Source organism: Pongo pygmaeus, chromosome 9 (assembly GCF_028885625.2).
Source record: "Pongo pygmaeus isolate AG05252 chromosome 9, NHGRI_mPonPyg2-v2.0_pri, whole genome shotgun sequence".
Taxonomy (NCBI): Eukaryota; Metazoa; Chordata; class Mammalia; order Primates; family Hominidae; genus Pongo; species Pongo pygmaeus.
This window is the reverse complement of record NC_072382.2, coordinates 95,857,332-95,969,666: the sequence shown is the minus strand read 5'-3', so window position 1 is coordinate 95,969,666 and position 112,335 is coordinate 95,857,332. Positions and strand designations below refer to the sequence as shown.

Here is a 112,335-nt window from a genome sequence, read left to right as displayed (position 1 = left end):
ACGCAGCCTTGTGCCTGTCGCGTCGTGCTCCCTGCTACACACACGCAACGTGATTGAACAAGTAAATACTGAGGGTTCCCAACTTTCACATTGTGAATTATTACTATTATTAAGCACATTGTAGTTTCCAAGCTCTTTTGTATTCACAAAATAACAAACTAATAACTAACTTTACAGATGAAATCAAATTCAGCAAATTTTAATTTGAAGAGCAAGTAGAAAAATTCAGGGTTTTATTTGGAGCATAAGGTTGCTTTTGTCTTGGTTTGGTTTTGCAGGCCTTAAAAATGGATTACGTTGTGGTGTTAATTTTATGGAAGTTGAATGTGCATTGTTTTATAGTATTAAATCGTTCTACAAGGCTTGCAACCAAATATAGGATACCTCCTCTGTCTCCACTGTACCCCAGAGCCACTTTTAATACCAAATCCTTATATTGCTGCTTTTTATGTTTTTCAATTTTAGATATCATGTTGATTTCCTATGATGAAAGACGAGATTTCTCTCTCTTTCATACTCCCTGTGTCACATATACTTATTGCTCCTTTATATGGCCATTATAGATAAATTGAAATTTTGGCTAGAGTAATATTTAATGTTTACAGTACTATGACAATTGTATTAGGCTAGTCTTGCATTGCTATATACCTGAAACTGGGTAATTTATAAAGAGAAAAGGTTTAGTTGGCTCACAGTTCTTCAGGCTTTACAGGAAGCATGATGCTGGCATCTGCTTGGCTTCTGGTGAAGCTTCCGGAAACTTACAATCATGGTGGAAGGCAAAGGAGGAACAGGCAGCTCGCATAGCAAAAGCAGGAGATCGCTCTCTCTTTCTCTCTCTCTCTCTCTGTAGAGAGATATCGATCTATATCTATATCTATATCTATATCTATATCTATATCTATATCTATATATAGAGAGGCCATTAAAAGGTTGTGTGGAAAGGTTGTGTTCCTTTTTTATATCTGTATTTTTGCACTATTTTCTGAGAGATTTTTCTTAACATGAGTTTGAGTTTCAAACTGCTCCCCAGTACCCACAGTGTTTCTCCAGGCAGTTCAGGCACCCCTCATTCATTTAATACATATTTATTGAATGACGTCTTTGTGTCAGGAGCTATTACATGTGCTAAGGATGCAGCCATGAACAAAACATACAAAAATCCCTGCCTTTATGTAGTTGAGCTCACATTCTGCCTAAGATTTGATTTGAACAGAGTTGTTGACATGTGTGTACGTGTGTATATAACTTTTACCTAACATGTTTGGAGTGAATTCATCGCCATTCTCACCCAGCTATATTACTGCCAACATGCCTTGGCTTTTGCTAACCCCTTCGCCTATCAGAAGTCCATATGGCTGAAATAATTTGATGGGTGAGTTATGGCAACTCACCATGAGTTCTGATAGATGAATTATGGCAACTCACCTATCAGAAGTCCAAATGGCAGAAATAATTTCCAAAAAGTTATTCTAAATGACTTATATTCACTATATCCTTACCTAATAAGGGTTTATATAATTTGAAAGAATAAACACCTAGATTTCATTTGATTGACTCATGATGCTATTTTAACATTATGTTCTTAGTTTTTATCAAGAAGCAGTGGGAAAAAAGTCAAATAAGAAATATTTCTGAATTTTAAGTGAAAATATTTTTAAAGATGCTGTTCATTCTGTCAACTATCATTTGTTAGTTCTCACAGAATAAACTTCTTTAAGATTAGTTTCACCAATATCAGAAATGGTAAATCTATACCTAAAGATCTTACAGGCATTAAAAAGATAGGAAGATATTTTGAATAATTTGATGCTAGTAAATTTGACAATTTAGATAAAATAGAGAAATTACTTAAAAGCTTTCCAAAATAGACACAAGAAGAAATATAGCTTTAATAGAAGTAGTTATAAAAATATAACTACTAAAAATATGGAATTTAAAATTAAAACACATTCCACAAAGAAAAAGCCTCACTGGTACATTCTTCCAAACATTTAAGAATGAAATAACACCAATTCTATCTAACCTCTTGCAGGAATTAAAAAAAAAATGTTAACACTTCCCAACTCATCTTTATACCGAAATCTTAAAGAACATTACTAAAAAGGAAAATTATAGGTCAATGTCTCTCAAGAAGAGCAATTCAGACATTAAATAAAATATTAGCAAATGTAACCCAAATGTAGCATGTTAAAAAATGGATAAGACATCACGATCAAGTTTTGATCATTGCAGGAATGCAAAGTTGTTTAAAATCAATACTGTATAACTTACCACATTAAAAAAATTGAAAAGGAATAAATTAAACTGTTATTAGCTGTCAACATGGCTGTATACATAGAAAATTCAGGCCAGGCGCTGTGGGTCATGCCTGTAATCCAGCACTTTGGGAGGCCGAGTCGGGTGGATCACAAGGTCAAGGGATCGAGACCATCTGGCCAACATGGTGAAAACCCGTCTCTACTAAAAATACAAAAATTAGGTGGGCGTGGTGGCATGTGCCTGTAGTCCCAGCTACTCGGGAGGCTGAGGCAGGAGAATCTCTTGAACCCAGGAGGTAGAGGTTGCAGTGAGCCGAGATCGCGTCACTGCACTCCAGCCTGGCAACAGAGTGAGACTCCGTCTCAAAAAAAAAAAAAAAAGAAAATTCAAATGAATGTACAGGTAAGCTATTGGAATTAATAAATTTATCAAGGCCAGTGGACACATGGTCAATAGAGAAAAATAAATGTCACTTTTATATAGTAAAAAAAATTAAAAATGGAATGTAAAAGACAATAACATTTATAACAGCATTGAGAGCCAAAAAATACATTAAGAATAAATCTTTAAAAAGAGAGAACTCCAACAGAATACTCTAAAACATTATCAAGAAAAAGTAATACCTAAATAAATGCAGAAATCTATTACAGTATATTCAAGAACTGTAACACTGAATATTACAATGATGTTAATTTTCCTCAACTAGATCTAGAAATTTCATGTAATCCCAATATGAATCTCAGCAGGGTTGTTTAAAATAGATGTTGGCAAGGGGATTCTAAAATTAGAAAGTAAATGTAGCACTTTGGCAGGCTGAGGAGGGCGGATCACGAGGTCAAGAGTTTGAGACCAGCCTGGCCAACATGGTGAAACCCTGTCTCTACTAAAAATACAAAAACTAACTGGGTGTGGTGGTGCGTGCCTGTAATCCCAGCTACTGGGGAGGCTGAGGCAGGAGAATGGCTTGAACCCAGGAGGCAGAGGTTGCAGTGAGCCGAGATCATGCCACTGCACTCCAGCCTGGGTGAAAGAGCAAGACTCCGTCTCAAAAAAAAAAAAAAAAAAACAACGGTAAATGTAGTGGGCCAAGAATGGTCAAAACAACCTTGAAAAATAAGAATGAAGTTGGAATATCTACACTACCACATAATAAGACTTACGATAAAGCCAAAATATTAAAACTGTGGTATTGGGGCAAAGATAGCTCAATGAAACGAAATAGAGTCTAGAAACAGACCCAACTAAATATGATCACCAGATAAATGACAAAAGTGTCACTGCAATGTACTGTGTGTGTCAGGGGCTATTCCTTTTAATAAGTGGCATTGATAAATTGGATATTAATATGGGAAAATGAACTTTGACTCCTACCGCATGTCAAATGCAAATATCAACTCAAAATAGCACTAAGGTAAAACACAAAAGCTTCTAGAGTATAACAATGAAAAAAACCTTCATGATGTCTACCTCATGTCTACCCTTTGGGGGTAGACAAATATTTTTTAAACAGGAAACCAAAAGCACTAGTCAAAAGAAGGCAATAGATAAATTAGAGGTTGTTAAAATTAATAGATGCTCAGTCCAGATGCCGTAGCTCATGCCTGTAATACCAGCACTTTAGGAGGCCAAGGTGGGAGGATGGCTTGAGCCCAGGAGTCTGAGAACAGCCTGGGGCGATATAGCAAGATCCTGTCTCTACAAAAATAAATACATGAATTAGTAGTCCTAGCTACTTGGGAGACTGAGGCAGGAGAATTGCTTGAGCCCCAGAATTTGAGACTGCACTGAGCTACGATCACACCAGTGCACTCCAGCTTGGTAACAGCACAAGACCCTGTCTCTATAAAGTAAATAAGTAAATAAAATTAAGATATTCTCTTCATTAAAATCACCAATAAGAGTGTGAAAAGGCAAGCCATAGACTGAGAGAGCATATATCCAAAAAATAACTAGTATCCAGAATATATAAAGAACGTCTAAAAATAAGAAACGTGCACACATCCCAGAAAGAAAATGGAGAAAGATGAAGCACTTCCTGAAAGAGAAGATCCAAGTGGTCAGTCATCACACATAAAAACATTGCTTCACATCATTTGTCACCAGGATAATGCAAATTAAAACTACAATGAGCTATTACTACATGCCCACTAGAATGGCTATTAAAAAAAAATGAAATGAAAATCAACAAACCTGGCAGTAAGAAGAGCCATGAGCATGTGGAGCAATTGGAACTCTCATTTCCTGCTGCTAAGAGTGTAAATTGGTACAACTACTTTGGAGAACTGTTTTGGCAGTTTTTACTAAAGTGGAATATAAGTATAGCCTGTGGCTTAGCAGGCTTTACTAGATATGCACTGAAATGTATAGTATGTACACCAAAACCATGTACTAGAATGTTTACGGCAGCACTATTCATAAAATCCCCAAACTGGAAACAACACAAAATCCCACCAAAAGTTAACGATATCATGTATATATAAATTATTACATATTCATATAACAGAATACATCAGTAAAAATAACAAAACCCTGCTACATGCAGAAATGGAGAAATCTCATAGATGTAATGTTGAGTGAAATAAACCAAATGCAAAGATATACATAATAAGTTATTACATTTATGTAGGCAAAACTAAATGATGGAAATAAAAGTTCGATTATAGTTACCTTTGAGGGAACACTGAGTGGAAGCACAAAGTAGCTGTTGGAGGTGCTGATTATGTTCTAGATCTTGAGCTGGGTGATAGTTACATAACCCTATTCACTTTGAAGAATTCACCAAGATTTCTGAATTTTACTTTGTGTATGCTATAGTTCTATAACATTATACAAAAATTAAGAATATTTTATTTAGAAAAAATGTCTAAAAATATTTTTACTCATAAAAGTGTGGTTTATTTGATCAAATTAAAAAATATGCACAAAACAAACATAAAAAAAGGCTGGGCACCGTGGCTCACACCTATAATCCCAGCACTTTTGGAGGCCAAGGCAGGAGGATCGCTTGAGGCCAGGAGTTTAAAACCAGCCTGGTCAACGTAGCAAGACTCTGTCTCTATAAAAGAAAAATTAAAAAATTAGCTGGGCGTGGTGGCTTGCACTGTAGTCCTAGCTATGCAGGAGGCAGAAGCTGGAGGATCAGTTGAGTCCAGGAGTTCGAGGCTGCAGTGAGTCATGATCACACCACTGCACTCTAGCCTTGGTGACAGAGCAAGAACCTGTCTCAAAAAAAAAAGCAATTACTATCTTCCTCTTTTTTCTTCATTACCAAAAACCTTAAAGATAATCTATCAATTTTAATAACTATATTGACTTAGGTGGTTTATTTCCTTCCTTCTCCTTCTAAATGGCTTTTGATTTTTTTTTCCAATTGTTACATGTGTGTCTTCAATTATATACCAATGCATATTCTCTTGAAAGAAGTTACTGACACAAATCAGTATAAAAGGTACTGTTTTAGGTATGAACTGTGGTTTCCATTTTTCTCTTTTTAGCTTTTTTTTTAGGTTCAGGGGTACATTTGCTATATAGGAAAATTACATGTTGCGGGAGTTTGGTGTACAAATTATTTCATCACCCAGGTAATAAGCATACTACTCAAAAGTTTTTCAATCCTTACCAAAAAAAAAAAAAAACCTAAAAATGAACAACAAAAACAGAATGAAAAAAATCCAGGATGGTTGGCTTATCCTTTTAAAATTTCAATTACAGTCATGCATCGCTTTATGATGGGGGTATGTTTTGAGAAATGCATTGTTAGGCAATTTCATCGTTGTTCAAATATCAGAATGCACTTACACAAACCTAGGTGGCTAGGTGGCACAGCCTACTACACACTTAGGCTACTTGGTATAGCCTATTGCTCCTAGGCTACAAACCTATAGAACATGTTACTATACTGCATACTGTAGGCAATTGTAACATGAGGGAAATATTTGTGTATCTTAAGAAATTTAAACATAGGGAAGGTACAGTAAAAATATGGTATAGTTGACTTTAAAAGGTACACCTGTAGAGTGTGTACTTCATGAATGGAGCTTGAAGGACTTGGTGTTGCTCTGAGTGAGTCAGTGAGAGAGTGGTGGGCAAATGTGATGGCCTAAGACATTACCGAACACTACTATAGACTTTATCAACTCTGTTCACTCAGGCTGCACTAAATTTATGCAAACATATTTTTCTTTCTTCAGTAATAAATTACCTTTAGCTTACTGTCCTTTTTTTACTTTATACACTTTTAATTTTTAAAAACATTTTAACTCTTGTAATAACACTTAGCTTACAATGCAAATACCTTGTACAGCTATGCAAAAGTATTTTTATAGCCTCCTTCTACGAGCTTTTTTGTATTTTCAATATGCATTATTTATATATTTTTTACTTTTTAAACTTTTTTGTTAAAAACAAAGACATAAACACATACTTAGTCTAGGCCAGTTATTCCTATGTCATCTCCTATGATAATAATGCCTTCTTCTGGAATACTCCCTGAAGGACCTGCCTGAAACTGTTTTACGGTTCACTTTTTTTAATAAGTAGAAGAACACCCTAAAATAATGACAGGAAGTATATTATAGTAAATACATAAACCAGTAACATAGTTGTTTATTATCATTATCCAGTGTTATGTATTGTACATAGTTGTATGTAAACATGACTGGCAGTGCAGTAGGTTTGTTTACATTTAGCATCACCTTGAACATGTGAGTAATGTGTTGTGCTATGACATTATGACAGCTACAATATCACTAGGTGATAGGAAATTTTAGCTCCATTATAATCTTATGAGATCACTGTCAATATAGGCGATACATCATTTACCCAAGGCTGACTGTAAATGGAAAAGACCAACATGACCACTAGATGGAGACAAAACCCAAGACTAAAGTTTTCTTATAAAAGTTACACATTCATGTAAAAAATGAAGTCTTTTATCAAAGACATAAAAAGTTTTCATATATTACCAGGTAAATAGGTTACTTCATATTACTTGTGTTTAATTCTATAGATCTAAAACAGGTCTCAAGAAATCATCTCAGTTTGTCTTACAGCACAACTGAATAAACAATGGGTTGTTGAATGCTATCGTTTTTCTTCGGAAAAGTAGATGCTAAAACCACTTTGGTATCCTCTTCTAGGTTCTAACAGTCCTGATTTAAATTAAAAGCCAACTAAATCCTTCTTATATAGTAACTAGCCATCTTTTCAAATTTCTTGAATCTTGCCAAGTGGACTAATTATTTTAAAGCAATTATTTTGTTTCCCATTCTGTCATTTAATGGAGAAATTGGTCCTTCTGATCATAAAGGTTGTGTTACTTGGGATTTTAAAATTCCAGTGAATTGGTGAAATGTATTTTTTTAAATAACAGGCCCCCTTGAAGATATATCCCTAGAATTTGAGAATGAGGTCATCTTATGCTTGCCATGGAAAATAATAAAAGAATAATATTAGTCATATCTGGATATCTATTTTTAAAAATCGACTTCATAAAAATATAACTTATGTACAAAAACCCTGCATTACTTTTAAAACCCAGTGACTTTTGACAGTTGTGTACACCTGCAAAATCATTACCACAATCAAGCTACGGCATATTTCCATCACCTCCAAAAGGTTCTCCCCACCCTTTTGTAGTCCAACCTCTGTCCCCGTGACCAAGAAACCACTGAACTGCTTTCTGCCTATAAATAAGTTCATGTTTTTTCCAAGAAGATATTCAGTAGTTCCAGCACCATTTGTTTAAGAGAATGTCCCACTGAATTCCTTGGCACTTTTGTCAAAAATTAATTGATTATCTGTATCTGGATTTATTTCTAGACTCTATTCTGTTCTATGGATCCACATGTCCATCCATCAATACTGCACTGTCTCAATACTGTTTTATAGCTAGTCTTAAAATTAGGTTGTAAAAATCCTGATTTTAATGTTTTCTTTTTCTTTTTTTTGACACGGAGTCTCACTCTGTTGCCCAGGCTGGAGTGCAGTGGCGCGATCTTGGCTCACTGCAGCCTCCGCCTCCTGGGTTCAAGCAAAGCAATTCTCCTGCCTCAGCCTCCCGAGTAGCTGGGACTACAGGGGCGTGCCACCATGCCTGGCTAATTTTTTTGTATTTTTAGTAGAGACGGGGTTTCACCATGCTGGCCAGGATGGTCTTGATCTCTTGATCTCATGATCTGCCCACGTTGGCCTCCCAAAATGTTGGATGGTGTGAGCCACCGTGTTTTCTTTTTAAATATTGCTTTGGCTTTTATGATTTTCAACTACTAGGATTTTTGCTTATCTGTGTTTGTGTGCCATAAAATGCAATTCTCTCCTTATTGCATGAGTCCTCTTATATGAGGTGTCTAAAATAGTCATGCTCCTAGAAGCAGAGAGTAGAATGGTGGCTGCCAAGATCTGGGGCAAGGGAAAACGGGAAGTAGTTATTCAATGAGTATAAAGTTTTAGTTATACGAGATGAGTAATTTCTAGAGATCTGCTGTACAGTCTAGAATCTCTGCAACTCTAGAGATCTACAAGCATTGTGCTTATAGATAAAAAAAATACTATGAACTAAAATTTTAAGAGGGCAGATCTCATGTTAAGTGTTCTTCACACAACAACAAGAAATTTGCACATAAGTATGGAATCTTACATGGAAGGGGAATAAAATTAATAGATTTAGTGGCCAAGCATGGTGGCTCAAGTCTGTAATTCCAGCACTTTGGGAGGTCGAGACCAGCAGATTACTTGAGGCCAGGAGTTCGAGACCAGCCTGGCCAACATAGTGAAACCCAGTCTCTACTAAAAACATAAAAAATTAGGTGGGCATGGTAGCGCATGCCTGTAATCCCAACTACTTGGGAGGCTGAGGCATGAGAATCACTGGAACCTGGGAGGCAGAGGCTGCAGTGAGCCGAGATCGTGCCAGTGTACTCTAGCCTGGACAACAGTGAGAGTCTGTCTCAAAAAGAACAAAAACAAAAATTAAAAAAATAAATATAGCCTATGTACAACATATACTTCATATGTGGATAAATGGCAAGCATATTTAAAAGTAGATATAAGTAACCAAATTCAAAAAATATAAACTGCACCTTTAAAAGCAAATGCAGTTGCTTTTGCTCCTGATAGTAATTTTTATGTCCTCAAACCCTACTGTAAATAAACTACATAAAAATAATATTAAAGAAAATGGAATCTTGGTTATTATGATAGACAAAGTGGTGGTATACAGATAATATTCAAAAACACCACAGGTAAAAAGCTGTGACATTTGAACATGAGCTTTCTGGGAACTTAAGAAGATACACTAAACATGCACCAAATGATGCATTCTTTAATCAACTTTACAAATACATATCAAATACTAGTGTGTGGTGAAAAGGAAAGGTGGTAGAATCAGATAGACAAACCTCTATCATGCGCACATGGCATGACAATGGGCAATCTGTGTAAGTTCTATAAGCCTGATTTCCTTTTATACAATGATATCTATCTCAGAGGGTTGTTGTGAGGCTCACATGATATCACACACGTGAAGCACATACAGCATAGTTGGCCTACAGTGAGCACTCAGTTGTTAGCTATTCATATTGTCACAGAGGTTTGGTGTACCACATCTTATATATATAAGAACTTTCATAAAGAAGATCAGATGAGACTATTTCATTCATAAAAGATGACTGGAGGACATTGATAAACACATGTAGCTTTTTTTTTAAAAAACAATATGATTTCGATGTATTTCATATTGAAATTTATTTTTAAAGTATTAAGGAAATTGACAAAATAAATAACACCATATGATTTTTACATTTAAATAACAAACTAGCCTACAACAAGATAGATATTATCCCTGATTTACATATGAGAAAACCGAGGGTCTTTTTTTTTTTTTGCCCAAACTCATCCACAGGTGGCATTGAGGATTTGAACTCAGTTTGTCTCACTCAAAGTTTAATGCTCTGTGTAACCATCCTTCTGTGCCTCCAGGGAATGATTTCAGGCATGTAGATCTGTGCTTTCAATGGAGTAGCCATTAGACAAACATAGCTGAGAACTTGAAATGTGACTAAATTCAGATGTGCTGTAAAATACACCCTGTATTTTGAAGACTTACTGCAAAAAAAAGTAAAACACCTCAAAAATCTTTAAATATATATCTCATATTTTGGATGTATTGTCATATATATATATATATAATTAATTTCACCTGTTTTTGTTTTACTATGGCTCTTATGATTTTCAACTACTAGGATTTTTGCTTATCTATGTTTGTGTGCCATAAAATGCAATTCTGTCCTTATTGCATGAGTCCTCTTATATGAGGTATCTAAAATAGTCATGCTAAAAACATAAAATTACATGTGGCCCACATTTCTACATGTTGGCACTGATTTAGATCATTTCCACTTAGGTTCTGAGAAGTAAAATTTTGGAGTTTCAAAGGGAAATTTCCAGGAATTTAAAACATCAATCAGCTACACTTAATCCTTCTTGGTTTATTCTCTTCTGAACTTAATAAAGATAGACCTTAAATATCCTTTAGAGAAAGCACTTCATATTGAACAAATTGAGTGATCATCTAGTAATCCTACAGATGGACTGGAGCATCTTATGACAAACTAATTATAGCAAAGACATAATGATTTGGTGATCTTATTTTGTAGGAAGTTGCATAAATTCCTAGAGCCATTGCAGGTAGGGTGAAGATAGTATATGTGTTGATCAGGAATCAAGAGTTGATCCAGAGATTTCATTTTGGTATGGGACATAAATCTCAGTATAGTCTCTGGGCTTCTTTTGATCATGATTTTCCAGCTTAGTGTTAAATATCATAATAGATGTCAAATAATACAAATAAATGTCTTCATATTGTAGTATAAAGACTCTAAATTCCACCAGTGTGGTAGGCTGTGGGTTGGAAGGCTCCCTGGAAAAGCATATTTAAGATTCATAAGAGCAAAGGCAACTAGTTCCACTTTAGGCCTAAGAATTACGATATGAACCTTGAACATTCACAAAAATTACCTCTTCCTCAAACATATGTTAATCAAAATTAAACCCTTAGTTATGAAAAACTCAGATTTTATTTTTTAATAAGTCTTCATATAGACTTTCCAAGATTAGAGAAAATTCTGTTTGTAAACTGAGCTATTTAGCCAGCCTAAACTGGAAAGTAGAAGTAATCCTTTCAAAGCACAATTAGTGACTGCCTTCTGTGCACAGAGCAGTCTAGTAAATGCTCTGGAAAGTATAAAGGAAGCAGACAATACAAATTCTGCCCTCAGGGGTGGGATTTGTCTTATATGTAGAGTTTGCTCTCTAGCATCAGTGAGTGTTGAGGTCTGAAAACAAGGGAGTAGACACATCTTAGGTCCTTATTGGAAACAAGACTTCTTTGGTTCCATACTTTAATGGAAAGTTTACATGGAATCATGGGTACAATCCATTCTCAAGTGAGAAAGGAGCCATCAACTCTGTGACTTTCAGGCTAGGCAACCTCATTCAGCAGTCTGCTTGGATAAATAAGGTCTTATTCTATCATCACTGCCTGTCAGCTGTATCTGTCATTTGGTGTCACTAACTTAGGCCAGATCAAACAGAAAGCAACCTCTGCCACAAAGCATCTCCCTAGGAAGAGATCACAACATAAACTAAAGCACTAACTCTCAAGATCCTGTTGTCATGATGATTCAGTTCATATATTATCTCTGACTTTTCTGAGATGATCTAATAAGTTCTAAGCAAAAATAAATATTTAATCTTTGATTAAATAACATTATTACTTAGTCTAGGGTGACTGGGTTACATAGGATGGTTTGAAAGAGATAAGCCCTGGTGGACATTTTAAAAATTTAACTGAAGTAAAGAGCAATTGGTTTAGTTCCCTTCCCCTAGAGTGTTGTGGTGTTGAGAAGATAAAACTTTGGCAACAATCACAGAGGGGCTAGATAGACAATGCAAAATTGCTGCTGGAGAGACTGAGAGAGTAGATATTAAATAACTAAGTGCGTGCTGGATGAATAACGTTCTGGATCCAAGAGAGACATACACAGGTAAAAAATGAATTCATGGCTTTTGTGTTGTTCAAAACTTGTACTTTATTTTTCTCAAATATTTTTACTTATGCTTTTTGTCATTATCCACAGTGTTTTTTTTAAAGCCTGAGCCACTTTGTGGTTTTAGCCTCAATATAATAATCATCCCCTTACTCTTACACTAATTCCTTTTCGCCTGTCACTTTGCCTTTGTATAGTCTGTAAAAATGAGGACCTTAGAAAATCAACATTTCCTGTGAACTTGAGAGACTATATAAGCAGTGCCCAAATCAGTAGGATTAGGCAGGTAAAACCAGTTGGATAGCAGATATATCATGATCTGTTGGACAAAGGTATAGTTGTGTGCATGTCTACAAGGTCATTGTGATTTGCCATTAGCTTAAGGATCATGTAGGTTGATCAGGGTGAGGTAGGACTATCCACAGGATTGTTTAAATTGTGGTAGGGGAGGCAGTATACAATATTCATGAATTAAACACCTAGCTAACTGCTTTCCTGGAAATGGTCTGTGTTCTAAAAGACAAAGATCTAGGTTTTTTGCTGTTTTTTTCTTTAACTTCTGAAGCTTCAAGTCATTAATATGTTACTTGCTCTGGTTTAAAATGAAAGCAACTGGCTATGGTAAGGTAGAGAAGACAGCTGAATTGTATCAGAATATTTAAGACTTTTAAATTAAGTTCTGAGTTACCTCACCTTATAAAAATATATGTCAATATGCTAAGTACTCAACAAAGATCCAGGATGTGGGATATTTAAAAATACATTTCTCTTGGATCAGCACCAAAAATACCAGTTTCTGTACAACCCGTGTCAAGTTTTTAAGTATACACACATTAAAATTAATTCTGATAAAAAATCACAAACTCCACAGAAATCATTAAAGATATATGCAAATTACTTTCAAATACATTTTGACATCAAAGTCAGGCAATTCACTTGGAAGAATGTTATAATGAATATCACTGAATTTTTGTAGTAAGATGTTTAACGTCAACTTTGATTATGGGAATACATCTCACACAAAGGAGGCACTGGTATTTAGAAACTTAGGAAAATTACTAGAATTGTTAAGACTGAGGTGAAGAATTCGTACAGCCTTCCACAATTTCAAAGAGGTAGTGATAGATACTTGTCCTCCTGGCAATATCAAATGCAGTTTCTTCCAAGTTGTTTTTCAGCCCCGGTTTGACATAACGGTTCATCAGGAGGAGTTCTAGAGTATCCTTGCTGTCTCTGTTCCCAGCAGCAAGATGCAAGGGGGTCAAGAGGCCTTTTGTTTGGGCATTGATATCTGCATCATGCTGCAGTAAGAAAGAAGCCACTCTGGTATTATTCCACTTACATGCACTGTGCAGGGGCGTCCAGCCATCCACAGTCACTGCATGAACATCTGCCCCCTGTGCAATGAGCTCCCGGACAATATCTAAGTGTCCACTGTAGGCTGCTCGGTGAAGAGGGGTATACTCATCTTCATCCCTAGTGTTCACATGAGTGGCCTTTTCAGAAAGTAGTCTCCGCACTGTGGTAAGCTGAGAAGAAAAAAAGAAATCTTTCAACTCAACTCAAACCAAAACAATAACTAAAACAAAATTGTCTTGTGGTGTTAGATTTAATTAAGTTGAATAAAAACTTCCTTGTTAATAGATGACTTTAAAATGAAAATAATTTAAGATCTCTTTTTTGGGAGGAGAGGACTACTGATTTAAGAATGAACAAGTTAGTGTTAACTATACTTTGTTGCTTCTAAGAATGAGATTCTCTGAATATCAAACCATACATTTACTCCTGGTCCAACTAAGGTTTATTGCATAAAAGCTTCAGTCCAATGAATAACATAGGCTTTAATTGTGTTTAATATTTTATATGTTATCTGTGAAGAAAACGTAACTGCTTGATTTTTCTGTAGGATTATCACACCAATATACACACTGTATGAAACTTTTAAAAATAAAACTTTTAACAGAAGAATAAAGTATTAATAAGGAATTCTAGGGATTCAAGAGCTCAATTCCTTCTCAATACAACCTTAGAAACATTCTTTTAGGTTGTAATTTTTAGTTTGTCCTATGGGCCTCTGGCTAAATGTGGCATGCTCTTGGGTTAAAAAGCTATTTAAAATGCAAGACCCTTTTAGTTATTAGTTTACTAACACAGACACGGGGAAACTTAGTAAAATGAGGTGGTGGAAGTGGCCAAGCAGAGGGAATAGGCTTTTGATGTTCATTCCACTTGGATGATCCTGGGCAAATTAATATTCCTGAATCTCAATTTCTTACTCTATAAAAGATAAGAATATTACTTATAGGGATACATGACAATTAAATAAAATAATGTAATAAGGTACCTGGTATAGTCAGTATTTAGTAAATGGTAGTTTCCAGCCTCTCTTTCCTAAATGATCCTAATGACTTTATATAAATGATTTTAAAATATAGATGATTGCTTGCTATCTTTATAGATAATTATCCTTAAACCCCCAAATAATACCTAGCATGACACTTTGCAGCTTAATATGTGCTTTCATGGACATTGTCTCATTTGGTCCTCACAATCAAGAGATAGGTATGATGGCCATAACAGTAAAGGCAGGTCTTCTGTCTTGAACCCAGTGCTTTTCCTACTGTCACACTTCCCTCTGTAATTTTTTTTTTTTACCCGATTTTTTTCAGCAGCCCAAAGAAGCAATCTGCTTGGGTCTTTTTCCATTTTTTTTTCTTGCAATTGATACCACTCTTCATTTTTGTCATCTTGCTCCTCATCTTCATCAGAATTGCCTACCCAAAGACTTTGAGTACCAGTAGGAATAAGGTGTCCATGTGTTTCCAACAATTCAAGTTGGTTAAAGTGTTCAGAAAAATCCAAGGAATTCTCTTGGTCTGGTATTCCATCATCATTTCCTTTTTCTTTTTCCATTTTTACTATTATTCTAAATAAAAAGCATTTCAAATGCCAGGATATAAATCTTTCTAGAGATGAATTATGACTGCTTTGTTCATCAAGATCTGAAAACACAGATACAAAAGTTATTAGTAAAACAATAATTCAGGCTTTATCAACTGCATAGATAAGTCTTGCAAACATATACAATTAAACCCTTTCTAAACTCTTGTTTTTCTCATGATATCCCTTACATGCACTAAATACTGATGCTAACAGAAAACAACAAACTATGATCTAATAGGGGTCTAATGCTTCTTACTTTTGTTGTTTTCTTCTAAGTCAACTATATTATTATAACTATTATTTTTAATCTACTGGTTTAGGTATGATGGTATTATGCTAACAGTGATGAATGCTTAAAGGTTTTGAAGTATAACTAATACAAAGAAGACAGGTGCATTCAAGATTTTTATAAACTAGACACACAGATAATATAGAGCAGAAATAAAAACTTCTAATTCCTAAAAAAACTACTTCGAAGAATCAGGGATTCTTGAAGATGGAATAGCCCCCAAAAGGACATCTGTCCCAATCTCTCATCGGTGCATATATCTTTATCACAACATCTACACTAATTATCCCATTTCTACTTTGATAATTTCAGGCCTAGGAAAATTCACTGCTTTAAAAAGTAGTCCTGTTTATTGATAGGCAACTACAGTTCTTAGTTGGGTCTTTGTTTTCAACATTCATTCCTTCATTCAACTAATATGAATAGAATGTCTGGTATGTGCCAATTTCTGGGTACTGGGATTCAATAATGAGCAAGATCCACGTCTTCACCTCAGGAAGCTTACTCTAGTGTAGGTGACTGGCAAAGACATCATGTGTCTGGCAAAGACAACATGATAAGTACTACTACAAGACCTTGTCTAGAAACCATGAGTATACAGGAGGTTCATAATTCCCCTAGTCCTAAGGGATTAAAGAAGGTTTCCTGAAAGAACTGATGTTTATTCTGCTAAGCTGCCATATTAATTTTAAACCAATATCAGCTTAAAGGGTTACAGAACGTATAAACCTTAATCAATTAAAGAAAAGGAGAATAACCAATAGATAATTTAAAAATACCAATTCCCAGCCTCCCAACTCTATTTGTTGAAATATAATCAGTCTTTCAAGGCTCTTCTCTGATGTTATATCTTTCATTCTTTCTTGATCCTCTCATTTAGATTGCTTTCTGCTTTCTACTTTTTTTGGTGCTACATTTTATTTCACCACTAACTTTGTTCTTGTTTTAGCCCTTTAAAAGATTATAAGCTTAAAGATAAGGACCACATTTAACTTATATTTATCTCCTACTTGTCTAAAGAAGGCATTAAAAAGTATGTGTAGCATTACATTTAATTAAAGTCTTGTCACTTGATTTTGCCTGGAATGGATTCTGAGAAGTTCCAGAGTTAGGCATACCCCGAAGATACTGATTTCTTGGTACCTAATCTCACAAGTTTAACAGTATACAATCTTAATGTGGTATTAAACTTATTACTAGTGGCAATAGCACTAAACTCAAGTTTAAATGTATTACTCATGTCCAGTAACTTTTCTGGACCTGTTACTTTATTGTAAAATGTAAGAATTTTACTGAAGTATTCCTAAGGCCAATCCGGCTTTTCAGTCACCCAATCAGAGACACCCATGGAATCAGAGATATCCAATCAGAATTGCTTTGTGTTTTACTAATTCTCCTGGAGCTTCCACTTTTTGATTCTCAAACTAATTCCTGAACCTTGCAACACAAAAATGACCATACATCAATTCATTAAACACTTAACAGATGCTAATAAATAAAAGTTCACTTGTAATTATATCAAATATAGTAACCTTATACCACAGATCTTACCCTCTCCCCCAACACGCTTTTCCTTTCAATAAAAACTCCCTTTATGTAAATTTTGAGTTTACACATCCAGATACAACAAATTATGTACAAAATTTTACTGGCATATTTAGTTTAAAAAGCCAAACCTAGGCGCATCTACCCGATTCACAGTTAAGAAACAAAACTGATTACTTGATGATGATATTCCTGACATTCCATCAGGAATATCAGGGTATGTTTCCTAACTTAAAGGGCATATCCTATTTTGAGAGAGATCCGAACTATGTCAACTCCTTACAAACAACTCAGTGATAGGTGGGGCTATAAACCTTACAGGTAAAGGCGGTTCAGATAGATTAAAACAACTTGCCCTAGATCAAGGACCCTTCAATGGAACTGAAAGGGCAGACGTTCTAATTCAAAAGTTCCACATTATTTTTCGCTGCACTATACATCTTACTGCTCTCAGCACAAAGCAATGCAGATGTGCTGAACTCAAGGACCTGGGGATGACACCTGTACAGGGTCTGGCGACTGGGAGGGAGAGAGAGGGGAACCAGCTCCGGCACTCTGCCACTGGCCGGGAGCTCACAGGCCCGCGAGCTCCGCCTGCGGCCTTCCAAACAGCCAAGAGCGGAGAAGCGGCTTCAGCCCTACCTGGGGACCACGACGCGGCCTGACCTGCAGGGCTCGGCCTGTGTCCACAGGCTACCCACCCCCACGGGCTCAAGAGTTCTTAGATGGCGCCGGTCCACCAGAAAGCGAGGTCCGGAACAGGGAATAACTACCCACCTGACAGAAGGGAAAATCGCCGCCTTGCATCTCACTTCCGCGTTCGTCTCCTAGGCTGCTCAGGATTGGCTCCCGTGTGAGGGCGGGGCCTCGCCGCTACTTTCCCCGCCCCCTCACGGCGTGCGGTAGCCAATGAGAGCCAAACTGGACTTGAAGCGTCTACGTTATCCATGAAGTGTCGCGAGAGAAACGGATGCCGTTCTCTCCCGCGGAATTCAGGTTTACGGCCCTGCGGGTTTTCAGAAGCAAGTTTAGGACGTGTTGTTTTCTTTTCACGGATCCTGCCCTTTCTTCCCGGAAAGAAGACAGCCTTGGGTCCCGATTGTGGGGCTTTGAAGAGTCCTGGAGTGGGGTAATTTAGGAATCGCATTCGTCTCCTGTTTCTGCAGGTTCCCAGGCGGAGCCCAGAGTTAACTGGAACCTCGGGAAGAGCGGGCCGAGTGGGCCGGGGAGGGGTCCCGGCGGGCTCCGCGTTCTGATTCCGAGGTTCCCCGCGGTGAGGGCGTGTTGAGGCTTGGAATCCCGACGGAATCTGGAGCTCCAGATGTAGTGGGGGTTGTCTCGCGGTGGCGGCCACTCTTCCCCAAACCTGGCTATTTTCAGTCATCCTGCTAGTGCCTAAAGGTGTTCCTCCGCAGACCATGTGTTTGTTTATTTACACTCGCTTTAAACGCGGGCCCGTTCCCTTTTCCAAACTAGCCAGGTCCTTTAAAAAACATCGTGTGTTTGAACAGGAAATACAGGATTACCACTGTTCTCCAGAGTAACCTATGCGTGCAACTTAAAAATATCTGCACATCTAGAGTTGTTTGTGTGTTGAACCAGAACCGTATGTGACCCTTTTTGCCCATTTGTTTAGCGTACATTAATTTCCCATAAGAGCACGGGAAAGGAAAATAGGAGTTTAATCATCTTGGTGAAACTAGGAAACAGGATGTACACTGGAGATGTATTATTTTCTATGCTTAGTTCATTAAAAAAATAAAAGTATAGTGGGTGTTTAGATGAAAATGAGACTTCTAGATTTGCCAGTCTGCTTAAGACGTCTGTACCTTGTGCAGCGTAAATCATGTTGGTTAAATACGTGCAGGCTTTTAAAAAATGTGTTTTATGATGTAATTTTGTTTTTAGAATTTCTAGAATTTGGAATCGAGTGCATTTTCTGACATTTGAGTACAGTACCCAGGGGTTCTTGGAGAAGAACCTGGTCCCAGAGGAGCTTGACTGACCATAAAAATGAGTACTGCAGATGCACTGTAAGCACCTGACTTCTGGAATCCCTTGTTATTTGGGGTTTCTAAAGCTCGTCAACTGTGATCACAGTAAAAGAAAACTTATTTAATAAGCAGTAAATAAGGAACCTGCTTATGAACAGAAATATTAGTCATCAAAAAGGATATTTGGAATGTTTTAAATATTTATCTGTTTGTTAACTAGAAGCTAATACGCAGCTATAGATTGGAGTCTTGCAGTAATTTAATATATTGATATAGTATTAAGTTTATGTTCTTAGGCTTCATCTTAAATTATTGAAGTGATAAATATTCTTGAATTTTCCTGACAAATTCTTATTAGTCAATGCAGTTCTGGTTAAGATTTTTGGAGTAAATTCCTCTAGTATTAAATAAGCTGGAAATGAATTTGAATGAAATGGGAATAAATAAAAGGACTGTAAAAGTTATGTGCATTTTGGGAGGCCGAGGCTGGCGGGATCATCTGAGGTCAGGATTTTGAGACCAGGCTGACCAAGATGGTGAAACCCCGTCTCTACTAAAAATACAAAATTAGCCAGGCGTGGTGGCACATGCCTGTAATCCCAGCTACTCAGGAGGCTGAGGCAGGAGAATCACTTGAACCCGAGAGGCAGAGGTTGCAGTGAGCTGAGATCGTAAAAAACAAAGTTATGTGGGAAAGACTTTAGACTTGGAGTCTTTTACCCTAGTTTCAAGTCCTTGGACGCTACTAGCTGTGTGGCCTTGGGCAAGTCATCAATTCTCTGAACCTTGCCTCAATTTTGCCATTTGTACAATTGGAATAATTATACCTTTTTCAGATTAATTTTGAGGCTTAAATGAGAGAATTTATGCAAAAATACTTCATAAATTGCTACAGAAACATGTAGTATTATGATTTGAAAAGTATTCTGACCTACCTTCTTGGATATATCAGTGAGAACTGTGTGCATATCATTTTTGAAGTTTTTGAAGAGAAATCGTTTGTGGAAATATCTTTTGTTTGTAAAGATTTGAATTTTGGAGAAATGTACAGAGATTTTTTAAAAGTTCATTGTGGTTTATTGAAAATAGCCTGAGTTTTCATCATGGGTTTTAGTCCTGTTTCTGTCACTAGTTATGTGATAAAACGTTTAATTTCTCTGGGTTTAGCCTTCTCATTTGTCAGAGGTAATAATGCCTGACTCTTTATCTGTGAGGGTTGAGATGAGATCATAGAAATAAAAGTATTTTATACAATTAAATTTAGTGTAAGAGAGTATTAATAACTATTACATTGCTACTTCACATTAAAGTACCTTTGAATATTACCAAATTCAAATTGAAACAACTCTGTGTTGGCCAACTTTATTAATGAAATCTAACTCTGTAGAGAGTAGAGTCAAGCAAGTGTCTTCAAGGGCCTGAATGTAAGTTATTAGCTTATTAGTATAAAATTGACTTATAAACTTAGAGGAAGGCTTTTTAAATTAACTTCGATTTTCCTGGAAGAGTATGAAGTCAGATAAATAACAAGTTTATTTATCTGAGGAAAACAAGCAAACTTTCGGGCCTGGGTTACATGAGTTTGTAAAACTGGTTGTAACAAGGTTATACATTTTTGAAGCAGTTATAGAACCTTGTAAAGATTTATGTACATTTGTTCTACATTGAACTAGTGGTTAGGAAAACTGTAATGTTAATGATATGTTGAATACTTCAGATTTTCAGATGAACTCTAAGGCTAAAAAAATGATTTTACTCCATAACTGTTATTATTTATTTTATAAGTTTTAAGTCAATTTGTTTGAATATCCTTTTAATGAATTATTAATATATTGAAATGTTTCTTCTTTCTTAATGTAGTGATGATGAAAACACATTTAAAATATTAGTTGCAACAGATATTCATCTTGGATTTATGGAGAAAGATGCAGTCAGAGGAAATGATACGTTTGTAACACTCGATGAAATTTTAAGACTTGCCCAGGAAAATGAAGTGAGTGTGGTTTGTATTTGTGCACTTTCTACCCTATTCCCTTGGTCAACAAGTTATTTTTCCTTCTAAAGTTAGAGATTTGTTTTATAAGCTCAGGTGCTTACCTTGCCTGCTTGAGTATCGATATACTGAAAGCTCAAAGCCGATTTTGTATGCTTTGTATCTTAAATTCAAGTAGGAGCTACTTTTGTAAATAGTCTGTTAAAATTTACCAATGTTTTTGGGGTGTTTACTGAATGCAGGATCCTATGGCAGTGTCTGTTTGAAATGTAAGGTGACTGTCAAAGCTTCTGCTTTCAGATAACATAGAAGAAAACTAGTGTGAAAGACAAATATCCACAATCCACAGATGCAAGATTGTATGTGATAGGAGCCCTAAGAAAATTCTAAATAGCATTTCCTGTGAGTTTAGAGGCAGAAAAGATCACATTTAGATTATAGCAAGATGAGTTTAATGAAGAAGATTGTGTTTAACTTGGGCTTTGGAGGAAGAGTAGACTTTTGGCCAGTGGGGAGCATAGAGAATGTACATCCATGTGAAGCAGGAGTGAGGAAACCCGTGAGACAGTATAAGGTATGTTAGGGGCCCTGTAGTCAATTTGGCTCACCAGCAGGTCATAGTTAGCAAGCATGCTGAGAGACTAGAAGGAAGGGTTTGAGCTGCATTAATGAGGACTTCAAATATCAGATTGAGAAATTTGTATCCAGTTCAATAGAACGTCTTCTGGCAGCAGAGTATAATACCATGAATTGGAGACCAGTTTGAAACTTTTTTTGAAGTGTTGACCTTAGGGATGGAAAAGAGGAAATGAATGCAAGGGATACTGCAAAAAGAGGATTTGTGTACTTTGGTTAGTTGTAGCGGGGTGAGGATGAGGGCAAAGGGATGACAGTTACTCTGAAGTGTGTGGAGTTTGGGTGAATAGTTGTACCAAAAATAGAAATAGGTAGATAAGGAAGAGGTACTTCTTCATGTGGGAAGGTGACAAATTCTGATTTCGACAAACTTAGAGTTGGAGACTGCAATGGGACATTCAGGGAAAAATTTCAGCAGGCAGTTAACACGTCAGCCCAGGAGAGACTTGGAGAATAAATGTAAAAATTGACTTGCAAATTATCACCTCCAGCCTTGACTTTTCTGGAGAGTTCTCTTCAGTTTATCTGCTAGGTCCTTAGTTCTTCCTCCCAAATATATATTGTTCCTCTCTACTACTCTTTTCACACTAATAAACTTAGTCCAAAACGATCACATTTCACATGGCCTGCAGGAGGTCCCCTTCCATCTTTCTGCTTCCATTCTTTTCTGCTATGTCTACTCAGCATAGCAGCCAAAGTGAACTTTTAAAATAATAAATCAGATCATGGCACTCTGTTGCCTAAAATTTTCCAAGTGTCCTTCCATTGAATCTAGTATAAAATTCAAACTACAAGGTTCGACTCTATCTTGACCCCTGCCGTGAAACTTCATCTCCTACTACTCTCTGCCTGATTTACAGTGCTGCATCCACACTGGCATGTTCTACTCTGAGGCCCTTGCACATCTAGTTCTTTCTGCTTGGAGCACATTGATCTTGGTGGGGCCAACTTCTGAGAGTTCAAGTCTTACCTTTTTGGAGGCGTCTTCCCTGATGCTTCCAAGCACTGTTTTATCACATTACTCTGCTTTATTTTTTTCATAGCATATTTTTAATAGCACTATCTGAAATAATTTATTGAATTATTTACTTGTTTATTGTCTGTTGTCTTCACTAGAAGGAAAACTCCATGAGAGTGAAAATCTTTTGTTTGTTCATGCTATATCTTAGTGCTTAGAAAGAATCAGAAAGCAGTGGGTATACATATTTTAAATTCTTAATTAAGTGAGGCAATAGCTGGATTCTTTCTTTTATTTTAGGTTCAGGGGTACATGTGCAGGTTTGTTATATAGGTAAACTCATATGACAGGGATTTGTTGTACAGATTATTTTGGCACCCAGGTATTAATCCTAGTACCCGTTCGTTATTTTTCCCGATCCTCTCCCTCCTCCTATCATCTGCCCTCTGGTAGGTCCCAGTGTCTGTTGTTCCCCTCTTTGTGTCCATGTTTTCTCATCATTTAGCTCCCGCTTATAAGGGAGAAGTAGTATTTGATTTTTCTGTTCTTCCATTAGTTTGCTAAGGATGATGGCCTCCAGCTCCATCCGTGTCCCTGCAAAGGACATTATCTGGTTCTTTTTAATGGCTGCATAGTACTCCGTGGTTTATATGCACCACATTTTCTTTATCTAGTCTACCATTGATGGGCATTTAGGTTGATTCCATGTCTTTGCTATTGTGAATAGTACTGCAGTGAACATATGTATGCTGTGTCTTTATGGTAGAATGATTTATATTCCTTTGGGTATATACCGAGTAATGGAATTGCTGGATCAAATGGTAGTTCCATTTTTAGCTCTTTGAAGAATCGTCACACTGCTTTCCACAATGGTTGAACCAGTTTACACCTCCACCAACAGTGTATAAGTATTCCCTTTTTTCTGTAATTTCACCAGCATCTGTTCTTTTCTGACTTTTCAATAATAGAATGCAAGGTGCATTTTTCCTTCCTTGAAGGCAAAAAAACTTGTGGCCAAAGGAGGTCTGTTTCCTGCCAGAGAATCCTGTATGTGTTCTTTCTTTTTTAACTCTTGAGCCCTAAAACAGAATCTTCTCCTGAGTGTAAGCTACTTACTTCTACTTTGCCCTTTCCTTCACTTCTCCTTCCACTGTTTTCCTTCCCTGTGTCCCTTAATTGTAACTGTTCCACCCCCATAACCCCAGGTCGGGACTTCTAGATGCGTATTATATTTACTCGTTCTCTTGATTTGTATTTAGTATTTCTTATTATTGAAGTCTAAATTCTTCCTGACTTTTAAGTCCCTTATTATGTGTTATGTGGGTCCATGCTCACTAACCAGTCTTAGTTCTGTTCCCTAGTTTCTTGGAGTCTTTTTTTAAAAAAAACTTTTTATTTTGAAACAACATCAGTCTCATAGAAAAGTTGGCAAGAATAGTGCATAGAATTCCTTACCCGTCACCCAGGTTTTCTAACATTTTGTCACATTTGCTTTATCCTCTCTTTACAAATACACATGATTTTTTTCCTGAACCATTTGAGAGTAAACCGCATGTATAATCATAGAAAACCAGGAAATTAGTATTGATTCGGTGCTATTATATAATGTTAAGATGTTGCCAATTGTCCCTGTAATGTCTGTTATAGCACTTTGGAGGCTGGTTGGTGGTGTCCAGGATCCAGTCCAGGTTTACATATTGCATTTAGTTGCCATGTCTCTTTGTCTCCTTTAATCTGGTACATTTTCCTGAAACTGCCTTGCCTTTGTTTTCCATGACCCTAATATTTTGAAGAGTACACAGGCCAGTTATTTTATAGAATCTTCCTCAAATTGGCTATATGTGGTATTTCCTCATGATTAGGTTCAGATTCTGCACTTTTGGCAAGAATACCACAGAAGTGAGTCGTGTTCTTTTCAATATTTCCTGGAGTCACTGCCAGACAGTTAAAAAAATTTTTTTTAAATGTTTGAATGATGGCAAAATATATTAAATACATAATATAAAATTTCCCTTGTTAACCATTTTTAAGTGTATAGTACAGTAGTGTTAAATATGTTCATATTGCTGTGCAACCAATCTCCAGAATTACTCTCATCTTGCAAAAATGACACCCATTAAGCAACAAATTCTTTTCGCCCCAGTATGTTTTTCATTTGGTCTGTTGTTTTTGTTTTGTTTCTTCCATGCCTTTGATTGTGATCATTTTCTTCCTTTTACTCAAATAGTGTTCATTCTGGAAGGCCTAGCTTAAACCTCACATTTTTATTAAAGTTACCCTAAGTACCATACACACAGTGATCTATACCTTGTGTTCTTTTGTGTGATTAAGAACTTAAGTTTCTTTAGGTGCATCGTATACGTCTTGAAAGCCTCTGTTAGACTTTTTCTGTATGATTTCCCTCCTTCACTGAAGTTATTCCTAGAATTCTCTTCCTCACAATCATTTGTCTTTCCTAGTGCAACTAACATGCCGCCATATTAGTTCATCCCTTCTAGACTTTGTGTCCTCAGGCGAATTGTCCTCCCTTGAGTTCAAATTCATCGTAGTGTCATCTCTGCTGCTGGTTGCTTGCGTGTCCATTCTAGTGCACCCCAGAGTTTGACTTATGTTTAGATGTATAACAGTTTGCCTCTTCCATTAGAGTTTGAACATATTTAGAATAGGGATCATATTTTTTTCATCATTGTATCCTCAGGACTCAGTAGAGGGTCTTGCATAGAGTCAGTATTTAATGAGGGCAGGGATATAATCTATTTTGTAGATTGCTATTTTTTGAGCTTCTAGAACCTGTAGGAATTCTGTAAATAAATGTTGAATGAATTAAATGAATGATTTGGATTGAATTTGGTATCTCTTCCCATACATTCTGTTAAACTGCTAAGTTTATGTTTGATTCAAATAATAGAAAAAGTATGATCACCTTGTGTAGCCTGAATCAGAGACTTGGTGTAATTGGAAGATGGCTTTTTTGAAGATAGCTTAGTCAGCTAAATTAGAGTCAGATTAATTACCAGATTGAAAGTCCCTTTGAATAAATAAAATGTAAATTTTTAAGTTGCCATACATAATAGTGTCTTTTGTGAGTTTTTTTTTTATGTCTTTCATCTGTAGTTTACAAAAATTTTACCTGTAAAACATACTAATTTTAACACCTTTTTCTGTTGATCAGGTGGATTTTATTTTGTTAGGTGGTGATCTTTTTCATGAAAATAAGCCCTCAAGGAAAACATTACATACCTGCCTCGAGTTATTAAGAAAATATTGTATGGGTGATCGGCCTGTCCAGTTTGAAATTCTCAGTGATCAGTCAGTCAACTTTGGTTTTAGTAAGTAAGTATATTTATTTACTTGAGTGAATGATTACTTGGGTATGGTAAACACACAACTGTTTTGCCTTCCATATAAGCTATTTTCTTAGTAAATATCATTCTTTGAATTTTTTGTACATCATCGTATTAATTTATATTTTCCTAATTAATAGTGGGACTGACCCAGCTACTTGGGAAGCTGAGGTAGGAGGATTACTTGAGCCCCAGAAGCAGAGGTTGCAGTGAGCCGAGATTGTGCCATTGCACTCCAGCCTAGGTGATAGAGCAAGATTCCATCTCAAAAAAAAATAAAAATGTGGTGGGACTGAATATCTTCTCAGGTTTATATTGTACATTTTGGTATCCTCTCCTGTTCATGTCCTCTGCCTATTTTAAAAATTGAGATTTTTTTTGTTTGTTTTTCTACCTGAATTGCAGAAGTTACTTATATATTCTAATTAGTAAACTTTTGTGATACGTATATTTTTTCCCAATCAATGGCTTGTCTTTTGACTTTGTTTATGGACTCTTGTTGACAGAAATATTTAATTTTTATGTAGTTAAATCTATTGGTTTTTCTTTTTTTCCATTTGTGCCTTTGGGACTATTTATGATATTTGTCAATCCCTATATTATAAAAATATCATCATGTGTTTTTTCTTTTTTTTTTTTTTTGAGATGGAGTCTCGCTCTGTTGCCCAGGCTGGAGCACAGTGGCATGAGCTTGGCTCACTGCGACCTCTGTCTCTTGGGTTCAAGCAATTCTGCCTGCCTTAGCCTCCTGAGTAGCTGGGATTACAGGCGAGTCGCTGGGATTACAGGCGAGTCGCTGGGATTACAGGCGCCCATCACCACGCCCGGCAAATTTCTGTATTTTTAGTAGAGACAGGGTTTTGCAATGTTAGCCAGGCTGGTCTTGAACTCCAGACCTCAGGTAATCCACCTGCCTCGGCCTCCCAAAGTGCTGGGATTACAAAAGTGAGCTACCGCTTCCGGCCCATCATGTCTTAAACATTGTACAGGATCTCACATTGCATTTAGTAGAAAAGTTTCCTTAATTTCTTCAGCCCGTGTCAGGTTTTCTGTCTTTCCTTGTCTTTCATGACCCTGATACTTATAAAGAGGTCAGGTATTTTGTAGAATGTCCCTCAGTTTGGGTTTTTCTCTTGCTTTCTATGATTAGATTGGAATTACAGGTTTCAGGGGAGAATATTCAAGAAGTGAAGTACCCTTTCAGTCTCATCACATCAGGAGGTGCATGACATCAACCTGATTTATCACTGGCGATTTTAACCCTGATCACTTGGTTAAGCTGGTCTCTGCCAGGTTTCTCCTTTGTAAAGTGATTATTTTTTCTTTCCATATGCTGTTGGTTAGAATTGAGTCTCTGAGTCCAGCTTACTCTCAAAGGGAGGGGAGTTAAGTTTCTACTTCTGATGGACATAAGTTAAAACCACCAAAGTAATTAATAAATATTTTAGGGTAGATATTTTGAGGCTGTGCGACTTTTCTGTTCCTCCTTAAATTTGTTCATTAATTTTAGATTCATCAGTGGATCTTACCTACAACAGTTATAACTGTGATATTCTAATTGTGATTTTCTATTTCCTATATTCTTTCTACATGTATTAATTGGGATTCTTTTGTAAGGAGGATTTGTCCCTTGTCCCACATTTGTTTATTCAATTGTCTATATCAGTAGAAACTCATTTTTTTTCTTTGGGTTATAATTTAATACTATCATAATTTACTTGTGGCTTAAATTTTTCCAGCTTTAGCCATTGGGCTCTTTTTGAGATTGGCTCCTGTATCCTTTTGATATATCCCACCTTTTCTTCTGATTTTTTGCTTTGTCTTTCTTGGCTTCAGACTCAACCATTTCTTCAAGGAGCCCTGGTTCCTTTTGGAGAATGGTATTTGGAAACCAAGATCTGGATGTTACATGTGCACATTACTATTGTATTCTTGCTTCTAGGCTCTCAGTGGACAGAGCTAAAAAAAATATGTGTACATACTAACCCATAAGAATAGACATACTCATGTTTGTTTATTTATTTATTTATTTTTATTTATTTATTTAATTTTTGCTTTTGAGACAGGGTCTGGCTCTCTTGCCTAGGCTGTAGTGCAGTGGCATGATCATAGCTCACTGCAGCCTCAACCTCCTGGGTTCAAGCTATCTTCCTGCCTCAGCCTCCCAAGTAGCTGGGACGATAGGCATGTGCCACTGTATTAGTCCATTTTCACGCTGCTGATAAAGACATACCCGAGACTGGGCAGTTCACAAAAGAAAGAGGTTTAATGGACTCTCAGTTCCACATGGCTGGGGCGGCCTCACAATCATGGCTGAAGGCAGGAGGAGCAAGTCATGTCTTACATGGATGATGGCAGGCAAAGAGAGAGGTTGTGCTGGGAAACTCCCATTTTTAAAACCATCAGATCTCTTTAGACTTATTCACTATCACCAGAACAGCACAGGAAAGGCCCGCCCCCATGATTCAATTATCTCCCACGAGGCCCCTCCCACAACACGTGGGAATTATGGGAGCTACAAGATGAGATTTGGGTGGGGACACAGAGCCAAAGCATATCAGCCACCACACCCAGCTAATTTTTAAGAAATTATTTTTGGTAGAGATGGGGTCTCATTGTGCTGCCCATCTGGTCCTGGGCCCGAGCAATCCTCCTGCTTTAGCTTCTCAAAGTGCTGTGATTACAGTTGTGAGCCACCATGCCCAGCGCATATTTATTTCTTATTTATTTTTTAAAGTGTGACTTTATATTGGGAGGCAAATTTTTTTTTGAGATTTTGTCCACATGAAAATGTTTATGTTCACTTTCCCCTTGATTGACAGTTTGGCTGCATACATAATTGAGTTTTAAAAGATTTGTATAATACTTAACTTCGTCCTTGTTTTTCAAAATTGTGATCAGTGTCTCTACCCTCCTTCTATTGAAATCTAAAACTTGGAACATTTTTTATTTTTTATTTTTTATTTTTGAGAAGGAGTCTCACTCTCTCACCCAAGCTGGAGTGCAGAGGCATGATCTTGGCTCACTGCAACCTCCACCTCCCAGGTTCAAGCAGTTCTCCTGCCTCAGCCTCCTGAATAGCTGGGACTACAAGTGTGCACCACCATGCCTAGCTAATTTTTTTATGTGTTTTTGGTAGAGACGGGGTTTCACCAGGTTGGTGAGGCTGGTCTTGAACTCGTGACCTCAAGTGATCCTCCCGCCTTGGCCTCCCAAAGTGCTGAGATTATAGGCGTCAGCCAGCATACCCAGCCAGGACATTTTTTAACTTTAGTGTTTTCTTTCTTTCATCTTATTTTTAAACTGCATTCTGTTTTGAAAACTGTTTCCCCACCCTATATACATGTTTACCTATTTCTTTGCTCACTGTCGTTTCTTGTATTTCATTTCTTTTGTGTAGATTCAGTTTCCTTCTTTCTAAAGTACAATTTTCAGTAGTTTTTTCATGGAGTGTCAGTGAGTGGTAAACTCTTATTTTTTGTTGCTGTTGCGGAGTTTACTGTTAGTTGAGTTGCTAGAAAGTTTAGTATGGTGATTAAGAGCATGGGTTCTGGTATAAAACAGTCTGAGTTCAAATCCTGGTTCTGTCATTTAGTAGTTGTAAAACTATGTTAGTCACTTAACCACTGTACCTTAGTTCTGTCCATAACGTGGGAAAGAAATGTGCCAATCTTACAGAGTTGAGAAGATTGAGATGATAAGAAAAATGCCTAGAGTAGTGACTAGCATAAAGACAATACTTGGGTAACTATTAAGATTTTCTCGTTGTTCTTAACATGTTGCAGTCTTACTTAGCTGTGGATTTAATTCTGTTTGTCCCGCGTGGGCTTTATCATATATTTTAATGTAATATTGTTTTTCAGCAACTTGGGGAAGTTCCTATTCATTATGTTTTCAAATATTGTTTCCCTTCTCTTTCTGAATATCATTTATATAGCATACTATTAAAAAAAATTGCCCATAACATTACCTCTTTGTGTTACATTTTGGATAATTTAATCTTCCAGTGTACAATTCATGTAGAAAATAGGCAAAGATAGGGAAATCCCGAAAAAGAAGACTACTAAGGAGTTAGTAGCCAATTAGATTTGAAGTATAACAGTGCTACAATAATTGAAAATGTGGTATGGCTCATGAATTGGTAGATAGGTAAGTGAAAGAGAATAGAAACTCCAGAAATAGCCTCAAATACATGTAGAAATTTAGTATTTGATGAAGGTCACTCTCTCACAATGTAGGGGAAATAATGGATTCAGTAAAACTACTAGGAGAAACTGTTACACATATTTTAAAAATCTAGATGTGGGAAAGGCTTCTAAGTATGATACAAGACCTAGAAGCCATAAATGATTCATACATTTGTCTTTGCAAAAATAAATTTCTGCATGCCAAAAACTGCCTGAAGCAACACCAGAAGTCACAGTTCAATCAGGAAGAATATTTGCAACCAATTGCAAATTAAGGCTGAATTTCTCAATAAGCAGTTCTTTCAAGACAATAAAATTCATGAGTTAGTAATAAATAAAGAATATGGACATACTTCACAGAAAAGGAAATAACATGACATTTAAACTTTTTTTTTTGAGACAGACAGAGTCTTGCTTTGTCGCCCAGTTGGAGTGCAGTGGCACGATCTCAGCTTACTGCAACCTCCACCTCCCAGGTTCAAGCACTTGTCCTGCCTCAGCCTCCCAAGTAGCTGGGACTACAGGCACGTGCCACTATGCCCGGCTAATTTTTGTGTTTTTAGTAGAGACAGGGTTTCACCATCTTGGCCAGGCTCATCTCGAACTCCTGACCTCAGGTGATCTGCCCACCTCGGCCTCCCAAAGTGCTGGGATTACAGACGTGAGCCACTGCATCCGGCCTAAACGTATTTTTAAAAGTTTGATCTTACTCATAAGAAAAAGACAGCTATACTGAAATATTTTTCTCCTGTAAGGTTGGCACAGGTCTGTGACTCTCAATCCTGAGTGCACAGTACAATTACCTGAGAACCTTTAAAAATATGGATGCCCCCTCTCCAGGCCAACTGACTTAGAGCCTCTCCAAGTGTGTCATGGGCATTGGCATTTCTTAAAAGATCCCCAAGATAATTCCAACATGCTGCTAGCGTTAAGAACTACTAGCATAGATTTAAGAGCTGGATGACATACTATGTTAGTGAGTAGGGGGAAACTGTCCCTCTTGTGCATTGCCATTGCATTATGTGTAAATCTCTATGGTGGGAAATTGGCAGCACCTATCCAAATTACAAATACATGTACTCTTTGACCTAACAATTCCCTTCCAGGTATTCCTTTACAGGTCGACTCATCAGGGCAACAAGATTACTCACTGTACAAGATTACTTTGTACAGGATTACTGACTGCAGCATTGTTTGTAAAACAAGACTGCAAAGAATCTAAATGTCCGTTGGTGGAGAACTGCTCAAACGCATTGTGGTAATCCATGCAATGGAGTACTGTGTGGCTGACAGAGCAGAGGAAAGGTCTTCATGTACTGATGTGGAATGATTTCTAAAATACGTTGAGTGATAAAAGCAGGATGCAGAAATCTGTATTTTTCTATCATTTATGTAAGGAGAAAGAATCTATTTATTTGTATGTATAGGTATAGGATCCTTTTGAAAGATGCAGTAGAAATTGCTAACATTATTTGCCTCTGAGAAGGGGAGCTGGATGGCTGGGGGCAGGGGCTGACAGGAGACTTTAATTTGCACAGGTAATAAGTGATAGAGCTGGGAGTTTTAATTTACCTCTTTGGGATTCTAAAGTATATGGATTTTCTTCCCTCCCCCCACTACGAATAAAAACCATATGCTAAGTTTTTAAAATTTTGAAGGCTTATTAACTTTTCATTAATTAGATATACTACTCATATATACCACAAGCACTGTTTATTATAGTTGGAGGTTCTTTAAAATGTAGTGCTTTGAGATATTTTCAAACTAATTGAAATGAATTGTGGCCTATGATTTTATTTTTTAAAGCTCTAAACTAGTGGTCATATGCCAATGTAGATTATGCAGTTTGCCTTTGATTGCATTAATATTTTGGAGGAGAATCTTAGGGAAAACAGCTTTTGCCCTTGTAGAAATTTTAAGTAACTTTTTTTTTTTTTTTTAAGGTTTCCATGGGTGAACTATCAAGATGGCAACCTCAACATTTCAATTCCAGTGTTTAGTATTCATGGCAATCATGACGATCCTACGGGGGTAATTATTGTTTTCTTACAGTTTGTTGGAATTTTGGAAATGATCAGTTTAGTTTGTCTGTGGAAAGCATGCCTTCCCTTTTTCTCAGTGTGTAGTCAAATTGAGTCAAAAAGTCAAGTTGACTTTTCACATTCATACAAGCTTTTATACTGCTTTTTAGATTTTTTAAAAATCTGGAATAAGAATTGGTGTATGAGCTATGCTTTTATTTCATTAATGCTGATGTTAACAATAAGAAGCCAGGAGTAGGAGTGAACACTTAATGTCTGTATAGTGCTTTACAGTTTGCCAGTGTTTTTATAACTATCTTATAAAATATCACTTTTAGGAAATGATTGTTCATGAACATCTTTAAATCTAAATTAGATTCTCTTATTACCTGTTTGGTATGGAGGTAAGACTAGAGATCCTACACTCAAAGTATTTTTTCATTTTTTCTGGTCATTAATATTATGAATCGCTGATTATCTATGGTCTTTTTTCCCCAGGCTTTAAGAGGGTTGCTTAATATTACTAAGCATTTATCTCATGGCTGATTTTTATTTTTTTGTGGCCAAGACATCGTAAGTTTTGATGAGATATTAACCTTGCATTTGGCATGTGATTCCAGTTGCTGTAGGTGATTTGTAGTACAAAAAATGTAGAAAATACTTTTACTATTATAATTTTGTTTTGAGAAGACACTATCCTCATCTATGTTTTTGTAAGTAGTATATGGAGTATGCTTTTAACAGGTGATATGATGTTCATGCAGATACTTACTTTTACATACACACTAACATTCTTTGAAATTATTTTGCATAGGCAGATGCACTTTGTGCCTTGGACATTTTAAGTTGTGCTGGATTTGTAAATCACTTTGGACGTTCAATGTCCGTGGAGAAGATAGACATTAGTCCGGTTTTGCTTCAAAAAGGAAGCACAAAGATTGCGCTATATGGTTTAGGTAAGACAGTTTTATTTTACTATTTATGTCCATGTGTGATTCTTTAAACAATTGAGAAGTGAAATTTTGGAGATAAGTTTGTATCTGTTTGGAAAAAATGGGGCAAACCTTATTATTCTTTATTGGTGAATATAAAAAATGATGGATGGTTTTGGTAAAAATTTTTGGTGAAAAAATGTCTTTTTGTTACTATTTATTATTTTGGGTGTTTTTTAGACTCAGGTGTAGAATCCTGAATGTTAGAATTATAGGATAATTAGCAAAACTGCACTTTGATATCTTGGAAGTCTTTGAAAGGTCTAATGCTTCACTGTACAATAGCACTAGCTTATAATTTTGTCCAGCTTTCATACTTCTGGCAAGTAGAAAAGCATCATCGTTATTTCTATTTTAGAGATAAGGAAAGCGAAAACTGGAAAGTTGTATCTGATTCTGCAAGTGATAGAGCAGGAAGTGAAATATACTTTTCTTAAAAAAAGCTATTAACAGTTGTTTTAATCAACTGCAGTGTTATTAGGGATGATATCTCCAGAAAATTGCCTTTCCTCCTCCATTCAGACTAAGGACAGATTCCGTTATGCCTCAGTCACCACCAGAAGCACATCTCTCCAGTCATCCATTTTCTCCCAAACTCTTATCTTATCCTGTTCTATTATACCTTCCTTAACTGGACTCTGTCTCCACCCTGCACCCCCTCCCTGTCCCCCAGCCCTTCATTATAAACTCTAGAACTCTTTTTATAATGATCAGATTCCTCATTATTGTCAGTCTCTTCTCTGAATGTTACCTCCACTTTCTAACCTTCATTGAAGCCCAGCTGGCCCCTGAGGTTCCTGTGTCCCATGCAGTTCTCTTACCCCTGGGCTTTTGGACAGAAGCAGGGATCACTCTTCTCCTTGCTCCACCCACCGCTTCCTTTTCTGCCTGCAAACACCCTGTTCCCTTTAAGCTTCTGCCATCTGGCTAAACTGCATTGCTTTTTCTCTCAGACTTTTTACCTACTTACCTACCTTCAATTTTGCCAGTGTTTTCAGTGTTTCAACACTCAAGTAGATTAATCTTCTAATGCCTTGGGCTTTGTGTGCCTTGACTTTTTTGTCTCCAGTTACATGTTCTACATTCCACCTCAGCCATTTATTCCATTGGCCACTCCTGTAGCATTCTCCTTGGGAGCTAGGCCACTTCTAACTTCTAGACTTCTACACTGTTGGCTTTTCTTCTGAGATCCTCTCTAATCCGTATATAAAGTAGCAGTGTTGTCCACCCTTTTAATTCCATAGTGTTAATTTGCCATCTTAGCATCCTGGCTTTCTCTCCTTTTATAATATTTAATATTTGTAACTATTTTGTTGACTTGTTTTTGTTAGTTTCTTTCACTAGATCAAGGGGAACCTATGGAGTATGAGAATTGTTTGAAAGTCATTGAATTATTTAAAAAGCACAATATATTTTATTTAAAACAATGTAAGAATATTGTTTTTAAATATACTTTTATCATCCTTTTTAATATTTATTTCTGCACATGTTATAATGTATATATTAGATCAAAAGTATATGTAATTTATAACGAAGGTATGGTGAAAAATAGTATTACTAGAAGTTTTAATAAGAATTTTAGCATAGAAAACTCACATTTTTATTCTACATTTTGCTGGTTTTGAACATATATATGCCTGAAATGGAAAATGTTTTTCAAATGCAACTAACTACTGTTATCAAGAACCTGGAACAGGCCAGGCGTGGTGGCACACACCTGTAATTTCAGCACTTTGGGAAGCCAAGGCAGATAGATCACTTGAGGTCAGGAGTTCAAGACCAGCCTGTTCAACATGGTGAAATCCCATCTCTACTAAAAGTGCAAAAATTAGCCAGACGTGGTGGTGCATGCTGTAATCATAGCAACTCAGGAGGCTAAGGCACAAGAATCCCTTGAACCCAGGAGGCGAAGGTTACAGTGAGCTGAGATCACACCACTGCACTCCAGCCTGGGCAATGGAGCGAGACTCGGTTTAGAAAAGAAAAGAAAAGAAAAAAAAAACAAAACCCTGAAACAGCTAGGCATGTTGGCTTATGCTTGTAATCCCAGCACTTTGGGAAGCTGAGGCGAGAGGATTGCTTGAGCCCAGGAGTTTGAGACCAGCCTGGACAACATAGCAAGACTCTGTCTCAGTTAAAAAAAGAAAGATAAAAAAATAACCTGGAACATACCCACTTATAAATTATTCCAGAATTCAAATACATCTCCCAACAGTAAAGTGAAATACTTTGAGAAGGACATAATTTAGAAGCAAAATAGGTTCATTTTTTAAGCCAAAGTAAGAAAACAATTTAAAAATAATGTAATGTCCATTTCAGGATCCATTCCAGATGAAAGGCTCTATCGAATGTTTGTCAATAAAAAAGTAACAATGTTGAGACCAAAGGAAGATGAGAACTCTTGGTTTAACTTATTTGTGATTCATCAGAACAGGTAAAACTTTTCTCTGAAAAAGTTTGAGCCAAGTGCTGAGGTTTCCCAAATCTGTTTCTGAGCTTACCTATTTCAGTGAAATGCCCTTAATCTTTCAAGGTTGTCATTGCAAGATCAGACAAAACATAGATTTGCTTTGTGTGATTTCATTTTGGAATTGTTTTTGGTATATATTAATACCTACAAGAATATTTGTAACATATGGATAAGGCATACACATGAATACTCCTCATTTCAACAAAAAGGTAGAATCTTTTTGTTGGATTATCCATTCCTTTATCCCATTCCTTTTCCCTGATCCCACCTGCTTCCTCCTATCCCAAAGGGAAGCATTATTAATTTTGAATTAATTATTTTGTTGCTTTTCTTTGCTGTTTAATCACATGTATACTCATATTATGCTATATATTTTACAGCCAACTTATGTTCAGCATTACATTACTGAGATTCATCCATTTTGATGCTTAGAAATGTAATTTATTTTTACTGATGTGTACAGTTATGCTTTGCCTCCTGTCAGTGAACAGGAGTTTTTTGCTTTTATAAACCTTGCTGTTATGAACATTCTTAGACATGTTTCCTGCTGCATATATGCAAGTGTTCTTCCAGAATATACAAATATAGCTAGATTACCTTTCTTTTGTTAGTAGTTTTAAGAAATTTAATCTGTTGGCAGGGTATAGGATTGATTGAAAAGAAGACAGACTTGAAGAAGCAAGATTTATTATCTGATCATTGCAGTAAAAATGTGAGGTGGTGACAGTGATGGCAATGAAACAGAAATGGGAGGGACACACCTGAGAAGTTGTCGGGGAAGAACCCAAAGGATTTGGGGCCTGATTATATAATTTATTACAGTTGTCCCTTGGTATCCATGGGGGATGTTGGGTCCAGGACCTAAAATCCTGGGATGCTGAAATGCCTTGAATAAAATGGTATAGCATTTGCATATAACCTACATATATCCTCCTGTGTACTTTAAATCATCTCTAGATTACTTGTAATACCTGATACAATGTAAATGCTGTTTAAATAGTTGTTATACTGTATTGCTTTAAAAATTTATATTTTTCGTTGTTATTTATTTTTTATTGTTTTTTTCCTGAATATTTCGATCTTTAGTTGGTTGAATCCACGAATCTGCCAATACAGAGGGCCAGCTATATTTATTGAACACATTTATTGAATGCAGACTACTCTATGCATTCAGTGAATGCAGACTTATGTTAAATACTCGGTAAAAGAAAGGGTTTAAGAGGCTGACTTGTGTTACCTTATGTGTGAGTTCTTGAATAAACTGTGAGTTTCAAAGGAGGAGCAGGCCAGAGTTTAGATATGTGTGGTCTTCATATAACTGCACCACTGGGATTTGTTCCTTCTCTTCCATAGAGCTTCCCAGGTTTACCACTTTTTTGTACTATGCCAAAGTAGGGATGATGAGTTAAAAGGAAAACTCATAAGTAATTCTAAGAATTTAAGCCGAATGAAAGGTAGAATGGCAGCATTGGTAAGGGGAATGGGTAGTCACCATATGATGTTGATTTTTCTCATTGCACCCCTCATCATTTGATTAAGGGAATGTATAACAGGTTTCTCTGCTGTAAGGTTCCCATTTTCTACTTTTCAATTAATAAATATTTTTGGGAAAATACTTTGAGACTATGCAAATATCCTGTTTCACCTTAAACTTTTACTTGCTAATTTTAGCATCCATGGGTGATCTTATTTCCAGTAATTAATACTTTGGTATTTTAATTGTAAATTTTGATTTCCTTCATTCTTTCTATATTTATTAATGGAATTCTTCTGTAAGGAAAATTTGTCCCTTCTTCTCTATTTACTTATTTATTTATGTCATTATGGACTTGAAGATCCGGTACTATCAGTTTTTTAGTTGCTACTGTTCCTCAGCTAGTTGCAGCTTTGACCATTGCATTCTCTTTTATGTTGGCTTCTGTGTCCTTTCAATGTCTCCCCACCTGTTTTGGGGTCATGACCTTAGCTTTTTGGCACCTCAAGATGCTCTAGGCTCTTGGCTCTTGTAATGGCAAAAATCACAATTACTTTTGCACCAACCTGATATTTTCCTACCTAGCCCTGGAATCAACCATTTCTCCAAGGTGCTCTGATTCTTTTTATTGGAGAGTGGTATTCAGAAATCCACAAATGGGTAGTAGGTGTGCTTACTGCTACCAGGGCTTGCTCAGCACTCTGAATGAACAGTTATGGAAATAGATATATGTGTATATAGTAACCCATGCATACATACATGTCTATATATGTGCTTAAAAAACCAATGTTAAGTTCAGACTGATTCTAATCCAGCCCTACAAGGTCCATTTTTGTCTTCTCCCTTTCCTTACTTGTGACTTCTTTGTCTAACAGAAGCCTGGATCATATTATAAATATATATATTTACTTATTTTTTCAATCCTGGTTTAATTATATTTCCAATCCTGGTATAATTTGAAATTATAAAGTAATTTCAAAATTGCTAACTCATACCCCTGTGCAAAACAACTTTCCCAACTAGGTTACAATGTTTATGTAAGTTATTTTAGTCTTTAGCCTTTCTGTATCTAGTTGAAACATAATTTTTCAAACTTACTTAGCTCCTTTTCTCCCCACCCCCTTCACTGTGGTTATGTGATTCTTTGGTAATGCTGTTAGATTCATTTGTCACCCTGTGCATTCTTAAGATACTTCTGCTTTCATATTTAAAATGAAGGTTTTCACAGATTGGGTGAGAATCTTGAGCCTTCTGCATTTTGCCTTATTTCCCATTTGTTTCTCTGCACCAAGTGTTTTTTTCTCTTGTTTCAAAGAAGAAAGAATCTGAATCTGCAGATGACTTGGTCATGCAATGTCTTTCAACAAGGATATTGTGATCACTTCTAGGTCACAAACTACAGTCAGCCTACCAGCATCATCCTCCCTTTTTCTTCCAGGAAAGAACCAGCACTCAATGAAGGCACAATGGCATCATGTTGTATTTGGGAATTATTCTGCTTTTCTTTAGTAGTTGTGATAATCTCATACCTTAGATGTATGTTTTTTACATAAAAACATTCCTGGATACACAAGCCTGTATATTCTGCCTTCCCTGCATTTATTCTGCTTAGCCCTTCTGTTCTCCTGGCTGTTCCTTGAATTCACTGAACACATTCCCACTTTAGCACCATCTGCTCTTCTATTGCTTAGGACTTTCTCTCTCTGTGTACTGATGGTTCATCTCAGTTCTCTGCTCATTTGATGCTAGTCAGAGAGGTCTTTCCTGACTACCCTGTGTATGTAGAGAGGAGTATGCCACTTCTATGTCACTTTTCCCTATATTTTTCTTCACAGCACCTATCACTAACTGACAAGTTATACATGTGCATACATACACACACGCATATACATATTGTATTAGAGATTGAGTATCCCTTATCTGAAATGCTTGGGACCAGAAGTGTTTGATTTTGGATTTTTCGGATTTTGGAATATTTGCACATATGTTGGGGATGGAACCCAAGTCTAAACATGAAATTTGTTTACATTTTATATATACCTTATACACATGGCCTTAAGTTAATTTTATACATGTTTTAAAATAATTTTGTGCATGAAACAAAGTTTGTGTTAAGTATTTATGTGTGGAATTTACCACTTGTGGTGCCATGTTGGCACTTAAAATATTTTGGATTTTGGATTTTCAGATTAGGGACTCAACCTGCATTGCTTGTTTCCCACACTGGAACAAGGACTTTGTTCACTGCTGTGTCTTCTGTATCTAGAAGAAGCCTGGGACATCTGACATAAAGTAGACAGTGTTTGGGTGACAGTATTTGTTGGGTGAATGGAAGAATATTGGTTTGGATTAAATGAATGCTCGGTTAAAGTATGTGAACACTTTTACTTGAATCTCCAATGATGTAAGTTAATATTAGGGAAAACTATTCCTTCTTGTCTTCTCTCACCTTGCATTTCATGTATCTTTAAATAATAACTGATATAGGTATAAGACCATAGTTTTCAAATCACTTATTTATTTAATATTTGATATTGAAAACTCTTAGCACTTATGTGAAATTGACGTTTTTACTCCCATTATATTTATTAGTAAAAAGATAATGTTAAGAAATTACTGGACATATTTATACTTAACTTACTTTCATTTTCTGTGTGTTTTCTCTAGTGTATGGTTAGACTGATTTATAGATTTCTACTATCGATAGAATTCATGCTTTTCTGATTGACCAAAGGAGAAATCCTTCCTATGTAAAACCTTTCATTATCTTCCTCCAAATACAGAATTGACTGCTTTCTCTTTTAGGGTTTCCACTTATCCGTGTCCTATAAGTTTGTAAAGCTCTCAAGGTCCGGAATTAGTATTGATAATCTTTACATTCCCAATCCTGTGCACACTTTCTGGTACGTGGAAGGATGCAATAAAATCTTTAGTGAATGGACAAAGAAAGATCTGTATAGACTTCAATAATAATGAAATTTTTCTAATCACCGAATTTATATTTTTCAAAATCTTGATACAGGAGTAAACATGGAAGTACTAACTTCATTCCAGAACAATTTTTGGATGACTTCATTGATCTTGTTATCTGGGGCCATGAACATGAGTGTAAAATAGCTCCAACAAAAAATGAACAACAGCTGTTTTATATCTCACAACCTGGAAGCTCAGTGGTTACTTCTCTTTCCCCAGGAGAAGCTGTAAAGAAGTGAGTGTTATATATTTTGAGCCAATTTTTAAGAAATCTTGCTATAATAACTAATCATTTCATAGGTTTAAGGCCTATGTTAAGGTTACCGCTAACTGGCAGTATTGTAATTTATATGATAGCTTTATTTTTGAAAATTGATCATTCTATGTAGTCTTATTGTTTTTCCAGATTTTAAGCCATTTTCAAAAATAGAGCATCCAATTGGTGTTATTTTGCTGCTTATTAGGCAAATTCAAGATGCACATTTTTATTATATTTCAAGTTAGATGCTTTAGGTTGATGATTACTAATTTCACAAAGTTCATTTATAAAAAATTCTCCTAAAACCATTTAATTGAAAATTTTCTGATTATAAGTGCAATATAGTATATCTCATTTTTAAAACATTTTTGGGGGAATGATGTGATTGTAAGAAGTAGTTAACAGTGATTAAACTCAATTTTTATCATGTGCTTTATCCTTTGAATCACTTGAGTTCTGATTGTTATAATAGGGTTAAAGAATATGGCAGTAGAATCTATGTTCGTTGGTTTTTTTTCTTCATGAGTCCATTGCAAAATCATTTTGTCTATATGTGTACATGTATGTACATATACATAGGTATATAGATATAATACTATAGTCTACATATGCTACCATCGTAGTCCTGATAACATTTTATTATACTTATGATGTCTGTCTCCTTATAAGACTGATCAGACAGGAATAATAATGGATGATTGATTTTACTCTGGGGAAGGAAAATGTCTACCATCTTTTCCTGTGATGATAACATTAAGGTTAAATTAGCAGAAACATTTATTTTTAAGAGTATGATTTTATAAAGAAACATTTTGTAGAAACTAAGAAATATGAAAGCTTTCATGTGCCCATCTTTCTGAGGAAATTTACACTGTGACTCGGTGTTCATTTCTCTCCATTTCAGACATGTTGGTTTGCTGCGTATTAAAGGGAGGAAGATGAATATGCAGAAAATTCCTCTTCACACAGTGCGACAGTTTTTCATGGAGGATATTGCTCTGGCTAATCATCCAGACATTTTTAACCCAGATAATCCCAAAGTAACCCAAGCCATACAAAGCTTCTGTTTGGAGAAGGTAATTCTTTTTGATAAAGTCAATGAGATCTACTTTAGTTGAAGAATTATTCACCTTCAATTAAGTAATTTAATAGAGTAGAGGGAAGCCTTTAAGTTGATTACATTCTCATGAAGCCTGTAAAGACACTGTTCTTCAGTGAATGTGTTTAATTGTGTCGAAGACTTTTTTTTAAGTCATTGAGAGAAGGAATACTGGATGTTAAAAAAAATTAAATCTCTCTCCTAGTTTCTTTCTTCCTTTTCAAAATCATAATACATAATCTTTTCTCCTTTTTAATCCTGATTTGCTGATTTGTTCATTTTATTTATGAAAGCAGGCAGCGACTTTGATTGAGGAATGAGAGACTATTGTGTGTGGGAAAAGCCTTAGCTTCTAATAATCTGTATTAGGCATCCCTTTCACCCTGAAAGCTACCCCAAATGAAATGTGAAAAATGTGTTTGCTATCCACCCTATTGCTGCAACGTAAGTCCTAAACCTCCCTCTCTATGCCCATTGCCACCACTAAATCTCTAGAAAATTTCAGCCACTACTAAGGTTGGGTGGATTAATGCATTTAATAATATGTGGGTTGACAGCTTAATTAGCATCACTTGCTGACACTCAGTTCTTACTCTGTGTCAGCTGTCCTACTATGTTTTATTTTCATGAAAAATCATGTAATATAGTGACAATGATAATAATTATGACCAGTGATACTTACTGACTTACTGTATGTGATGTGCACTGTTGACAGCATTTAATCTAGCCAACAATGCTATATGTGAGTAGTTTCTACCATCTATAGTTTAGAGGAACTGAACCTTAGATAAGGTGACTCATTAAGTGTCACAGCTTTTTAAGCAATGTGTAGCTCACGTAACCAAAAGTATACGCTTGTTTCAAGATGATTGACTCTAGAAACTCAAATGTAGGTTAAGATTCTGGCATCCCTAAATCCAAGCTCTCAAGCCAAAGAGATAGAAAATGCATTAATTGCTTTTGCATTGATTGATCCAGGCCTGAGTCATGTGCCATTCCCTGAAGTCAGCCCTGGGTTTTTCAACCTTGGCTTAGTTGACATTTTGTACTAATAATTCTTTGTTGTGGGAGGCAGTTCTGTGCACTCTGGGATGTTTAGCAGTGTTCTCCCTGGTTTGTACCCACTAGATGCCAGTAGTACCCCTTCTAACTGGTCGTGACCATCAAAAATGTTTACAGACCTTGCCAAATGTCCTTAGAGAAGCAAAATCACGTCTGGTTGAGGTCCACTGTATGAACTTCACCTAAATCCTGTGGGCTTTGGTGATATGAATCCAGAGAGGAAAGTAGATGCTGGTGACACAGAAGTAATAGAGGTTCATTTTAAACACCAGGTGTGCACATAACTTTCTGTTATCTCTGTATTTTATGTACATTTCTATTGTTGTACTTAGTTAAGTTGTATTATTATTTATAAGCATGTGAGTCTCTTCTGAACTCTTTGAGGACAGGACCCATATCTTACTTTTCTGTCTCAGCACTTGACCTAGTACCTGGCAAAAAGATGCTCTATAAATGCTTGTTGGATTGAAATAACTGACCTAGGAGATCATGTTCTTATAGATTTTCTCTGTGCTGTCTGATATGGTAGTCACTAGCACATGTGGCTGTTCACATATAATTAATTACATTTAAATTTAAAATTCAGTTTCTCACTTGTACTAGCCACATTTCAAGTACTCTATATCCACATATGGTTTTGGCAACCATATTGAATATGCACATATAAAAAATTATTGCAGAAAGTTCTGTTGGACTTCATTGTTACAGACAGTTTAAAGGACAAGATTATAACATCTTAGATGTGAAAGAAATCTGAGGACAAAAACACTTGTTCTGTATTGTTCTTGAGATCAGAACCAAGTTATAAGAAGGCAGTTTTTGTTCCAACACAAGAACTTTCTAAGAACTAGAATTGTTCAGCTATGAAGTTGGTCATCTGAAGATATCTAATCACTGTGTACACAGCCATTTATGAAAAGAATCTAATGCTGTCTCCTTGTAACTTGGTTTTCCCCTGAAGAACAATATAGAACAAGTGCTTTTGTCTTCAGATCTCTTTCAAGTCTAAGATGTTATAATCTTGTCCTCTCAGAGTATGAGACAACTCCAGATATTTGAAAACATCAGTCTTATTTTCTTTTACCTTGAACTCTTCCAAGATAAATAATCCAAAGTCCTTGCTTATAGATCCCTAAATCTTCTGGTGAGTCTCCTGTAGATCATATCACTGCAAAAACTAGACTTACTTGGTTTTAAGTTGGTAAGCTGAGGAAAGCCTTATTGAAACATGAATAGAAAATTGAAACATGAGTAGTAATATTTTAAATTTTATTCTAAAAGAATTACTTTAGAGATTGAAAAATTATAAAGAACTTTCATGAAAGGAAAACATTAAGGAATAGTATTAAAGGAGCATTACAAGAAGGTATATTTGAAAAGGTGTCATAAATGACCTAGGAAATAAAGATGATTATGTAGTTCAGGAAAATTCCTGTGGTAATAAGCTGCTATTCAGCCAAGTTAAACTCAGTTTACTACTTTGTTTTTTAATCTTTTTAAAAATTTTGAGATTGAAGAAATGCTTGAAAATGCTGAACGGGAACGTCTGGGTAATTCTCGCCAGCCAGAGAAGCCTCTTGTACGACTGCGAGTAAGTCCTATTTATACAGATGGAATGTTATTAATTTTCAAAGCATAGTAATGTACAGTTTACATGGTTTCTTTGAAAATTAGTGAGGAGAGTGCTCATAGTAATAAGAGCATTCACCATTGGAGGCAAAAACAAAGATATAAGGATTTGAGTTAATCACAGTTTAAGTGATAGGTTTGGTAACTTATTTTTCTCATTTTCTAAATAATTTGTTGTTATATTTAATAGATTGGCTGAGCTCTCTGACTTCATCTTTAACTACCTCCTCTACTCACTTCATTCTAGGCACTTTGGCCTTCTCGCAGTTTCTTGGGCATGTGGGATGTGCTCTTATCTCCCTTTAGTCTGCTCCCATGTCACTTCACTAAGGCCCTACCATCAAGATTGCAGCCCCTACCTTCTCTCCAGTGCTCCTGATTTCACTTACCTTCTTCTGCTTCCTCTTTTCTTCTTATTTTTTTTCCTGTAACACATCCTTCTAATCTATGTACAGTTTATTTGTTTTGGTTATTATTAGGATTGTTTCCTGTGCCTATAAATCTGCTTATCCTTTCTATCGTGTTATAAACAAAGAAACAACAACAGACCTCTTCTTTACCACTATGCTTTTCCCTTTTCCTAACTCCTACCCCATGTTGCTTACTCTCTTTCAAAGCCCCTAAACGTATATAACCTATATCTCTCATCTAACTTTCTCTTCTTCAGTTCACTATAACCAAGGCTCTGACTTCACCATATCCAGTGGAAAAGATGACCCTTAATTGTTAAATCCAATAGATCGTGTTTCATCTTGCTGAGTTACTCTTGGGCATTCCCTGAGTTATTTGTATCCATCCCGTCTCATAGTTAGCCCGCTTTTTAGTGTAGGCATACAGCTTTAATGACCACCAATAGAGTGATGACTTCGAAATCTTTGCGTAGACTTCCTTGTTGTTCGTATCTCCAGGAGTCCCCTGAGGCCTGGTACTGAGGAGTGTAGTCTTTAAACCAGCAGTGTTGTTGTCACCTGGGAAATTTTTAAAAATGCAGAGTCTCAGACCCTGCATCAGAACCCACTGTATTTTAACAAAAATCTCCAAGAAATGTATATGTTTATGAAAATTTGAGAAGTCCTGGGATGTAGACTGTGGAGGTAAAGAGTACAGTGTAGAGCCAGACTTCATGAGCTTCATTCTGGCCCAACCACTAGTTGTATGACCTTGAGCAACCGCATCTCTTATCCCTTGGTTTGTATTAGGTTGGTGCAAAAGTATTTGTGGGTTTTGTCATAGAAAGTAATGGCAAAAACTGCAGTTACTTGTGCACCAACCTAATGCTTCATAGATTTATGAGATCTAAATGGATTAAATAGTGTCTGGTGCCCAGTAGGTAATCTGGTCCTGTTTCTTTATCCCACTGTCACTGGCATAGTGAAGCCCTTATTGATACTTCCTGGCCTATTGCTGCAGCCTCCTACGAGGACTCTGCTTCCAGTTTCCTTCTCTCTCCACATTAGTGCCAAAATGATATTTGTAAAACACAGTTTTGCATGTCTTTTCTGCTATAAATAACTTAATTATTCCCCAGCACTGACAGGAAAAAGTCTAAACTTTTTTAGGTTAGCATTCAGGGGTGTACATGATCTGGTCTAAACCAAAAAAGCTGCTGTTCCCTGGGTGCAGTGCAGTTTATTTCACTGGAACCTTTGTCCATGTTGGTCCTGTTGCCTTTCTTGACCTCCCCGCAGAGAACATGCTTCTTCCTTTGTGTCCTCATTCAACTTTGTACATACCTCTTATAGCATCACTCGCAGTCTGCTTCCAGTGATCTGTTTACATGTTTGTCTTCCCAGTCAGTTTGTGAATTTCTTGACAGCCAAGATTGTATTTATTTATGGTTGTATCCCTGGCCCTGAACAGCATACCTAGAACGTTGAGGACATCCAATAAAATTTGTTAATTACCAAACATTTATAAATGAGAAGTTCAAAGGGGAGACCTAATAGCTTTAGCATTTAGTATTTTGTCTTTTATAACATGGTAGCTGAAGAGATGATCTGGGTAAGGCTGGGCATGGTGGCTTATGCCTGTAATCCCAGCACTTTGGGAGGCTGAGGTGGCTGAATCATCTGACGTCAGTGGTTCGAGACCAGCCTGGGCAACATGGTGAAACCCTGTCTCTACTAAAAATAAAAAAATTAGCCAGGTATGGTGGTGCATGCCTGTAATCCCAACTACTTGGGAGGCTGAAGCATGAGAATCGCTTGAACCCAGGAGGCAGAGGTTGCAGTGAGCTGAGATTGTGTCACTGCATTCCAGCCTGGGTGACAGAGTGAGACTCCATCTGAAAAAAAAAAAAAAAAAAAAGAGATGGTCTGGGTAATAACAAAAATAATTACTTTAAGGGAATCACATAGTTCTCTTCATTATGGCAAAAGATCCCAATTTTCTCATCTGTGTTTGCCTGACAGCATTAAAACTAACCAGACTTTAATAGAAAATTGGCATTTCTTTTCCTAAACACAGTAAATTATGAATTCATTCATAAAACAGCACATATTGTCATATAAGTAATATTACAAAACTACATTATACTGACTAAAAGGCATTCATTAATTCATTGACTAAATCTTATTGAGTACCTGCTATTATGGATGCTGCAGGATATAGGGATGATAAAACAGATGAGGTTTTGAATTCATCGAGCTTACAGGAGGTGGAGGTGCGAAGAGAGACATAATACACAAATATAAAATAAATGAACAAAAAACCTTAGCAGATAGTGATGATGAGTGAAAGTGGGAGCACTTTAGGGAGCATTCTGGATAAGCTGTGAGGTGGTGCAGTGCTGGTCCCCATAGCATACTTTGGGAACAGCTAGTTTAGGAGAACATATCTCTGAGAAAGAAAGGTGGTATTTGTCTTTGTAAAGGTCTGTTTACTGCTACAGACTTCTGTAGAAAGAGTCTACCTTGAGAGAAGTTCTCAGTTTCAGTGAGATACCATGTTTTGGAGGTAATCATTTCTCAAGGCTCACAGATTTGATTCTTTATTACCTGGATTTTCCTAGCATTCATCTTTCTCGTGAGGCACATCACTAAGATGATAGACCAATTTACTAATGCATTTAGGGCTAGTATTTTATTTTGGTGTGTGTTTGTTTGTTTCTTTGTTTTAAAAGTTCAGAAAATTGTTTAGAAATTCTGTCTCCTTTTCAGATGGTTTGCCTGGTAGTTACCTAGACTATTAGTGTTATCAGGGAGAGATGTAATCATTCTGCATTGTGGAAATTATTGCAATACCTTGATTCTATCGAACAAAGTATTTTGCTTATGCTTATAAACTTGTCAAACATTAGTTTCTCAATAGGATAAATGATATAGCTCCATCATGATCTACTGTAGGAAATTAATTCATAAATTTGAAAGCATCAAGCATAAACACTGTGAATACTGAAGGATTAGTGTGTGTTTTAAAAATGGGCAAATTGTTGTTTCCTAGCTTTCATAGATTATTCTGTGTTTTCAGGTGGACTATAGTGGAGGTTTTGAACCTTTCAGTGTTCTTCGGTTTAGCCAGAAATTTGTGGATCGGGTAGCAAATCCAAAAGACATTATCCATTTTTTCAGGCATAGAGAACAAAAGGAAAAAACAGGTAAGCTAGTTATTTTTACAAGTTAAAAAAATGTTCTTATAGGATTTGTGAAGGAATCTTTAGTAAAAACTGTAACATAATAATGGAAGATGTTTTAATATGATTGTAATGTCTTAAACAAATTGACAGTTGGAATAATTCTCTTGTCTTCTAAAAATTAGATAGCAGTCTTTATTGTTATTATACTTTAAGTTCTAGGGTACATGTGCACAACGTGCGGGTTTGTTACATATATATACATGTGCCATGTTGGTGTGCTGCACCCATTAACTCCTCATTTACATTAGGTATTTCTCTTAATGCTATCCCTCCCCCCTCCCCCAACCCCACGACAGGTCCCAGTGTATAATGTTCCCCGCCCTGTGTCCAAGTGTTCTCATTGTTCAGTTCCCACCTATGAGTGAGAACATGCAGTGTTTGGTTTTCTGTCCTTGCGATAGTTTGCTCAGAATGGTTTCCACCTTCATCCATGTCCTTGCAAAGGACATGAACTCATCATTTTTTATGGCTGCATAGTATTCCATAGTGATACGTGCCACATTTTCTTAATCCAGTCTGTCATTGATGGACATTTGGGTTGGTTCCAAGTTTTTGCTATTGTGAATAGTGCCGCAATAAACATAGGTGTGCATGTGTCTTTAGAGCAGCATGATTTATAATCCTTTGGGTATATACCCAGTAGTGGGATGGCTGGGTCAAATGGTATTTCTAGTTCTAAATCCTTGAGGAATCACCACACTGACATGTCATTCCACAATGGTTGAACTAGTTTACACTCCCACCAACAGTGTAAAAGCATTCCTGTTTCTCCACATCCTCTCCAGCACCTGTTGTTTCCTGACTTTTTAATGATTGCCATTCTAACTGGTGTGAGATGGTATCTCATTGTGGTTTGATTTGTATTTCTCTGATGACCAGTGATGTTGAGCATTTTTTCATGTGTCTGTTGGCTGCATAAATGTCTTCTTTTGAGAAATGTCTGTTCATATCTATCACCCACTTTTTGAAGGGGTTGTTCGATTTTTTCTTGTAAATTTGTTTAAGTTCTTTGTAGATTCTGGATATTAGCCCTTTGTCAGATGGATAGATTGGGAAAATTTTCTCCCATTCTGTAGGTTGCCTGTTCACTCTGATGGAAGTTTCTTTTGCTGTGCAGAAACTCTTTAGTTTACTTAGATCCCATTTGTCAATTTTGGCTTTTCTTGCCATTGCTTTTAGTGTTTTAGTCATGAAGTCCTTGCTCATGCCTATGTCCTGAATGGTATTGCCTAGGTTTTCTTCTAGGGTTTTTATGGTTTTAGGTCTAACATTTAAGTTCTTTAATCCATCTGGAATTAATTTTTGTATAAGGTGTAAGGAAGCGATCCAGTTTCAGCTTTCTACATATGGCTAGCCAGTTTTCCCAGCACCATTTATTAAATAGGGAATCCTTTCCCCATTACTTGTTTTTGTCAAGTTTGTCAAAGATCAGATGGTTGTAGATGTGTGTTGTTATTTCTGAGGACTCTGTTCTGTTCTGTTGGTCTGTATCTCTTATTTTGGTACCGGTACCATGCTGTTTGGTTACTGTAGCCTTGTCATGCAGTTTGAAGTCAGGTAGGGTGATGCCTTGAGCTTTGATCTTTTTGCTTAGGATTGTCTTGGCAATGTGGGCTCTTTTTTGGTTCCATATGAACTTTAAAGTAGTTTTTTCCAATTCTGTGAAGAAAGTCATTGGTAGCTTGATGGGGATGGCATTGAATCTATAAATTACCTTGGGCAGTATGGCCATTTTCACGATATTGATTCTTCCTATCCATGAGCATGGAACGTTCTTCCATTTGTTTGTGTCCTCTTTTATTTCGTTGAGCAGTGGTTTGTAGTTCTCCTTGAAGAGGTCCTTCACATCCTTGTAAGTTGGATTCCTAGGTATTTTATTGTCTTTGAAGCAATTGTGAATGGGAGTTCACTCATGATTTGGCTGTTTGTCTGTTATTGGTGTAGGAATGCTGTGATTTTTGCACATTGATTTTGTTTTTATTTTTATTTTTTTGAGACAGAGTCATGCTCTGTCGCCCAGGCTGGAGTGCAGTGGTGCGATCTCGGCTCACTGCAAACTCCGCCTCCCAGGTTCATGCCATACTCCTGCCTCAGCCTCCTGAGTTGCTGGGACTACAGGTGCCCGCCACGATGCCCGGCTAATTTTTTGTATTTTTAGTAGAGACAGGGTTTCACCGTGTTATCCAGGATGGTCTCGATCTCCTGACTTTGTGATCCACCCGCCTTGGCCTCCCGAAGTGCTGGGATTACAGGCGTGAGCCACTGCGCCTGGTCTGCACATTGATTTTGTATCCTGAGACTTTGCTGAAGTTGCTTATCAGCTTAAGGAGATTTTGGGCCGAGACGATGGGGTTTTCTAAATATACAATCATGTCATCTGCAAACAGGGACAATTTGACTTCCTCTCTTCCTAATTGAATACCCTTTATTTCTTTCTCCTGCCTGATTGCCCTGGCCGGAACTTCCAACAGTAGGAGTGGTGAGAGAGGGTGTCCCTGTCTTGTGCCAGTTTTCAAAGGGAATGCTTCCAGTTTTGTCCATTCAGTATGATATTGGCTGTGGGTTTGTCATAGATAGCTCTTATTATTTTGAGATACATCCCATCAATACCTAGTTTATTGAGAGTTTTTATCATGAAGGGCTGTTGAATTTTGTCGAAGGCCTTATCTGCATCTATTATCATGTGGTTTTTGTCTTTGGTTCTGTTTATATGCTGGATTACGTTTATTGATTTGCGTATGTTGAACCAGCCTTGCATCCCAGGGATGAAGCCCACTTGATCATGGTGGATAAGCTTTTTGATGTGCTGCTGGATTCGGTTTGCCAGTATTTTATTGAGGATTTTTGCATTGGTGTTCATCAGGGATATTGGTCTAAACTTCTCTTTTTTTGTTGTGTCTCTGCCAGTCTTTGGTATCAGGACGATGTTGGCCTCATAAAATGAGTTAGGGAGGATTCCCTCTTTTTCTGTTGATTAGAATAGTTTCAGAAGGAATGGTAGCAGTTCCTCTTTGTACCTGTGGTAGACTTTGGCTGTGAATCCATCCAGTACTGGACTTTTTTTGGTTGGTAGGGTATTATTTATTACCTCAATTTCAGAGCCTGTTATTGGTCTATTCAGAGATTCAGCTTCTTCCTGGTTTAGTCTTGGGAGGGTGTATGTGTCGAGGAATTTATCCATTTCTTCTAGATTTTCTAGTTTATTTGCATAGAGGTGTTTATAATATTCTCTGATGGTGGTTTGTATTTCTATGAAATCAGTGGTGATATCCCGTTTATCATTTTTTACTGCATCTATTTGATTCTTCTCTCTTTTCTTCTTTATTAGTCTTGCTAGTGGTCTATCAAGTTTGTTGATCTTTTCAAAAAACAGCTCCAGGATTCATTGATTTTTTTGAAGGGTTTTTTTGTGTCTCTATTTCCTTCAGTTCTGCTCTGATCTTAGTTATTTCTTGCCTTCTGCTAGCTTTTGAATGTGTTTGCTCTTGCTTCTCTAGTTCTTTTAATTGTGAAGTTAGGTTGTCTATTTTAGATCTTTCCTGCTTTCTCTTGTGGGCATTTAGTGCTATAAATTTCCCTCTACACACTGCTTTAAATGTGTCCCAGAGATTCTGATATGTTGTGTCTTTGTTCTCATTGGTTTCAAAGGACATTTTTGTTTCTGCCTTCATTTTGTTATTTACCCATGGTCATTCAGAAGCAGGTTGTTCAGTTTCCATGTAATTGAGCGATTTTGAGTGAGTTTCTTAATCCTGAGTTCTAGTTTGATTGCACTGTGGTTTCAGAGACAGTTTGTTTTGATTTCTGTTCTCTTACATTTGCTGAGGCGTGCTTTACTTCCAATTATGTGGGCAATTTTGGAATAAGTGCAATGTGGTGCTGAGAAGAATGTATATTCTGTTGATTTGGGGTGGAGAGTTCTGTAGATGTCTATTAGGTCTGCTTGGTGCAGAGCTGAGTTCAATTCCTGGATATCCTTGTTAACCTTCTGTCTCGTTGATCTGTCTAATGTTGACAGTGGGATGTTAAAATCTCCCATTATTATTGTGTGGTAGTCTAAGTCTCTTTGTAGGTCTCTAAAGACTTGCCTTTTGAATCTAGGTGCTCCTGTATTGGGTGGATGTGTATCACTGATACCCTTTCTCCCACTTGATCAAATTGGCTACTGTAGCTTGTGCATATGTCGTGTAGTTCTCGTGCCATGGTTTTCAGCTCCATCAGGTCATTTAAGGTCTTCTCTGCGCTCTGTATTCTAGCTAGCCATTCGTCTAATCTTTTTTCAAGGTTTTTAACTTCCTTGCTGTGGGTTCGAACATCCTCCCTTAGCTTGGAGAAGTTTGTTACTACCGACCTCCTGAAGCCAACTTCTGTCAACTCGTCAAAATCATTCTCTGTCCTGCTTTGTTCTGTTGCTGGCGAGGAGCTGTGATCCTTTGGAGGAGAAGAGGTGCTCTGGTTTTTAGAATTTTCACCTTTTCTCCTCTGGTTTCTCCCCATCTTTGTGGTTTTATCTACCTTTGGTCTTTGATGATGGTGACCTACAGATGGGGTTTTGGTGTAGATGTGCTTTTTGTTGATGTTGATGCTGTTCCTTTCTGTTTGTTAGTTTTTCTTCTAAGAGTCAGGGCCCTTAGCTGCAGGTCTCTTGGAGTTTGCTGGAGGTCCACTCCAGACCCTGTTTACCTGGTATCCGCAGCAGAGGCTGCAGAACAACAAATACTGCTGCCTGATCCTGCCTCTGGAAGCTTCGTCTCAGAGGGGCACCCAGCTGTATGAGGTGTCAGTCGGCCCCCTACTAGCAGGTGTCTCCCAGTTAGGCTACATGGGGGTCAGGGATCCACTTGAGGAGGCAGTCTGTCCGTTCTCAGAGCTCAAACTCGGTGCTGGGAGAACCACTGCTCTCTTCAGAGCTGTCAGACAGGGATGTTTAAGTCTGCAGAAGTTTCTGCTGCCTTTTGTTCAGCTATGCCCTGCCCCCAGAGGTGGAGTCTACAGAGGCAGGCAGGCCTCCTTGAGCTGCGGTGGGCTCCACCCAGTTCGAGTTTGCAGTCTATTTGTTTACCTACTCAAGTCTCAGCAATGGCGGACACCCCTCCCCCAGCCCACTGTGTTAGCCTCTGTGGACGTGGGACCCGCAGAGTCAGGCACGGGATATTATCTCCTGGTGTGCCGTTTGCTAAGATCGTTGGAAAAGCGCAGTATTAGGATGGGAGTGTCCCGATTTTCCAGGTACCGTCTGTCACTGCTTCCCTTGGCTAGGAAAGGGCTAGATAGCAATCATTTTTAAACCTGTGGATATCAATAAAGAAATGGAAGACTTTCTCTGAAAACGTTTTTTTTTTAAACAGTCTTGCTAAGTAATAATATACACAGACTTCAGAGATTTACTGCTCAAAATACATATGTATTACTTAGTATATATTATTAATGTTCAGAGAATGTACTCTCAATTTTTGCATTATTAAGCATTTTGACCTTAAAGTATACAGTGATTTAGGACGACTTCAGACTTTGGGAATAAGAGTTGTTTCATAGTTTGGTATTCCTGATGATCCAGGTAATTAATTTCCAATTAAATTTCACAAAAACTAATTCCCCTTTTTTTAGCATTTATAAAACAGGGTCATCTGACTGAAATAGTGTTTTTCCACAAGAAGTATTGGACATATAAAATATAGAGACTGTTAGAGTTATCGAGTCAGAGAATTTTCATAGAAATGTTTGGCTGTTTACAAGTAAGCTACCTAGGTTTTTATGAGCCTAGATTTAACGGGCTTCTATTTTTGCTGTCAAATTGTGATCAGATATTGGGTATGCTATGAATTCAACCTGAAACAATCATTCAGATATTGAAGTAGACATCGTGTAATACTGCTTTAGGAGGGGGAAATCCATATCAGAGAATTATATTTTTATGTTATAAATTTTAATTAGTTGTTTCTTGATAATAGTTTACTTCCATTATGCATTAGATTATGCATCTATATCAATTGCTTGAAATTTTATTAGTGTAACATTTAGAAGAGAAACAGAATATACAACTAGAATATACAAATATCTTTCAAGAATTTCATCTATAGTGAGTTTTGTTTTAGTGATTTCTAAAAAATTTGTTTAAACCTAAGTTGCTCAATGGAAACAATGGCATTTTTGTGTGTTTTATTGAAGGCATTTTCTGTTGCATTGCCAGCTCTGCCACTTAACTACACCATGCAAATTGCTAAATCTCTGCTAAGTTTTCTCATCTCTAAAATCAGGCTAAGGAGCGTACTGGTCTCATAGGATTGTTGTGAGGATTAGATGATAACAATGTATACAAATGGTCTTAACATAGTGTGTGGCATAGTAAAATGTAGTAATCATATTTATTTAGTAATATTAACTCTCCTGCCTTGAAATTCAAAAAAGATTTTTGTTCACCTGTCCCGGCATTTGGGAAGAAAAACACTGAACATTATCTCTCTTTCCCTTCTAGGCCTTTTCTGCCTGAAATTTTTTCTCCCTATTTTGCTCAGTGAATCTTGTTCCTTCTGCAAGTGTTGATTCAAATGACAGCTGTGTTTTGATACCTATACAGGATTTTCTGCCTTCTTTGAGAAGAATTAATTGCTTTCTTCTCTATGTGTTATATTCTCGGGAGCACTTACCACTTTGTATTATAGAAATTTTTCTTATGGGCAGGGATCCTATCTTTTTACATGTAGACACTTAACATGCATTTACCTGACAAGGGTTATTGACAGAGCAAATATTGGACTCTGTGCTTCCTAACTTCGTACCGAGTGCTTTTTTTAGTCTGTGCCTCCTGTTTTTGAGACAATCATCTTGCTTAGTAATGCAGCAGAAGTGCATTAAACATACTTCCCCTTTGTCTTACAGGATGTTAAAAAGATATGTGCTCAAGGGCTGAGATTTAATTAAATTAATAATTTTAACCGTTAAATCAGAGACATTCTTAAGTGAAAGTGTCGTGTTGTGTATTGAGCTATGAGTACATGGTCGTGACTACCATTCATAGTAGAGTTTTATGCTACTACCTTGACATCACAAGGCACCAGCAGTACCCATGATTGCTTTTGCATCGTCAGTGTAGCAATTGTGGCAGATGGCAAAATGGCAAATAACATCTTAGGATTATTATGAAAGTATTTTTGATGTTATTACTCCCTGAATGGGTCTTGAGGACCTCCAGAAGTCTGTGCTTCACCCAGTGAGAACAGCTACAAGACACCTATCTTGGAGGTATGGACGAGAAATACTGACTGTGGGGAAAAGACCGTGGCTATTAACAAAAGTGGCTTGTTTTGCCCCAAAATTTACCATGTTGAGCAAGCTGGCAGTTGATAAAGTTTGGCCTTACCTTCTCCACTGACAACTTGCAATGAGTATGCACATTTTAACATTATGATAGAAGCTATTTTTTGATATACTTCTTTTTTTCTAGGAGAAGAGATCAACTTTGGGAAACTTATCACAAAGCCTTCAGAAGGAACAACTTTAAGGGTAGAAGATCTTGTAAAACAGTATTTTCAAACCGCAGAGAAGGTAATTTCTTACAGTTCACATTTCGAATAATGGCTACCTTACAGTAACAGATTTTAATTTAGAATATGTTTAGTTGATAGTTTAAACAAAATGAATCCTCAAAATGTTTCTATGAAGTAAGTAGGGTGACAATTAATTACATTCATTTGCAGTTGCTGCACAGCAGGGAAAATTAGTGTTTAATTAATGTTAGTTATTAGTACTGTTATTAATATAGCTGTTATTGTTGATGTTGTTGTTCTCTTTCTTTGTATCTCTGTTGCAATTATTAAACTAAATGAATAATTTTAACTTAAATCAGGGACATTCTTAAGTGAAACTTAGAAGTAAGTAGGGTGACATTTACATTCATTTGTAGTTGCTGCACATCAAAGAAAATTAGTGTTTAATTAACGTTAATTATGAATACCATTATTAACATAACTGTTATTGTTGTTGTTATTCTCTTACTTTATTTGTGTCTCTATTGCAAAGATCTCAATCCAGATTTAGTTTTCTCACATTTGGATGTAATTTCAGAATTATTCTACAAACAAAGACAGCCACGTGATGGTGAAACCACTGAAACTTACTGTCATGAGTATATGCCACTCTAAGATCCTCTGGTTGTATTAGTTTCCTATTGGTGCTGAAACAAATTTCCACAAACTTAGTGGTTTAAAACAACACAAATTTATTATCGTACAGTCGTGTAGGTCAGAAATCTTACATAGGACTGAAATCAAGGTTTTGGCATGGCTGTCTTCCTTTTTGGAGGCTCTAAGGGAGAATCCATTTCCTTACCTTTTCCAGCTTCTAGAGGTGCCTACTATGTTCCTTGGCTCTTGCTCTCCTATTATCTTCAAATCCTGCAATGTTGTATCTCTCTAACCATTTCCCCAGAGTTATTTTTCCTTCCAGCTCCCATCTGCCTCCCTCTTCTGCTTTTCAGGACCCTTATGATTACACTGGGCCCACCTGGATAGTCTCTGATACTCTCCCTATTTTACAGACAGCTGATTAGCAACCTTTGTTCCTCTTTACCATGTATTCACAGGTCCCAGAGTTTAAGACGTGGACATCTTTAGGGGACTTTTATTTTGCCTACCACACTGGTTAATTTCATCTCTATTAATCATAGCTGCCATTTTTGGACTCCATATCCTAGCCATCAGGCCTGTACATTTCACGTGTCCTGTACTCCTCCCCCATTTCTGGTTTTGACTTTGCTTTTTCTGGTTCCTGATATTAGTAGGCTTAACTACAACTGTTCACTATATTTTTTCTCTGGTAACATATTTGGTAATTTTGCTTTCTCATCTGTAATTATTTTGTAAGGAATAAATACTATTTCTGCATCCAGTGATTTGTATCTTATAGAATGTGCAGCTCTCACTGCTAACAGAAAGAGGGATGGGTGAAGCAGTACAAGAATTTGTGGACAAGGAGGAGAAAGATGCCATTGAGGAATTAGTGAAATACCAGTTGGAAAAAACACAGCGATTTCTTAAAGAACGTCATATTGATGCCCTAGAAGACAAAATCGATGAGGAGGTAAGTAACTAATTTGAGTGTCTAGGTCTATTTAAGAGTAGCTCTGAGATTTTTTTCTGGTAAATCACTATTTAACCTCTCTGATTTGTTTAGTTTTTCTCATCTATAAAATTGAAATGATAAAATGAAGGTTAAATTAGAAAATGTAGAAATGCCTAGAACAGAGTCTTGCATGTGGTTGGTACTAAATAAGTGTTTTGTTCCCCATGGATAGTATCTTCTCTTAAAGATCCTTTGAAAGGGCTTTAAAATGAACCTTTGTAGGATGGTAATTTTTGTTCATTTTAATTTTTTTAGTAAGTTTTGATTGAGATCTTGAATTTCATTTAGAAAATTTCTGCTAAGCAAGAAGCAGTGGAAAAATTACAGGAAAAGCTGTCTAGACTTGACTACATAGAAATCATAAATGTTTGCATATCACATTGTCAAAAAACAAAAGATATTGACATGAAAATATTTGTATGTGGGCAGAAAAAAAGGTTAATATTCTTAATATAATATTAATGAGCTCTTAGAAATCTTAAAAATAATTAAACATTTGATAGAATAATGAACAAAGGACATGAATAGGTGGTTCATAAAAGAAATGTAAATGGCTAATAAGCATATGAAAATGGTGTTTAGCCTAGGATAATCAAAGAAACTCAAATACATCTTTTGTTTGTCAAATTGGCAGCAATTTGAGAAAAATAGTATCTAGCACACTGCTGGTAGTAGTATTACGTTTGAATAGCTTTACTGAAAAGCAGTTTGGCAGAGTATATTAAGAGGCTTAAGATTTACCCTTTAACTCAGCCTGGGAAATTTCCCTCCGAAAATAGTGAGATAGAGATTTGCATATGGAGTGATTCATCTTAGTGTTGTTCATAGTGGGGAATAATTGGAAATGTTTTCATACAATAAATGTTGGTACGTATACCATATAAAATTTTGCACAGCTTAAAAATGACATTTTGGAAGAAGAACATGAGAAGATATTTCTAATCTAATGTTAATTGGGAAAAGAATTTCAAAGATGAAAAACTGCATAGTATAATCTCAATTATTTTTATTTTATATGTAATTGTGTATGTTTATGTAAATAAAGAAAATATCCCGGATATATTATCAACAGTTATGTCAAGGTAGTTATATTACAGGGGATCACTTTCTCTATTTCCCAGATTCTCCCTAAGCAGAAGAACAAAACAACATTGTTTAAAAACAAAAAACAAAACTCATTCCCTTATTTTAGTGCTTTTGGTTAACATGGTTCTCTTAAAGCCTTATGGTGTCAATGTGTAACTAATATTATTTAATACCAAGTACTTCCAGAGGTAGGACAGGCAGTTCACACTCTAAAACCATTCACTCTATGACTCTGGTTGTGTTGGGTTTGCTAATTTATAGCATAAATAGATTTGTCAGGTACATACCAGAAATAAAACATGACCATCCCCACCTGGAGTGACATCATGACTCCTGAGCAGCAAAGTCTGTGTGGGGTGTGTGTGTGTGTGTGTGTGTGTGTGAGTGAGAGAGAGAGAGAGAAAGAGAAAGAGTGTGTGTGAGTCATGGTGGCTCTGACCAGACACCCGTGTTCAAAATCAAAACTCTTATTTGCTGTGTACCCATCATTGAATTATCTAAACCCACCTATCCCTCAGTATCCTCATCTGAGGATAAAATGGTGATGATAATAGGCCCTCCTTCAAGGTTGTTGTAAGGATTAGAAGAATTAATCCATGTAAAATCCTTAGAATACTGTCTGACACATAGTGCCTGTTCAGTGTTCCCACTCTGACTCTCATTTCTCTTCTATGAATGGCTTTGCACCTTTGGTATGCTACATATCACGTAGGGCACGATTACATAGTGTGTCATCTTTTAAAATATTGTTATTCTTGTATTTTTCCTCTACTGAATCATAACAAACATGCTGTTATTTCTTTCAGCTTAAGAAACAAACAAAACTCTCGATCCCATTTTCCTTTAGCTACTGCTCTCTGTTCCTCTTCTAGAGCAGAATCGCTTCAAAGAGTTTTCTGTATTTGCTGACTGATTCTTCTCTCTCCATTTTCTATTGAATCTATCCACTCAGGCTCATGATCCCATCATTCTAGTGAAGCTGCACTTGTCAAGATCACCAGTGACTGCCATTGCTAAATCCACTGTCAGTTTTCTATCTTACATCTCACTTGACCTTCTTAGAAACATGTTTTTTATTGGATTTCAAGATACCAGACTTTTGTTATCTTCCTGCCTCACTGGCTGCATATTTTCAGTGTCTTTTGTTGATCCCTCTAATTGCTCCAGCCTTTTACATTGGAGTCTTATTTGCTGTCCCCTCACCCATATCATCAATTGATTATAGATTCCATGAGAGCAGCTTTTTGTCTGTTTTGTTAATGACTATGTTCTCAGTTTCTACGATAGTATATGGCACATTGAAGGTGCTCAGTAAATACGTGCTGAGTAGATTATTAAATAAATGGGCTTAAAGAACGTATACATAGCTGTATAATAAGAGCCTTGTGAGCAGGAACCATTAAAAAAGAAACCTGTAGTCTCCTTGATACCAGGACCATGCTCAGCAAACCTTCATGAGTTGACTCTTAATAAAAATGGAGCTTCAGGGGCCACCCACTTCAGATCCCATTTCACAGAGCCTCCTGGATGTCTTGCAGCAAGGTGCACGAGAGTGATTTGCAATGTAATAAATATTTCAAGCCTTGTCAAGGAGATATTTTTGTTTTTAACTAGTTTACTGAAGTATAATACCCATGGGGTATTAGAATTTTTCCTCTACAGTCTGAAAGACTTTTTCAGTGATGTGAAACATTTTGGCAGCAGGTAATGTAATTTTGCTTCGGGTCAATATGAGGTTTTTTTTTTTTTAAGAGTACATTGTGCAATTTTAACATTAATAATTGGAAAAATATGATTTATTTACTTTTGTGAGACAGATTGTTAAATTTGCAAGTTTTATAACATAAAGCATTTCTTAATTGTAGCCCCTTGTTTTATATTTACATAACTGGAATAGGCAACATGCTTGTGATTTACTCTGTTATGATCTAGGTACGTCGTTTCAGAGAAACCAGACAAAAAAATGCTAATGAAGAAGATGATGAAGTCCGTGAGGTAATTATTCTGCTGCAAATTCTTGTGTTTATATATCACTTCTTAAACTAGAATAACCCGTAGGTTTAGTTAGAATAGTCAGTCCATAGGTCTAGGGGATAGGAGTGAGCTGGGGTTGGCTTAGGATGGCTGCTTTTGGTTGATTTCAGTTCAGCCTACAAATATTCTGCTCATTGCTCTTTTTTTCCCTTTTGTTCTTGTCTAAAACCTGTTTAGCAAGTGCAGTGGCTCACACCTGTAGTCTTGGCTACTTGAGAGGCTAAGGTTGGAGGGGATTGCGTGAGCCCAGGAGTTCAAGGCTGCAGTGAGCTATGATTGCACCACCACACTCTAGCCTGGGCAACAGAGCGAGACCCTGTCTCTAAAATAAATAACTAAAAATAAATAAAACCCATTTAATTGTATGTGTGTGGAGATATATACAACAAAAGCCCCTATTACTCAAAATAATATCTCTTTGTTAGCAGAGCATCTTATAGATAAAATCTTATCTTACTGAGCTGATATTATTTTGGGCAAAAAAGAAACTTAAAGTGTTTTGGTTAGCAGTGTTAACCGTAAGTAAGCAAGCATGGGTAAATAGACAATTTCTATTATCTATTCTAAAATATTAAAATTAGCATAAGCACCATCATCACTGTCTTCTCAGTCTCATTGCAGGTTTGAATCTACAAGTTAGCAACCATTTACTTAAATTTGGGGCCTCTACCTGGTACTTGTTGAATTTATGATTGAAATGTATTTTCTTATTTTCTGATTGCCCTTAGTGTTTTATGATTGCTATCTAGTATTTAAAAGTTATAAACTATGTACTGTTAGTTTTGTCTTGATTGCTTTCATTCAGCAAACATTTTATATTGTCCGTGTTATGGGTTAGATATTCTGCTTTATGTTAGGACTGTACATATAAAAAAGCTAAGCTCTGTATCCACAAGATTTTCTCAATTTGGTAGATAAATTTGTGTAAGGAAGGTATTTATTGAATTATTTTTCCTAGGTGCCCATTTTATAAATGAGGTGACAGACCAGACTCAAGGTCATAGAGTAGGGCTAGAATTTGAACATATTTCTGACTCCAAGAGTAGACTTTTCTGTCATCCTGTGTCCTATCAAAATTTTAGATTATAATAATATTAATTCGGTGCATTGCAAATGGATGGTTTTCTAAAATTGAAAAATTTCTAAAAGTGTCATGCAGCACATCAGAATCACTGTTGAAATACGCATAGTTGCAACCACTGTATCTTTTACAGGTTGTTTTTTGGAAGCTAAGGAAAAGAAGCTATAGATTAGAAATGGCTTAACACGTTTATTATATTTCTGTTTATCTTATAAGGTGCATTTAAAATAGAAATAGTTTGCCAAATTGCAAGAATAATGCTAGGAAGAAATGATTCCTGATTCTTAAATATCTAGCTTAAATTTGATTAACCCTTTCAATTTAACAGGGTACAGAAATATTTCTTTACGTTTGAATGAGTTCTTCATGTTTGAAGCCACAAACCTCAATTTTTCATTTAGCTTTTAAAAGAGTAAGAGTGATCGTCTTATACAAGGAAGGTGAGAGAGGCTGTGACAAATTTCATATGGGAGTTTTACAGAAGAAATGACTTACGAGTTCAGATATTCAGCTATATTTTAAGACTAAAATGTAATTGGGGCTTCCTAGGTAATTTTTCAGCATATCATAAGATATTATATATTTTTTCATTTTCAGCATACTATTTAGAACTTAGGTAATGGAGTCTGACACTCTGCCAAGCTGTAATTCACAGCTTTGCAGAATCATTTGGCTTAGAATATGAATCCCAGTGCCGTGCTTAAATTACTTATACTGACAAACAAGACTATTAGCTCTTCTATTTGGAGAAAAAACATTATGCTTTAAAGTCTTTTAGACTGGGCATTGTGACTCACCTGTAATTTCAGCACTTTGGGAGGCCGAGGCAGGTGGATCTCTTGAGCTCAGGAGTTTGAGACCAGCCTAGGCAACATGGCAAAATGCCATCTCTACAAAAAATACAAAAATTAGCCAGGCATGGTAGCTCCCACCTGTAGTCCCAGCTACTCAGGAGACTTAACTGGGAGGATCGCTTGAGCCCAGGAGGCAAAGGTTGCAGTGAGCCGAGATGACGCCACTGCACTCCAACCTGGGTGACAGAGCGAGACCCTGTCTCAAAAAAATAAAAAATAAAAAAAATAAAAAAATCTTTTGTTCACATAGAAAAACTCTCAAATCTTTAATGATAAATTCATATTTGAATAAAAGAGCAAACAGTAACCATTAGGCTTTGCAGGCCTTGTATGGTCTCTATCACATATTATTGTGTTTTTTTTTGTTTGTTTTTTTATTAATGGCCCTTTAAAAATATAAAAACTATTCTTAGTCTTACCCACAGTCCTTAGTTTACCTGGCCTCTGATTTCTTATGTTCTACCTCAATTTGAGGTGGGTTGATACCCTCTTTCAAAATACAATACCAGGCACTATCAATAGTGAAGAAGTGACCCACAGAATGGGAGAAAATATTTGCAAATCATACATCTGATAAGGGATTAATAACCAGAATACATTTTTAAAACTTCTAAAGCTCAAGAGTAACAATAACAAAAAAAACCAATTTTTAAAATGGGCAAAGGACTTGAATAGACATTTCTCCAAAGAAGCTTTACAAATTATAGCGCGTGAAAAGACACTCAAGATCACCAGACATTAGATAAATGCAAATCAAAACCACAATGAGATACCACTTCATACCCATTAGGATGGCTATTATTAAAACATCATAAAATAACAAGTTTCGGCAAGAATGTGGAGAAATTGGAACCATATACATTGGTGGTGGGGATGAAAAATGGGTCAGCTACTGAGGAAAACAGGATAGCAGTTCCTAAAGTAATTAAACATAGAATTATCATGTAATACAGCAATTTCACTTCTAGGTATATAACCAAAAGAATTGAAAGCAGGAACTTATTTGTACACCAGTGTTCGTAGCAGCATGATTCACAATAGCCAAAAAGTGGAAACAACCTAGCTGGTCATCAACAGATAGATGGATAAACAAAATGTGGTATGTGCATGTAATGGAGTATTATTCAGTCTTAAAAAGGAATGACATTCTGATACATGCTACAATATGGATGAAACTCTGAAAACATGAGTGAAAAAAAACAGATGCAAAAGGACAAATACTATATGACTCTACTTATATGAGGTACCTAGAGTAATCAGATTCATAGAAACAGAAGGTAGAATAGTGGTTACTGGGGAGAGGGAGGAATGCGAAGTTACTGTTGAATAGGTATGGAGTTTCAGTTTGGGATGATGAGAAAATTCTATAGATGGATGGGGGGATGATTGCATAACCATGTGAATGTACATAATGTCACTCTACTATACCTAAAAGTGGTAAAAAGAGTAAGTTTATGTTATGTATATTTCACCACAATAAAAAAAAAGTGTAATAGTAGGATAGTATATTTTCAAATCTCACAAAATGTATATGGAAACATTTTTGCCATTGGCTCTAGACCTGCACTCATGAGTTAAGCTCTTAGAAGTAATACATTCCAAAGATAACAGTAAACTCTGTTTTTCATAGGAAAGGTAGAGTTAAAATACAATTTGAATATACTATTTGAGATGATAAAAATGAAGATACAGTATTTAGACAAAGGGAAAATACAAAATTTAGAAACGATGGTTAGTAATTGATTCCAAGAAGTAATCGTAATAGGGCATATTTATTTTAAATTTTGCTACATACTGCCACATTAGTCCAAAGATGTCTTAACTAGTTTATATTCTCACCAGTAGTATTTGGGAGTGCTTGTTTCCTCACATCTTTAACCATCATGATGTATTACTGTATCTTTTGATCTTTACAAGTCTAAGGGGTAAGAAATTATTTCCTACTGTTGTTTTCAATTCATACTACTTTTTTTTACTAATGAGTCTGCCTAATTTTTATGTTTATAAGTCATTTGTGTTTATATGAAACACATGGTCATTTTATTTGGCCACATTTTCTCTTTTGAGTAGGGTATTGGTCTTTCTCTTTTTTTTTTTTTTCTGAGGCAAAGTCTCACTCTGTCACCCAGGCTGGAGTGCAGTGGTGTGATCTCAGCTCACTGCAACCTCTGCCTCCTGGGTTCAGGTGATTCTCGTGCCTCAGCCTCCTGAGTAGCTAGCGCGCGCCACCATGCCCAGATAATTTTTGTATTTTTAGTAGAGACAGGGTTTCACCATGTTGGTCAGGCTGGTCTCAAACTCCTTACCTTAGGTGATCCACCTGCCTCGGCCTCCCAAAGTGCTGGGATTACAGACGTGAGTAACCGCGCCCGGCCGGGTATTGGTCTTTCGCTAATTGATTTGTAAGAGCACTCACTTGAACACATTTGTGTGTGCGTGCCCTCTCTTTCTCTCTCTGGATACATACACATAGTAATATAGCATATTTAGGGTTTTTTGACACATAAAGTCCACTTATTTGTCAGCTTATTTGTTTAAATCAGGAATGATTGGTGATTACATGGTTCTGATTTTATGAAGATATATGTTTGGGTTTTTTCTTTCTTTGTTCCATTAATATAGTGAATTATATTGTTATGTACATAGCTTATTATCAACCCATCCTGGTACCACTTTGTAAACCCCCTGGTAATGGATATATTGGTCTTTCCATGTGCTTCTGGAGTCTCTATTTGCTTTCATAATCATAAATAAGGTTCTATAATTTTCTTTTTGTGCATGCAGTTCTTTGTCAGTACTGTGTCATGCTGGCATTGTTGTGAAAACAGTTTGGAAGCTGTCTTTCTGTATGCTTTGGCACTATTGAAATAGCAGTGGGCTTATCTGTTTTTTGAAAGTGTGGTAGAATTTACCTACGAAACTTTCTGATTGTGGTCCTTTTTTGGGAGTATTTTTCTTTTAATAATTTTCTCAAAATTTTCTTTGATAATTGGTTTGTTGAACCTGTTTTATTCCCCCCTTGGATCAGATTAAGTTATTCATTTTCCAGATTATTTAGAATTGAGCATTCTCTCACAAGTCTTGGGTCTTCCCTCCCATTCTTATTTCTTTCTTTTTTTCGAGACAGGGTCTTGCTCTGTAGTGTGCTACCACTCCCAGCTAATTTTTAAATTTTTTTTATATAGACGGAGTCTCGTTATGTTGCCCAGGCTGGTCTCTAACTCCAGGGCTCAAGTGATCTTCCTGACTTGGCCTCTCAAAGTACAGGGATTAGAGATGTGAGCTTCTACACCTGTAGTGCTAGGACTGGAGATGTGAGCCTCTACACCCGTCCCTCTTATTTCTAATGATGTGTATTTGTGTTTTCTTCCTTTCTTTAAAGCTTTGTGATTTTTATTAATGTTATTGTTTTGTCCCAAAGGACCAGTGCTTATATTTATTCATTCTAATGTGTTTTTGTTTAAAATCTGTTAATGTATGGTTTTATCTTCATTCTAATACTTGGATAGGCTTTATTTTGTTTCTCCTAACTTTTTGGATACAGAATTAACTTATTTACATTTATTCTTAGCAGGCTATAGGCTTTCTTATAAGCATTGCTTTAGCTCTCTCATATGTTGTGATGTGCAGTATTCTTGTTATGATTTTCTAGATGTTCTGCAACTTTCGTTTTGTTTTATAGTTTTGACTCTGGTTTGTTTTCAGGAGGCAGGTTTTTGCTTTATTATTATTAATTTTTTATTTTATTGCATGATGATTAGACAGTGTGATAAATTTATTTCTCCTGTCAAAAATGTATTGAGATTTTTCTTTGCACCCTGTTATATATCAGCTAAAAAGTTTCATGGGGTCTTGAAGTATATTATTAATTTTCAGTGTATAGAATTCAACATTTATCAATTAGATGTATCTTATTAATTATGTGATTTAGATCATCTTTTTTCTCTTAAGTCTACTTTCTAAAAACATACAGCTGGTTCCTGTTATTTGTGGTAGTTATGTTTTATAAAATCACTTCCAGCACAGAATTAGCAAATAGTGAATCATTGCTCCTAGGGGAAATACAAAATTAGCTTTCTATGAGCCACTGATAACGTTTTTGTCAGCTGATCAATACATAATCTTTTTAATGTGTTTCTGTTTAAAGATACTGTATTTAACATATGATTCATTAGCATTGAACTCATAGCCAGTAGCACTTTAACTTATACTTGAAGTTTATCTAATGTACATTTTTTCTCCAAAAGTCATATTGCAGCCTTTTTGCATGTAGGAATGAACACTAAACATGTTGAGGGAGTCATTTTAAACACATTACCAAAGCAAAAGTACAAAAATGCAAAAAATGCAATAAATATGTAGTCATGTGCCACATACAACATTTTGGTCGATGTCAGACTGCATATCCAGTGGTGATCCCATGAGATTATAATACCATATTTTTACTATATCTTTTCTATTAAGATACGCTTAGATACACAAATACATAGCTATGGTGTTATAATTGCCTGCAGTATTCAGTACAGTAACATGTTGTACAGGTTTGTAGCCAAGGAGCAATAGGCTATCTCTTATAGTCTAGGTTTGTAGTAGACTGTACCATTTAGCTTTGTGTAAGTACACACTATGATGTTTGCACAATAATGAAATCACCTGATGACACATTTCTCATGAGGCATCCATCATTAAGCAATGCATGACTATCACAGAAAGGACACTTTAATTTGAAGTACACAAGTGGAAACAAGAAGGCAGAGTGGCTCATTGTTCAGCCTCAACTGGGAATGTGTGTGTCAGGCAATTCAAAATATTTACCGCTCTGTATCTCCATAAATGATGCCAAAAGTATCGTGAGTGTTGATTTTTAGGGTTACAGAGAAATTTTGGCAAGTAGGTGAATTTGCAAATAGAGGATTAATGAATAATGAGGATTAACTGTATTTCATGTGGGACAGGAAAGATGAATTGAAATCACTGTTGTTTCTTATATTTTTTGTTGTATTTCCTAAAGTATTTTCTTTTTGCATTGTAATGCCGTATTGAACCCTGCATGCAGTGAGTTAGCTGTGATTTCACCTCAGCTGAGATCATCTCATCATGAAGTTGCCACTTCAGTCCCACTTTATGCTGCCTGCCTTGTTCACATCTCCTCATTTAGCGCTGGGTCTCCTTACTTTATGGTATCACAGAGCTTAGAAATGTTCTGGTCAGCTATTCTTAGACCCAGAACTGCCATTCCAAGCAAGAGAGACTGCTGTCATGTCTTCTTGGGATTTATACATCAATTTTGGAGAGCTCTACAATACCTGAAACTCTTCTCACCTTTCTCCCTTAGCCAGGTCAAATGTTTATCATATTCATGAACTCTTCTTTATAGTTTGTGTGTTTGGAGGTTTGGAACTATTTTCTAATTTTATAGAAAATGTATTTTGTTTTTGTTTTCTTATTACCTTTTGATTGGTTTAAGGGAAGATCAAGGCAAAATTGCTTTTATTTATATTTTATTTTATTTTTTGGTGACAGAGTCTTGCTCTGTTGCCAGGCTGGAGTGCAGTGGCACAATGTCTTTTCTAAATGGATTCTTATCAAATTAAAGATGCATGGCATGTTCTTGGTCCTAAGGTGTTTATTCCTTCTTAGGCTTTCAATTGATATATTCTCCTTAATTCTTCCGTTTCTTTTCTTTTTTTTTTTTAGGCAAGGTCTCTCTCTATCACCTAGGCTGAAGTGCAGTGGTGCAATCTCAGCTCACTGCAGCAACTCCCCTCCCCACTGCTTCCCCCAGGCTTGAGCGATCCTCCTACCTCAGGCTCTCAAGTAGCTGGGACTACAGGTGCATGCCATCACACCTGGCTAATTTTGTTCTTTTGTGTTTTTTTGTATTTTTTGTAGAGGCAGGGTCTCGCCATGTTGCCCAGGCTAGTCCCTAACTCCTGATCTCAAGCAATCCATCCACCTAGGCCTCCCAAAGTGCTGGGATTACAGGTGTGAGCCACCGCGCCCAGCCCTTAATTCTCTTTACCATGTATTTATGAGAGATTGTTACTCATGTTTTTTTCTGATTATAAAACTAATTTTTTAGAAAATATGTAATATTCAAGAACAAAAAACAAAAGCACCCTAAAATATTACTGCCCAGAGATAACAGGTATTTTTTGTAAGTTTTTTTCTTATTATTTCCTAGGAGCCGATTCTAAAAAGTAGCTCAAATGATGAAAGTCTGTTACTGTCAAATGTGGTGTTGAATTAGGGATGATTGCCAGTATTCCTTCTAGTTCTGAAAATTTTGATTCTGTGAAATTTTATTTTTCTTGGTAAACCTTTTCAAAGGGTCTCATTTTATAGGTAGTATGGTAGATTGATCTGACAGATAATAAGTATTAAATTTGATTGGTGGGGAGGTTCTCCTTTATACATATATAAATATTTTTTGTTTTTATTTTTATTTTTGAGATAGGGTCTCTCTTTGTCACACAGGCTGGAGTGCAGTGGTGTGATCATAGCTCACTGCAGCCTGTATCTCTGAGGCTCAAGTGATCCTCCTGCCTCAGCCTCCTGTGTAGCTGGGACTACAGGTGCATGCCACCATGCCTGACTAATTTTGTTTTTTTGTTTTGTTTTGTTTTGTTTTTTGTAGAGACGGGGTTTCGCCGTGTTGCCCAGGCTTGTCTCAAACTCCTGGGTGCAAGCGATCCTCCCGCCTCGGCCTCCCAAAGTGCTGAGATTACAGGCGTGAGCCACTGTGTCAGCCTCCTTTATGTTTTTATAGTATGATTAGTTCATGTCAATGCCTAAATTAATGATTTTTAGGATGGTACATTATCTCCTTGTGTGTACTTTTTCCTTCTTCTCCCTCTTAGGCTATGACAAGGGCCAGAGCGCTCAGATCTCAGTCAGAGGAGTCTGCTTCTGCCTTTAGTGCTGATGACCTTATGAGTATAGATTTAGCAGAACAGATGGCTAATGACTCTGATGATAGCATCTCAGCAGCAACCAAAAAAGGAAGAGGCCGAGGAAGAGGTCGAAGAGGCGGAAGAGGGCAGAATTCAGCATCGAGAGGAGGGTCTCAAAGAGGAAGAGGTGAGCACTGAGTTCAGTCTTGTGCACATTCACACTTGGCAGTTGAGTGGAAAATACAGAATTAGATCTTGTCAGAGTTGAATTATAAGTTTTATTTCTAAAACATGGTTCTTTAAAAATCTATTTTTATAATATATAAAGATGGTCTTTAAGGCAGTTCTGACATGTGCCTTTTACTTAAATAAATTTTGAATGGCCACATGCACTTCGGGTTTTAATTGTTCTTAGCACATACCTTATAAAAGCTTCACTGCATTTGTCACGTAGTACCTTTTGGATACATTTAATGTCATATGTATTTTCACATGTACAAAGTAATAGGCAAATATGAGTTGTTAAAGAAAATAGTTAGCTAAAAGCCTTTGGCAATAGGAGGAAACCTCCAGATCATACAATTATTATTTTTGTTATTGTCATAAGATACAAATACCCACATGCTTATCAAGTAGTCTTTATAAAGTCAGTTTAAGAAGGAAAACTGCCCCCAATTTGATTTCTAAAACTAGTCATTAACATAGTCAACATTGTATTTACTGTGAGACTATTGTCATTGAATAGTTCACGCCAATAGAAATTGGTCATTCAGTGACTTTCTCACACATTATGTCAGTTCATCTCTGAAGATTTTTTAAAATTGTGTTTATTAAATAGGCATCCATAGGAATTTTAAGCTGGTGAAATGAATATTAATTTGGTGTAAAATCTCCAGGGGGAGAAATCCTCATCTTTTAATGATGATTATTTTCACTATTCTTACATTTACAAAATTTTTCCTCAAAAATTTTTATTTTTGTTTTTTAATTTTTTTTGAGATGGAGTCTTGTCTTTGCTGTGTTGCCCAGGCTGGAGTGCAGTGGTGCGATTTCAGCTCACTGCAACTTCCACCTCCCAGGTTCAAGCAATTCTCCTGCCTCAGCCTCCCAGGTAGCTGGGATTACAGGGGCCTATCATCATGCCCAGTTAATTTTTGTATTTTTAGTAGAGATGGAGTTTCACCATGTTGGCCAGGCTAGTCTTGAACTCTTGACCTCAAGTGATCCTCCCACCTCTGCCTCCCAAAGTGCTGGGATTACAGGCGTGAGCTACCACGCCCAGCCTATTTCTTTACATTTTAATTGGATAAATTAAATTGGATAAACTAAAGTGTGGCCTAAAAGAATAGTCTCTGAAAATTGGTCAGACTCTAGATGTTTGTTCTTATATATATGTCTGGCTTTTTACAGACAAACTATTTGACATAAGTTTATTTAGCTTTCATTTTTTGGTGTTGTATGAAATAAACCTTAGCTGCTGATAGGCTTGTACATTGACTGTTCGTTTTACTAACAGCAGACACTGGTCTGGAGACTTCTACTCGTAGCAGGAACTCAAAGACTGCTGTGTCAGCATCTAGAAATATGTCTATTGTAGATGGTGAGTATAGACTACAAGTGATTATTTATAAATTCCAACATTAGGAAGACCAAGGTAATCACCATTAGTAGCCCTTATTTGTGTTGCCATCATTGGGAAGTTAAAAGGGCAATTAGGATCACAAGATAAATTATTTTTAAAAAGATCTTTGCTATGCATTAGAGTTACTGAAGAGGGTAAGCTTTTAAAATTATGTTTTATAGGCCAGACATGGTGGCTCACACCTGTAATCCCGGCACTTTGGGAGGCCGAGGCAGGCAGATCACGAGGTCAGGAGATCGAGACCAGCCTGGCCAACATGGTGAAACCCCATCTCTACTAAAAATACAAAAATCAGCCAGGCGTGGTGGCACATGCCTGTAGTCCCAGCTACTTGGTAGACTGAGGCAGGAGAATCACTTGAACCCAGGAGGTGGAGGTTGCAGTGAGCCAAGATTGTGCCATTGGACTCCACCCTAGTGACAGAGAGAGACTCCGTCTCTAAAACAAAACAAAACAAAACAAAAATGATGTTTTATAATTTCTTACTTTCAGACAAATGTTGTTTCTGTTTGGCAGAGAGACCCTGGAAACATAGGAAAGTGAAGTAGTTGGTCACTATATGGACAGTGGTCGAAAGAGAGAGGAACTGTCTCTACTGTTTCCTTGCTTCCCCCATACTGCCCTGTCAGTCTCTGCTTTCCATATAGAGAAGTCGTGTGACCTATATTTAAGAGAAATTATGGCTAGGCCCTTGGAATTAATTTGTGTATATCCTATGGTCTAAAAAATTGGCCTCAAGGGGATCTGTGTAACTATTTTTAATATTATAGATGATGAGATCAGCCTAAAATGTTAGTCATATTTACAAAAAGTATGCATTAAGATAGATGGTGATACTTTTTTCTACCTAGCATTTAGAATATATTCATATGTATATTATTTATATTATCAGTTATTTGAGGTTATTGTTTCACTTTTATAATATTTATATATTAATTTATAAATATTATAATTATAATATTTATATATTAATTTATAAATATTATTATAATTATAAATATCAATTTATTAAATATTATAATTACAATATATAAATATCAATTTATTAAATATTATATTTATAAGTATTAATTTATTGATATTATAATTATATTTATAAATATCAATTTATTAATGTTATATTTATAAATATTAATTTATTAATGTTATAATATTTATAAATATTAATTTATTAATGTTATATTTATAAATATCAATTTATTAATGTTATAATATTTATAAATATCAATTTATTAATGTTATAATATTTATAAATATCAATTTATTAATGTTATAATATTTATAAATATCAATTTATTAATGTTATAATATTTATAAATATCAATTTATTAATGTAATATTTATAAATATCAATTTATTAATGTTATAATATTTATAAATATCAATTTATTAATGTTATAATATTTATAAATATTAATTTATTAATGTTATAATATTTATAAATATTAATTTATTAAACATTATAATCATAATATTTATAATCTTATAGCTAGGATTAATTGTTGACACACTGGGGAGCTGAACTAATTCTCAGAAGATGAAGTTTATCAAGGGTAATATAAACCGCATTTATGTCTAAAAGGACAGCTGCACAGGTAGAGTTGTGAGAGGTATGTGAGTTTAACAACAACCCAGGTGAAAAAGACTTAGGTCAGTAAGAGTTATGCAGGCAGACCCAACTGTCCAAATCTATTGATGTCTTAAACAGTATTTAATGAGTTTTGCAGAGGTGTCCAAGGGAGAGAATACAGTCATGGATTCTTAGTTTCTGTTTCTGGCTGGGCCAGTAAAGCCCTTTTCTCATCCCTCTTTTCCTCATATCACTAGCGACAGAAACTAAAAACCATGGCTTCAGGCTGCTAAAAGCCTAAAACAAAAGAAAACAGAACAAAAACAACAACAAAATGAGGTGGGTTGGACAAGCTTGCACAGCATGGAAGTTCTCCCCGTGTACTAAGTTGGGCATAACATGCCAAGGATACTGTACTCCTCTTTGGAATTATATTTCAAGGAGACTGTCAACTATATATGATCATTCAGAAGAGATACCAAATAATATAAAAAATGGTTGGCCAGGCGCAGTGGCTCATGCCTATAATCCTACCACTTTGGGAGGCCGAGGCGGGCGGATTGCCTGAGCTCAGGAGTTCGAAACCAGCCTGGGCAACAAGGTGAAACCCTGTCCTCTACTGAAAATAATACAAAAAATTATCCGGGCATGGCGGCATGCACCTGTAGTCCCAGCTACTTGGGAGGCTGAGGCAGGGGAATACTTGAACCGGGGAGGTGGAGGTTGCAGTGAGCCGAGATCATGCCATTGAACTGGGTGACAGAGTGTCTCCAAAAAAAAAAAAAAAAAAAAGTGGTTGAAGGAACTTAGGATATCTAACCTGGGAAACATTCAGATCTTTATGTAGATTATGTTCTATCGTGTAAAATGTGGAATGAATAGATTTGATGTGTTCAGTCCCAAAGGCAATGCTTTTTAATCTATTTTGGCTTATGGAGTCTCTAAAAATCTCATGAAAGCTGTCTTCTCTCCTTAAATAAGTACTCACATGCAATTGCACCCAATTTCAAAGGGTTCAGCCACTCTCATGAAGCGCATTTGTGTTCTCCAGCTTAAGAACTCCTGGCCCAATGGGGGTGGATGGGAATAGCTAGAAACATACTGATTTAAGTTTCTCATCTGATAGAATGGACCTAGAAGATTTAAGAACAACTTTGTTCCCCTGTTTTATATGTGAGGGAACTAAGCCAAGCAGTTTTGCCCTGAGTTGATAAAACCACTAATAGTAGCAATAATAGCTAATATTTATGAAACCGCATGCCTCTTAACAGGTCTGTGGGGTAGGTACTTACTATATTATTTCTGTTTTACAGAAAAGGAAACTGAGGTTTTAAAAAGATAGGTAGCTTACCCTAGATCTCATAACTTGTCAGTACCAGATCTGGGAATGATCTCATAACTTGTCAGTACCAGATCTGGGAATGATCTCACATTCTCTGCACTCCACAACCAGTAGCTGACCACTGTACTGGTTTCCAGAGCAAGGTAAGATTAGAGACCTAGCTACTGGTTCTCCATAGAATAATTTTTGCATTATACAGAATAACCTATGTAATTAATATAAAGATGGACTAATTTGCCTTGGAAGTAAGTATCACTCCATTAAAGGAATTTTCAACATTTATCAAATGACAGCTGACATTGAAGAAAAGATACAAAATCAGGTTGATTAAATGACTCTTAAACCTTACAAAAAATTCCATTGCTATATTTTTACTCAAGTATTATTTAGTACTTCAGAAGAGCTAGCTAAGATACTTAGCTTTCTGCTTCACAAACATGTTGTCTTTATTGCCATTTAGGAAATGGTATCTGGAAAGATGCTGTTCCATTCTTGGTAGGTTTAACATAAAAGCAGAGAGGAAGAAAGAGAGAAAAGGCAGCCTGGAAAATTGTAAAGGATTCATGCTGAGTTCAACCTTGCATTCAACAAATGACAGCTTTGTGATTTGAGACAAATCAGTCACTCTCCTAGTTTGTTTAGATATGATTGGGAATAATAATCTCTATTGTATTGGGTTATTCTGAAGATTAAATGATCAAAAAGCCTGGCACATAGTAGGCATTTATCAAGTGTTCTTTTAAAAATGAGAAAACAGGAACATAGAAAAAGAGTGAATAAAATAATGAACACTTCCATGTTAAACCACCAAAATTGGTTAGCATGCAATCGACAGAGTCGTAGATGTAGATTACCCACCTTTACCTTAGCCCAAATCGTCTTTTTTTTGGTCCTGTCTTGTTTTTTTTTCTTTTTTGTTTTTGTTTTTTTGTGTCCTGTGGAATCCAGTGTCCTGGCTTCTTTTATGTGAAGCTTTCCTTGACTCCAGTGGGTAGAATTCATCACTTAAAGTGAGTCTTTGAGTTTCCACTGTAATTAAGAAATCAGATATCAGTTAAACTTGTTGGTTTTTGTTTTTTTAAAAGATAATCTGTTTTTCTCTCAGCTTGCTGTTTTTGGTGTTCTGCAGTTTCACTGTGATGAATCTAAAGATGGTATTCTTGTTTATCCTGCTTAGCAATTACTGGGCTTCATGAATCTCTGAACTGGTATCTTCCATCACTTCTAGAAAATCCTTAGCTATTATCCCTTCAGATATTACCTCTATGCTATTGTTATTCTCCTTCCGAGTCTTCAGTTAAATAATTATAAGACCTTTTTACTCTCTCCTCGCATGACTCTTGTATTTTCTGTTTTCTGTTTCTGTGCTACATTCTGAATAATTATTTCTGATCACTTTTTTTTTTTTTTTTTTTTTGAGACAGAGTCTCTCTCTGTCGTCTAGGCTGGAATGCAGTGGCATCATCTTGGCTCACTGCAACCTCTGCCTCCCGGGGTTCAAACAGTTTTCCTGCCTTAGCCTCCCGAGTCACTGGGATTACAGATGTGCACTACCATACCTGGCTAATTTTTGTATTTTTATTAGAGACACGGTTTTACTGTGTTGGCTAGTCTGGTCTTAAACTCCTGGCTTCATGTGATCCTCCTGCCTCGGCCTCCCAAAGTGCTGGGATTACAGGCATGAGCCACCTTGCCCAGCCTATTTGGTTCTTTTAAAATATGCTCTGTCACTTTTAATAGTTTTTAGAAGTTTTCTGAAGTTATTTTTAGGACTGTTTTAATTTTTCGTGTGTACACAGTAAGAATTTTTTTTATTTTGTATCTAATAACCTAGTGTCTGAATGTCTTTGGCCTCTTTCTGTTGTCTGTTTCTGTTGGTTCTCATTTATGGTAACTTATTTCCTTCCATGCTTTGTTATTTACTGTCCCTAGAAAATTATCAACAGGAATAATTTGAGACCTTGGATGAAGCCATCTTCCTTCAGAGAAGATTCACGTTTGTTTCTCTGGGTTTGTAGGGCACTACAGGTCTTAGACCACTTTAAGCTAAATTTGAGGGTTTCTTGGACCAGTCAGGTGATATGTACTTATAACTAAAATGCAGGTTCAGTCACTTGCTGCTTGCAAAGTCCAACTAACAAGAGCAAGGTGTGGTATAAAGAAAGTGACTTTTTATTCCAAAGCGAACTTAGGGGAAGAAATACAGGCTTCCTACCTTAAGGGTACTGCTTGCCCCTTTGCAGCAGAAAGTGGACGCTTTTAAAGGGGGCCTATCAGGAGTGGCATGCAGGGGAGGAAGCGAGCAAGTGGGGGGTCTGCATTCTAGTTTGGTGTCTTATCTACCAGGCAGTTGAATTGGCATCTTCATGGGTAGAAATAGGCTGTAAAGGTGGCCGAATACTCTCTAGGTTGGCGAGAGTTTCATAGCAGGACTTTGGGTTGTAAATCCACTGTTATCTCTAGAGGCAACACCCTGGTGGGTGATAGTTCGACTCTGGAGCTTCTAAGCACATAGTTAGATGAACTCCCCTTTTAGGGAGTCTCTGATGAAGAGGAAGTAAAAGACTATAGTTGCATTTCTAAAGAACTAAGTAGAAAGTGGGGGAAAGGAGAAGAGAAGAGAGAGAAAAAGTAATGAACTATCTCAGAAAAATGAGGGTACTCAGTTACATGCTTACGAAATCCTGTTTACCTCTGCTTCTCTCTTTAACCACTGGGGCTCCACCTTAGGAAGGGAAATGCATCAGGGTTTTCACTTTGGGCAGCCGTGGGCTATGTAGCCCTCTCTCTTTTTCTTCAGGATTCTCAAAACCAATGTTAACATTTTCCCAATTGAAAAGTGAACTCAGGGAAAGGACTCTGCTTACCTCTCTGAGTTCTAGCTTTTCTTCAGTTTTGGCCTGGTAATTCCTTGCTATGTGACCAGCTCTTCAATGCCATTGAGAATTTTTTTTTTTTTTAATGTTCGAGGTACTAATTTGGATTGTTGTCAGCAGAAGTGAGTTTGAAGACAGAGAGGTCATTTTGTCTGAATAACCTAGCCTGCAATGACTGTTACCCATTGACAACATAGAATAAAGCTTCTATTTGTGTAGAAAGACTGGAGACCAGTTATGATACCTTAAAAGTTTTACAGAATGGCTTGACTAATTTTTTTAAGGAAACAGTGTTCATTTATGAAAAGAGGCTATGTAAATAAACTAAATACGAAACGTCAGATTTCCTGAATTATGTTGTAAGCAAAAATCTTAATTATGGTACCTTTTGCAGCAGAGCATGATGGTTAAGAATGTAGGCTCTGGAGTCAGGCCCATTGGGTCAGTCACAGCCAGCTCTTTGCTGCTGGCTCAGCACCCTTGCACTGTAAGTGCTGTGAGAAAGGGGTCTGCATCATTCTTCCTCATCACTGTATCCACTATATTTGGCACATGACATAGTAGATGCCTGTTAAATACTTGACAATGACTGAGTAAAAATTACTTGGAGATTGTGTAGCATAACAGTTAAGACCATGGTTCTAAAGTCAGGAAGATCTTGGTTTGGATCCTGACTTCCCAGTTTTACTAGTTGTGTGTCCTCCAGCAAATACATTAAGTTTTTCATCTTTAGGAATGAGTGTTCTCATCTGTAGGATGGGACAATGATTGCGTCCACCTCATTGCATTATTTTGAGGATTAATGAAAAAATGTATGTGAAGTATCAGGCAGTGTCTATGCATATTAAGCCCTTAGTAAGTGCAAACTGGTGTTATTCTGCAAGCATCAGATCCTTTAGCTATAAAATTGACAATGTTGTACTGACTTCAGAGTAATTATATTAAATGAGCTTAAGTATTTACAGTACTGATCACAGCACCTGGTAAAAATGCGATAGATGATAGCTGTTATTAATATTAGTGGTAGTGTTTTGCAATAAGATTATGAAGATGAATATTATGTGAATCATTGGTCTAAATTTGTCTTTTATCTAATTGATTTGATATAATGGTTTCGCTAACTTAGCTGATTACCTCCGGTACTAGGCCTTTTTTTGAAAAATGAACTGATTTTTTAAGTATAAATTTGTGAAACATTTTTATCAGGTTGGATTTGGTGGGTTTCTTTTAAGTCTCTGACAGAATACCTGTGGAGTAGTAACTATACTTGTCATCACTTTGGGACAGAAGCAACAAATTAAGACTGTAACTTCTAGATCTCTGTTTAAAATGGAGGAGTGAAGAGATACATAAAGGTCAAATTCTCTTATAACAAGGTCCATGGAGTATGGAAATTTATTATTGTGCTGCAATTTTATTGGAAAAGATAGAAATTACACGTGTAGCCACAGGAGTTGTAAATAGGAGTTGACAGCCTAGATTTTTCCATTGAAGTTAGTCAGCAGAGGATAGTGGCTAAGTGAATAAAAGTACCTCTGAAGCCACTGCCTTTACATTTCATTTATACCACTGTGGGTACCACTGCTGCTACTATGTTTGCTACCACAAATAGCTACATGTATTTGAATGCTTTCTATCTGCTAGACACTTCCTCTTACCCTCTCAGCAGTTTTCTGCATGAAGTATTAACAGTTTTACAGGCGAGGAAATTGAGTTTTAAAGAAGCCAAGGAGCTTGGCCATAGTCAAGCTAGTAAGTCAAAATGAGTCTAACTCCAAAACCAGAGCTTTTAACCACCACACTTTATTGTCTTCCTAACAGAACATAGTGCTTAGTTTTCTGATAAAATTATTTCACAAACATTCACTCATCTTTTGCCTTCCACTGGGATAAAAAGAAAGGTATCTTGTTTTCTAGGATCTCAGAGTTAGAGGAGTCAGTGAATAAATATTGAAAGAAATATTCTTTGAAATCATCATGATCACTGGCTTTTTTATTCAGTTGCTCTGTCTAGCCTTTTGAGTAGAGTAGGATATGAAACCAGTAACTGACTAAAGCAGATAAGAACACTGTTTCTGCCTCTCGTTTCTCCTCTTAGATATTACAAGTTTGAGGATAGAACCTAGAATAGGAAACATGTGCAAACACAATAAATTTAGGTTAGATAGAAAGATTCGTTAGTTTTCTGACTAGGAGAATTTTGGACTTTGCAGGATTTTTTGAGTATTTCTTTGTTTTTCTGTGCCCTATTTAGTTTGTGAGTCATCTTGGGAAAGATATTTTTGATATTAGCAAACTGGTAAGGCGTAGGAGAAAATAAACCTAAATTAGATGTTTGAAATTTATTGTAGGTTTTGTTGTGTTTTGTTTTGTTTTTTGAGATGCAGTTTCGCTCTGTTGCCCAGGCTGGAGCACAGTGGCACGATCTCGGCTCACTGCAACCTCTGCCTCCTGGGTTCAAGCGATTCTCCTGCCTCAGCCTCCCAAGTAGCTGGGATTACAGGCACACGCCACCATGCCTGGCTAATTTTTATATATTTTTTAGTAGAGTTGGGGGTTTCACCATGTTGGCCACGCTGGTCTTGAACTCTGGACCTCAAGTGATCCGCCCGCCTTAGCCTCCCCAAGCACTGAGATTACAGGCGTGAGCCACTGCGCCTGGCCTTATTGTAGGTTTTGATGTCAAGGAAAAAGAAAGGGAAAGATAAAGAGCTAGCTAAACTTCAAGTATCTAACCAAGTTTAAAAGGAAAAAAGGTATGGATACAAAGGAATTTTTATCATAGAATGCTGTTTTCTAGAATTCTCCTCTGGAATATTTCTTAGATATTGAATATGGCTACTAAGGTAGAGGAAAATGAGAAACTACTGGAACCCCGTGGCTCCTAATGTAGCAACAGGGATAAAGGTATCGTCAACAACAAAGAAGGGATTAGGAGGCTTTCCTTCAATACATTTGTAGTTCATTTGGTTAGGTGATTAGATTTTATCCTTCAGGTATTTTTCTATGAAATATTTTTAGTGTGTATGTATTTATAAACACTACAGTATCTCAATAAGCTGGGAAATAATGAGACTGACAGTTGGGCATTGAGTTATGCGTACCTATAATTCTATCTCCCTTTAGATTTTTAAAAATATCAAATAGTTTTATAATTAGGCATCATGCAGTTTTGCAGATAGGACTCAGAAAATCTTTAGCTAAAGAAATATGCAAGTTTTTCTAAGTTATTTTAAGAATAACATAATGCACATTTCATCTTTTTCATGCTAGCCTTTAAATCTACAAGACAGCAGCCTTCCCGAAGTGTCACTACTAAGAATTATTCAGAGGTAAGAAAAAAAGTTTTATAGTTGTGTATTAATAATTTATGTTTTCTGCATTATGAATTCTCAACTCTCTGATTTACAAAGTAAATAAAAGAAGAAAAATTATAGAACATTAAAGCTGGAAGGAGCTTTACCAGTTATCTCTAGGGCTTCTAGGATTTGATTTTTCTTTTTCTTGGTTGCTCTCTTTTTTTAAATAATGGTTATTATAGAAATCCATAAATGTTATGTATACAGTAATGTTTTCAAGGATAACAGTGTTGAACCAAAAGAGCTCATACATGGAATACTAATATTGAAGGTGAGTTCAATGGATATAGAGGTTTTTTCTATACCAGGTTTCCTTTTGTTACTTATCTTCCCAAAATACTAGCTGTGCCTTAACAGCTGATGCTAGACTTAAGATGAACGAAAAGGCTGGAGTCCAGCGATCCATGTGGTTTGCCCTAGGTTTAGCCTGGGCCTTCTGCTCTTCCTTTCGATTCCAAGAAGAGTCCAATGTGGGCTTGATTCTCTTATTCACTTTCAAAACTGTGTGTCTTAACTCCCGAGCCAATACTCTTCCCTTTACGTCAGGGTTTCTCCATAATGGCACTGTTGACATTTTGGACCAGATAATTCTTTGTTGTGAAGGATTGTCCTATGCATTGTAGGATATTTAACAGCATCCTTAGCCTCAGGGGCTGTTCGTTCAGTATTTGGTCTTTGGCTTCATCCTCATCTGTACTTAAGTTAGATGAAGATATGGCAAATGTGTGTATCAAATGTCAACATAACAAAATGTAGAGAAATAGTATTTTGGGTGGTAGAATCAACAGTCAGAAATATCTTTATTGGGTCTTAACACTAACAAATGGTATTTAAGAGGGACAGATTTAACAGAAAATATCTGGTATTTCCCACATGGTCTGATACCTCATTTAAAGTTGGAGATGGAACACTGATGGTCTTACCTCTCATGAGAAACTAAGAGGAAAGTCACAAGGTCTGCATATGAGCCTATGCAAGTCATTCACCAATGTAACTGTGTTCCCTTAGGTGCTCAGGCTCCTGGGATGGCCAGGAGAGAGGTGAGCAGAAAGTAACATTTGTGAATGAAGAGGGACATTGGAGGGAGGTCAGACTGAGTGTTAGTTTTAATGGTTATGGCTTTCTGTCTCCTTTTTTGTGGCTCATATATAACTAAGATTTAATCGTGTAATTCATTTCTTCATTTTCATTTTTATTCAGAGAGTCTGTTCTCACAAAAACTGTTTGTTGCTTTGTTTCCTTGCCAGGTGATTGAGGTAGATGAATCAGATGTGGAAGAAGACATTTTTCCTACCACTTCAAAGACAGATCACAGGTAGGTGCAGTAATTTTCTGCAAAAAGAAACATCTGGAAAAAATTTAAAATTATCCACAATTCCAAAGTTACACATTTTTCTATGCCATGTAAGTTTACCAGACTTATTTTCAACTAGTAAAGTATGTAGAGGAATGAAAACAGACCAAGGGCTAGTTTATAGAGTTGATGCAGCATTAATTAGTACAAGGATTTTCAGTGAAAATTGAAATAGCCTGTAATTTTTTTCCTTTTGACTTTATTAGTGCTTTTCTTTCTTTTTATTTATTTATTTATTTTTTGAGACAGTGCCTCATTCTGTCACCTAGACTGGAGTGCAGTAGTGCGATCTTGGCTCACTGCAACCTCCACCTCCTGGGCTCAAGCAATTCTCCCACCTCAGCCTCCTCAATAGTTGGGCTTACAGACGTGCACCACCACACCCAGCTAATTTTTTGTATTTTTGGTAGACACAGGGTTTTGCCATGTTGCCCAAACTGGTCTTGAACTCCTGAGCTCAGGCGATTCACCTACCTCGACCTCCCAAAGTGCCTGGATTACAGATGTGAGCCACCGCGCTTGGCCTCAGTGCTTTTCTTAATGGAAGACTGTGTTCTCTCCAAATAACAAAATAATTTTGTATTTTGCTAACATTTGATTTCAGCTTTTTGTCATTGTCTTATTTTTATATTCTTAACTACACATGGTGCTGTACTAAACACTAAAGAGGGGATCACATAGACTCAGTCTGCCTTCAGAGGACTTGCATGCTCTTCCTGTGTGTTTTGGGATTTTTTGCCTATTGCTGTTAAGCTTAACTTGATTCACTATTACCATTTGCTTTTATACATTAACATTTTGGTTGAATACTGCTTAACTAAAGCTTGATTAATGAGAATTTCTACTTAATAAAGTAATCAACTGCCTTATTTTGTACTTACTTTCTGTTTGAGCATTATATTAGGTCTGATGAGGGAGGGGCATAACGAATGTTTTAATATGGCCTCTGCCTTCAGGTAACTTCAATTATAGTGGAAAAGAGAAATGAACATATTTGAATTCATCAAAGAATGAATTAGTACATAATTAGGTGTAGAATTTTATATTACAGACACATAAGTGTGCGTGCTTGTGGGCTGGTGAAAAAAGGAACAAGGAATGTGGGCTAGAGGCAGCTTCATGGAGGGAGTAAAATTGACCTGAGGTTTCAAAGATAAGATTTGGCTTAGTACAGTGGAGAATGGTGGTCCCAGCTGAGAGTAAGGGCATGAGCAGGAACTCCAGAAAGAAGGGTGATTGAGGAAAAAGCCTTATATCAGTGTTTCTGAAGCTTTTTTTCATGATCTGAGCCATTTCTTGATTATCCAAGGAGAAGAATTAAGTAACTTAGATGTAAGTCAATTTCTCCCTAACGTTAGAAATTAAATACTTAAAGAATGAAATTTTTTTGGGTATGGTTGAGTTTGAGAGGGCCAAAAACTGTAGCTTTTTCATCCCACTCTATCCCCTGGAGCCAATTTTTGTTCTTTATGATACTGACCCCACTGAGAATATAAGCTATATGTGACTTAAAGGTTAATGTTAGAACAAGTGTTAAGTATAGTTCCACGTTCACTTATTAGATCCTTTAAACATCATGCTAGGTTCTGGGGATAGAAAGATAAAAGAAATGTTTCTTCCTTCAAAGAATTTACACTTTAGTGGTATGCTAATTACAGGGCACTGCTAATCCACCAAGATAAATGTTTTATTCAAGTGTAATGAAATCCAGTATCTTCCTGGGAAAGGTCATTGAAGGTTTTACAAAGAAGATAGGTGACATTTGAGCTGGTAATCAGCCGATCAGTTAGCACGCATTAAAGGAAATGATCTGGTGTAGAGAGAAGAAACAGTGGCACAGGACACGGGCATCTACTTTGAAGGATGGTCATGGAAAGCCTCTGAGGAAGCTACATTTAAGCCGAAATTTTAATAAGGGAAACGTGGCCTTGCAAAAAGCAGAGGGACAAGTGCATGCAGCCTGTATTAGTCCATTTTCTCACTGCTGATAAAGACATACCTGAGACTGGGCAATTACAAAACAAAGAGGTTTAATGGACTCAAATTTCTACATAGCTGGGGAGGCCTCACAATCATGGCAGAAGGTGAAAGGCATGTCTCACATGGCAGCAGACAAAAGAAGAGAAAAAGAGCCAAGTGAAAGATCTTGTGAGACCTATTCACTACCACGAGATTAGTATGGGGGAACTGCCCCCGTGATTCAATTATCTCCCACCAGGTCCCTCCCAGAATACTTAGGAGTTATGAGAGCTACAATTCAAGATGAGATTTGGGTAGGGACACAGCCAAACCATATCACAGTCTATTGAAGAAGCAAGTTTAATAATGTTATTTAGGAGCCAATGACTAAAGTGTGGTGGAAAAGGAGGTTGTTTGAGATGAGAATAGAAAAGAGAGGCAGGGTAAATCATGCTGCAGGAACAGGTGAGCACTACAAAGGTATTGGATGTTGTTATAAATGCAGTGGGAATCCACAGAAGGAGTTTAAGAGAGGAGTGGCAACTTCTGATTTACATTTACAAAGGATCACTGTGGTTGCAGAACAAGTGTAAACAAGCTTACCTGAAAGGAGGGTGCTGCAGGTAGTCCAAGCTAAGAGATGATGGAGGCTTACACAGGCTGGTGGTAGGTGAAATGGAGAAAACAGATGGTTTCAGGATATATTATGAAGATAGACATGACAAAACTTGAGGATGGATTGAATATTTGGAGTAAGGGAGAATAAGGAATCAAGATTGATTTTCTGATTTCTTGCTTGAGCATTTACATTGTGCCATATATTGAGAAGGGCATAAAAGAAAGGACAGATGTGTTGTAGGGAATGATAGGCATATAATTAAAAGTTCCACTTTAGATGTGAAAAGTTTGAGATGCCTAGAAACTTACATGAAGGGAGGTTATAGGCAATTGAATGTGTGAATTCAGAACTCAGATAAGGGTTTTATTTTGTTTTGTTTCGTTTTGTTTTATTTTGTTTTGTTTTGTGTTTTGAGATAGAGTCTCGCTCTGTCTCCCAGGCTGGAGTGCAGTGGCGCGATCTTGGCTCACTGCAAGCTCCGCCTCCTGAGTTCACACCATTCTCCTGCCTCAGCTTCCCGAATAGCTGGGACTACAGGCCCTGCCACCATGCCCGGCTAATTTTTTGTATTTTTAGTAGAGATGGGGTTTCACCATGTTAGCCAGGATGGTCTCGATCTCCTGACCTCGTGATCCGCCCGCCTCAGCCTCCCAAAGTGCTGGGATTACAGGCATGAGCCACTGTGCCCATCCCAGATAAGGGGTTTGAAATGATACTTAGATTTACCTCTGGGCAACATGCAGATGGAACTTAAAACCATTGGGATGGATAGGATCACCTCAAAAAAGAAGGCAGAGCAGAAGAGTGTTTGTTTTCCTAGCCTGCAGTTTTAACCTTACTCAACCTTTGGGTAGAGTAGAAAAAAACAATAAAGACATGAGAAAAATCCAGGAGAGTATAGAGTTGCAGAAGGCCGTACTGGCCTTTATAGGAGTAAAAAATACTAAGATGGGCACAGATGCAAGTCAGTTTATATGTTTATGGTAAGTAGTGGAGGGACTTATTTTAGCTCACGAAGGTTTACTTGAATTTCTCAGGCTCATTTATGTGTATTTAACAGGACTCCTTTGGTTCCAGCTGATAGAAACCTAACTCAGATTCTCTTACAGAAAAGGAGATTTATTGGAAGATTATCAGGATACCTCAGGTTTTGGAAGGAAGTAAGGGCCCCTTTCTGAGTCCTTGTTTGGTTGTTCTTGTCTTTGTAAATGGAAGCACACACAAATCAGATCTAGCTTTCTAAGTTTTTTTTTTTTTCAGAAATGGATCAAAATGCTATTTTGATATTTTTGATATATACTTAAGGATATTAAAGAAAAGATAGTTTGCTTTTGATATCACAGTAGATTGTTTACTTTTAGCTGTATAAATGCCAATTTCTTTAGACATGAAATAGTAATATAACTCACAGTTGTTTGGCACTTCCTATGTGCCAGGCACTTCTCTGAGCATTTTACACGTGAATTAGCTTGTGTGGTGCTCACAACTTCCCCAAGAGATAGATTATAGTTATAACTTTATCATCCCCATTTTACAGATGAAGTGTGAAGCACAGTGGCTAAGTAACTTACCTAAGTTAACCCAACTAGTCATACAATCCAGGCATTCTGACCCCAAACTCATCTCTGTTATTGCTTCTTGGTACGGCAACTAACTTCTCTGACCATTGTGCAAGCAGTAAGAATCATTTAAGTTTTGAGAGGCTGTTTAAAATTTTAGAGGCAATTTCCAAAATTGACATTTTGGAAACACATCAGAAATCAGCTTTGGCAGATTGGTGTTTCTAATTGCAGCATCTAAATGATAATTTAGACTGTTTTTGCAGAATGTTTTAGTAATTGCAGGTTATGCATGGTGTTTTATTTATAATTTAAACTATTTAAGCTCTGCCACTTACCAGAGTGGACCTTGATAAATGTGCTGATCTGCTACCTCTGAACCTTAGTTGCTCTTCAAGGTTGCTGATAAATCCTTCTGTCCTTTCCTTTTGTGCAAAGGACCTGTGAATTTTTCTATTTACTTCTGACATAAGATCTCGTGATTCTCATTCTTTTTTCCAGACAAAACCTTTGGACATATTTCTTTTGCTATAATGACATCCCAAAGCATCTTAATAAAATTGTGGACTAAGAATTTATAAACACTGCTTTTATTGAAGACAGGAATCAGCAGACTTTTTCTTAACGGGCCAGATAGGGAGTATTTTGGGCTTGGCAGGTCAAGAGGCAAAACCGGGGATATTATGTAGGTAGACACTTGTATAACCATTTAAAATGTAACCATTTCAAAATGTGAAAACCATTCTTAGCTTATAGGCCATAAAAAAAACCAAAACCTGGTGGTGGGGTAGATTTGCTTACTGGCCCCGATCTAAAATGACTTAAATTTCTTATTAATTAAAAGACATAGGAATTTACTGCAAGTTAAGCTTTGTAAGAGTAGGAATCGGCTGGGCGTGGTGGCTCACGCCTGTAATCCTAGCACTTTGGGAGGCCAAGGTGGGCGGATCATGAAGTCAAGAGATAGAGGAGATAGAGACCATCCTGGCCAACATGGTGAAACCCCGTCTCTACTAAAAATACAAGAATTCGCTGGGCATGGTGGCATGCTGAGGGGGCTGACGCAGGAGAATCGCTTGAACTGGGAGGTGGAGGTTGCAGTGAGCCGAGATGGTGCTACTGCACTCCAGCCTGGCGACAGAGCGAGACTCCATCTCAAAAAAAAAAAAAAAGAGTAAAAAGAGTAGGAATTATGATTTTCTTATTAACTGAGATTTGAATAGAAAATATTTCAGTGTTCCCATGGTTTTCAGAAGTGGAAGATGATAATGGATACATTTTGGTACATGATAAGTACTATAATAATATAAGTAAGTATCGTTGTAGTACTTAATATGTGTCAGGCACTGTTCTAAGTGTTTAAGCATATTAACACATTTAGTCTTTATAAAACTATTATCCCCGTTTTACAGATGAGGAAATTGAAGCACAGAGAAGTTAAGTAACTTGCTCAAAGCCACATAGGTAGTAAAGGGCAAAACTAGAGTTCAAACCTCGGCCCCAGAGTCCTTTTCCTTATAGTTAAGTTTTATTGCCTCTAATGTAGATTTTAAAGGAATTGTGTGTTATTTATATTCATGGCAGCTGCTGGATTGAAAAACTTAGCCAGAAAGGCACACTTGATGAATTATGTAGTTCATTGTGTTTGGTTTTGTTTTTGTTTTGCCTCAGGTGGTCCAGCACATCATCCAGCAAAATCATGTCCCAGAGTCAAGTATCGAAAGGGGTTGATTTTGAATCAAGTGAGGTAAATAAGTAATATTGTTAAATTTTATTTAATTTTTAACTTTATAAAATTTAAATAGAGACTGCCAGCTAGTTGCTGAACTTTTTTTTCTTTGATAAATAACTTCATCTTTTACATTCAGGGAGTACATGTGCAGGTTTGTTACATGGGAACTATGTGATGCTGAGGTTTGGTACAGATCCCATCACCCAGGTAGTGAGCAGTAGGCAGTTTTCCAACACACATCCTACTCTCAGCCTCCCCTCTGTGGTAGTCCCCAGTGTCTGTTGTTCCCATCTTCATGTCCATGTGAACTCAGTGTTTAGCTCCCACTTGTAAGTGAGGACATGCGGTATTTGGTTTTCTGTTCCTGTTAATTGCTTAGGATAGTGGCCTCTAGCTGCAAAGGACATAATTTTGTTCTTTTTATTGCTGTGTAGTGTTCCATATTATATATGTACCACCATTTTCTTTATCCAATCCACATTGATGGGCGCTTAAGTTGATTCCAAGTCTTTGCTACTGTGAGTAAGTGCTGCAGTAAACATATGAGTGCATGTGTCTTTTTGGTAGAATGGTTTCTTTTCCTTTGGTTATATAGCCAGTAATGGGATTGCTGGGTCAAATGGTAGCTCTGTTTTAAGTTCTTTGAGAAATTTCCAAATGGCTTATAATGGCTGAACGAACTTACATTCCAACAATGTATAAGCATTCCCTTTTCTGACAACCTCACTAGCATCTGTTGTTTTTTGACTTTTTAGTAATAGCCATTCTGACTGGTGTGAAATGGTATCATTGTGGTTTTGATTTACATTTCTCTGATGATTAGTGATGATAAGCACTTTTTGTTGTTTGTTGGCTGCTTTGTATGTCTTCTTCTTTGTAATGTGCCTGTTCATGTCCTTTGCCCATTTTCTGATGAAGTTATTTGATTTTTCCTTACTGATTTATTTACATTCCTTTTAGATTCTTGATATTAGACCTTTGTTGGATGCATATTTTGTGAATATTTTCTCCCATTCTGTAGGCTTTTTGTTTACTCTGTTGATAGTTTCTTTTCTCTTTTTTTTTTTTGAGATGGAGTTTCGCTCTTGTTGCCTGGGCTGGAGTGCAATGGTGTGACCTCAGCTCACTGCAATCTCTGCCTCCCAGGTTCAAGCGATTCTCCTGCCTCAGCCTCCCGAGTAGCTGGGATTACAGGTGCGCATCACCACGCTCGGGTAATTTTTTGAATCTTCAGTACAGATAGGGTTTCACCATGTTGGCCAGGCTGGTCTCAAACTCCTGACCTTATGATCCGCCTGCCTCGGCCTCCCAAAGTGCTGGGGTTACAGGTGTGAACCACTGTGCCCAGCCTGATAGTTTATTTTACTGTGCAGAAGCTCTTTAGTTTAATGAGGTCCTACTCGTCCATTTGTGTTTTTGTTGCAGTTGCTTTTGGGGACTTAACCAAAAATTATTTGCCAAGGCCAGTGTTGAGAAGGGTATTTTCTTGGTTTTCTTCTAGGATTATTATAGTTTGAGGTCTTACTATTAAATCTTTAATTCATCTTGAGTTAATTTTTGTATATGGTGAAAAGTAGGGATCCATTTTCTTCTGCACATTGCTAGCTGGTTATCCTAGCACCATTTATTGAATAGGGAGTCCTTTCCCCATTGCTTGTTTTTGTCAGCATTGTCAAAGATCAGATGGCTGTAGATGCGCAGCTTTATTTCTGAGTTCTCTGTTCTGTTCCATTGGTCTGTGTGTCTGTTCTTGTACCAGTACCATATTGTTTTGGTTACTATAGCCTTATAATATAGTTCAAAGTTGGGTAGTGTTATACTTCTGGCTTTGTTCTTTGTGCTTAGGGTTGCTTTGTCTGTTTGGGTTCTTCTTTGGTTCCATGTGAATTTTAGAATAGTTTTTTTCTAATTTATGTGAAAAATGACGTTGGTAGTTTGATAGGGATAGCATTGAATCTGTAGGTAGCACTGGGCAGTATGGTCATTTTAATGATACTGATTCTTCCAGTTCCTAAGCATGGAATGTTTTTGCGTTTGTGTTATCTGTGATTTCTTTCAGCAGTGTTTCATAGTTCTCCTTGTAGAGATCTTTCACCTCCTTGGTTAGCTATATAGCTATGTATTTAATTTTCTTTGTAGCTATTGTAAATGGGATTGTGTTCTTGATTTGACTCTCAGCTTGAACGTTATTGGTGTATAGAAATGCTACTGACTTTTGTACACTTTTTTTTTTATTCTGAAACTTTGCCGAAGTCGTTTATCAGTTCTAGGAGCCTTTTGGCAGTCTTTAGGGTTTTCCAGGTACAGAATCATATCGTCAGCAAAGAGAGAGAGTTTGACTTCTTTTCCTGTTTGGATGCCTTTTCTTTCTTTCTCTTGCCTGATTGCTCTGGCTAGGACTTCCAGTACTATGTTGAATAGGAGTGGTGAGAGTGGGCATTCTTGTCTTTTTCCGGTTCTCAGGGAGAATGGTTCTAGCTTTTGCTTGTTCAGCATGATGTTGGCTGTGGATTTTCATAGATGGCTCTTATTATTTTGAGGTATATTCCTTCAGTGCCTAGTCTGTTGAGGGTTTTTATCATGAAGGGATGTTGGATTTTATCAAAAGCTTTTTCTGTGTCTGTTGAAGTGATCATATCGTTTTTGTTTTTAATTCTGCTTTTGTGGTGAGTCACATTTATGGATTTGCATATGTTGAATCAACCTTGTATCCCAAGAATAAAGCGTACTTGATCATGGTATATTAACTTTTTGATGTGCTGCTAGATTTGGTTTGCTAGTTTCTTGAGGATTTTTGCATCTGTGTTCATCAGGGATATTGGACTGAAGTTTTCTTTGTTTTGTTGTGTCTCTGCCAGATTTTGGTATCAGGCTGATGCTGGCTTTGTAGAATGAGTTAGGGAGGAGCCGCCCTCGATTTTTTGGAATAATTTCTGTAGGATTGGTACCAGTTCTTCGTATGTCTGATAGAATATGGCGTGAATCCATGTAGTCTAGGGCTTTTTTGGTTGGTCAGTTTTTTATTACTGATTAATTTCAGAATTTATTATTGGTCTGTTCAGGTTTTCACTTTCTTCCTGGTTCAGTCTTGGGAGGTTGTGTGTTTCGAGGGATTTATCCATTTCCTCTAGATTTTCTAATGTGTGTGAATAGTTATTCATAGTAGTCTCTAAAGATCTTTTGTATTTCTGTGGGGTCAATTGTAATGTCATCTTTGTCATTTCTGATTGTACTTATTTGGATCTTCTCTTTTTTTCCTTTGTTAATCTAGCTAGCAGCCTATCAATTTTGTTTATTGTTTTAAAGAACCAATTCTTGATTTCATTGATCTTTGGTATGGATTTTTGCATCTCAGTTTTGTTCAGTTCTTCTCTAATTTATTTCTTTTCTTCTGCTAATTTGGGGGCTGGTTTGTTCTTTCATTTCTAGTTCCTCTAGGTACAATGTTAAATTGTTAATTTGATTTAAATTAACAAATTAAATTGTTAATTTGATTCTCTTAAGGCATTTAGTTCTGTAAGCTATCCTTTTAACAGTTTTAGCTGCATCCCTACGATTTTGTAAGTTGTGATTCTATTTTTATTTTCATTAATGAAATTAATTTCATTAATTAATGAATGAATTTTTATTAGTTTCAAAGAATTTTTTTATTTCTGCCTTAATTTCATTATTGACCCAGGAGTTATCCAGGAGTAAATTGTTTAAGTTCCATGTATTTGTGTAGTTTTGAGAGATCTTCTTAATATTGATATCTCTTTTTATTGCACTGTAGTTCAGAGTATACTTGGTATGATTTTGATTTTTTTGAATTTATTTAGACTTACTTTATGACTGAACACATGATCTATCTTAGAATATGTTCTGTGTGTAGATGGGAAGAATTTGTATCCTGCAGTTATTGGATGAAATATTTTGTAGCTTTCAATTAGGTCTAATTGGTCAAGTGTCAAGTTTAAGTCCTGAATTTGTTAGTTTTCTGCCTGGATGTTCTTTCTAACACTGTTATTGGGGTGTTGAAGCCTCCCACTGTTACTCTGTTGCTGTCTGAGTCTTTTTTTAGGTTAAGCAGAACTTGATTTATGAATCTGGGCATGTATATATTTGGCATAGTTAGGTCTTCCTGTTGAATCAAACTGTTTATCATTATGTAATGCCCTTCTTTGTCCCTTTTTACTGTTGGTTGGTTTAAAGGCAGCTATATCTGATAAAAGAATTGTGACTCCTGCCCTTTTTTGTTTTTCATTTGCATGTTAGATCTTTCTCCATCCCTTTACTTTGAGCCTGTGTGTGTCATAACATGTGAAATGGGTCTCTTGATGACAGCAGTCAGGTCTTGTTCTTTTATCCAACTTGCCACTGTATTCCTTTTAAGTAGTGGCATTTAGATAATTTATATTCAGAGTTAGTATTGATATATGAGATTTCGATCCTGCCATCATATTGTTAGCTGGTTGTTTTGTAGACTTGATTATGTAGTTGCTTTATAGTGTCTCTAAGCTATGTCCTTAAGTGTGTTTTTGTGGTAGTAGGTGGTGTTTTTTTGTTTCCATATTTAGCACTCTCTTAAGGACCTCTTGTAAGGCTGATCTAGTTGTAATGAATTCCTCAGCATTTGCTTGCCTGAGAAGGATTTTATTTCTCCTTTGCTTATGAAGCTTAGTTTGGTGGGATATGAAATTCTTGGTTAGAATTTCTTTTTTCTTTAAGGATGCAGAAAACAGGTCCCCAGTCTCTTCTGGCTTGTAAGGTTTCTGCCGAGATGTCCGCTGGTAGCCTGTTGGGGTTCCCTTTGTAAGTGACCTGACCCTTCTGTCTAGCTGCCTTTAAGATCTTTTCTTTCGTGTTGACCTTGGTGAATCTCATGACTGTGTGCCTTGGGGATGGTCATCTTATATAATGTCTGATAGGAATTCTCTGTATTTCTTAATTTGCATGTCAACCTTTCTAGCAAAATTGGAGATATTTTTCTGGACTGTGTTCTCCAATACGTTTTCCATATTGCTTATTCTCTCTTCTCTCTCAGGAATGCCAATGAGTCATAGGTTTTGCCTCTTTACATAATCTCATATTTCTCAAGAGGTTTTTTTTTTCCATTCTTCTTCATTCTTTTTTCTTTATTTTTCTCTGACCAAGTAGATTTGAAGAACTGGTTTTCAAGCTCTGAGATTCTTTCCTCAGCTTGGTCTGTTATGTTGTTAATACTTTCAGTTGTATTATGAAATCCTTGTAGTGAATTTTTCAATTCCAGAAGTTCAGTGTGGTTCTTTCTTAAAATGGCTATTTTATCTTTCAGCTCTTGGATTGTTTTACTGGATTCCTTGGATTGGGTTTTAACTTTCTCCTGAATCTTGATGAGCTTCCCTGCCATCCAGATTCTAAATTCTATGTCTGTCATTTCAGTAATTTCAATCTGGTTAAGAAATATTGTTGGTGAGCTAGCAGGCTCATTTGGAGGTAAGGGGACATTCTGGCTTTTTGAATTGCCAGAATTCTTGCACTGATTCTTTCTCATGTTAGAGGGCTATTGTTCCTTTAACTGCAGTGTAAGTCGAGTACACTCGACTTACTTGGCCTTGTTTCTGGGTGCTTTCAGAGGTCCGCAGCTCTATATAGATCTTTACTGTGGCTAGATTCTTGCTCTGGGTGTCACAGAGATGTATATTGGCAGAATTATTTTGGTGTTGTAATTTTGGCTGTGATCCAGCAGCTGGCATTTAACATTAGTGTCCAGCGGATAGGCTCTTACTCAGCTGCATAGTTCTTTTGTATTTCTATGTGTTCGCAGCTGTGCTCTGTGGTGGGGTTGGGGAGAGAGATGACTACTCACAAGGGCCACTCTTGGGTGATGGATGAGGTCCCTCCTATCACTGGCACTGCACCTGCATTACTGTTGTTTGGTGTCTTAGGTTGCAGGGCTCCCTCAGACAGAGGCCACGGCTGCCAGACAGGCCAAACCCTTTCCAGACCAGCACTGTGGAGGAAGGCATGTCCCATTCCTGCACTGGCCCACGAACCCACGTGTCTCACTCCTCTCAGTGTTCTGAAAGTGGGATTTCTTCCCCACTTGAGTGCCAGCCCCAGCTCTTTGCTCGACAGTCCCAGCTGTGTGCTGTAGCCCTGTAGCACTGGGACCAGCCTGTGGCTCCATCATCTGGACCCTCAGGGTCAAGCACCAGCTGTGCTGGGTAATCCGAAATGCTCCCAGGCTGCCAGGAAGGTACTCAGGTGGAATCACCAGCAATAAACAAGGCTGGGCAGCAGAGGCTGCCCTGTGCACACATTCCTGCAGGGCAGCTTGGCAGGGGCCCTGGAAGGGGCTGTAGGGGAGGAGGGCCTGCAGAACAGATGTTTCTCTGTCCCACAGGGAAGCTGGCCCCAGTCTGTCCTGCCCCAGCATTCAGATGGGGCTAATCCTACTCCAAGGGAAATAAGAAGTCTTGGGAGATGGACACCTATGGCCACCTTCTGCTGCAGCTGCCTTACGTATGAAAGCCCCTGGGTTCCGTGTATTCTGGAGCTCTGTCTCTGCCTACTGTTTGGGCCGATCCCCCTGCCAGTTGAAACGTCTCCAGGGGGCATGGAATCTTGTAGCTAGGATCTCTGAGGTCCATAGTGAGAGTATGCTGCCCCATCATCCATTCACTCACCCCTTTCTAGGAGCCTTTCAAGGCCAAGAACCAGCCCTGGCATTGGGCAACCCCCACAAGGTTCCCAGCTTCCTCCCTCTTCAGCTTCCAGTTTGTATCACCTCTCTATCAGCTCTTGGTGTTTTTCCTCCAAAGATCTGCTCAAAATATGTTGGCTTACTCGATATTTTGGTCTTTATCAGTGGCAGTGGTGCTTCTTGGCTCTGTCTAGTTGGCCATCTTGTCCTTCTTCCACTAAAAATTATTTTTAAAAATAGTTTCAAAATATACCGCTGGGCGCGGTAGCTCATGCCTGTAATCTCAGCACTTTGGAAGGCTGAGGCAGGCGGATCACCTGAGGTCGGGAGTTCAAGACCAGCCTGACCAACATGGAGAAACCCCGTCTCTACTAAAAATACAAAATTAGCCGGACATGGTGGCACATGCCTGTAATCCCAGCTACTCAGGAGGCTGAGGCAGGAGAATCACTTTAACCTGGGAGGTGGAGGTTGTGGTGAGCCAAGATTGTACCATTGCACTCCAGCCTGGGCAACAAGAGCGAAACTCCATCTCAAAAAAAAAAAAAAAAAAAAAAAAGTTTCATTGATAACCTTCCTTTGAACTATAGTTAATGTTAAGAGTTAACAAGTAACATATGTTGAGTGCCCATCAGTGTAATACCTCAGATATAAAAGTCCTGTAGATTTTTAAAATATGATATTCACTTAGTTCTTATTTGCCCAGTTAACAGTGGGATCAGAATTTTTTTTAGCTTCTACCATTTACTTATATTTGGAGAAATGATGATGATGATGATGATGATGATATCCCAAGAGCTTTTAATATTACTTTAATGAACATTTATTAAGTACTCACTATATGCTCTACATGTGTCATGTAGAGGGTGGCACATGGTGGTGATTTCATGACATACAGGTATTCAGGCATTGTCCAAAATGTTGTTTGGGAGGATGTCTGGAAAAAAATCCAATTCCAGATCGTGTCTGCAACCATGAAATCTCCTCCACCATGAATGAGGAGGAGGAAGAGGAAGAGTTATAAGTCAGGACTTGCCTCTTGCCTTTATTAATTTGCTGTTTCAATTAAGTTTAAATAAAACTACATGACTGAAGGATACTGCCCTTCCCCTTTGCTTCATGGCTGCCATTTGAAGGGCCTTTGCTAGTTTTTGTTGAATTGCTTGAAGGTGTTTCTCTTAGGCCCATCACCCCTTTCATTTATTTTTTTTATTTAAAAAATTGTTAATTGTAGCAAAAGCATAACATAAAACTAACCATTATTAAGTGTACAGTTCAGTAGTGTTAAATAGATCCATATTAAACAGATCTTCAGCACTTTTTCATTTTGCAAAACTGAAAATCTATATCCCTGAAATAACAAGTCTCTGTTTCCCCTTCTTCATTCCCTGGTAACTAGCATTCCACTTTCTCTTTCTGTGAATTCAACTACTCTAAGTACTTCATATAAGTAGAATCATATAGTATTTGCCTTTTTGTGACTGGCTTATTTCATATAGCGTACGTTCCTGAAGGTTTATCTACGTTGTAGCCTGTGACTTACACCTTTCATTTTTAGCTTTGGCTGTTGCTGCCATGTTCCCTATATTTCAGCTGTGGTTTAAAACAGCTTGAGAGGACTTAACTCAGGCTGCCAAGAAAAATGGCAGTAAGAGCTCATTCTACCTATTAAATACTAACATGTTGCTTCCAGGAGGGAAGTGAGCAATTATTGTTTGTTTATTCCAAAACATCTGGATATATATGCGGTTATATGTTACAGTTAAATATTTGTATACTAGTTCATGTTAACTGCAAAGACAAACTATTAGCAAATTATCTACTAGACTTCATTTGGATTTGTCTCTGGTTTATTTAAGTTTTGCCTTTGATAGTAGCAGAAAATGAATCAATAAATGAAAATGAATTTATATTTCTTAAGGCATCCATTTCTCATCAGAGATAGTTAATTTAGCTAACATTTGGAAGTGCTGATACCACCAACAAAGCCTAGCATCAAATAATTTCTTTTAATGTCTTAAACACAAATAAAAAATTTACAAACGAATTTGCTTTATTTTCTGAATATTTATAGAATACGTAAGAATTGGTTTTATGTTATCTTCATAAAATTGTATAATTGGACTTATCTTAGGTTTGTTTTCATTCTCTTTAATTAAATTATTAGTTAATATCTGATATTCCTATTTATTCTTTCCATGCATACAATCTATAGCCCAATAGCATGGGAACTCTTTTTTTTTTTTTGAGATGGAGTCTCGCTCTGTCGCCCAGGCTGGAGTGCAGTGGCATGATCTCAGCTCACTGTAAGCTTTGCCTCCCAGGTTCACGCCGTTCTCCTGCCTCAGCCTCCCGAGTAGCTGGGACTACAGGCGCCTGCAACCACGCCCGGCCAATTTTTGTATTTCTAGTAGAGACGGGGTTTCACCATGCTAGCCAGGATGGTCTCGATCTCCTGACCTCGGCCTCCCAAAGTGCTGGGATTACAGGCGTGAGCCACCGCGCCCGGCCAGCATGGGAACTCTTGAAATACTGCATGTATTTCTTTTTTTATCCAAAAAACTATTTGAAAGCTTGCTTTGCTGGGTTGTTTTTTGCATGAGTGTGAGAGTAGCTAGCTATTTCTAGCATTAAATCGCTAATGGGAAATAAAAATTACAGCTGTTTCTGAGTTAGATCTCCATGTGGCTTCATTATTTTTTCACTGTGAATTTCCAGAAGAGTAGATACAACTGTAATAAAATGTAAATGAGAAAATATATTCAAAAACCAAATATAAAATAACTTGAATTATTTTTCTGGCTTACCTATACTTCATTTGTCTTTACTAAGGTTAGTGAGGGAAATGTGTGTGGTTTATATTGTAGATGCATGCACACACAGCAGGATAAATTTTCATTTTAATGCTCATTAAGAATTTAATTGTACTTAATATATTTCGCAGTTATAAAGGAAATAGAAAAATAAAGTCTACCCCATGTGAAATGACTCTCACTGGTATTGTTTTGCCCATAAGAACTTCTGTCTTGTTTCAGTGAAGCATGGAACAATCACTAATACAACGTTTGTATTTCATTTCAGGATGACGATGATGATCCTTTTAAGAACACTAGTTCTTTAAGAAGAAATAGAAGATAATATATTTAATGGCACTGAGAAACATGCAAGATACAGAAAAAATGAAAACGTTACAAGCTAAGAGTTTACAGTTTAAGATTTTAAGTTTTGTTTCCTGAGCATGACTCCATAAGTAAGAAATTTCTAGCTCACAGACATATACAATAGCATTGATTCACCTTGGTGTTTTAACCTGGTTGTTATAGTAAGAGCTTTGTTTCAATATCATTCTTGAGTAAAGATTAAAATAAAGCTGCCATTTTACATTTCTATTTCATGATGAAAAACTATGTCAGTATTTTAATATGGTTACATTTAGCCAAAGTTGAGGGAAAGCTTATAAAATTTAACTTCTTCATAATTTTAGTAATTTCCTAGAGGTTCTGGGTTTCTTGAAAGTAAAACAATTTATGTGAACCTGTGCCTAAATTCACTGTTTGTTACTATGTATGTTTTTTTCTAATGCTTCTTATAAGACTAAATGATTAGAAGTACCTAATAGTTTGAACAGATATGTTTTTATTTAAAAGAGTAGAATAACCTGTTAGAATTACTGAGTTTTTTATTCCAGTTGTAGCAAAGATTTCAAAAGACTGTGTTCCCATTAAGTGGTAGTAATTTCCTTTATTATTCTGTATCCTTAATGGTGTTCTCTCTCTCTCTCTCTGTCTGTCTCTCTCTCCCCCGTTCCTCCCTCTCCCTTTCTCCCTTTCTTTTTCTTCTCTTTCATACATATGTGTGTGCCTAGTTCTAGGAGGAAAAGGGTTAAAAATTGTTTTAAACTACATCTTCTTGAAAATATTGAAGAATTTGTTTTAGGTAGAGTGGTCAGTTGAATCTTACAGTAAAGTATAGAAATATATTTAATGTGGAATGTCAATGCCAGGATTTCTCATTAACAATATTTTATCTCAACTTTGGTTCCTGTGATACATTTCTGAATGGGCAATTCCAGAAATCTTAGTAGCCCATGTTAAGTTTCTATTTTTTACTTGTTTTCGGGGAGAAATAAGAATTAGATATCTTCAGATTTAAGTTAAATAATCCCATTCTTTATAATCCTCTGTAAAAAGATCCCTGAGATTATTCCTTCTTCTAGTCTTATGCGACAGCTTTACTTTAAAATTCAAGTTACACATCTTGGGAGTACAATGGCCCATTTCTTCATAGGTAGAAACAAATACTTGACTCAGTGATATTCATGACCATTAGAATAGTCATACCTGGAATGTGTCAAATTATAAGAGACAGACACTTGGTTAGTGGCTGCCTCAGATAGCACTTTTGAAGAGGCCTAAGTCAAAATTTGCAATATAACATTCTATTGACTTTCTTAAAAATATTTTTTCTGTACCTAACTTGAGCATAAGGGTTATTTGAGCAAGTAACATTAACTCAGTGGAAGGCATTGTCCTGTGAAATATTCTTAGGCAGATCTGCCCACATCTTTATTGAACTTGAAATCTAATATTTCTAGTATTTGAACAAAGCAGAAGGTTAAGTCAGGGAAGAGCAGTGCTGTCCATGATGGAATGGAAGCTACCAGGGGAGGCAGTGTCTGGATGATGCTGTGCTACCTACCCCTGCACAAGCCATGCTGGCTCAGACTGAGCTGTGGGCCACATCAGCTAGTGGCTCTTCTCATGCATCAGTTAGGTGGGTCTGGGTGAGAGTAATAGTGAGGGAATGGTCATTAAAGTATCCTGACAAGTTCCTAGGAAAAAAGGAATAAAACTTTTTTCCTTAAAAAAAAAAAAAAAAAGTTGCTCTTGGCTGTGAAAAGAGGTACTAAATGCGATTCAGTTCACCGCTAAGGAAAGTGATGCCATAGCAGTTACAGAAGGTGAAAAATCTCTCCAGCTAATTCGGGTCATTTTGTGAATACTATGTATCAAGCCCTGAAAATATGGTAAATAAAACGTGACAGGGAAACCTTTTTTTGATTGAATATTGTTACATAGTTAAACGTGCTATATATCCTTTGTATTTTATATTGATCCTGCAGAATCTGTTGGTTTTAGAGGAGTTTTGTTTTTTGTTTCTAACAATTTTCAGACCTGTTGGTATAGGAATGTAGAGATCTTTCAGATGATTTGAAAGCAGCTGCATTTGCTCTTCGAGGCTTTGGGAGAGCAGGAATGAAAACATTCAGAGGAAGACATCTGTAGGGAATTCTTCTGTCACTTACCAAAGAATAAGTATTTTTCTGGTGTTTTATTTCCTATCGTAAAAATACAACAGCGCATTTACAAGGTTAAAGATTCCTCGAAGTTCTAGGAAATCCTTGAAAATGTTAAGTGGTGCTTAGAAAATTCAAGCATTTAGGAATGTGACCTTTAATTCAGGTATGTAAAAGACTTTTTTTCCCAAACTTTTAAAAGTAGGAAATACAATAAATACAGAAAAGTCATATGGTTGAATAAATAATTATAAATTGAGCACTGATGGAATCCCTCTACAGGTCAAGAAACAGCGCAGTGTCCTGGACGCCCATTATATTGTTTTCTCCTTTCTGGGTAACCAGCCCTGACTTCTGTAATTTAAAAGCTCCTACTTTTGCCACAAGGTGGTGCTTCTGCCATTAGATGCAGTTAGGAGGATGCAACTGCAAATCTAAAATTAGGAAGTTAGTGTAGTTGCAATAAACTTAGAACGTATGCATTAATGCTAAACCTATGCAGTAATACCATAATTAGCCTTCTAATCATGTAATTTGCTTTACTTAAATATTTCATTTGGTTCAGCCTGTTATGGAATTTACCAGCTTGATAAATTTGCATATAAAGTTTTATAAAGAAAAGGAATATTTTGTTTTCATAAAGAGAAAAATCCATTCTTAGAAAAAAACTGAGTAAAAAAGTATCTCAATGGGCTGGGCGCACTGACTCATGCCTTTAATCCCAGCACTTTGGGAGGCCGAGGCGGGGGATCACCTGACATCAGGAGTTCGAGACCAGCCTGGCCAACATGGTGAAACCTCGTCTCTACTAAAAATACAAAAAATTAGCTGGGCATGGTGGTGTGTGCCTGTAATCTTAGCTACTCAGGAGGCTGAGGCAGGAGAATCGCTTGAACCCAGGAGGTGGAGGCTGCAGTGAGCCGAGATTGTGCCATTGCACTGCAGCCTGGGCAACAAGAGCGAAACTCAGTCTCAAAAAAAAAAAAAAAGTATCTCAATGTAAAATATCTTCTTTGGAAATATAGAATTTAAAAGCAACTTTCCTCCAAAGTAATCTGATGTCCTTTTTGTACCTGTCATATATTTAATTCATAGTATTTTGTGTTGGTGTTTTTTTTTTGTTTTTTTTTTTGAGATGGAGTCTCGCACTCTCGCCCAGGCTGGAGTGCAATGGCGCCATCTTGGCTCACTGCAAGCTCCGCCTCCCGGGTTCACACCATTCTCCTGCCTCAGCCTCCCAAGTAGCTGGGACTACAGGTGCCCGCCACCACGCCTGGCTAATTTTTTTTTTTTTGTATTTTTAGTAGAGATGGGGTTTCTCCGTGTTAGCCAGGATGGTCTCGATCTCCTGACCTTGTGATCCGCCCACTTCAGCCTCCCAAAGTGCTGGGATTACAGGCCTGAGCCACCGCAATCAGCCTATTTTGTATTTTTTTAAAGCTAACTACCATTAAGATCATTATGGAAGTTTGGTATAATGAAGATTTGGGTTTTTCAGTCCAGTGAGTTTCCATATTCTTGAATGAAAAAGATCCACATTTCATCATTTGCCTGTTTCATTTTCTTTTAGTACTTTTGAACTTAGTTTGGTCAGAAAATACTAGAATTTTACTTTGATCTGAAGAACCAGCTTATATAACTTGCTGTTGCCATGTACATTTGTATGTCTTTGCTGTGTCAAATAACTGGATCTGATTTTAGCTCTTTTTAAGTGGTGAAAGCAATGCATTTTTATTCTTCAAATTGAGACATTGAATATGTATTAAAATGTGTATGCTTACCTGTAATCCTCTCCCCGCCAACAATTAGCAACATGTTTCTCCAATTACTGTTGGCAAGACTACCAAGAAAAATTGTTGAATTAGAACCTCAGCACTGGGCACAGTGGCTCATGCCTGTGATCCTAGCACTTTGGGAGGCTGAAGCAGGCGGATCACCTGAGGTCAGGAGTTCGAGACCAGCAGGGCCAACATGGCGAAACCCCAACTCTACTAAAAATACAAAAATTAGCCAGGCATGGTGGTGGGCGCCTGTAATCCCAACTACTCAGGAGGCTGAGGCAGGAGAATCGCTTGAACCTGGGAGTTGAAGGTCGCAGTGAGCCGATATCACGCCATTGCACTCCAGCCTGGGCAACAGAGCGAGACTCTGTCTCAATCAATCAATCCATCAATCGATAAGAACCCCAGATTTTATAGCTACATGTTTTAGCACCCTTTTCAAAGTATATGTTCTCCTTGGTACTTATTTTGACATTCTGATTTTTCTACATATGCTTTATCAACCTCTTAATTAAACCATCATTGTCTATTTTGAGAGATAACTGCACTGCTTCCCATTGTGTGTTTTAAATGTTATTGTTCAGTTTAAGTCAAATAAAAGGATATTTAATCTGTGGTGCCTTGACATTAAAAGTGGTAAAGTGATTTTTAAAGGGCTCTTGGCTGGCTGTTGCACATTATGGCTGATTAACAAAAGAGGTTTAATGGATATTAGGCTGGTTGGCCCATGCAAACTTTGTTCTGCCTCTGAGACACTGTGTAGTCAAGATGGTTCATGTACAAATACCCAAAACTAGTGCGTAAGTACCCTTGATCACAGTGCCTGTTTAATATCAATACCAAGTGTTTCGTGTTTATATTTTATGTAAAAATCAGAATTTTCTACATAGAAGCTTATAACTGCAGTCTACCTGTTAGTGCATTTGAACTGATTGCATGGTATATCTGACTTTGAGTACATTTTGCTAGAGGCAAAAGGCCATTGCTTAATAGGCTGAGAGGCCCAACTGCATTTCCATTGGTTCTTGGGTAGTCTGGAAATGAAGGCATCCATTTTACACTCATTAAAGTGTTTTACCGTAAACGATGAGATAAATAAATAAACCCATCATAGGTATCCTGAAAGTTTCTAGTGGTTTATCATTCCAGTACTGCTTTCTGAGGTTTTTAGTAGTTTTAAGTCCAGATCATATTTTTAAAACTTGAAATAGTATCAACTTTACAGAAAGCTGCAAGAATAATGGAGAACTTTTTATCGTTTATTCAGATTAAGCAATTTTTGACATTTTGTTATAAAAAAATTCTATATGTGCATATATGTATATGTTATATACATATATTTTTATGTCAAATGTGAACACACACATACAATTTCTCAATCTTTTGACACTAGGTTGGAATGTCATGTTCCTTTACTCTTTAATACTTCATTGTATGTTCCCTAGGAACAAGAATATCCTTTTATAACCACCATACTGTTAATCTACAGTCCATTTTCCAATTTTTTTATTTGTTCCAATACTTTCCTTATATAGCATGTTTTTCCCTCTAGTCTAGGATTTAGTTTTATTTTGTGAATATGTAGAGTATCAGCGTGCTTCCTGAAGTCTAAATCATTCAAATGCACACTCAAGTCTTACTCCCTTCCCTATTCCTTTCATCCCTTTTTGCCCCACCCATTGTAGGTAACCAATTTCATTTTTGTTTATTCTTTTCACCAAAATATGCAAATTTATACATTTTTTCATGTCCCCTATTTTCTTACATAAAAGATTTTATGCTATATATACTCTTTTTGTCTGAACAAATGGAGTTTTTTGTCCTACAAACTACTCCATGACATTTTATGGAGATCCTCCTTTTTTATAGCCTCATGGTACTCCATTGAGTTTAAATGCCGTAGTTGATTCTGTCCTCCTATACTTGCGCCTTTTGGTAGTTCTGATATTTACAATTACAAATAATACTGCAATGCTAATACTAGTACTTTTAATACTGCAATAGTAATACTAGTATTTTAAAATTTTTAGAAGTGTTATCTTCAGAGTAAATTCCTGGAAATGTGATTATTCGGTAAAAGAGTAAATGTACATGTAGTTTTGTTGAGTGTTGCCAAGTTCCTTTTTATAAAAGTTGTATTCCCTCCAACAATATATGGACTACCTATTTCTCTATAGCCTCACCATCAGAAGAATGTATTGTCGTCAAATTTTTGATTGTTTGGCAAACTGATGGACAAGAAATGGCATCTTAGTGTAATTATAATTTGCATTTCTCTTATGAATTAAATTGAATTTGTAAAAATATGCTTAAGGTACATTTTTACATCCATTTTTGGTGAATTGCTTGTTTGTGTATCTTACTCATTTTTCTAGAATGTCTGGTCCCCTTTTTCTTCACTCAATATAAAAAATATTTTTCAAATATTAGATATTAACCCTTTGTCTATAATATATTGTAAAATTTTTTCCCAACTTCTTGTTTGTATTTTTATTTTTCTTATGGTGGTTTTTTTGCAGTGCAACAGTTTGTTTTAATGTAGTCAAATTTATCTGGTTTTGCATCTGGAGTTGGTTTTTGTTGTATAAATGGTGTCTAATTGAACAGAGGGTCTTTTAAGGAACATAACTTTTTTATTTTTATAATTGCATAATTGGACTTTATGAAGTCCAACTTACATTGATTAAGGTGTAACGTTTTTGTGTTCTGTTCAAGAAAAGCATTGCTTACCTTAAGGTTATGTAACTTCTTCTGTGTTATCTTCAGAACTTTATGTTTTGCCTTTCCAATTCAACTCCACAGTCCAGCTGGGAATTGATTTCTATGCTCTTAATTGCTATTGGGCTATTTTTTTCTATTTTGTTTCTGCTATGTGCTTTGTTTCAAATCAGATCCTCAGAACATGAAAGAAAATAATTACCTGTTAATTTAAGCCATTGATTAATATTGCATCTTACAGAGGGGGAAATAATGATTAAAATGGATTGTTTTTGTTTTAACAACAATACCATGTAAAAATGTCTTTAAGGATATTTCTAGAAAACATCACCAGATCAGCAACTCATTTTCACAGGATGCAAGCAATAGCTATCATTGATCTTACATGCTTTTAAAAAATGCTTCTAATAAGATTTTTTTAATTGCCATTTGAGGCCATTATTTTTGAGCACCAGAGAAAGAAAAGTTGTATTTTTTTCATACTGGCTCTAACTGCCTTGTGTTTCATAAAGTTCATGCTATGATAAAGACAAATTCTAGCAATTACAATTGAAGACGCAGCTTGCAGGCAGTGGAACAGGGAAGGTTGTGATGATCCTACATCTCAGGGGAAAAGTCTGTACACAGCGAAGGAAACATGTAGGATCTGAAGGTGAAAGTCCGTTCTTGACCCACCAGTTAGACTATTCAACAAAATCATACGATATTATAAAAGGCTGAAATTAAGGGCAGAGTGATAAAAATCGAAATTGTGTGAAGAAAATGACCATGGCTTTTTTTTTTTTTTTTTAAGTTCGAGAGAGTTTTGCTTTGTCGTCCAGGCTGGAGTGCAGTGATGTGATCTTGGCTCACTGCAACCTCCATCTCTCCCAGATTCAAGTGATTCTGCTGCCTCAGCCTCCCGAGTAGCCGGGATTACAGGCATGAGCCATCACACCCAGCTAATTTTTTTCTATTTTTAGTAGAGATGAGATGGGTTTTCACTGTGTTGGCCAGGCTGGTCTCGAACTCCTAACCTCAGGTGATCTGCCCACCTCGGCCTCTCAAAGTGCTGGGATTACAGGCATGAGCCACCATGCTCGGACCATGCCATTTATGCTGTACTTACAAGTTTAATTCCTAAATAACAATTCTTAACAGCAAGTGCCTTCTGGCAGGCTGTGGATTCCCAGCCTGGGTTCATCCTGAATTCACCTCTTCCACAACCTTTTATTATGTGATGCCGTAACTCTAGACACTGCCTTTCCCATTAAATTGAGTTTCCTTAAGGGAAGGCCCCTTGCTGTTTTTGTCTCTGAACCAAGCCTAGCATGGTGCCTGGCACAGAGCAGGCTCTTAGTAAATACTTAATGCATGACTATGTGAAGACATAAATAGATTTTGTTAAAAGAAAAAAAATTCCAAAGCACTCACAGAAATAAAGCAGAGCTGTTAATTTCCCCCTCACTCCTTGACAATGGAAATACCTCCCGTAAACACAAATGACTGTGTTATGTAGTAGAAGCATTAGAGTCTTAAGTTATGAAGTCAACGACTTGATTTCCAAACACCTTCTTACCCAAAATTGCCACCCTAGTCAGATTGTTTCAGTTGGCTAATCAGACCAGTGACTCATCTGTGACAGTGGCAATAATTAGGAACCTGTTACAGATAAAGATGGACTGTTATCCTCTGTAAACTACTGAGTTTTTTCCGAGTATAAAAAGTATTTGTGAAAAATGCAAAAGAATATGAAGAAAAAGGATATTAAAATCCTGCTATTAACATTTCACTGTGCGCCCTTTAACTCTTCGCATAATTGAAGTGAAATTGTATCAGTTTGTGTCCTGCTTGTGTTATTCTGAAAGCATTTTCTGTGTTACTAAATTTTTCTCAAAAACATTTCTTTTAATGGTTGCATAGTGTTTTGGGTCATGGAATACCACAGCATAATATATTTTTCACTATAATAAATAATGCTTGATGGAGTCATCTTTTTACATAATATTTTTATACTTTTTATGTGGAGATAGGGTGTGAGAAACCTACATGTATCCATCATCCTGCTTCAATCCATTTCTCTTCCCCTGGTCCAGATGATTTTGAAGCAAATTCCAGACATTGTGTTATTTAATCTGCATATATATATATGCACATATGTACACACAATAAACAACGACTCTTTTTAAATAAAATATACTGTCAGTTGTACATAAATCTTTGACCACATTTTAAAAATTATATCTGTAGGCTAGGATAGAGTAAAAAATAGAATTTCAGGTAAAGGAGATGAAAATATTTTAAGGCTTATGACAGTTTTACCAGATTCCTTTGCAGAAAGGATATATCCATTTATACTCCCACCAGCAACATGAGAGCACCTTCTTCACTGCACCCTACCCAATACCTAGTCATGTATTTGATTTTGTGAACTTCACAGTAAAAGGTTTCTTCCATTTGGTTTTAGGCTTTAACAGTACTCTTCACCTAGAAGCTAATGATAAGATTGTTGATCAGTCAGACCTGGGCTTCAATCTTCCAATCCTTTTAGCTGTGTGACTTATACAAGTCAGTCTTGGAACATCTGCTTCCCCATTCAGTAGATAAAAATGCCTACCTTGTATGTTTTGTGATTAGATGCAATGATGCTTATGAAGTGATTAGCACAGTCCCGGCATATAAAACCTTTGATGGTTCCATCGGCTGCAAGCTGCATCTTCAACTGTAATTGCTAGAATTTCTTTTATCATAGCATGAACTTTATGAAATAGAAGTCAGTGTAAAATTAATATGAAAAAAGACTTCTTTTTCTGATGCTCAAAATTAATGGCCTCAAGTGGTAATTCAAAGAAATAAAAAAAATCCTATTAAAGCATTTTCAAAAGAGCCTAAGATCAATGGTAGCTGTTGCTTACATCCTGTGAAAATGAGTTGCTGATCCTGTGATGCTTTCTAGAAATATCCTTAACAATTTTTTTACTTGGTATTGCTATTTTTAAAAAAACACTTTAATCATCATTCTCCCTCTGTAAGATGCAATATTAATCAAATAGCTTAAATATGGCTAATTATCCTCTTTCTCGTTCTGAGGATCAGATTCAAAACAAAGCACACAACAGAAATGAAAAAGAAGTAGAAAAAAATAGCCCAATAGCAATTAAGAGCATAGAATGAGAGCTGATGTTAAGAAATGTGACTCAACCTATAGAATTATAGAAAATCCCCTTGAAACATTAATTGCACAGCTCTACTCATTAGAGGAACTGTATCTTCCTTTTGCCCCCTCTGAGAGCTAATGAAGAAATTCTCATTTTATGAGAACACTTGGACACAGGGCGGGGAACATCACAACCTGAGGCCTGTCGTGGGGTGGGGGGGAAGGGATAGCATTAGGAGAAATACCTAATGTAAATGACGAGTTAATGGGTGCAGCAAACCAACATGGTACACGTATACACCTATGTAATGAACCTGCACATTGTGTACTAGAACTTAAAGTATAATTAAAAAAAAAAAAAAATCTCATTTTAAGTGGTTATCCAGCAACAGAACCAGAAAATTGTTACTTTTACAGAAAGTAGGTTTTATTGCATATACAAAATGGATAATGATATTTTAAATTAGATATGTCCAAGGTAAACAATCATATCAGCAAACAAGAACAGTTTGACTTCCTCTTTACTGATTTGGATGCTCTTTCTCTTTTGTCTGATTGCTCTGGCTAGGACTTCTGGCACTATGTTGAAGAGGAGTGGTGAGAGTGGGCATCCCTGTCTTGTTCCCATTCTCAGAATGCTTTCATCTTTTCCCCATTCAGTATTAGGTTTGCTGTGGGTTTGTCATAGATGGCTTTTATTACATTAACGTATGTCCCTTGTATGCTGATTTTGCTGAGGGTTTTAATCATAAAGGGAAGCTGGATTTTGTGGAATGCTTTTTCTGCATCTATTGAGATGGTCATGTGATTTTTGTTTTTAATTCTGTTTATCTGGTATATCACATTTATTGACTTGCGTATGTTAAACCATCCCTGCATCCCTGGTATGAAATCCACTTGATCATGGTGGATTATCTTTTTGATATGTTGTTGGATTCACTTAGCTAGTGTTTTGTTAAGGATTTTAGCATCTATATTCATCAAGGATATTTGTCTGTAGTTTTCTTTTTTGGTTGTATGCTTTCTTGATTTTGGTATTAGGATGATGCTGGCTTCATAGGATGAATTAGGGAGGGTTCCTTCTTTCTCTATCTTGTGGAATAGTGTCAAAAGAATAGGTACCAATTCTTCTTTGAATGCCTGGTAGAATTCTGCTGTGAATCTGTCTGGTTCTGGACTTTTTTGTGTTGGTGATTTTTAAATTACCATTTCAGTTTCGCTCCTTGTTATTGGTCTGTTCAGGGTATCTAATTCTTCCTGATTTAAGCTAGGAGGGTTGTATTTTTCCGGGAATTTATCCATCTCTTCTAGGTTTTCTAGTTTATGTGCATAAAGGTGTTCATTGTAGCCTTGAGTGATCTTTGTATTTTGGTGGTTTCACTTGTAATATCTCCTGTTTTGTTTCTTAGTGAGGTTATTTGGATTTTCTCTCTTCTTTTCTTGGTTAATCTTGCTAGTGGTCTATCAATTTTATTTATCTTTTGAAAGAACCAGCTTTTTGTTTCATTTATCTTTTGTATTTTTTGTTTGTTTCAATCTCATTTAGTTCTGCTGTGATCTTGGTTATTTCCTTTCTTCTGCTGGGTTTGGGTTTGGTTTGTTCTAGTTCCCTAGTTCCTTGAGTTGTGACCTTAGATTGTCTGTTTGTGCTCTTTCAGAATTTTTGATGTAGGCATTTAGGGCAATGAACTATCCTCTTGGCATCACCTTAGCTGTATCCCAAGGTTTTGATAGGTTGGGTCATTATGTCTTTCAGTTCAAGAATTTTTTAATTTCCATGTTGATTTCGTTTGTGACCCATAGCTCATTCAGGAGCAAGTTATTTAAGTTCCAAACCCTAAGTATTCCCCCAGAAAACTACTAGAACTGATTATATAATTCAGCAAAGTTTCAAGATACAGGATGAATGTACACAAATCAGTAGCTCTTGTATGCATCAACAGTGACCAAGCGGAGAATCAAATCAAGAACTCAACCACTTTTACAACAGCTGCAAAAAAAAATAAAGTAAAATACTTAGGAATATACCTAACAAAGGAGTTGAAAGTCCTCTACAAAGAAAACTACAAAACACTGCTGAAAGAAATCATAGATGACACAAACAAATGGAAACACATCCTATGCTCATGGATGGGTGGAATCAATATTGTGAAAATGACCATACTGCCAAAAGCAATCTACAAATTCAATGCAATCACCATCAAAATACCACCGTTATTCTTCACGGTTAGAAAAAAACAATTCTAAAATTCATATAGAACCAAAAAAGAGCCCGCATAGCCAAAGCAAGACTAAGCAAAAAAAAAAAAACAAATCTGGAGGCATCACATCACCTCACTTCAAACTATACTATAAGGCCATAGTCACCAAAACAGCGTGTACCGGTATAAAAATAGGCACATAGACCAATGGAACAGAATAGAGAACCCAGAAATAAACCCAAATACTTAAACAGCCGGTTGATCTTTGACAAAGCAAACAAAAACATAAAGTGGGGAAAGGACTAATTATAGAAGATAACATGGGAAAAACCCTTCTAGACATTGGCTTAGGCAAGGATTTCATGACCAAGAACCCAAAAACAAATGCAATAAAAACAAAGATAAATAGCTGGGACCTAATTAAACTAAAGAGCTTTTGCATGGCAAAACGAACAGTCAGCAGAGTAAACAGACAACCCACAGAGTGGGAGAAAATCTTCACAATCTATACATCTGACAAAGGACTAATACCCAGAATCTACAACCAACTCATGTCAGTAAGAAAAAAACAATCCCGTCAAAAAGTGGGCTAAGGACGTGAATAGACAGTTATCAAAAGAAGATACACAAATGGCCAACAAACATATGAAAAAAATGTTCACCATCACTAATCATCAGGGAAATGCATCAAAACCGCAATGCGATACCACATTACTCCTGCGAGAATGGCCATAATAAAAAAATCAAAAAACAGTAGATGTTGGCATGGATGCGGTGATCAGGGAACACTTCTACACTGCTGGTGGGAATGTAAACTAATACTGCCACTATGGAAAACAGTGTGGAGATTCCTTAAAGAACTAAAAATAGAACTACTGTTTGATCCAGCAATCCCACTACTGGGTATTTACCCAGAGGAAAAGAAGTCATTATTCGAAAAAGATACTTGCACATGCATGTTTATAGTAGCACAATTCACAATTGCAAAATCATGGAACCAACCCAAATGCCCATCAATCAACAAGTGGATAAAGAAGCTGTGGTGTATATATATATATATATATATATATATATATACACACACACACACACACACACACACACAATGGAATACCACTCAGACATAAAAAGGAATGAATTAACAGCATTTGCAGTGACCTGGATGAGATTGGAGAAATTATTCTAAGTGAAGAAACTCAGGAATGGAAAACCAAACATCGTATGTTCTCACTGATATGTGAGAGCTAAGCTATGAGGACGCAAAGGCATAAGAATGACACGATAGACTTTGGGAACTTGGGAAGAGTGGGAGGGGGTGAGGGATGAAAGACTACAAATATGGTGCAGTGTATACTGTTCGGGTGATGGGTGCACCAAAATCTCACATATCACCACTAAAGAACCTACTCATGTAACCAAACACCACCTGTACCCCAATAGCTTACGGAAAAATAAAATAAAATAAAATAAAATTAGATATGTCCCAGGAACTTATACTAGGCAGATAAAAGAGTATTTAGAGAAATAAAGACCTGCATCCTGGGTTGTCTGATTCCAGAGCCAGTATCTCAACCTCAGTACTGCCTGTTTTCCCTGTCTTAGTACTAGGCTGTAGGAGACAACATTAGGAAGACAGTAGTTCCTGGCCTGGTAATGCTGACAATTTCATAGGAAATACATGTGTAGCAAATCATGAGACCCCAACAAGGAAAGTATAGTATCAGAGAATGAATCATATGTTATGGGAGCACTTTTAAAAGAGCAGATTTGGGAACACTGACTTTGCTTGTTCTGGGGTTGTGGCAGTCAAGGGGGTCAGACAGTCTTCAGAGGGGAGATAACATTTGAGCTGGGTCTTGAAGAATAGCTTTTCTGGCTCTAAGGTGGTGGAGTGGATGACTGTAGGCAGAGAAGCAGCATCCTCAAATACACAGTGTCATGTAATTGGTGGTATGTGAGATGACCACAAGATTCTAACCATGGTGGACAAGTGAATAGGGAAAGGAGCAAGTACAAGAAAGTGAGGGAAGAGCAGGATATAATGAATCGAGTTTGGAGCTTGTTGAAGTGGATGGGTATTCCAGGTCATAATGTCCAATCAACAGTGAAATGTTACATAATACAGATTTGGAGCTTTTAACAGGTGGTAAGTGAGGTACAGATCTTAGAGTCATTGGTGAGTAATGGATCATTAAACCAGTGAAGGTGGCTGAGATCACCCAGGGGGACATTTAATTCAAGAGGAGCAGATAATGGAGCATAACATCTTGGAGCCCTGAACTTTAGCTAGCAATCTTACGATAAAGGCTACCATTTATCCGTATATGGGTTAAATGGGTTGTTGGAGTTGGCTTAAGACCCTAGCCACCATTTAGAAAAGTTTCTATGTAGAAGTGCAGAGTAAGTTCAAGCAACTTAGAATTTAATTTGGGGCCACAAACTGAAGTTGGAGCTTGGTTGTACTTTTTTTTACATATCCTAAATATACCTTTTTACTCTATGGCTCAGTGTGCTGGAACTTGGAAAGCAATTCCTAGCTTAGCCTGCCTACACACTTTGCATTTTTATTGCATTTGAGCATATCTTCAGCTGTACTTGGTATTTCAGGCTTACTTGGTTCATTTGTAATTCAAGTATGATGACATACAACTGGTACAATTAAACTAGGATTGACTGTCATGTGCCTGGCACTGTGTTGAACTGCTGTTTGTTCCCTTCTGCCACTGTGATTAGTACCATAAGGAACTGTGAGTGTGGTGAGTTTTTAACTCAAGTAGGGCCTTTTCAGAGAATAATATTGGTGTTAAAAAGGCATTGTTTGCAGTGTCAGGAATACTGATGTGGTGAGACTCTCAAAACCTCTTTCGTAGGTCTCTATATGATGTTACAGTAGTCTCACTTTATCCAAGGTTTCGTTTTCTGCAGTTTCTGATGAAATCTTGCACCACCCTACTCTGTCCACTCAGAATGTGAATCCTCCCTTTGTTCAGCATATCCATGCAGTACCTCCTTCTCAGTCCCTCAGTAGCCACCTCAGTTGTCAGAGCTCCCATCAAGGTATTGCAGTGCTTGTGTTCAACTAACCTTTATTTTACTTATAGTAGCCCCAAAGCTGCAAGAGTAGCAATGCTGGCAATTAGCATATGCCAGCTAGAAGCTATAAAATACTTCGTTTATGTGAAAAGGTGAAAGTTCTTGATTTAATAAGGAAGGAGGGAAAAATCGTAAGCTGAGGCTGCTAAGATCTGTAATAAGAACGAATCTTCTATCCATGAAATTGTGAAGAGGGAAAAAGAAATTCATGTATAGCCTGTATAGGGTTTGGTACTATCCACAGTTTTGGGCATCCACAGGGACTCTTGGAATGTTTACCCCATGAATAAGGGGGGACTACTGTATTCTATAATTCTTGGTCTCATTTTTATTAAAATAGTGTGAAGTGGTTTATTGTTTTTTTTTTGTTTGTTTTAAGTACATTTGAGAGAGTGAAACCCTCTGCTCTTTTCTGTGTTTACTGTGTGTGACTATTACTAGAGATCTAGGAATATACTTACTATTTGGCACAAACTGACTATTCAGTGTCCTTGGTTTTATTTGTAATGTACAAAACAAGAGGCTGGTTCACTGTAAGAGCTGCTTGTATCCTCCC

General features: G+C 36.8%; 2 protein-coding genes across 9 annotated transcripts; one reads left to right on the top strand and one right to left on the bottom strand.

Moving 5' to 3' along the window:
* Positions 1-12,325: 12,325 nt before the first annotated feature.
* ANKRD49 (ankyrin repeat domain 49) lies at positions 12,326-18,013 on the bottom strand. Of its 2 annotated transcripts, none has more exons than XM_054438562.2 (3): positions 17,863-18,013; positions 14,964-15,310; positions 12,326-13,837 (listed from the first exon to the last, which is right to left on the bottom strand). In XM_054438562.2, the coding sequence occupies exons 2-3, from the start codon at positions 15,219-15,221 to the stop codon at positions 13,376-13,378; spliced, it is 720 nt and encodes a 239-aa protein (XP_054294537.1). In that variant the 5' UTR covers positions 15,222-15,310; positions 17,863-18,013; the 3' UTR covers positions 12,326-13,375. The 2 variants fall into 2 exon arrangements, with proteins under 2 accessions (XP_054294537.1, XP_054294538.1); XM_054438563.2 differs by having other exon boundaries at positions 17,728-17,867.
* A 19-nt stretch (positions 18,014-18,032) lies between these two features.
* MRE11 (MRE11 homolog, double strand break repair nuclease) lies at positions 18,033-96,958 on the top strand. 7 transcript variants are annotated; one of them, XM_054438559.2, is made up of 20 exons: positions 18,078-18,214; positions 18,994-19,118; positions 20,940-21,072; positions 25,839-25,999; positions 32,141-32,228; positions 33,033-33,174; positions 35,530-35,644; positions 40,177-40,362; positions 41,291-41,462; positions 44,058-44,138; positions 47,645-47,771; positions 55,255-55,355; positions 56,715-56,888; positions 59,949-60,011; positions 68,846-69,065; positions 70,398-70,478; positions 79,582-79,640; positions 80,915-80,982; positions 86,830-86,905; positions 96,636-96,958. In XM_054438559.2, the coding sequence occupies exons 2-20, from the start codon at positions 19,099-19,101 to the stop codon at positions 96,690-96,692; spliced, it is 2,124 nt and encodes a 707-aa protein (XP_054294534.2). In that variant the 5' UTR covers positions 18,078-18,214; positions 18,994-19,098; the 3' UTR covers positions 96,693-96,958. The 7 variants fall into 7 exon arrangements, with proteins under 7 accessions (XP_063527429.1, XP_063527428.1, XP_063527430.1 ...); XM_054438558.2 differs by having other exon boundaries at positions 70,395-70,478; XM_063671359.1 differs by lacking the exon at positions 18,994-19,118 and having other exon boundaries at positions 18,033-18,214.
* Positions 96,959-112,335: the final 15,377 nt, after the last annotated feature.

Excerpts from the sequence above, each read along its gene's own strand:
- ANKRD49 (XM_054438562.2), bottom strand. The coding sequence starts at position 15,221 with ATGGAAAAAGAAAAAGGAAATGATGATGGAATACCAGACCAAGAGAAT. Across the intron at positions 13,838-14,963 it reads GGGCTGCTGAAAAAAATCGG|CTTACCACAGTGCGGAGACT; the intron begins GTAAAAAAAAAA and ends TTTTCTTCTCAG.
- MRE11 (XM_063671358.1), top strand. The coding sequence starts at position 18,033 with ATGAAGTGTCGCGAGAGAAACGGATGCCGTTCTCTCCCGCGGAATTCA. Across the intron at positions 41,463-44,057 it reads AAAGCTTCTGTTTGGAGAAG|ATTGAAGAAATGCTTGAAAA; the intron begins GTAATTCTTTTT and ends AAAAATTTTGAG. Across the intron at positions 56,889-59,948 it reads AAGACAAAATCGATGAGGAG|GTACGTCGTTTCAGAGAAAC; the intron begins GTAAGTAACTAA and ends GTTATGATCTAG.